Below are 110,446 nucleotides of genomic sequence, written 5' to 3'. Positions count from 1 at the left end.
AAGCAAAAAAAACGTGATGAGAAATTATATACATTTTCCAGCGTGCTCACATCATCTGTGATAGTTCCATTTCACCCACACTCACCAAATCAAGTGGATTCCCAAGCTGTTATGGCTTAAGTGTCAAAACACATTAACCCCAGGTTCACATATATGCAGCCGTGCGAGCCGCGTTTTGCGCAGGCACGAGAGCCCATTCATTTGAATGGACTCCCATGCCCGTGACCCACAGGGAAGAAGTCCCTGCAATTCTTTGGAAAACGCAGCCTGCACCAGAACCTCAGTTCCCGGTATGGTTGCATTTTCCAGTGCGGGCGGCGTGTCATTAGAACTAATGGCACCCGCCCGCTGGTCCGCATTCCTCTGTGTGGGTGGTGCGGCTGCATGGATTTTCATGCAGATCCGCAGCGGCATCACCCGCACAGATGTGAACCTAGGGTTAGAGGTGGGATGGGGTCTTCACAAGTGTATCTCACTTGGCGAATCTTAGTGCCTTCCAGATCGATCCCTCTCAGATCAACAAAAAATGCAAAAAAAAGGAAAAACCAATAGTGTAATACTGGATGAAACTCAAAGAACAAAACTAATGTCCATCATTGCACTCACAGGAAGGATCGCTGGGGGTCGTTTAGGAGGCATTTATGCTGGTTACAAATGTATTCAATGTGAGTGCAATGATGGACATTAGTTTTGTTCTTTGAGTTTCATGCAGTATTACACTATTGGTTTTTCCTTTTTTTTGCATTTTTCGTCGATCTGAGAGGGATCATTCTGGAAGGCACCAAGATTCGCCAAGTGAGATACACCTGTGGAGACCCCATCCCACCTCTAAATGTGTTTTGATTCAAAAGCCATAACAGCTTGGGAATCCACTTGATTTGGTGAGTGTGGGTGAAATAGAACTATCACAGATGATGTGAGCACGCTGGAAAATGTATATAATTTCTCATCACGTTTTTTTTGCTTTGGAGCACAAGACTTTATTTGGGACTTATTTGGACTTTTTTTTATTCAATAATAATATTTATTTTTGCGCTGTGTTTTATTATAATATCATTTGAATGGGACTTATTGACACATTGGACATTAGTTGTATTTACTGGTGTTTATTTATAATTTTTTTGCACTTTTATATGAGGCAAACTGTTTAGTAATCTTCATTAACGTTTTTGGCAGCGTGGTCTATATACATATTTATAGGGTTCACGAATGTGGAAGTTAGACCATTGTGAAGACTACAGCACCCATAATCACATTCATTTTTTTGCCAGTGGTGCAGAGGTTTCATTGTTATTTGTTGTCGATAGAACAGGTGTCTCCATAATGTTTTGATTACAGCTGTAAAATTGTAGAATTCCCCTCACTTTTTGTTCCTAATGGGAACACAGACACCAATATAAATCTATCAGAGAATCTAAGCTTTCTTAACTTTGCCTAAAACTAATTTAACTATAAGGTATTACAAGGTTTAAAATTAAGCAGGTAGCAGGTACACTCAGCGTGACTTAGGAGGAATCTCCAAAGTGATTTTATTAATATCAACCTTCTGAAGACACTTGCAATAGTGATACGCACAGGTTTAAATTCCCACAACTCCTCCTACCATCATCCCCCAGGGATCACCAAAGTGGAAAAACTGCATGAAAACTAAAAAAAAAATCACAAAAAGTAGCTAGAACTGATCACAGAGATCTCCCACTTTAAATAATTGCAGGTCAGAAGCAACACTGTGAAAATAAACAAAGTAGCAAAAGACAAACAAAATGGTGGTCATCAAACCATGGAATGCAAGTGAAAGGTAAAAATGAATAAAAAACTAATAACAAAAGTACAGTGTTGCAATACACAAGTAGGCAGATCTGTGAAAGAGAAAGAAAGAGATTTGGACAGCCCACCATAAAATAGCCTCAAAAGAAAAGAATGCAATAGCGTGCAATGTAAACAATTGGACCTGAAGGGAGAGCTATGGTATGAAACAGACCCATAGCATCAAAAAGAAGACCCCACTGAATGCACCTGCTCCTTGTTTCATATACTGCATACCATCTTCTTTGATTGCACCGAGGCCAATATCCCTGTAAGCATGTGTGATGGCCCACTTCTATGCTTGGTATTAAATGTTTGATATTTTTACATATTGTGGTATTTTTAAAGTGTAACCTTTTCATCCACTATGAACAGAACTGCTCACCTGTCACTAAACATACCCTTGGGTTTCATGTCATTCTGCATTGGGGTTGATTTACATCTGTATTGTGGGAACACAGACATTATTGTGCATGTCACCGCACAGTGGAGTAATGCACTTTACTGTATATGAGTTGACGTGTTGCAGCAGCATTCATTTTGAATAGAACTCTAATGCATTAAGGCAATGGACATGCGTTTCAACATGCTGCAACACATGGCAATGCACCATAATATGTTGCATTGCGTTGTGGCAAAGATTTTGTAACACTTCTGATTTTTGGGACATTTGATACATCGGAAGCCCAACGATTGAATGCAATGCATGTCAATGTGTATTAAATTGCACATTAAGCCCCTGCACAAATGTAGAGGGGTACTATTGATTTGTGTGTTCAGATATGAAAAAACAATCTACACATTTTTTCCAAAGTTGTGGTAAAAAAATAAAACATTTTAGATGCCTCTGAATTCAGCAAACTATCCACACAATATTTGCCATGTGAATGCAACCTTAATGTATAATGGGGAAGCATTTCTATTTTAGTTTTGGTTAGAGTGGAGAGGTAGTATAACATCTTTTAAGGTATCTGTTTGTCACACTTATTGTTATCAGTGAAAGTGAAAGACAATCCCAAGTTTTGGGTTGTCCCCAAAACAGTAAAAATGGAAAATCTTCCAATGGTGACACTACTTAAGGTAATGCTGGTGACAACCAGAGATTCCCTGCCTTTGAGGGATTTCTTCGCACTTCCTGTTTTGACTATAGAACAGAAAGTGAAGAAAAATCTCCTGAATGGGACACAGATGGCAAAAAACCTGACAGGGGATATAACCCTCCTTTACTCTATCCCAAATGAAAAAAACTCTTGTCTTTAGTTCTACTTTCATTACGTTTAAGGAACAAATATTTGTATTAACCACTTGCTACACGCTATAGCTGAATGACGGCTACAGCGCGGTTATCCAGTTCTGGGAGGGCATCATATGATGTGCTCCCAGAATGCGCCCTCCCAATCACAGTGGCCTTTTACAATGTTATCAGCTGTGCCCAATGATACAGCTGATCACGGAGTAAATACAGTTGCCGGTTAACGGCAGCACTTTCCTCATGCTGTCATAGCGTCATGATGTCACTAGGCAGATCGGCACTGATCGTCAGGTGCCGCCCAGCAGTGCCACCCACCAGTGCCCAGCACTGTCACCCATTAGTGCCCATCAGTTACACCAACCAGTGTCCAGCAGTGCCCCCCATCAGTTAAGCCCATCAGTGCCCACCATCAGTTAAGCCCATCAGTGCCAAGCAGTGCTGCTAGTCAGTGCAGCCAGTCAGTGCTGTCAGTCAGTGCCATCAGAGAGCGCTGACCATCAGTGCCCATCATAGCCACCTATCAGTGCTGCCTATCAATGACCATCATTGCTACATATCAGTGCTGCATCATCAGTGCCTCCTCATCAATGACCACCAGTGCTGCCTCATCAGTGCCACCCCATCAGTGCAGCCTATCAGTGCCCATCAGTGCTGCCTATCCGTGCCCCCCTTAGTGCCCATCAGTGCTGCCTATCAGTACAGCCACATCAGTGAAGGAGAAAAATTACCTGTTTGCAAAATTTTATAATAGAAACAAAGAAAAAACTTTTTTTTTTTTAATATTTTGCTTTTTTTGTTAATAGTACAAAAAATAAAACACCCAGCAGCAATTAAATACCACCATAGGAAAGCTCTATTTATGTGAAAAGAATTCTAAAAATCTCATATGGGTACAGTGTTGCATGACTGCGCATTAAAGTGTGACAGCTTTGAAAGCTGAAAATTGGCCAGGGCAGGAAGGGGTAAAAGTGCTTGGTAGACGAGTGGCTAAATTGTGGGGGGGGGGGGGGGGGGGTTATATTTCTCTGAAGTTTGGCTTTAAAAGCAAAGTATGGGTTTACAAAAAAAAACTTTATACCCATTTAGGTGGATGCAGCATCGATCTGATCTGTTAACCTGCTGTCTGCTGAAAACGGGTCCCCAGAAGTATAGCCAAAAAAACCTTTATACTTATTTAGGTAGATTCAGCAGTGGTTTCCTAAATCTGTTTTTAGTGGGGGGTTTTTTCCACAGGAAAGGTTTTGTTGTGTATATAATGTATATTACACAATGCTAGAAACATTTTAGTGTCAAGTCCAAAGTGAATAGCACATGAATAGTTGCAAATGCTTGTGTTTGGTGATTATTGTCTACAGAAAAGAAATATGGTAACAGGGTGAAACAACAGTAGGTGTCATGTTTAATTGTATGCTGAACATAGCTTCATTGACAAGGGCTAAAGGAATGAGAAATGCAACTTTTACAGGAAAGACCTGTTTATTAACATTTGAAAGAGTTGTTCATGGTGGAGAGAGTAAGAGGAAATCTCTCTAACACAGTAAATACCTTTATAGGATGCAATTTTAATACATAAATGTAGTTAGCACATGAAAGGAATACACAGAAGTTTAAAAAATGTGCAAGAATAAATTTTAATCATTGAACCCTGAGCATTACTATTGTCATGGCACAGATAGTTTTTTGACACTCTAATTTACATATCATCTTAGAATTTTACTTTCCAAATACAGTGGGAAATGTTTTTGTGAACTAGAATCACAATAAATCACTAAAGCTACAGCTACACAGGTGGTTTAATCTCTTGTATCTGGGAGATATATCTACTTGCGGAAAAATGTTTTGTACATAGATTTAAACTGAAGAGTTTTAGTAGCTCAGTTATACTACTAAAATCACTAGCAATTAACTACTTGGAGTAGCAATTGATTATCTAACAGATGGAACAAATGACCCCCTACTGAATAGGCTACCTACCTAAGTAGTAGCAGTAGCATCTTGTAGTAATCAATCACAATTGATTGGAGAGATTTGTGAACATGTGACATGGATCACAACTACTGTACATACTACCATGTGCAACTTGTATAGCTTACTCCATAGGGAGCAACCAGTTCCATCTGTTTAGAGTTCAATTGTTACTTGCAGCGATTAAGTAATATCAATTTTAGAAACATGACAACAGTAAGCTTTTAGAAGCCTGAAGGTAATCCTCTCCTTAGCAAATTAAAATCAACCCTGTAGCTCAGTACTGTGGGGTTTATGTACTAAACCTGGAGAGTGCAAGATGTGGTGCAGCTCTGCATAGAAACCAATCAGCTTCCAGGTTTTATTGGCAAAGCTTAACTGTATAAGCTGAAGTTAGAAGCTGATGGGCACAGCTGCACCAGATTCTGAGTGTACAGGTTTTAGAAAATCTACCCCATAGTATTATGCTAAACAGGTTATCATCAGTAGTGAAAAATTGCTGGACTTTTTTGTTGAAGTGTGCACAGGTAATCATAGATACCAATCTACCATTTAAGATTTTAACACCCATTTAGCAACTGATCACACCGCATTCCATGATCCATGGTAAGTGAATATCATTTACCATAACATGGCTGTAACTGTCTGGGTAGCCCTTAAAGTTATCCTACCCTATTTTTGACAATAAAAAGTTCATTTATAGTATAAATGTTATGAATAATTTTGTATTATTGTATCTTATATTATATTGCTATAGGTCTGGCACATTTTCCCACAGCACTGAACCATTCACATTAGTCTCTGTCCCACAAAGGAGCTCACACTTTAATGTTCCTTACTACTACACACATACACATGCACACTGCAGAACAGGTTTTTGGGTGGAAGCTAATTATTTTACTTTATCTTATCTTTGGATTGCAAGATGAAAGTACCAAGAAAAAACCCTCACATACAAACTCCATACGCATAGTGTCCTTGGTGGAAATTTAACCCAACAAGACCAACAACCAGAAGTGCTAATTACTAGGCACAGAACTAAGACTTCCTATGTTCCTAATATCTAAAATAGATATAGAAGAAAAACCATAGAGAAGCAAAGCAAGGAAAATGCAGTTGGGTAGGCACTGTTGGCTGGCGGCTTGGTTGGTTTTACTTCCACATCTGATCTACATTGAGAGCAGTTGGGTCCGCAGTAATCACAAACTGATATACTTTTCATTGTAGCTGAGTTATATGTTCGGGTTACAGTGTTCCCTGAAAAGAAAAAGAAAATCAGATTATGAAGGAGAAGGCAAAGAACTCATTAGTCCTGGCTTAGTCCATATTTAAAAAACATTGTGAACACTTTAGTATACCAGGTTTTGGTCTACCAATCCAGGCTTCCAAAATAGAGGGTATTTACAAATGCAGACATATTTGGCTTTGATAGTGAAGTACCACTTTTTAGTCCTATAATGTCTCAGGAATCTCAAGATATTTCATAGCTAGTAGCAGGTAATTACTTTCACTGTTTGAATGTAATGTAATGTGACTATATCATTACCTGGATAAACCTTCACACATCTAAGAGATACTTCATAAACCTACCAATCTTCCTGAGGTTTGCAGGCTACCATAGAAGTATATTTAACTTAGCTAATTTACCTATAAGACAAAACAAAACATGGAGTGCCTCCCAATAAAACATGAGCTTCACTTCAAACTGAGCCCCATGGTCCAGATAATTCTGTTACATACCAGTAATGAAGGTGTAATCATGCAGAGAAATACAAATACAATCTATACTTTTTATTCATATAATATATTCCACTGGAATATAACCACTGGAGTCGTCACCAGAACAATCGAAGCAAAATCTTCCAGTGGCCATACTTTTTCCAGTGACAACTCTCTAAAGAGGGCAATTTACCTACATCAGAGAGATTTCCTCTCACTACCTGCTGTGTCCATAGTATATGTAGTTGATGGGAAATCTCTCCAATAAAAGAACACAGCACAAAAACAGGGGATTTAACTATTTACTATGATATCCAAAATGAAAACAAAAAAAGGTTTTGGCCTTACGTATGCTTTACAATGTGAATTTAAATGTAACTATGGCTATAAATAATATTTTTTTTGTTGGAAGGCCTCAGAACTTGTGAAAAATTAATCATGTTTCATGTGCAGCAATTTAACCTGGTATTTAACCATTAGACTTTACCATAAAGTCACTCAGGTGTGTTCAAACACCACCATATCCTAACAAATAATCTAAAGCCTCATTAGTAATAAACTCAAATTTAGCGAGTCATACCTGTGCACCCATTTTATATTCAGTGATTACCTTAATAGTTCACTGCTTAGCCAACAAATCTCTTGGGGATCAATATGAAAAATATTAATAAAATTACCAAGCTTAAAACATGGTGATTGCATTATGTTGTGGCTTTTGATCCATCTCACAAAATACTACACAGTGTATAACTGCACATAGTTACAGTATGTTTCAATTGTAGTTCTGTCCAACCAACAATAGCTTCATAAAAATATGTGCACATACAATAAAATACACATCTTGGTGATACTGCTTGACAACCATTTTGCTTCAATCCAATAAGACTTTGCTTTCAATAATTACAATAATTACAATGCTGCAAATCTGGGCACTTACTTGGGTTGTAATAGTCAGTAATTTTAACTGAAGCATCTTGACATCCAGCAACACTGGCAAAACGGACCATTGGAACAGACACAGTAACGGTATCTCTGGTCAGCTAAACAGAAAAAATACAAAGTTACGGTGAATTGTTTTCATACTTGATAAAGTAAGTAAGGTAATGTGGCTTGTAGGCTACTAGTGGTTTCATCTTTGTATTATTCTTTTATGCTTCTAAGAAGTCTAAATACATTGCATAATAAAAACAAAAAAACACATTATTCCTACTTTCTTTACTAATGAGTGAACTTAGGACTCGCCTTATGTGCAACTTTGCAGATAAAGTAAGTCAACAATCAGGTATGTGGCCTTTAAAAAAATAAATGGCTCCTCGCAACTAATATGGATGCGATGATTAGCCACATTTATATACTGTGCTGGAGTCAAGTTGTGTTAGGGGAACCACATTAGCAAGCAGAATGTACTTTTGCTTATCAAGCAGATAAAGATCAACAATAGAAATTATTCTACATTTATTGGGGCAAATATTTAAAATGCACAAAAGGCTTGTCACAAAACACTTAGCATTCATGGCAATAATTGGCTAATTGTAAAGTTGAGTATTAAATTTATGTTGTTACTATCACTGTAAAGTGAACCTAAATCTTTCTAACATGTTTCTTTGTCAACAACAGTGGTAAAGGGCAGGCACCCTGCAGCGCCTGTAAATCCCTGTGTTAGGCAGGCCATACATTATACTATTTTTTCATTCAACAAGCGGGTTGAACAAAAAAAAAAAATGTGCCGATTCCCTCATTTGATGTGGATGGGGGAAATACTTTCGCAGTGCTATTGTGTTCTGCCAGCGGGGAAGTTTCCACACTGGCAAAATACAATGATCAGTGCTATCAGCTATAGCTGGAGGCATTGATCTGGCAAAAAAAAATTGACAGACTGGTTGTACAGAGGTCGACTGAAAGATCAACTTCTGTACAACCAGCCTGCCCAAAGATGGATCGAAATTCAGAAGGTCCTTGCTGGACCAGCCAAATTTTGTCCATCTCCGGCTGACTTAAGTCTTCAAAATTGACCTCTGTATGCCTGTGAAAACTCTTGAATCTTAGTTGCAGGCTTTACACAAGACCTTGATATTGAAATTAAACCTACTCTCCAGTATTAAGCTACATTCAAACGCCAGCGCTTCTACAGACTACTGAGGTTCTGACGTTTGATAATTGATTGACCTGGGATGTTGAAGTTGCCATTAATATTTTGCAGGGTATAATAAACTTTACTTTAGGAATACTGCTATTAGTGGTGTACCATATCCTATTATTAGTATCCTTTATTGTAACTTACCGAATGTAAATAGAGGTTAACTTTATTGTCTTTAGGTTCCACAAGTGCAATGGTTTCAGTTGTAGGAATACTTTTGTCGCTTAGCTGGAATCCATTCAGTAATTCAACCTCTAGAATCACCATACCAGTTTCATTGCCTTCCCCCTGGTAACTAAGAAGAAAACTATGAGTGAACAGTGTACAAGCATTTAGAGATGAATACGTTAAACCACTATGTGCAAAAATCAGACACCTGTCACAGATTTCAGTGTAATAACTGCTTGAACAGCCTATCCACCCTAACCTCAAACATAACCAGCACCATGCAGCAGGTATGCAACTGTTAAAAGGCAACAAGCATGTAGACCCCTGCTTCGTAAATACTAGCCCATATGCCCTGACTCATGCAGATGTTTTAGAGATGAGGCCACAAAATACATTCCTGCTGCTAACAGAAGTGGGGCTCTTCTGTATTAACAGTATTTCAGAAATCTTTGCAAGAATAAAATGCAGTGTCTGTCAGCACCAGTTTGGTGCTCACCACCTCCTCCTCGTGCTTCATGTAGCTTTCCCCATAGTGCTGAAGTATTTTTCAGTCTTTGTTAGCATAGCATAGCAGGAGGCCCACACATTGGGTGATGGAAATTTTTTAACCACCTGCGAAAATGCATACCGGCTGGTATTTAAATGGCAAAGGGCAACCATATCACTATGGGGCTACCAGCTGGTATGCTTTTTGAGCCAGGCTGGTTTGGTGGTAGTGGTACTAATAACTGCCAATACTTTTAAACTTCAACACCTTTCACATACCTCCAAGATATATGTATATATAATTTATTTGTATCTTCTCAAGAATATTTTTTCTATTTTATTTTAAGATTACTTCTTGGCAGAAAGTTTCTTTACTAATTACTTTGGCCATATTACAATATCTGAGATTAAAGGCAGGTTCACACCAGAACAAGGTATGGAAAGGTGCGATCAAATTTGAGTTTCCCATACCGCATTTAAAGCGTACTGCCTTTTGCAATCTGCTGCGGGTGCAGGTACACCCCAAATGCATATCGCAAATGCAGTGCATGATTAGATGGTACCGCAGTAACGTGATTTGCTATGGTACATCCTTCAAAAGTAGTGGATGTACTGCTTTTTGTGCATTCCGGTGTGATTTGCAACCCGTTCAAATGAATAGGCTGCCAATTCACACTGCATGGGATCGCACAGGAATCGTACAGGAACAAGGACCCAGGTCCTAAAGTTTAATATGTGTGAGGATTTTACAAACCCAGAAGAGTAGAATTAACTTACATCTAAAAAGAAGTCTCTTACCTCATGCTTATATCTACTGTCATTTTGTAAATATCATTTGCATTTTCCTTCACATTCAGATCTAATTTGAATGCTTCTGGCACAGTACTTCTTCTGCGCCGTGATGATGCCTTCTTGTTATATACTAGATTAAGCTGCAAAGTAAAAATTTATTTTTAAAAAATCTGTTAAACATTGTTTCAACCTGTCAGTATTTCTGTTTAAACAATATTTTTGTACAGATGTATTGATTAGCAAGGATGAGTAAGTGTTCTTGATTAACAGGGCTGGAAGGCACTACATTACTAACTTTGTTATCTATATACAGGTATGTAACCAAATCTTCTATCGTATTAAAGCAACTTTAATCATCTTTTAGACCCTGCTTAGTTTAAAACCGTAATACTGGATAAAATCTACTCTATTAAACCCACCATTTTAGGGGCTTTGTAAAAAAAAAACTCCATGTAGGTCCTGCACTATTATTATTTCCTGCTTAATGCAAAACTTTTATAGAATACATTCATTAACGAAAATTAAAACAAACATGCAACACTTAATTCACTTCATACCTGAACAAGAACCAATCCGTATCCAACTGCAGTGGCAGTGACCGATAGTGGATGGAAGACTTCAATCTGAAGTGGAATAAGAATATTAGTGCATTTATACCTTTTTCGGCATTCCAAAGAAAGCCAAATTTGAAGGCTACCATGGCTGACCTTTCTTTATGAAAATGCTAGTTGCCTGGCTGCCAAGCTGATCTAATGGTCTCAAAGCTTCCTTAGCATGGAAAACAAGTTGATCAGAAATTCTTACTTTTCCGTGACTTCACTCTCTGCACACTTTTTTCAAGACGAGTGAATCAGGTCCTATAGTCAGAGGATCAGCATGACTGGCAGGCGACTGGCATTTTCAGAAGTAAAGGTCAGAAGGGTCAGATTACAGTTTTTTAAAGTACAAGTTTAGTTTATAATAATGTGTAGTGCACTGCACACATCTTTACCATTCAAAAATAGCAGAAAAGGCTTTAGCAGCCACCAAGTCGCAAGCTAAGAACTTTACTCTGGTACAATGCCTTTTCCTGCTATTACATGTAGCTGCAATACCATCTACTACTTCCCTCAGAAGGTATTAAGCTAGCCTAGTTCTGAGAATTGTCACTGATTGAACAAAATATCAGTTTTCTGAAAGTAAACCCTAAATCCATAACCATGAACCCTAAAAAGCTGAACTCAATTAAAGTACCATCCTGTTACTATAACGTGAGGATAAAAAGGAGACATTTAGGGAAAAAAAGCATTACCATAAAATGTAATTGTATGTCTGATAATATTTCAACCACTTTTGCTGTCACTACTGTTTAGGAAAACTTCAGAATGATATGTAACACAAATAGAATCACAATTATACATTTTTATTTAACATAATTCCTTAACCTCTTGCCGACCGCGCATAGCCGAATGACGGCTTCACCGCGGCCGGCCAGTTCTGAGTGGACGTCATATGACGTCCTCCCAGAACGCGCTCTCCTGCGCGCCCCAGGGGGCGCGCACCCGGCGATCTCCGTGATCGCTGTGTCCTACGGACACAGCTGATCACGTGATGTGGTGGAAGGCCGATCCCACCGGCCTTTTACCACGTGATCAGCGGTGTCCAATGACACGCTGATCACAGGGAAATGCAAGTGCCGGTTCTCGGCTGCACTTTCCTCACGCTGTCAGATCGTGAGGAAAGTACTGCCGAGAACCGGCAGTTGTCAGAGCGGGGATCGGCACCGATCATCAGGGCACTGATGATCAGTGCCCTGATGATCGGTGCCCAGCAGTGACACCCACAAGTTCCACCCAGCAGTGCGCCCACTAGCCCCGCCCACCCGTTCCCAGCAGTGCCCCCACCTGTGCCCAGCAGTGCCCCCACCTGTGCCCAGCAGTGCACCCACCTGTGCCACTCTGCAGTGCCACCTACCCGTGCCCAGAAGTGCCACCTACATGTGCCCAGCAGTGCCACCCACCTGTGCCCACCCACCTGTGCCCACCAGTGCCACCCACCTGTGCCCACCAGTGCCACCCACCTGTGCCCACCCACCAGTGCTGCCCACCAGTGCCACCCACCAGTGCAGCCCAGCAGTGCTGCCAGTCAGTGCCACCAGTCCGTGCCCAGGGGTTGTGCCAGTCAGTGCCGCCAGTCAGTGCCCAGAAGTGATGCCAGTCAGTGTCGTCTATCAGTACCCATCATCAGTGTCACCTATCAGTGCCGCCTATCAGTGCTGCATATCAGTGCCGCCTATCCGTGACCCCTAATTAGTGCTGTCTATCAGTGCCGCCTATCCGTGCCACCTCATTAGTACTGCCTATCAGTGCCCTTTAGTACTGCCTATCAGTGCCCATCAGTGCCGCCTATCAGTGCCCATCAGTGCCGCCTCATCAACGCAAATCAGTGAAGGAGAAAAAATACCTGTTTGAAAAATTTTATAAAAGAAACAAATAAACTTTTTTTTTTTTTCAAATTTTTTACACTTTTTTTATTTATAGCGCAAAAAGTAAAGCGCCCAGTGGCGATTAAATACCACCAAAAGAAATCTCTATTTGTGAGAAAAAAATGATCAAAATTTCATATGGGTACAATGTTGCATGACCGCGCAATTGTCAATCAAAGTGCGGCAGCGCTGAAAGCTGAAAATTCGCCTGGTAAGGAAGGGGGTATAAGTGCCTGGTAGGCAAGTGGTTAATAAACAAAAATGACAGAATTAACCTAGGGAAATTCATATAACTGCTAAGTATAGTAAAAATCATCCCTAGTACTGAAGGCATGAGACCCTTCATTAGAGGGTTGACCCATTACCACTTTTCAGATTCGCCACAATATGCCAAGATAAATTTTGCAAAAAGTTTTAATTTCTTAAGGAATGGGTGGATGTAGTAGTAGCAGGCACTTGGTATGAGAACAAAAATGTTCTATATGTTATTAATATGTAAAAAAAACTAAGTCTACAATCTAAATCTTGCATATTTATTGATACATAGTCTGCATGTGATAATAATACAATTCATGTATAAAATACTGTACAAAAATATCTTAACTGTAAGAAATGCCTTCATTCAAACCTAGAGGTTCAGTATGTAACTATGGATGGGGTAATTTTTCAACAAAAAATTCAAGTAAAAAATTATATATGGATAATCAGAACAAATGTACTGAAACTTGTGGGTTTTGTTTTGTTCTGATAATATTTGCAATTAGTGATATGATAGACCTTACACAGATATCAGAGCAATTTCACTTCCCAACACTCTCCAAGATTGTTTGCATTGATAACATCTCATTCTGCTAGCAATGATTATCTATCAGATCTGAATATTTGTCAATATATTGTTTTTTTGTAAACTGACTGTACATTTGTCTAATTTGTGATGGATCAAAATCATCTTGCCTTTAGCCTGCCTTAAAAGCTTTATTGGACATCACTTCTCGATGAAAAATGTTTGTATTTACCTGCTTGCTTTGTAATGCTAGGAGGTTGGAGTTGACTTCGAATGTTTTTGTTACAAATGAAGCTGGTCCAGTAACAGTTACAGCAAGAGATGTTTCACCTGATGGCAGAGCTGCCACAAACTGGGATAGAGCCTGCAGAGCGATTACAGTGTCCTTGGAGGAAACAAGAAACCCATGATTAAAGCATGTGAAATGTGCTGAAATTTAGCAGCATAAATATTCTAAATATAAATAATTAGTATAATTTACATTATGAATGTAGTATCCAATATCAATAAAAAAAAATTCAAAGTGAAAAGAAATGACTATAAACTGTTATAATCAAAATACAAACAACATTTAAAAAGATATCAACTCACCCCACAATGGCAATGTTACCCAAAGTTCCAAGCAAACCTGAATTTTAAATATTTCAATCTGTTAATCAGGTACTGTCAGCACGTAGCAGGTATGTCAAGTTGATTGTCAGTCTAAGCACCCCAGAGTGCTCTGATCTGTATATACTTCTTGAATTGATAGTTCACATGCCTGGCACCTCTTCTCCCCACCTCCAAAGCTTCACTATTAGCCAATTACTTTAACAGATATCCTCAATGACAAACAGTGAGGCTTAGGATGCAGGATAAGGTCATTAACCTATTGTGTCAGAAAGTATGTGCATATCAAGGTATCTGAGGATTCTGAACACTCAAATTGTTCAAACTGAAATGGGTCTGACAGGAAGATACTCAGAGATGCCTGCTGTTTGCTCACAGTATATGATTTGGTAAGAATCTTACAATTCAGACTGTTGTGCTTCATTTACAAAACATTCTATATTTTCTCAGAGAGGTAAGAAGTGTGCTGAAGTGAAGATCACATTGGTGATGTGGGTACTGGGGAATGGATGGCATATTCGAGTGTGCCAAGAGTGAGTGGTAGGTCAGGGACAGAAACCCCTCTGGCATGGGAAAATGCATAGCACAGGGAAAGGTTCCAGGCAAGTAGGGTCAGCTAAGGGACAGTACCTGTCTTGAGGAAACATCCTGGTATCCAGGTCAGTAGCATGGGACTCTTCCCAACAGCACTATAGTGCCATCCTGGTACACCCAAAACAGCTACCCCTCCAGAGAAGCCATCCTCTGGTAGTACAGGTTCAAGCCTGGTGAGACTCTATGAATGTCAACTAACTTCTATATTGCTTTATATCAGAGCCTACATAAACTGTCTTTATTCTTTACAATCTTCTTTCAAAGAATATACAAGATAAATTACTACATCAAAAGCTGTGTGTGTGGTCTCTCGCTGATTTGGTACCCTGGGCCCTGCCTAGATATCTTTTTGAGTACCGTTTGTATGACATTAATAGCATCATCAACCTCAGGAAACCACACCTAGCCTTTAAAAAATATACTACTCATTTAAAAATGTGAAGAACAATAATTACCTGGGTAGAGACATAACCGCCAAGTTGGTTCCTCTGCTGGCTAAGCCATTTCATGACAGGAATACCATCTGCAATTCTGCTCTGTCGGTGGAAGGAGAGCAGTGCATAAGCTGCTGTCTCGATATCTGTGGTCCTTGGCTGCCAGTAGACATTGGCTGATTCAGAAGGTGCAGACCAGTACTTTATCCCTCCTATGTAAAAAAGCAGTGGGAAATATATACATTGTATTATGAATAGTAACTAGAAAATTAGTTACTATGATGTTTATTTTGTACACAGAAGACAGTGTAAGTTTCAATTATGTTATTATGAATCATCTATTGGAAACACAATTTGCATAGCTGTAGTCTATGTTCATTTAGTACATAATACAGTGTATCTGAGTGCCCCAAAGTATGCAGTATGTGATAGTCTACTTGGTGGGATGACTTTAATTTGAAAATTCTAGTAATACCTAGTTTGCAGTTACCAAAATGTGTTATGCATTAGCAACATTTGTGAAACATTTCTGTCTGGCTATTAAAATTATTACTGTATAGATTATCAGTGAATTGGGAATTCCTCAAAATTGTAGCAGCTAGGAACAGCAAAGCTAACTACTGTAAATACTTAGAGACAACAGTTTACTGGAACATATGACTTAACCAAAATGTAAGCCCACATTAAAATTTCCAAAGTAATTTTCAAAAATTTTAAATCTGCAGAAACGCTGACTTACTAAAGGGCAGGGCTGAGAGTAACTCTTCAGGGGACATTTGGACCAGTTTAGGTTTCATATGGTCTAAAGCTAGAACTCGAAACCCAGGACTCACTTTCAACATCTACACACAGTCAAAGGAAGGAGCTCCAAAGCTCAAGACAAGCCTCTGCCTCATACAGATAGGCCCATTCCAGCAATTCCACATCTCCAAACACAAGAACCCCTTAGGTTCCAAGTTACTGGGCAGAGTACCCACAGCTCACTCATCATGGACACAGGGTGGATACCAGAGTCCAGTTCCACCACCATAACCTACATCCTATGCTTGGCACTTATCAATCATTGTCCAGCCCCAATAACAGAATGTACATTCCGGTTTGAAAATCTTAAACAGAACTGAAATTTTACTTTTGCTAAAAAGGATGGAGCAATTTTTCCAATAATAAACCAAGGGCTATCCATCTCTGTTGTAAAGGCTCTGTTCAACAGGGTACATGTTAGTAACGTCAGTGCTCAAATAGTCTCCATAAGAGTAAGCAATTTAGCCTTAATCTTTCCCAGGATGGGTTTTCTTCTTCTTACCACAACTGCTCCTAAAGAGGAACCCCAACGTGGGTCACTTGCTCAGCGTTCACCAGTTCATTTTTCTCTCTACTGACAAGGATTCCTTCTTCCACTCACTCCACAGGCTACACTCTACTCGCTAGGCTCCACCCACCTGTCTATAGAAATTCTGTCATAAGACGCCCAGAATGACAAACCAGCTCCTTGGTAACCGAAAGTGTGGAGCCTCCCCTAAAAGCACCCTTCAGCTTTCATTAAATAATACCTGGTGATTCTGCTATTATGGTTCCCGTTCAGAGGCACTTCCTGCTATAGGTGGCATGGATTTCTTACTGATTTTCAGGCTTGAATCCTGCATTATAAACCTATTCCATGAATTCAGATGGAGACTACAGCAGCCATTCTAACCACATTGCACAGGCAAATCTTGCCAGCCATCACTATAGTGCATGTAAGCAGTAAGTGGCTGCAAAGACGTTGTAAGTGATCAGTGGCAAAGATGTAACAAAGGACAAAAAAAATTAAAGCTAGTATTTTTTTTTAAGTGGCAACTGTTTTTGATACTTGGAGTTTAAGCAATCAGAACATTATTCAGTTTGGGGTTATATAAAAAAAATGTTTGCATAGTCATTGATGCCAGGGCCGTCTTTAACGTGGGGAAAAAGGGGAGCTGCGCTGGGACCAGTCGTTGTTGTGGTGCCCAAAGCAGTGGCCCCTTGAGTCCATGCTGCCTGCAAATATTTTTACAGGTGTAGTGGGTGCAGCCAATCCCCCTGCTTGCTCTCCCGGCCACACTGTGACAGGAAGAGGCACAGCTGTGGGCTGCATGTGCTAGAGCCTGCAAGTTGGCTTCTCCCTCTATTAGGACCAGAGCAGATGTGATAGGGCGTAAGGCAGAGCCTCTCTCTGTGTTCCCCCACTTGTCCCCCCCCTCTCCCTTCTGCCAGCAGCATGTAGATCAAACATACAGAACAGGCTGTGTGTAGATTCTTCTCCCTCACCCTTCTCTTGTCAGAAGCAAAGGGAGATGAATAAAGTAACAGCAGAACCAAAGCAGCTTGCAGAGGAGGACACTGTGAGTTGCAGGCAATCAGTGATCAATAATAATGTGCAGTAACATTTAGCAATTAATGAGTGAGCATTAATGATGTGCAGCAACCACTAGCAACCAATGGGTGAGCAGTAATTATGTGCAGTAACCTCTAGCAACCAATGGGTGAGCAGTAATAATGTGCAGTAACCTCTAGCAATCAATCAGTGAGTCTGGACCAATCAGTGAATCTGGACCAGTTATTTATGTTTACATTAGTAATGTTTTTTGAGATAAAGCTGACGGTTTTAATCTTGGATGGTTTATCGAGAACCAATCGAGATTCGATCCATGTATGGGCAGACTGAATGTACCCAAGTTGATCGATCGATCAACTTGGGTGCAACAAGCATGCCAGATTGTGCATGTGATTATTGCTAGTGGCTGTTATGGCCACTAGTAATAATCACTGTGTTCACAATGTCACTGTGAATACAATAGCTCCACGGGAGGGAATCCCCTGTCTACACTGACTGTGTTGATAGGGGAATCGAGCAATTTTCTTTCCTGCAACCCGTGGCTGCAGGAAAGAAAATTGCTCTGTCTATGGCCAGTTTAAGCCTATGTGTGTGTGTGAGTGTGTGTGGGGGGGGGGGGGCAAGAAAATGTTTGCCCAGGGTCCAATCAAAATTAAAGAGCGCTCTGATTGATGCATTGAGCAAAGAAATAGCAGCTGTGTGATAAGCACATACTTTCAATCTAAATGCATTTGTAAATGGCTACAATTATTATCCTATCCTAAAAGATAGATCTTACCAAACCATTTACTTACCATTAACTATATTGGTTGCCCTGGAATTAAGCAGGGTTAGAGCAGCTTGAGCTTTCGAGCTGTTCGCAAGTGATAATGCATATGTAACGACTGACAAGGTGTAATTGCTGGCAATTCCTTCATCATACTTGTCCTCTAAATATTTCACAGCTTTCTGAACATTGACCTCATAAAGATTCTAAAAATATGAATACAACAAAACAATAATAATCAGTTCGTATACTCTACAACTTCTGGAGAATAAACTTTGAAACATTTATTTGTCTTTCTAAAATGTTGCATTCTAACAAAATAGGTTTCTGCTGTGTGTGGTAACATTTAGACATAGAATAACTGTTATTAATATCAACTTTGCTAATAATGTATACTGCCTTTTTTGTTACATTAAACTTTTAGAGGTTTTTGCGTTGACTGTCATCTCCAGTGTCTACAGTCATCAGTTAAAGATCCACACATTTAAAAAAAAATTTTGCAACAGTAGAGAACAATTAAAAACCCTGCTGCCTGTTTACCCTTAGGGAGATTTCTCTTTAATTCCTATTCTGGTAGCTATGTTGGTGGCAGGAAGAAAATTCTGTCTAGGGATACACTTTAGCTGTAATATAACATAAGTATATTGTTATAACAAGTGGTATATTTTAAACCTGAGTATAGTGAATAATGTGCAGATCACGTAGACTAAAGCAGAAAAAACAGAATGTATTAGCACAATGCCCTGCCTTTCAGTATCGACTTTGAAAGTGAAGTTAAGCAAGGTTTCATCAATGAATATCAGTTCTGCATTAGTTTGTTGGCTTGTATTGAAATGCTATCTTTAGATTTAGTTAATATATTTACAGAGATGACAGGAAAGCAGTTTTATTTTACATTTCAGTGCTAAAATGTGCTTACCTTGTAATACTCATCCTCTAAGAGTGAGGTCACTATGTAAGCAGTGAGGGTGATGGGACTATTGTGCCCACCCTGGAGTTCTCTGTGTAATACTCTCCCAGGCTCAGAGAATATTCCAGTATTTATATCCTGATGCCGTATTAAAAAATTCACTGCATTTGTTAAGACATTCGAATCTATGTATATAAAAGGCCGAGCTTGAAGGAAACATTTGAATACAAAAGAAGTGAGCCTGAAAAAAGAACATAATTAATATTGTTGGGTCAAAAAGTGAGGCAAAAAAGACTTGGATTTTATAACTACATGTGTTTTGTAAAATAATATATAAATATTCACAGTTGGTATTTTTGAAGATTGTGGGCTCATTCACACCAGCAGCCATGCTGAATGCACAACTGTTGGTGTGCACTGGGAGGACCTGTGCAATTGTACCAATTCCAGCACATCACACTGTGAAATATCACAAAGTGTCATTCTATTAACTTCTATTGGCCACAGCATGGTGTGATGTGGTGGACTGTGTCGCACCATGCTGTGCTGGTAAAAAGTATGCTGTATGTAGCAAAGTGGTATGAATTGGCTTAATGCAAAACAAGGCTTTTTTTGTCTTTTCTTACATTGGCAGGCCCAATGCACTTGATGTGAATAGGCCCTGAGAGATCTTGGATTCTGAAATGTATAGAAAACTTGACCTGAATAACCCAAAAAAACAGAAAATAAAAATATTTTTTATGCATCACTGTTTCTGTACTGATAGAATGTAATTACTGGGTATTGACATGTGTACCGGTCGTTTCTTAAAATGATATTGTGTAAATAATCCTCTCTAGGTCAATCATGAATACTAAAGCTGACCATAAACTAGCAGATTTTTGAAAGAATGTTCATGTAAAAATACTTCAAAAGTACTTCAAAATTTCATTTACATTTAATTTTCTATTTTGGAATGAATGTTATTTCCCAAATGAAAAAAACACTCACTGTTAGAAATTTGTTTGTTTGGGGAAAAAATTCCATCTTGCTCCTTTGATTTTTTTTTTTTGTCACTGTAGTTGAAAATGATTGGCAATTTCACCCCAGTAATGATTAGAAAATCTAACAAATATTCTTAAAAATTAAACATTTCAAAGAAAATTCAACCAGTGTATAGTCAGCTTAAGAATGGGAAAACTTTAATTTTGTTAAGAATAGTGTACTCCAATTTTACTTACAGAGCTCTACAAAATTAAACATTCTTTTATGAGAGTTTAATTCTATTTTAAGTTTGTCTTTTTTCTATGTTGTTTGATTTGTCAGTTTGTGATAAACATTAATATGTAATTTGCTTACCAAGTACTTCCAAACACATCAGAATTTCCAAAGGCACTAAAAGAACCATCATAGTGGAGATAAGTTAACTCCCTCTGGTAACCTGAATGTGTAGGAATACAGAGTGGTTTTAGTATAAGGGCATATAAAAGGGTGCCTATTTCAAAAGATTATGCAAACATTAGTAGCCTGAAACTGTAGGATCCCACATAAACCAATAAATGTATACTGTATCTATAGTATTTTTATAAACTACAATTTAGGCAGATCTCAGCATATACAGTATATATGACCACTTTATGTCTAGGGCAGTTTTGTAATTTTCATGTTAAACAATGCATTTTTGATAATGGTTACTGTACACAAACATAACCTAAAACCCATTTTTTGTAAAATAAAAAGATATGGTTGTGTCGAAAAACCAATATCAAATATTTCAAGCCTTAAAACTGTGTGTACATGTGAAAAGGTAAACACCAGGAAACTACAGTATCTAAAATTATCAATAGGTGATGTTTTAAATGCTTTTACAGATCATCAGTTTAGAGTTGAAGCAGAGCCAAAGACTCAATTTCTTCACAACCAAGCAAGGTGCCATCCTAGCCCTGGTTTTATCTGAAGTTGCCACATTATTCCACATATAATCAGGACTGTGCTCAGTCTGTGGTGTACCCAGCATTTCAGACATGATTCTGACAGCTCTATGACTCAGCTGAGCTCTTCCAGATTCAGTGTTCAAGAGCAGATCAGGAAACAAATGTTCTCTGATTTGCTGCTGTGCTCCATCATGTCAGCATTTACCTTGGCTCGGGCTCCCTAAAGGAGGCAAAGAGGCCTCTCTCATCTTTTTAAATGGGAGAACTTGCACAATTGGTGGCTGACTAAATACTTTTTTGCCCCACTGTATAATATATATATATACAGTATATATCACCATTTGTAATAGAAAAAGTATCTTAACTGTCAGGTTTGAAAGTTTACCATCCCAGGATTACTTTGCATGTGTAGATTTCTCTCCAAAATGCCTACAGGATAAGAGCTGGCCAGGAGCAAAACCACACCATGGCAAAGATGAAAGGTCCCAAGGTGATGGAGCATTGCCTGGTTGAGAGCTGGCTAAACAGTGGGTAGCTATGAATATTTGCTTCTAAGTTATGAAATTCAAAGCTTCTGTAAGCCAAAAACCACAAAATGTAATCTACTGTAGCTTACCTTTTTTAAAAAAATGATAAACAAATAAAATAAAAAATGTTTAAATATTCATAGTTTACAAAAGTACATTTAATTACAGAAAAAAATAAACCTTTTTTTATTTGGTTGCTATAACTGACATATACAGTATATGCATCTTCACCCCTTAGTACTTCACATGAGCAATACAGAGTAAATACAACGTAACAATAATGTTAATAATTGTCAGTAAAAGGTTTAGCCTAATAACCACAAGTGGCCAAAATAAACTTGAAACAAACCCATGCAATTCAGGGTAATCATATAATGAAAGGTTGTGTTCAGCATTTTTAGATGATTTGTAAAGCTAAAGACTCAGCACAGATTTTGTGGAAATCTCCACTTTTCCTGTAAAAGTCCCACTCACCTCCCAAGTCTCCCTATTGGTCTAGGTAAATGATGGCCAGTATTGAGGCTCAGGAGGAGGTAAGGGATGGGAAATAAACTTAACCTGTACAGGTTAACATCTATAACATATAGAGAATGTAAACATATAACATGTTAAAGCAGAACAGGCTCAATTTCAAAAACTGTGAGCAGGCAAGCTTTTTATTGCATGTGAGACATGCAATGTCTCTTCTGCAATAAATAAACTTACCTGCCTTGCTTGCAGTCTGTTTGAGAATGTACACTGAGCTGCACATGTACAGCTCAGTTTACATTCTAGAACAGATCATGAGCACCGAGATAACTGTACTCCTATGTAAGCCAATTAAGACAGATACATCCTAGCACCTGGAAGAAGCCTGTGCCAGAGAGGAACATCAGACCATTGAAGGAGAGGTAAGTGTTATGGACTTTACTTCCGCTTTAATAATACTGATGAAAAACTTTGTATATGTATTTTTTCATCATATGCTCAGTGTAATTTTCCGAAATTTGTGGCAGGTTTTACTACAGAGAATCTCTATTTTCTGACAGTGTTGGGTGAGAGCATAGACTTGGCACAATCAACAATATCCCAAACAAAGAATGACTGTCCTATTCATAGCATGCTTCAACTCTTTTTTTGTGTTTAATTGCCAACTGTCATATTACCTTGTACCATGAAGTTTATAGATTTTTCCCTTATATTTCCATTGATTTGATTAGTTGCTATTAAGTACAGTAGAATATATATATTTGGTGCAAAAACAATCATGTTTTGCTCTCCACAGCCGTATGGCATAGTGATAAGTGAGTCAAGACCATTTATTGAAGGTCCAAGAAGATCTCCTGTTGAAACACAAGCAAATATTTGGATTAATAACAGTATTATCTCAGTCCTGTCTTCAGTTCCTATATATTGTACTTCAGTGAGTATAAAAAAAAACAAAATAGAGATTAGCTCGTGTCATCTGCGATAAGCCAAGTTGGCCATAAAAGTGATAATTTTTCTGTTCAATCAAATGAGGATATGGCTAAGCAAACAAGGTGTATACAACTGTAAAAATCAGAACTGTGGTTTAAAAAGACTGTCTGCACCTAGAGGCGATCATCTGCAGGTTATCACTGCACCACCTATTATATGCAAACAGCATCAAATAGCTGCTTGTGCTGTCAAGCTCCTATTATCTTTGAATGGGGCTTCCCACCCACAGCTGATCACAGTGAACCTCCTTGACTTTCCTGGGGGGTAATCACAAAGGGCCCCATTCACAAATGTGAACGAGGCCTAATGACTGGGAGTCAGGAGGAACAATGAATGGAACCAGCCCCTGTACCATTGCAAAGGAAAAAAATACACTATGGGGTTACTTACTAAAACTGCATGGTGCAAAATCCGGTGCAGCTCTGCATAGAAACCAATCAACTTCCAGGTTTTATTTCCAAAGGTTAATTGAACAAGCTGAAGTTAGAAGCTCATTGGCTACCATGCACAGCTGTACCAGATTCTGGGTGCACCAGTTTAGTAAATCTTCCCCATTGGATATTTTCCTCCTTGCTAGAGGGGAGTCTGTAGAAAAATAAAGATAGAATAACTAGATTAGGCCTTGATCTAGGTTAACCGCTTCCCGGGCGCCCTATAACAGAAATACTGCTACAGGGTGGCACAGGTGCGCAAAATCACGTATATATACGTCATTTTGCATTCCCGGGTAGGGCGCGTGCGAGAGCTGCACGCACGCCCTACCCACACTGCCATTCGCGGCCGCACCTGTCAATCACCGGGTCCTGGCCAGTGGTTACTCACCGGCGCCCCATGATTTCTGAGGATCTCTGACAGGGAGGAGAACTGTTTTGTTTACTAACAGTTCTCCTCCCTGTCAGCTCGGGCACACTGCTTTGGATGGCTATGCACAGTGAAGCACACTGACACTGTTCCCTAGTAAAACATTCCCAGCACACAGTTAACCCTTTGATCGCCCCTCATGTTAACCCCTTCCTTCCCAGTGCCATTAGTACAGTGTCAGTTCTTTTTTTAGCACTGATCACTGTATTGGTGTCACTGGGGATGTCAGTGACACCAAGTCAGCTCCCCCCAGTGTCAGAATGTCCGCCACAGTCCCGCAGTCCTGCTATAGGTCGCTGATCGCTGTCATTACTAGTAAAAATTAAAAATTTAAAAAAATTCCAGTATATATACCGCCATTTGTAAAAGCTATAACTTTCACTTAAACCAACTAATTTACACATATTTGGATTTTTTTTAGCAAAGACATGTAGTAGTACATTTTGCCATAAATTTAAGACAAAATTAGATTTTAACATTTTTTTACTAGACATGTTTAATAGCAAAAAGTAAAAAATATTGGGTTTTTTTTCTCAAAATTGTCGGTCCTTTTCTTTTATAGTGCAAAAAATAAAAACGCACGAGCGATCAAATACCACCAAAAGAAAGCTCAATTTGTGGGAAAAAAAGGACATACATTTAATTTGGGTGCAGCATTGCATGACTGCGCAATTGTCAGTTAACCCCTTGGTGCCGGCGCCTCCCAGCCCTTTAAGGGTTTCAGAAGCCGGGAGGTGGGGCGGGGTTTAGGGTCATGTGACTGTCGTGACGCGCTGTCACATGATCAGGAAAGGTCTCGATCGAAAGAGGAGATCGGGACCTTTCTGTGAGTACTGGACATGAGTGCTGGGAGCACGCAGGGTGCGCGCTCTCAGCACATATGTTCTTTTTTAATAGAACACAAATGTGCGGCCGCTCGGTGTCTAGGCCCAGACTCCGCGAGGCTGCACATTTGCGTTTGGCCGGCGTGAAGAGGTTAAAGTAACACAGCACCGTAACGCAAAAAATGGCCTGGTCAGGAAGGGGATAAATCCTCAGGAGGGCAAGTGGTTAATATTAGTGTCAGTGTTGGTTTTAGTACAGTTGTCAGTGTCAGTATGTTTTTGTTAGGATTAAAAAGAAGGTTTTATATTTAGTGACAGTGCATCCTTCTACAAATACAGATAACAAATACTACACACATTTGTGGTATCTCTGTGAATGTCAAGAGTAGAATTTATTTTGGATTATTCTTTTCGCAGTGGGTCAAAATATTGGTCTAAAAGATCATTTATTTTTTTTTACTATTTTGGGAGTTTTATTTTTTTCTTTCTTTTTTTTTTAACCATAAAATAAGGCACTGAGAGTGTAGGTACAAGTATACCTCCATGGCCACAGGTGTATAAAATCAAGCAGCTAAGCATGCAGACTGCTTCTACAAACATTTTTGAAAGAATGGGTCGCTTTCAGGAGCTCAGTGAATTCAAGCATGGTACTGTGATAGGATGCCACTTGTGCAATAAGTCCATCCATGAGATTTCCTTGCTACTAAACAGTCAACTGATAGATGTTTTATAACAAAGTGGAAGCAACTGGGAACAACAGCAATTCAGCCATGAAGTGGTAGGCCACATAAAATGACAGAATGGGGTCAGCGCATGCTGAAGCGCACAGTGCGTAGAAGTCACCATCTGTCTGCGGAGTCAATAGTTAAAGACCTCCAAACCTCATGTGGCCTTCAAATTAGCACAACAGTGTGTAGAGAGCTTCATGGAATGGGTTTCCGTGGCCAGGTAGCTGCATCCAAGCCTTACATCACCAAGTGCAATACAAAGCATCAGATGCAGTGGTGTAAAGCATGCCGCCACTGGAGTCTAGAGCAGCGGAGATGTGTTCTCCTGAGTGACAAATCACGCTTCTCTGTCTGGCAATCCAATGGACAGGTCTAGGTTTGGCAGTTGCCAGGAGAACTGTACTTGCCTGACTAAATTTTGCCAAGTGTAAAGTTTAGTGGAGGGGGGATTATGGTGTGGGGTTGGGCTTAGCCCCTTAGTTCCAGTGAAGGGAACTCTTAAGGCATCTGCATACCAAGACATTTTGGATGATTTCATGCTCCCAACTTTGTGGGAACAGTTTGGGGATGGCCCCTTCCTGTTCCAACATGACTGCACAACAGTGCACAAAGCAAGGTCCATAAAGACATGGATGAGCGAGTTTGGGGCAGAGGAACTTGACTGGCCTGCACAGAGTCCTGACCTCAAGCTGACAGAACACCTTTGGGATTAATTAGAGCAGAGATTGCGAGCCAGGCCTTCTTGTCCAACATCAGTGCCTGACCTCACAAATGCACTTCTGGAAGAATGGTCAAACATTCCCATAGACACACTCCTAAACGTTGTGGACAGCCTTCCCAGGAGAGTTGAAGCTGTTATAGCTGCAAAGGGTGGGCCAACTCAGTATTGAACCCTACGGACTAAGACTGGCATGCTATTAAAGATCATGTGCGTGTAAAGGCAGGCATCTCAAGACTTTTGGCAAAATAGGATATGTATGCTGTGTATCCAGTGAGTAAGCTCAGAGTTTGTTAGTGCAATAAGGCAACACCCACAATTCAGCACAGCTTTATTGCTTTTGGGGTTTTTTGGGGTGTTGAAAAATTACCATTGAGGGTGCCAGATACACTAGATACACCACTGCATAAATGTAAACAGCTGGCCATTGTAAGCACCCCCATTGGATTAAGGGGTTTGTCTCAACCGTTTAACTGCCATTTTTGACACTTGGTTCATTAAAAGAAGTTGAAAAACCAGCCTGGATCACCAGGTGAAAAGAAACAAATCATAAGAGAAAAAGCAAATGCAGCCTCCACATCTAAGAATTGCTATGCTGCAATAAAATAAACTTGTGGGGTTTCTTACAATGCTGAATTAGGTGAGTACTTTAAACCTTAGGTCTGTTTTAAACACTTAGCACATATAACCAGAGGGCATAATAACTAGTGATAATTTACTGGAGTCTTTTATAAACGTCTGTACCTTAAAATCAGTTAACATCAACTAGGATCCCATATGAACTAAAGAATTAACAGTATATCCACATTCCCTACCCTTCTGCACCTCACACAAAAACAAAAGATAAATTGAGCTTTCAAACACTGACACAATAAAATACAGAGCCTCCAGAGATACGCATACCTAATAAAATGTGGAAAATCTATATGGTCATTTACCTGCTCCTTCCATAATCACATAAAGAAGATCTTAACTATGTGACAGATGTGCAAATATTTCCATAAAGGGAACAAATTCAGGAAAAAAAACCAACTGCTTATGCAGTCAGCTACTAAAAGAACCAAACGTCCTAAAATTATATGATGAATCAAAAAAACAAAGAATTCTTACCTACTACTGTGATAAATGCTTCTTCACTGCCTTGTACCAAATCACTGGGGAAAGCAAATGAGAAGTCCTTTGATACTGTACTAGGTGTATTGCCACTACCACGAACATCAAAAAGTGCAGACTCTGAATAATAATACTTCACACCTTCAGCCTTTAAAAAAAAGAAAATATATAAAAAGGAAGCTTTATTTCAGGAGTCAATATTAGCATGATTGTACATATCAGATTAATAAAGTAGTTGATAAAAGGCGAAAGATTTATATGATCTGAAGAGAAATATTGCCTCCCAAGACTTTATAAATAAGGATGGAACAGCAACTATTGAAAAAAGAAGGATATACTTAAAAAATGAAGATCTTCTGAATTCCCTAGATTCTTACTACAATCAAGCATATATCTTTCACATTCTGCACAATATACCAAAATTGTATAACCTATATTCAAGGATATTCAAGGTTCTCTTTAATACCATGATTATGATTTACCTTTACTACAATATATCTGGTCAAAGAATCTGTTGCTCCTTTTGAAGTTGCTGTAACAATGATTGTAATATTGCCCAGTACTTTTGGCTTTATAGGAAAGAAAACAATAGTTCCATTCTCTTTGAGGATGTTCACATTGCGTTGTCCTGGTACAAAGCCTGTGTTATTATTGACTGCAATTATATCAAATGAATTGCTAGATTCCAGTGTGATTACAGCCTGAAACACATTAATAAATTGGGTTAATGCACTTTATATTCAGTATGTCCCTATATTTTTAGAGTAGCTAAAAATCAGCTTATTACCAATGCAAAAACAGTGCCATAGAATTAAAGAAAACTAACCTGTGTATCTTCTTTTAAGGAATTTGAAACCATTACTTCCAGGATAAACTCTTCACCTCTTGTTAACATATTTGGCATATTAAATGTGATGATAAGAGGTTTCACCACAGACAGCTAGATATAAACAATAAAATGCATATTAACTTTTGCCTCAGCAAAAATAAGCAAAGACACAGAAAACCTATAGCTTATATGGCATGATTTACAGATGACAAATAAAAATGGAAAGATTAAAGGATTAGTCCACTCAGTGCAGACATTTCAGTTTTGGATAATTGCTGGTTGTTTGAATCACTGGTTAAGGGAACCCTGAGGCAAGATCTTTGCACCTGAGTTCTTAGGTCTATAAAATGTCTGCAGCTGCTGTAAAAGTTGTATCTCCCTGTGTATAAACTGTTATTTTTTTTTTTTCATTCAGCCAGCGGGTGAATAAAGAAACTAACAGAATCCCCATCTGCACAAACAAGGTGGATGGAGGAATCCCCCCCCCCCCACCAGAACATGTATGCTGACAGCTGTAGCTGCTGTTAGAGAAAAGATTTTCCAATATGTCACTTCATTTTCATGTCAATTGATAGATCAATGTATAGTGTGAGTGGCCACACTATGATCAAAATGTAGCTGGTGTCTGCTGAACTGGATGAATTTTGATCAGTGTATGGCCAACTTTATATCTCCCACCCTCCTAGGGCCACTTCCTTTTTGCCACCTACCTCCTACCACAGTTGACTGGCTAGCCTTGGTACCCCACTAAAAGGACATCATAATAATACATAAAATATCAGTGTTTTCCCACTCATTGCCTATATATATGAAGCTGATTGGCAGAAGAAAAAGGCAAGTTGTTGCCTTACTTTGCTAGTAGCTCATTTCTAGGTGTAAGAACCCAAAGTGGATGAACAGTATTATGCCGAAATACAAATAAGTCACCGCATGCCACAATATCTTTCTCCAGATTGAAATCTGTTTATTGTCAATGCATAATCTTTACAAAGCTGCATATTACAGAGCTGCACAACACTTTCAAGCCTCTTGGCTCTTCCCCAGGTGCATCATTTATTAATCCCATCTTTATAACCTCGCTATATTTTATGATTCATATGATTCTGATCCTACAAACTTACAAAAAAAAACCCTCAAAATTACCTCAATAGGTGCATCAGTAATCCCCAGCCCAAGTCCCTCAGACATTACAAATGCAGTGGCCACCCAAGTAGTATTTTTGTCAGGCACAGTTACTTGAAGATTTCTTGATAAACTTGAGCTGTTAAAAAACATGGTATTGAATTACTACTTTACAGTGCTTTAGTATTCCTGAAAACACAGCAGATTTCCATATGTGCAAGTGCATGAAATACATGGCCTTACAAAGAGACCTAGATCTCATTTCTCAAGTCAATTCTTAATGCCACGATTCTCAACCAAAGAATAGAGATTGCTTGAGAGGGAGGTAGAAGCACAAAACAGAGCGTACCAAATCATGCACATAAAAACTCCTTTCAATTAATCAAAATAATAAAATTGCACTGGTTTGATGGGGCACCAGAAACTACACCAACAGATAACCAGGTTCTCCAAACCAATGTAAAGGACAATCTCACTAGGCTGTTGGCATCAGGAGAGATGTGAGCAGGAATGGTATGGTCTGCAATGAGCACTGTATGATCAGAGTACTTTCACTAACATGCCATTCATCAGAGTGCAGAATAACCCTTCATACCCCTGGGAGAGAGGAGGTACAGTCGCACAACCAAGCGGGTGGGCAGAGGATCCAGACAATAGCCCCCACCCACACATCGAAAGGAATAGAGAGGGTAAAGTCTGTTAATAGAGGTGCCCTTGCTTCCTGCTGTGGCCATGAACGAGGTAAACCGCCTACAGCCCTGTGGGTCATTTTAGCCCAACATCTGTCAGTATATACCATATATAATTTATATAACTATATATATATATATATATACACATATACAGAGAAAGAAAGAAAGAAAGAAAGAAAGAAGATAGATAGATTTTATATAACATGGTATATATTGAGAGCTGACATATTTATAGCTGCTTGGGATTTTCATTCTCCGTCTAAAGATCTCTCTTTTTCTTCATGTTGTTAATTTCTTCATAGTTAGACCTCATTATATAAAAATCCCACTGAGCAATAAGTGAGTATGAATCTTCTGCACAATACCAAATACCCCTAAAAATTCTATTACTACTGCTGTTTTACCTTTACACATGACAAGCCTATAGTTTGAAAATGACACCTGGTTTGCTACTGTGTTGTGCATGACACATAAATCTTACCTATACCTTGTTTGTGGCACATTTCTGAGCCCCTTTTAAGGTATGTACACATGTGTGCAGTATCATTTACACTATGTTGACCATACTATGATTGCTTCCTACCACCCTCTCTCCCCTCCAAAGAGCATCACCACCTCCTGCAGTATCCTTTTCCCTGTCACCCCTGTCCTTCTCTTCTGTTACTCTGTATCCCCCACCATTTTCACACCTTGCTCCCCACCCCCTGTATTCCTGCACCCCCCTCCAACTGAGGAAGCTGGGGATGCACTTTTGCATCTTTGCCTTGGGTGCTAAACCTTTTCCCAGCACTGCAGTCTATGATACCTTATATTAGTTTCCAGCCAAATCCAGGTCTCTAAAAACTCTGTCTTGCTTTGGGAATGTCGTGGTATTTCTTCTACAATTCTTGCATTTGCAGTAGTCCCGGGAATTCCTAAAAATACAAAAAATGTAACTAATCTGGTTGACAAAATGACACATATTTCTGAAATACTAAACTAATGAAAATACATAAATAAATCCTTTAGAAAATAATATATCAACACCAAGTAATAATCAAAACTACAAAAACCCAACTTTGTTGAAGCCCAATTAACAGGGCCTTCTACAGTAAGGATAAAATGTGCTGCCTTTATATTTGCCTCATCTTGTCAAATATATTCCACAAAATTCCTTAAAAAAAAGTTTACTAACAAATATCACAAGGATATAATTAATGCAATTAATATGCACACTGCAATTAAGATTTGAGCATTTCTTTTTTTTCTATTATATGAGAAACAGAGATTTCCATACAAGTGTCTACAAACATTAACACGTGTTTCTATATTCTTTCAATGTGCTGGAAAATATAGGTATTTCAAAATATTTCACAAAAAATAAAGAAAAAATTGTCTGAATAAAAAAATCAGCTATTTTTTTTAAGCAATAGCCAGTACAAGAGTCAATAGTTAGTATAATAGTTAGTCCATTTCATACTTACTATATGCTTCATATATCATAAAACCATATGTTTCGTAGATTACGCCATCACTCAGACTTATTGGAGGCTTCTATTAATATAAAAAGTATGAACACTTTTTTGACCTTATGTTATGAATAATAGACAATGCAAAACAGTAATGAGATTTGGAACATAGAGAATTGTGCATGCATTTTATTGCAATAAAAAGCAGCTCACTAAATTCCTATTTATCCCAATGTGGTCAGTTCATACCAAAGCACTGCAAGTTAGTCAGTTAGTAAAAAATAGGACATACTTTATTTATGTGCATTAACGAGCATTAAGCAGGCCGATTAAATAATGATAAATACATTTATGACAAAACCCTTATCTGAATGTTACCAAGCTCATTTTATATAGCGAATGAACAAAAAACACAAATAGTAAATGACTAAAGAGACCAAGAAATCACTATATTCAAATTAAAAAGTGTAAAAAAAAACATATATCTGATTACAAGTGATTATTTAGCCTATTTTGCATTGTCAACTAGAAGCCACTATTACTTTCTGGTAAAGCCAGAACAATTGACTGTATCTAGTATAGCTTGAACAATTGCATAAATCCCATCTGGAGTTATACTTTTGGCTCTCTAGACCAACTAGGCCACAATGCTAGTCTTAATGCATTATTAAGATCAGAACTCCTACTACAAAGGGGTCAGGAAGTCAACAGTCAGCTATTTGGGGTACAGGTCTACCTCTCCCTGGCCTCCAGCCCTGTCCAGGGCCTACATTTGTTGGCTTCATCTGCCTAGATGTGGGTTGTTTGGCTCCCATGACCCAACTACATGAGGGTTTCTCCCAACTTCACGTATATCTGGGCAATGACTCACCCATTACATTGCTACAGGAGGGCTCTAACTAAAAATGGCCTAGCACCTGATGACACTCTTCTGTAACCAGACACTATTCTGGAACAGGGCCACCTAGTGGCAGACTAGCTAACTGCACCTGCCTACATGGGGCTGTGATTAGAAAGAGAAAGCTCACCAAGTGTGTATTTCTGCACCTACAATCAACCCCTAGAAGAGTAGGACAAAGTGATGTCCTACTCTTCTAGCAGTTAGATTCTACTTGTTTAGCCCTTCCATGGAAGTGATCTTCCAGTTTGCAGCAATGAAATTGCACCTGCTGTATGGGTTCAGGTACAAGAAGTCTACAGAGATAGCATTGGCTGGCAGTGCAGTAGTGTAAATCTTTTTTATTGTACTTGTTAATGTATTACTGACTCAGAAATAAGATGTAGAAGACTGGTTGCCACCCCTTTCACCTTTGCCGCTCTATTACATGGCTTACGTAGTCTGTGCCCTTGTTATGATGATCCTGTCACCTCACTTTCTTTTATGGACATCTTGGAGCTACAATATTGATTATCAAGCAACTGACATCAATGCATTGCCAAAGCAGCCAACAAATACCAAATATACCTTAGATAAGTAAAATAATATAATGTAATTATGCTAGTAACAAAATCCACAACTATATGTGTAAACATACTCACATGAATAAATAAAATTAACTCATCTGTATGAATTTCACTTTAATGCACAGTCTATATTATGTTAGCCATTGTGTTAGCCTCAATTTTCACGGGCAGTTATACACTGCATATTGCTGCGGCTGGAACTGACAGATTTCATAAACTGTGCTGATTTCCCCTAAGAGCTGCTGGCTTGTTCACCTCAGCTTTATGAACACATTAAATAAAAAATGCCAGCACTTTTTAAACTGCACTAAACGACCTACTCAAGGGAGAAAGATCCCTGCCCCCTTTTTTAGTACTTGTCAACTTCAATGACAGTACACAGTGTCAATCTCTTTTACCCAGTTTTTCTAGTATAACACACTATGTAGGGCTCCCCTTAACAAACTGGGGAGGAAGCTAGATGGAAGACTTGTTTTATGTCCAGAGTGAAATTAAGAGTGTAATGTCACTTTTCAGATCTGGTGCAGTCATGCATGATAACCAATCAGCTTCTAACTTCAGCTTGTTCAGTTAAGCTTTGACAATAAAAACTGGAAGCTGATTGGTTACTATACAGAGCTGCACCTGATTTTGCACCATGCAGTTCTAGTAAATAACCCCCTTTGCATAAGGTCATAATGGGTTTGTGTGTGAAGTCGAAATCCTATTGAGTACTAACATTGAAGTTGACAAGTATTAAAAAAGGGTGCAGGAGCCAAAAACTGTGGCCACTAACCCCATAGAAAGTCATCAAGGTAATCACTGGCTGTGTGAACAGTCACGAATAGCTGCGACCCTTGACAACCTGTAATTGCATAGTATGGGTGCAGCAGATGCAGCTATTCGCACACACCTACTGTATGTATTCCAGCCTCAGCAATTTTTGAAGTTTTTAATAGTGGGAAAGGGTTGGACTCTGTCAATGTTTCTTTGATGCTTACGTCCTTGCAGGAAATTTTCATCATTCATACTGGTGAGCACTATCTCCAAGACCAAAAGTGAAGTGAAATACAAAGTGTGATATTTGCCACCAGAGCAAAGTGTAAAGGCAAATTTCCATTCTATGCAGACTTACCTGATACGACATTAAAAACGTATTATCGACCTAGAAAACAAAAAACACTTTTCTCAGGGGACATTAGAAAAATGTTAACCGATTTCATTAGATATTTCCTAAAATTAGTAACAATGCAATAAAGGCAGGGTCTTTTACATACATCTGTAGAAATATAGGATTTTCCATATCTTATTTTGCTGGAATAAAGGGCTTTCTATTGTAAACTCCCTGTATGTAGAAGGTGTACATTCATATCACTCAAAGGAAGGTGAAACCTATTCAGTAAATTTTGGGTGTGTGCCAGTCCTCAAAGTGGTATTACACTCAAAAACAAACATTTTATAAATTACACTTTACCATTTCTTAGATGAGGCATGCATTTGGGGCTATTTTTTTTTTGGGGGGGGGGGTCTTTTTTGGTAAGTAAGTCTGTTATTGTTCAACTTCCTTTAACAGATCAGGCTGTCCATCAAAAGCGGCAGTCAGAGGTTTGAGACATTCCATTTACCACTGGCAGAGGTACTTAAAATGGTCAGCTTTTATTAATTAATGCAAAACCTTTATCCCACAAGGAACAAAAATTGCTGTAGCTGCTTAAAAAGTGTCAGCTGGAGTTCAGTTTTAATTTGTTAATCAAGTCCATTTAAATCTACTAGTGCAGATTTACACAGACTTGGACACTATCCTCTTCCCAGTCTGATAATGCTGTTGTTCAGGTTGTCTCTATTTCTCCTCCAGTCCAGTGGAGACACTTTAAGACATTAAGCACGATACTGGCTGGATCACCAGGCTAAAATAAATGAATAAAATCCTAAAATAAGGCAACAAATGCAGCTCCACATTTAAGGATTGATCAGCTGCAAGATATTACATTTTTGTTTTTAGCTAAAAAAAACAATCATAAGGTGTATGTAAAGGCAATTTTTTTGTAGCTTTTGTAATGGGGAAGAGTTAGACACTCTGTCAAGTTTTCTTTGCTGTTTGTGTTCCTACTGGGAAGATTCATCCCTCATAGTGGTAAGTATTGACTCCAAGACTGAATGTGAGGAGAAGTCCAAAATGTTATAGCTGTCACCACAGTACAGTGTGAATGCAAACCGACCATTGGGGTTAAATGTGTGAGTGACAACTGTCTAAGATGGGAATTCTTTGGGGAGATCTACTCTTATTTCCTTTTGCTTCTCCAGGACAAGTAGAGAATGGAAAGCTCCCAAAAAATAAAACATGCTAGGGGTTTTAACGTGCCTTACATCCACTCCAAAGCAGAACTTTAGGCATCAATGTAATTATTTTCCAAGTCCCCTCCACTACTGCAAATTTTTTTTTTTTTACTCCGTTCCAGTCACATGCTTCTATGCTTCTCCCTGGTGGGCTGGTGGGCAGGGAGCAGTGGCAACATAAGGACTACATGTCCTATAAGTCTGTAATCTTCAAGCCTGTTTGAGGCAATAGTAAAGACACCTGGCTGCTGAAGCTGCATCATTATGTCACCCCTGTAGTACTGGGAACTACAGGGGACGGGGCATTACAACAATAGCTGACTGTGACAGAAAACAGCAGCCAGACGTTCCTACAGAGCTATTGTTGAAGGTGAGCACACAAAAGTGTGCTACGTGCAGAACCTGAAGCTGTAATGCACCCGAACAAAAGGTGTGTAAAACAAAATACAAACTGGAGTTTTACTTTAAGTGTGACTCAAGAACTCTAACACCTCCGTAATCCCAAACTGTTTCAGCTGTGATAGTAAAACTACACATTTGTGTCAGGTGACATTTCACATGCCCCTTTCTGGGAAGCCCTCCTTGCTTTTATGAACATATTGTAATGAGTGCAGAATGTAAAATAGAATGCATCTGATGTAAGTGTCACTATTCTTGCCATATTGTGCCTTTATTTTGTTCATGTGATTGTATCTATTTGGTTACACTTACTCTGCTGGAGGTTAAATCATTTTCTTCCCCAAGAAGTGTGGAACTTTTTTCAACAACTCGCAATGCCACCAAGGAGCGGGATTCCTTCACATTGACAGACAGGGTGACATTTTCTAATGGTTTAGCACTGTTTTTACTCCATAATAAAGTCACCTATAAGATAGATATCAAACTCAGCACTTTACACAATAAAAAACTTTCATAGAACATCACATTGACATAAATAAAATGTAAAGTGGTTGTAAACCCTTACATGTACTCACTAAAGTGACTGGCCTAACGTGATACACAGAGATGAAAAAAAATCCTCCTACACAAGTTGTACCTGTCTATCAGCAGTCTTCTCTTTTCTACATCCATTCAAAGTGCTGAGTTTTTAAAGCTTGTCTGAGAATTCAGAAAATTGGGGGTGGAGAGCTGAAATTAAACACGGCAGGGCTCAGTGAGGAGAGCACTGAGAGCTGATTGGAGGAAAGAGACACAACCCCTTCCGCACAACTCACAGGAATAGAGCTGAGGCTATCAATCTTCCGAAGATCCCCTGTCACCATTTTTCTCCTGGTATCAGGAAAGCTTGTCAGAAGCCATTCATGCTGATAGCAAAGGACAAAGCAACAGAAAGAAATGACACTACTCTAAATTGAGACAAGTACACACTATAGAGGCATATGCTTTGTTCATATCACGTCTGAGGTTTACAACCACTTTAAATTATGTAGTGCTTAGAAAGCATGGTGCCTTCAGTGATGCATTTGTTTTACCTGGTTCTTTTGTGCACCTATGATAAGTATCTGAGTGGTTTGGATTATATCACCAAAGCTGCTGTTCGGATTGAGAAAATAAACTGTCAATTGAGCAGTGGGAGCCCAGGATTGTTCAGGAGTGAGACTAAATGTGGTTTTACTCTTGCCTGTAGCCACTACCATTCCATTTGCAGAAACCTAAAAATAAAGGAAATATGCATTAATAACTAACCATGAAGGGTTTATAAAGGCAGTATCAATATTTAACTTCACACCTTCATTTCTGAGCTTTTATATCCTTGTTTCTGTAGCAAGGAACACCTTTTATTTCAAACTGTGACGCAATGACCAATTCTGTAACATTCTTGCAGCAGCAGTTCCTACTGGAATAGGCACGTAGAACTACATTCTTTTTCCATGGACAGTGTTTGGGTAGGCTCTTGGGAATAAAGCCAACAGCATTGTTTTGCTGGAAAAGAAATTGATGTATGCACATGTGTAGGCAGGCCCTGGGAGGTAATACTCGCACTCAGTTTATACCCTACTGACGTCTTTTATAACAATCTTGCACAGTGTGTCTGCAGCAACAGATACATTTATCTTCAGTACTGATATAAGCAATCCAGAGAATATACAATCTCGTTGTTTACAGGATATGTTACCAGAGAATGGCTTCTGTTATCAGAGGTGTCCCTTCTTAGAATAGGCAGAGGATGTTTTTGCAAACTGCACTGGTTTCAAGCCTTTGCACCGTTTACCAGAGTGTATGAAGTGAAGAAGGAGCCTTCTCTGAGCTATCCTTTCTCACCTGGAACCTGTTCCTCACAAGCGGGTTAATCTACTTACCACTCACTCACCTAAAGAATGCCAAGATTACATGGGGTCCTCCCACCCACAACGGCTGCCAAAGTCTCTCAAGAGACCGGAGTCTACTTAGACTACCTTCCTCTCCCAAGACACCGTACAGAATCTCTAATGGACCAATTCAATTACAAAGTTCCCCTCCCCAGGCAATATTGGCACTAGGCCAGCTACAGGTGGGAAGACTAACAGTACCTGCCAACACTCCCCCCTCTTAAAAGATGTTATCCTCAGCATGTAATAGACAACAGTAAAATTATATTTTGGCCATTATGAATGAATAGCAAAAGTTATAACACATAATTATTTTACAATTATTCCTCAGGTCCTTTCAGGATGACATTCTTTCCCATCACTCCTTGCATCAACAAGTGGACTGTCTGCAACAATCAGTTCCTTGTCCATCAGAACCATGGAAGGTGACAAGTCAATTTGTTCAGCACTTTCCTCTAATTGCAGTTCACCCACAGCTTCAATACTGTCAGCAACCTCCTCCGGGAGCACATGCTAAGCTCCTGGACCAGAAGTTGCTTCTGATACCACTCCAGAGGTACCTTCTGAATGGAAGGTAGTCTGAGCATTTCTGTCAGAGCCTGGGATCGAACCTGGTCCTTCTGCGGTGAGAGGCAATGTTTCTTCTCACTGAGCTACATGGGATGCTAGACAACACTCTGCCTGATCTATTGGACAATCCTGCCTTGTGCCTTGTTTTCTGTTGAACCTTGAACTCCTTGCTCCTCCTATGAACTTCCTGATAAATGCCATGTCTCTGCATTTCCTCTTTGCCAGATTATTGTGCCTTCCCAGCCAATATCCCGCTTATGGTTCCTGCTGCTGTCTACATCTTCGCTACCCACCTTTGGCTTGCTACTAACTACGATTTTGCCTAATCCTCATCTGCTACCATTTGTGACCGACCCTTGGCTTGTGACTGACTCCGCTTCTGTTTGATCCCTAACCTGTTTGATCCGCTATTGGTTTCCAGCTTGCTCATTCCCTGGTGAGGTGATCCTGAGATCTGTGACTTGGTATTAACACGCAGCCAAATCCATCTCCGCCACTAGGAGCTCTGGTGAAAAACGGTTAATACTTAGACCCCCGTACCTCAGGTGAGCATGCGCTATTCCCCAGGGTTACCCACTGGTGTACCAATCCTGCTGGTTTCAGGTAAGCCTTTTACTGCTATAGCAACTGGTCTCTGAACCTGACTCAGGCCATGACAATTTCAGATCCAGAAGACTAAGAAAACTAAGGGTTATAACATGTTCCAATATAGGTGTTTCTTCACTCACCCTTGGGCTTCAGCTTCCACATCATACACGAGGGAATCAATGGTGCTTCAACTCTATAAGAGGAAGGTTCCCAAAACGGTTGCCCTATTCATATTTAGGTTTTTTGACTAGTAGCCGGTTCCCAGGCTGTAAAGACAATAGGTCAATTGTAGTCTCATCTGCCAGATGTTAGTGGCAATCCAAGACCATTTGTTTAGCTATCAGTAGAGGATCTTGATGTTCCTGAACCCATTCATTTGGTGTGCAGTGGGGTTCTGAATTGGTCACTTGCAACTAGTCCAAGGCATGAAAAGAACGTGAACTGTTCACCCCAAAAACTGGTGTGTGAGGGTAGCCACATTATTCGAAATTTATAGTCAGCCATGACAATTTTTTTTTTAGCAGCAGTAACCTCCCCTTTTAGGACATGGCTACATTAGGCCTTCATCTTACACAATATACAAACTTTTACTGCATTCTAGAACATCCTTATCAGTACATTAGGAGGACACCACAGACCCTCTCAACGTATTAACTAACATCAAAACAAAGCAGGACATCCAGATAACCTTTTGATTTAGCCCATCTACACCCCATTAACAGGATAATACACATCATAGTCTCACTCTAACAGCCTTCATAAAACTATCAAGTCCAGGCTTATGTAATTGCTAATCTCAAGCAGATAACTGTCCTGGCTAACCATCCGTCATAAATAGTTTAGCTGGAGTAATCAGCGAATATACATTTCTGTTTATCTTGCCTTGGAGGATCAAAACTTGAGTGTATTTCATAACTCCTGAGATAATAATGGTACATATTTACCTGTATCAATTCATTAGCAGCATTTTAAACCTAAACACAACTATCCTAGGAGGTATCGGAGGTGGATTAGACCCATTACCTCTCCTAAGTGAAATAGGCAACTGATACCCATCATATTCATGATGGACAATAATTTACAAGTTACTAGAATGCAACCTGTAGGTATTCCAAGATATTAATACATGTAGAAATCTGTATTTGGGGGCGGGATATCTGAATGCTCCTAAAAGTTTGTGACAACGGTCACTCCTCAGAATTTCTCATTGGTCAGAGCAAGTCTGTCAACACCATCCTCAGGGACCAGAAAAGAGGGCTGCATCAATAGTCTACCACTCTCTTTTTACCATAACAGCCGTTAAAAACAGTTGTTTTTAAGTATTGTCACTTTTAAACCCATTTTATTTTTCTGTTGCATTATTGTCTTTTTCTTTTGTAATAACCTTTTTCTGTAAATATTTTGTTGGTACCATTTTACCTGCTTAGTTATTAAACATATTTTTTTAAAATATGTGCTAATGCACAACTTAAAGAATGTCTGTCTCTTTAAAGAGTGCTACCACATGGTAAATCTCTGAATATACCTGTCTGGGGTGACAATGTGTGTTACAGATGTTTATTTGAGTCATAATTGTTATCGCTAATTTTGTGAACGTTGATATTTATGATAAATATCTGGTGGCAGTAATTGATTTGGAATATAAAGGGTGAACTGTATAGTTAACCATACCCGGCAATGATCGCTCTCATTCGGCCAGCACTTAGATTGTGGTGCTGTGAGCTGGAAAATCTTTGTGCACAGTGAGGCTGAGAGTGCCATCATCACATATCAGTGATAGCACAATGTTTGTTTAACTAGCCATTTATCAGAAATTCGTGGCCTGGGTCTAAAACCGCATCTGTCACACAAGGGTACCCAAATGCACTGTCCAAACATCAGAAAAGAGGGAGTGTATCCAGTAGCTTTATGTACATTTTGTTATAGGCCCACACAACATCTCCAACATGTTGTGGCCACCGATCCCAGGACATCTGCTCCAGGGTCCAGATCAGGCTCAAGAATGTTTAATTGAAACACTCTGTGGGTGGTAAAGGCTGGTGTGTGCCCTGGCCAGAAAGAATTCTCTTTGAACAACCATAGGGCTGGACCACATGGGTCCAGAAAAGCTTGGCTGTGGTGACTGCTGTTTGGTCACAAGTAGAGACCACAACCATGAACCTGGAAAAAAGGTCCAAAAAACACCAGAGCATACCGATATCCTGAGTAGGCTTTAGCCACTGCTATAGAGTCCATAGTCACCTGTTCAAATGGCTCTGATGTGGAGATCTCAAGGAGAGTAATATGTTAGTGCAAACAATGCTGACACTCCTGGCAAGCCACTGTACCCAATCAGACAATCCTGGGCAGTAGAAATATCCACTTCTATTTTCCAGGTGATCCCACTATTGAACTAAATGTCTGACTGTGGCTGAAAGCCTTCCTTGCTCTCCATATGTGGGCAAATGTACACTGGAGAGCAACCTCCATGTCTTTACAATGTTAGAATCATGTTACTGCAGAGTAGCCCACTCATCAAGGGAATGTTTCTCAGCCACCAGTTGGAATTCCTGTCTCCGCTGTACGTGGGCAACATCAAATTGGCCAGTCTCTTGCAAGATCTTTGGTCGAGTCTGGTGACACTCCTTCAGCCTCCAAAACATAGCCCAGATATTGGATGCAAGCCCACATGAGATTTGCTTGGTTTTAGTTTCAGTCCACACTGTGTCAGCTGAAGATTTGGTCTAGGTGTTTAATATGTTCCTCAAATCTCTTGAAAAAGTTAATAATGTTATCCAGATATATAAGAATGGTATCAAAGTTGATCTCACCTAAACATCTCTCCATCAACCTTTGTAACATACTGGGCATATTGGTAAGGACAGATAGGTTGGAGGGACATGCAGAGTTTTGTAGTCCAGCAGGTAGGTCTGAACACACTACTTGGGATTTCAGTGCAGCAGAGGCACTGTGTTTTCAGCCCAAACATTTCAGAACCCACTGGACTTCTGGCAGAACAACAGTTGTTTTTTTGTACAATGTACGGAATATATTTTTTTTTCCTAGACAGTTTAATTTAACATTTAAAAAGTCAATACAATACTGCTCAAACTCAAACGTAGAACACCACAGTGACAGTTCTGCATTGCTATGCTTTTTGATTCAAAGATATTACCATGAAAACATGGAAGCAAACTCCTGCTGAATAACACAGTTATAAAAATTGTTCAGGAACAAGAGATGGTGTCACAATCTGAAAAATGTTTGCACATTTTAGTAACCAAAGCTGCTGAAACCAGGAAAAAACCTAAGTTTACCAAAATGTTTTAAAATCTTACATACCACATAATAAACATCTTGAGTATTTGGATATGTATTAGCTTGTAGATGAAAAGGTGTCCCAACCTGTAGGAGAAAAAATATGTTTTATAAGCCAGTACATTCAGCATGTTTTGCCATAGATTTGGTAATAGTTTTATATCATTATTTTATTTTGTCTTTATAATAGAAAACTGCTAAGGAATAAACTTTTAGTTTGCCATTGCTGTCCTCTTCAAAAAATGCTATAAACAAATACTAGTTTCCTTGCTGTCATGCTGACCCTCTTGCGTCAATATTTTGAGATCCTGACCCATAAAAAGAATTATTTAAAAAGTGATGAAATCAGTGATTTAGTAGAACAGCCAAACAACTAACTTTTCAAAAGAAGGCCAGCAAAAGCAGCATCATAAATCTCCCATGACATCAAAAGCACATCATAGACCTCTCATGAAGTGTTTACTTTAAAACCAAGCCCATCTTTAAATTGTAAAGTCAACTTTTCAGCTTTAGATAGAGTAGAGAAGGACTAAAACCCGTCAGGTTTTTATTGCTGTCTTTTATTGCTGTGTCCCCGTCTTTGGAGATTCCCTTGCTCTACTACTTCTGGTGACAATTATCACAGTGACAGCAAGGGAGAGCAAATCCAAACAGTTTGAGTTGTTACCAGAACAAGAGGTGAGAGTAAATCTTCCAATGGGGATGCTTAACCTGGTGACTACTGTCAGTGTTCAGTAGAGGGGATTTCGAGAGTTCTCCAGGACAGGAAATAAAGGGATATTTCCCAATTTGGACACTGGCTTCAGAAAATAACCTGATTGTGATTTTAATCCTTTGTTACAAAAAAAAGTTCCTTATTAAAACAGTATTATTTATTGTTATTGAACAGCCCTAGTCACAAAGAAGCAGTAAGACAATGAAGAATGATTCTGTTTGTCCAATTTGAAAGCTAGAGCTTGCGTTACTGCTCAGACTACTGGTAAGGCTTCATATACTGAATTTACCTGAAGAAAAATGAGAATAAAAAAAATATTCATAATAAATGAAAGAAGAAAATAATATTGTCTTTTTAAAAAATCCAAAAATTATATGTGAGTAAAAGTAACCAGAAATTTGTACAAAACTTGGAAACTGAATTATATGTAATGAGGTTAAGTTTTATAGAAGAGACAGAAATTGCTGACCAGTACACTGAAGAGTGTTGCTGTGTGCATCTCTATTTATTGAACTGAAAAAATGCTTCATGGTTATGTTTACTTCATGGTATGATGTAATTTACTGTCTACGTGTTCTTGTTGTCTTTAACATATGTCCAGCACACTGGCTGGTAAAAGTTACTGTGTATCCCCAGCAGCTTTCTAACACAAATGTAAAAACTGTGGATCCCAGCCAGCACCAGGCAAAGAAAGTTAGTAAATGTCACCTCCAAATTGTCACATAGACGGTTTAGAAGTCCTTTTTTATATAGCGCTGTGAAAAAGTACTTGTCTCCTTCCTGATTTTATATTTTTGCAATATTTGTCACGCTTAAATTATTAAGGTTATCAAACAAATTTTAATATTACACAAAGATACAAATATACAAGTAAATACAAAATGCAGTTTTTAAATGATGATTTAATTTATTAAGGGAAAAAACTGTCCAAACCTGCCTGGTGCTTTGTGAAAAAGTAATTGCCCCCTAAACCTAATAACTGGTTGTGGCATCCTTAATGGCAACAACTGCAATCAAGCATTTGCAATATTTGGCAAGGAGTCTTCACATCACTGTGGAGGATTTTTGGCCTACTATCCTTTGCAGAATTTGTTTCATTAAGCTACATTGGAGGGTTTTCGAGCATGAACAGCCTGTTTAAGGTCATGCCATGGCTTCTCAATTAGATTTAAGTCTGGATTTTGACTAGGCCACTACAAAATCCTAATTTTACTTTTTTTTTTGAGCCATTCAGATGTGGACTTGCTGGTGTGTTTCAGATCATGGTCCTACTGCATAATCCAAGTGTGCTTGAGGTCACAAACTGATGCCCGGTCATTCTCCCTCAGTAATTCCTGGTAGAGCAGAGAATTCATGGTTCCATTAATTATGGCAAGTAGTCCATGTCCTGGAGCTGCAAATCAGCCCCAGACCATCACACTACCACCACCATGTTTGACAGGTGATATGATGATCTTTTTTTATGAAATGCTGTTTTAGTTTTACACCAGATGTAAAGGGACACACACTTTCAAATATTGTTTCATCAGTCCACAGAATATTTGCCCAAAAGTCTTGAGGATAATTTAGATGCTTTTTGGCAAATGTGAGACGAGCCTTTGTGTTCGTTTTGGTCGGCAGTAGCTTCCAACTTGGAATTCTCCCATGGATGCCATTCTTGCCCAGTCTGTTTCTTATTGTTGAATTGTGAACACTGACCTTAACTAGGCAAGTGAGGCCTGCGGTTCTTTATATGTTGTTCTGGGTTCTATTTTGACCCCCTGGATGAGTTATTGTTGTGCTCTTGGAGTAATTTTGGTGGGCTGGGCACTCCTGGGAAAGTTCACCACTGTTCCAAGTTTCCTCCACTTGTGAATAATGGCTCTCACTGTGGTTCACTGGAGTCCCAAAGCCTCAAAAATGGCTTTGTAACCCTTTCCAGATCTATACATGTAATTTACTTTGTTTCTCTGTTTCTCATCTTTCTTGAATTTCTTTAGATCTCAGCATAGTGTGTTGCCTTTTGAGATTTTTTTAGTGTTCTTCACTTTAACCGAGTTATCTTTGAGTAATATTAAAATGTGTTTAATGATCTGAATCATTTAAGTGTGACAAATATGCAACAAAAATGTAAAACTCAGGAAGGGGCAAACACTTTATTACACCACTGTAAGTATATTAATCAGCACTATTCTGGCAAAGAATCTGAAAACTGCTCTCAAGGCTTAGCAACACTAGTGCTGGCATAATAATATATCAATACATTCTCAGTAGTTGAAGTTGATTTCTTAAAACTGAACTCCAAGAAAACAGCTGAAAAAACAGTAAAATACATATAAGGAATTTGAACCATTTATTTATGCAGTCCTGAGATTCGCAAAGCCCTGCTAGACATTGCAGCCTTATTGATGACCTCTCTTTTCCCTACCACAGTAAAGCAACACAGCTTAGGCACCTTCCCATTCCCAGTCTGGGACTGAACGATGAACTCCAGGGAAAGTAAAAATCCCTTTTTTCAGTGTGGCTGCCTTGAACTGCAATGGTTAAATGCATATTTAGGTCTAGGGGGAACAAGAGCAGTTTCACCCAGTCCTCATTTCCCACAGGCTCCTATGTGCTGAAGAATGGTCCCTACAGCTTGATCTTCCCCATTCTCTGGTTGTCACAAGGTCTTCTGATATCATAAAGCCAAATGCAGGGTCCATAGCGGTGCACTGGACGTGGGGACACCCAGGGATAGTCCATCATTGAAGCATAGGGAAGTGCCAGGTGTCAGGAGAATTAAGGATAGGGTAAGTAAACTTGCTTTTCCCGTCCCCCAGGCATAAACAAGCATTTAAGTGTGCAGGGACAGCTCCACTGCATGAGAGGATTTTTATCTTCCCTCGAGTTAGGCTTGAAGGAGCAGCAGCAGACTGCTAAAGTTGTCACTCTCCTCTCTGCTTCTGTCACCATGTTCCGTGTCAGCATTTGAGCACACAGCACAGATTGATTGGCTCTTTGTGCTGGCTCTCCCAGGGTTCAATATCAAAAGATATTCAAGTACATGCACTGGTTATATTTAAAGGAGACGTGTGGGAAATAAAAAAAATATATACTAATAAAAATAAATACATACTAACCTATATAGGTGCCACATCAGTCGCATGCTGCTGCTGTGCCCCACTGGTTCTAAGATTGAGAACTGAGCGATCACATGACCGCTGATGATTCAGTTCTTGGTCTTGGCTGTCAGTCACTGCTTATTGCTCTGCCCATTCCCCCTCACTGCTCACTGGAGGACAGGTCTGGGGAAAGGGAAGGAGCAGCTGGCTCAGGCTTTCAGTGGCATTCTGAGAGTATGAGCCAGCTTCCTTAAAGTCAGGATCCTTTAAGAGCCTGGAGTGGCTTTAAGACTTCTTAGGCACAGGAGTGCAGAAATAAGTACAAAATCTTTTGCCATACTTCTCTTTTAAAAATATATTTCATTCCTGTGTAATCAATATCTAACTACATGAATTACGTTTTAACATCTGCATATGAGTTCAGCTTTAAAGAAGTTACTTTTACATCAAACAGATCTACACAGCTAAAACTAAACATATTGCTTTAGTAAATCATATAAGTCCAAATTCTTCAACTGAAGTAGAGAAAGGATTTTTGCAGTTGTTTTGATGCAAATTTGTCTAGTACCTTAAATGTAGTTTCTGATATATTTATCTGGATAAAAGGGTCCACTGTGTTTGGTATTTCAAAGTAGAATGACTGAGTGGCATTCTGGTATTTAACCTACATCAGAAAAAAAAAGATTTTTGAAAAATAATTTTACTGGCAGCAATCTTCAAAAACATTTAGGAAGGAAGGAGGAAGACAACTCTTAACTTTGTCATTATTTTAAAATTAGTGTTAATATATAAAACATTTTTACCCCAGTTACATAAAAAAGGAACATTTATCATTACATAGTTCTACATTTGAACAGCAAACAAGATATAATAGAAATTCACAAGTAATCATTATACCCAATTCCCACGTATGATTTCATAGTCTACCTGAGCCATTGTATAAATCAGTGAAATCAGTTGCAATATTTCTGACCTCTAATTCAAAAAAGTCAGCTGAAATATGTTTATTTCTAATTGACCACATCTCCAATTCTCATTGCATTTACTTCATTAAATGGCCTCACTGAAGTGCTGAGGCGCATATACCCTTTTTTTTCTGGTGTCTCTAACCTCTAGGTGCTGTGTATAGGCAGCCCATTGAAATCTACTAGGACACGAGCTGCACAGCAGTTTGTCCTAGTGTGATAGGTGTCCTGAGTGTGGGTGAGTACGCTTTTGGAGCTGCACACCCACACACCTATCACATTAGGATGTTTAGCTATGTCCAGGCAGAAAATGCATCCAAAAAGATTTCAATGAGCTGCCTGCATGCACCACGTGGAGGTTAGAGATGGCAGAAAAAAATGGCCCATTTATGGTATGCATCAACATTCACACAGGCAGGACACCCAAAGTTAGAGATGATTTACTCTCCCAAAGCAAAGGCACTTTTGCACATTGTAACTGCCTAATTCCAGTGTTTCTCCTCTCACTCAGTATTTCTCTCCTTTACTCAGCAAATGTTACCCCACTGCTAATGCAGAGGACAGGGAAGGGGCAAACAAGGATGCTGAGTAGGTGCCTGATGTCCTCCTTATCAAAAAAATGATGTTGGTGGCTAGAAGGTTGTAATGGTGCACAAAGAAAAACCCATGGCTTTGTGTAACTAAAAGGCAGGCTTGATCTACCCGCTGGCTTGTATACAGTTTTTGGCCAATTTCTAGGCATTTTGTCAAGGTGCCCCTGAAGGAACCTAACAGCACCCCAGAGTGCATGTGCACCCTGATTGAAAAAGGCTGCAATATAACATATTATTTGACACAACATCTAACACAGTAAAGGAAGCTGAATCTGAACTTTTGGAATTTATAGACAGTAAACATATAGTAAAAAACTGGACTTAGCTTAATAGAAAAGAGGTGGAGATCAATAATTATTTATAGGCTGCCATTTTCACATTGTGACAATGTTGGCATCGTATACTCTCTAGTAAAAAGTGATGTAGTTTGAGATTTTTCAATAGAATATATATATATATACAGTATATATATATATATATATATATTAGCACTCACCTCGAGTTGTGTCAATTGACGTGACTGCAGAAAAGGAAATTCCAGACTGACAATTCCAGAATCGGAAAGGGTATAGTTCTTCCAGGAGACATTAGAAGGCATAGTGGTTACCTCCCACATGGAATATAACACTGTGGTTTGAGTTGTTTTCACAGAAACGTTTTTCTCTCTTTCCTCTTTGGTTAAGGGTTTATTGTCAATCCTTTGTACTTGAATCTGAAAAAAAGTTAGCATTTGTAACATTAACTTTAGCTTTAAATGAATAATTTTGTAAGGATGCTAATATGTTCATTCAATATGAAAGGGAGGTTCTGCACAAACAGTATAAACTTTCTGCATGAATTGGCTTACAGCTCTATGGCATTTAAAAAAGTCCCATGTCTATTATACTAAAAATGTTGTGTGAGCATTTTGTATATACATTCAATAACCATGAAAAAAAATGGAGATATGACTGATACCATTTTTATTGAGTAGGATGTAAGTTTTTTAATAGAACAGCGTGGTGAAAGGTTAACATTGATTGTAGATTACTTTTCTTGGATTTATGTCCATTAAATAGGGTGTCCCTAAAGTCTGGACACACAGGAAATATCACTATATGTTTATATATTTATATAGGTGTATAATATATCACTATATAAGCTCACCAGACTTTAACCCCCTTGACTTCTTTTTTTGGGGTATGCTTAAGGAGAAGGTGTACTCAATGAAAATTACAGATATGAATCACCTGAAGGAACACATCATGAACAAATGTGCTCAAATTGATGGAAATGTGGAGTTACTGCACTGGGTTCATGTGAATCTTGCAAAGTGTATGGAACTTTGCATCACAAATGGTGGAAATCACATTGAAGATGTTATTCATTCATATTCCAATAAAATGTTGAAAAATGTAATGGCATTTTTTGAAAATATTAATTTTGACTATATGTCCATATTTTAGGGACACCCTGTACAGTGTACAAGATTTCAAAATTATTTTCTATTAAAGAACAGTCAACTTCCTTGAGCAGTCAACCTTTTAGGTAACTTCATATAAATTAACAAATATTAGCAATGACATTAAAATAGCTTCCAGAATAAATTACTATTTATTACCTGAACTGCATACTTAAGGGCTTGTTCAAACACTGGTTTCTGGCTTATAATGTTTAGCCTGTACCTTGAATCTTCTCTGGTTACAGACAAGAGTGCCTCTACTGCAATACCTATAAAAGGTCATTTTAAATTATTTACTATTTACAATGTCACACATGCACATTACATTTTGTTTAAAAAAATTGTAATAATTGTGTATTGTATCATGTAAAATTCAATTCCGTACATTTACCATATAATTATTACTATACAACTTATCCCATATTATTCTACTTGACATTTCTTTTTTAGTATCTTTCTTCCTTTCCTCCTGATTAAATGGAAAACAGGAGGAATTGTCATCTCCCACTGAAGATATTAAAGTACCTAGTAATTCCTTAAAACAATAACAAGCAGGTACTTTAAAAGTGAATTTTGACTAGTACTTGTATGCAGGTGCCTACAAATTGGGTTTGCTGCTAGTTAGAGATTCTGAACTGCCCAGGTAGGGAGGGGTTAATATGGGTCTGCCAGTTTCCCAGGCTTTTTCTGGGCCTGCCCTCCATCCTGTGGTACATATAAATAAGGGGAAGGCTTGGTCCCGGGAGGGCTTCCAGAAGAACTGCATGGGAAAAGGCTAGAGGGTCCACATAAGGAACCTACCAATAATGGGACACTACAGAAATGGACTTCTACCTGTTACGGTTTGCCTAGGTAGCCTGGAAATGTTAGTTAGGGCTTTATGATTGTATGGACTGCACTGTTGCAAAGTTTCGTAAACAGTTTCAAAGTCTGGTCTGAAGCACTCTAAAGAGGTGTATGGTGGTATATGTGAAGAACAGGGCCTGTTATGCACATGTGGGGTGAAGTAGAGAATATGACAAGACTAGGGGCAACAAGCAAAAAAGAGGAATGAGATGGCAGCCAGACAGCTGGAGGAGGGTACCAGCAATGGTGATGGGTCTTGAGCATAGTGAGGGGAGCTCCCTCCCTCCCGAGCAGTCAGTGGCCCAGCAACTAGGATCGAACTCGTGTGACAGAGACCTTAGGGACCTAGCCACAGGTACAAGCAGAACCACAGGCTATCACTTGGAGTGTGGTGATAGAAGAGCTGGACTGGTGGAATGGGACATTGCCATGTGCTGTCTATTTCAAAATGTCATATTTCTGGCAGGTGTACATATCATGGAACAGTGAGGCACATGTATTAAAGCTTCAGGTTATGATACAGAGGCACTGGGGTATAATCTCGCTTCTAATTTGGGGTGCCACCTAAATGCTGAAGCCACATGAACACGACCCGGGCATTAGCGAGCGCATACACTGGAGAGTTGGGAAAGGGAGGAGAATGACAAGAGGCATACAAACATATTTTGTCAGTGTAAGTGGCTAAGTGTGGACATGTGCCCATATAAGGACAATGACATTACCAACACCCCACCAAGGGTTTTAGGGCTTGTGTCAGTGGAGTTTGTCAATGGCATCAGTTTTAACATCAATTTGAGAAGCTTCTGAGATCGTTCAGAATTCATCCACAGGTGCACTTTACCTGCAGTTGACCTGCTTTAGGTGGGGTATGCATTCAACTAGAGTCGTATGGGAATGCAAAACCCATCTGACATGAACAAAAGCCCATCGGGAGAGGCCCTAAAAGTGTCAGTGTAGAAATTCTTTCTGCTTTTCAATGTACTAGTATACTGTGTATACTAGTTTATGCTGATTCCGCTGCATTGATGCATTTATAGAAGTCTCAGAAAAGTATGAAGGCTTAACATTTCAGACTGAACCTTTTGAATAAAAATGATTATTTCTGCTTTCTGTTATAAAACATTTCAAATCAAAAAATTTAATTTTATTCATAAATTTCAGCCAAAATGTAATCTGTTACATTTCTTTGGTAAAAAAAATCCAAATAATTGTATATTAATTGGTTTGTGGGAAAGTTATAGCATCTACAGACTATAGTATATACTGGAATTTATGCAAATATAGATGCTATACTGGTAATGGTGGTGATCAGTGACTTATAGTGGGACTGTGATAGGGTACGCTAACTGACTAACTGGTGCTGACATCTATAGTGACACTAATACAGTGATCAGTGCTCATACTGTACACTGTCAATGTACTAATGACACTAGATGGGAAGGGGTTAACATCAAGGGGCAATAAAAGGGCAATTAAAGGGTTAACTTTGTGCCTAAAAGTGTAATTTGTGTAATATATGCTGCTTTTACTAGGAGAGCTGGCTGTTTTTTCTCCCTGCTTTGCAGGGAGAAGAAACAGCCAAATCACTGCTCTGTGTACAGAGCTCTGTGTTGTTTGTAGGCACAGGGCTCTTTGCAGTGATTAGACACAGTAATCAGCAGGTCTCAGCCATAAATCATTGGCTAGCAAACACAAATGCTCCTGCACTTGGGGATGGACTCAATGCAGGCTGCAACCACACTAAGAATGTCCTGAAACATGCACACCTTGCTGCCCTCAAATAGACCGGGGGAATCCAAATATACTGAATGAGGAAAGAACAAACAGATCTTTTGTGTTTACTTATACTATGTAAATTGCCCCTGTGACTCCTCCACCTGCATAGGGGAGTGTCCAGGATGGTCCATGTGATCTTTGGTTCAACTAGTAGTGAGCATATAAAAGAGGGAGCAGACATTTGGTCAATTGGCTCTGAGGAAGAGGAAAGTCCTCGAAACGCATCAGCCTATTGGATGTCTACATTCCCTATTGCGGACTGTTACTCAGCGTGGTGTTGACCCAGCTGTTCTTTTATGATGTGCCTTGACTATATTGTCGTTTGTGAGTACAACACCTACTTTATTTCTTATTAAACATTTTTTATGGTAATGCACTAGGCCTGTGCGCCCTCTATAAATCATTGGCTGGGGCCTGCTGACAAGATCATTCTTTGTTCATCCGCAGCACAGGTCAACAGTGGGCACACGCATGTGCTCCCCAAACCCAGAAGCAGGCTCACAATGTTATTTTATGTTGCTGAGCCTGCAGATGCTGCTCTGTCACAGTAAATCTACTGTGATGGGTTGGCAAGCAGTTTAAGCTGAACTCTCGGCTAACAGATAAATGCCAGGTGCATAGATCTTTTTTTTCCCAGGAAAATGTGCAGGAGTCAGAAGTATGTAATGTATATAGTGCAGTTGTCTGGAGTAAGTAAGACATAGAGTGTAGGTTGGTTACGTGTGTGCAATGTACAAAATGCAAGGTCAGGTGTAAGTAATGTGTTCATAGTGCATGGGTCAGGTACATGTAAAGCATATAGTGCAGTAGTCAAATTTATGTCATTTACAGAGTACAGGGGTCAGAAGTACTGTATATACAGCTATCCCCTCAGTCACTCCTATCAGCAGGAAAGCCTGAGGGTGACAGTGCTGAACAGGCACAGTATGACAGGAAGGTCTTGTTTAAGGCCGCCCTCCTCATGCCTGTATAGAAAAAATGTGACTGCCTGGAACAGAGAAGTTTTCATAGGCAGCAGTGGTGACAGGACACTGGGCACCAAGCAATAATGCAGGGCACATGCTCTGGGCACATGCTCTGGGTGCCTGGTCTGATACCCAGGCAGTAGATGCACAGATGAGCTGTTTTTCTGAACAGCCCGACCACACAATACAGTCAACTTGGATACCTGAAAGTTCTATACTGTAGTTTAAAAATACAGCTACCAGCCTACAGTTTTGACTGAACATTGCTTTAAAAAAGGCCTGGATTCTTTCTTAGATACACAGAATATAACTGGATACTAACATTTATAGGTAAGGTTGATCCAGGGAATATCCGATTTGCCTCTCGGGGGATCAGGAAGGAATTTTTTTCCCTGCAGGAGCAAATTGGGTCATGCTTTGCTGGGATTTTTTGCCTTCCTCTGGATCAACTGTGGGTATAGGATTATAACTTTTTTTTTCTTTATGGTTGAACTGGATGGACTTTTGTCTTTTTTCAGCCAGACTAACTATGTAACTATAAAAGTAAAGCAGCAGACTAATGAGCTCATCTCTCTGCCATTTTGCCATTTTCTCCTGTTCCTTGGTAGCACGAGCACTGCATCACAACTGTTTGGGTCATTGTGCTGTATCTCCCTCTCCTAATATAAAATCTGCAGTTTAGGGGAATGCTAGGAAATGGTGGTACTTATACAACACATGAAATTATTTTTTTAGCACATGCAAAGCTGCATATATTAATGTTTTTATATATTTTAGTATTTCATACAATAGGAGCTTAATAAATTACCAGTGAGTTCTTCATATACTGTGGCTGCTATATCCATTCCTCCCCAGTAAATCATATCATACATTTCTTTATATGTAAAGCTGAAGTTCACAGACCCTGATATCTAAAAACAACATTGCACCTTGTTAATAAATAACAAATAAAATAAGATACATTTTAAATAACACTGATTCAACAAAAATCAGAAAATAGTGTGCTGTTACATTGTTCCTATAGTCAATTCATTTGGGGGCCTGGTGTACGGCAAAAACATTACCAAGACATAATGGGACATACCACTGCTGTAAAACAAGATTGACCCTAGGTTCACACTTAGCAGATTTCAGTGCAATTCTTGGTTTGCAAAAATGCGCTACAGTCCATTTAACATGATCTCCTATGGATCTAGTTCACATCTGTGCATTTTGAGCTGGTTCAGATTTTTTAAAGGGTCAGACTTTTTTCCAAAGCAGATTGTGTTTTTTGTGTAATAGACTTTAACCTCCTTAGCGGTAATCCCGAGTGTAGCTCGGGGTAAAATTTCTATACCAAGAGCGGTAACCCAGAGCTACACTCGGGCTTACCATGCGGCGCTGCTCTGGGGGTCCCTGCAGCACTTACCTTGTCCTTCGCTCCCACGATGTGTCCTCCGGCCGATGCCGGCATTCGGCTTCTGTGTTCCGGTCCCTGTGACGTCGGGATGTACGGGCGCCGGAACAGGCGGGAAATTTGAATTTTTTTAAAAATGTCATTTTTGCTGTCATTGCTGTTTCAATGCATTTCACATATATTTGGTCCCTACTGCTTTGTCCTGCGCCCTGCCTGCATTTTGAATGTTCTTTCTGCCTGGAAACTTAGAAAAGTCCATGGCGTCCAAAAAGCATCCCTTTACGTCAAAATCGGTTTTAGAACAGCGATAGTAAATCAGAATCACTTGCAGAATTGAGTGATAATGATTTGTGGGGAAATTCGTCATCAGACACTGAAAACGATTTTGCGACTTTGCTCAGCGATGTGCGAATTTGCCTCTGTATTTCAAATTTCAGTGTTTTTGGTTTGATTATATTATTGAATTAAATTTATTATTATTATATTATAATTTTTTATGATTATTTATTAAATTATAATTTATGATTTCGTGTTTCAAATTTTATCATATCCGGAATGTTTAATAGACTCTTGTTCGTACAGATTTCAGTGAGTTATTCCTAAAAATTACAGCCTACAATAAAAAACTACATATTTCCATGCAAAAAAATGGTACCGCTTTCAGCACAAAAAATCAGAAAGAATCATACCGCCAAGGAGGTTAATGGAAGTGTTGCATTTTTTATGTATTTTTTCATGTATGTTGCATTCTCCGTTTTGTGCTTTGTGTGATTTTAAGCTGGTTGTTAAGAAGCGGGCGGCCGCTGGTGTCCTTAACAACCAGTAAACAACATGGCCGTTAAGGAGCGGGCCCCCCCCCCACATCCTTAACAACTGATGAGTCATCAGCTGTCAGTGGGATTCCCTTCTGACTGCTGAATGTTAACAAAACAATTGCTGGCAACTGAAAATTCAACAATTGAAAATTCAATAATTGAAAAAACAGCATGGGATTTCAAATTAAATTCCATACCTGACCCAAAGAGCATGGTCGGATAAGGGTCTGGTATGAATTATAGGGGAGGTGGGCCCACTCCATTTTTTTATGTTGGCTTGAGGTTCCTCTTAGAATTCATTCTAGACTCGAAGGAGAGATGGGGGGGCCCATGCTGATTTTTCCTGACTTTTTAACTGCCAGCAATTGTTTTGTTTACATTCAGCTGTCAGCAAGGAATTCCACTGAGGATTCATCTGTTGTTAAGGACACGACAGCGACCACTCGCTCCTTAACAACCAGCTAAAGGCACACAAAGCACAAAATGCATAAAAAAATGCAATAAATAAATGCATCAAAAAAACACAAAATTCACCCAGAAAATTAATCAACTACAATCTGCATAGATGTGATTTACTATAGTTTTTACTGCGACCTGCGCTCACTAAATCAGGTGTGGGAAAAAAATTCCTATGACCTGAAAGGTCATTTGAAGTGAACACAGGTTGGACTGAATAAAACGTATTTAGTAAATCAAACACTTGTCAGGAGCACTAACTTTTTTTTATTAGGAAACTCTATTAGAACACATGCTAGTATTAATTTAGGTCCATTGGGTAGATTAGGATGTCTGGTTTTGTAATAGCATTTGTGTAACTTTTGGGAAAAACAGAATTCTAGACAAAATGTCTAGTCAATAAAGTAACTAAAAAAATCCAAATTTCTTTGTGTCCCCCTTTCTTAGGGGGCCCGAAACAGGACCTTTGATTAAAGAGTACCTTCACCATCATACAAAAAATATCAAACTAAAAAAAATAATATGGCATATAAACTTGCTACACAAGCCATATAATAATTTGTTGGTATTAAAAGTTACCCTTCCACATCAATCTGCAGCAATGTAATTTTCTGTAAATTACAATGCAATTTGAAATAGTTTGAAACACCTCCAATAATGTTTTGTGTGAATGGCTCACTGATTTTTCCTTAAGTCTACACTAAGATGCAGGTAACATTTTAGGTATTCCTCGAAACAGAAGTTTCATTTTTTGGCGCGATAGTCCCCAAGGGTTAATTACTAAAGGGATGCAAAAACTGTAACCTCTATCATCAGAACACTAAAAGTGCACCAGCTGATTATAATGAGCACATACCCTGCCATTCATAATCAGTATTCAAAGGACAAGTTCAAACAGTCATTTCCTCAGAGCTGAAACCGGTACAATGTAATGTACCCTGCAATGTACTGTATATTGATAACTCAAAGGGGATTGTTTTTTTTTTCTCAACAAAAATGGAGTTACTCTTTAAAACAGCTTGCAATACCATTGTATATTATCCACTACGAGAAAAAAACTCCCAGTCACCTATATGCTTCCTTGCTTAGCAAGTGTTGGGAGTACTATTTAAAATGTGTAATACTCTCAAGATTTTCCACCCTCATTGTGGAATTTTTAACCCCATCAAATATCACAAACAACTTAAACTGTACAATACAGAGATGGTAAGGGGAAAACGCCAATGCTCATTCTTCATTTTCCATTATTTCCAATAGAATCATTCTTCTGGCAGCTAATAGCCTGGTGGTAAAGCATCCCAAGGGCACTACAATATCATATCATCTTACAGGTATTTTTTACTTAATAGGACACGGACCATATGGGAGATACACCTCATTGGCCATGCAAAAATGGAAGTGTGAACAGAAAACCAGAGCCACTCTGCAGACTGTTCATAATGTTCCATGCTCAATGCACTGTGTTCAACAGAGATGGTAGGTAACATTGATGTACAAATGCACATTATACTTACTGAATGGTAAATTGTGCCTGACAATGTGCAGTAATTTTTCCTTGTATAAATGCCTTAGTGACCTGTGCCCAGACTATGTATACCTAAGTATTTACTTATTCTGAAACAATAAAATCACTTGTAATAGCTTGGGCAGTGACAAATAATTTTTATGGAGAGATCTGGCATATTTTAGAACCCTTATTTCCTTTCTGCCCTCCAAAGCAGCTGATCAAACACATTTTGGTGGTTTAGGTACACAAGTCTATGTTAAATTAAGTACATTTGTGCACAACGAAGGCATAACATTTGTTAACTATGGTAAAAACAATAACTTTACAATAACTTTATTAACTATACAGTGTCAAATAATAAATGCAAATGTATATTTACCTCATATGTTTTGTTTTTTTGAAGATATACTTCAGCAAGTGGCTTGATTGTTATTGTTACATTGCCTTTTACAGGTTTACCATAGCGATATCTAGAAAACAAAGAGTTAAAAAAGGAGATTGTTATTACTGAACATGCCATAGCTTTAATTACATGTGTATTAAAAAGATATGTCCATATTACCAAGTTTTTTACCTGAAAAAAATCAAGTGCTGTTATATTTGGCAGGCTTCTGACAAAGCCCCTTAAGCTGGCCACACATTAATCAGGTTGAAAGAAAAAAAATTATTCAGTTTCCCCATCCACACACTTGATATGGAAGGGGGAATCACTACCGTTGAGCTATTGTGTTCTGACTTTAGGAACCAACCAAAAATTTATATACGGTAGATAGTCAGTGCTGCTGACTACAGCTGGTGGAACTGATCATTTGGTAAAAACCCGACAGGCTGGTTGTATAGATCAGTAGATTAACTTCTGAACAATCAGCCTGTTGTACATGTATCGAAATTTGTCTCATCTCTGCTGAATTGGTCAAATTTTGATACATGTATGGCCATCCTTAGAGGACCCTAACTATCTATACAGAGCCTGACATTGCACTGGTTGCACATACAATGCTCTGCAGGCTCCTGTGAAAATAATAAATGCATATATTTTCCTGCAAAAAATGTGTGCACTTATTATTTTTTTCACAATGCTGAACTTAGCTTTTAGGCGTGAATGAAGGTTGGGTACTTGTTCACTGACCACTTCTTACTGTGTGTCATGTTTGGGGAGCTGTAACTTACTTTGCAGTTACTGTACCAGAAAGGTTCTTCATTTCTGAGGCAATTAAGAACGATGGGGCCTCTATCTGTACATCAAACTTTTGAAAAACTGAAAGTAAACATTAAAAAAAGGAGAAATAAAAACAGAAATGTAAACAAAGAAAACATTTGTGCAAATTCTCTAAACAACAGGCGTCAAACTGGCGCCCCTCCAGCTGTTGCCAAACTACAAGTCCCATGAGGCGTTTCAAGATTGACAGATACAAACATGACTCCCAAAGCCAGAGATATGATGAGACTTGTAGTTTTGCAACAGCTGGAGGACCGCCAATTTGACACCCCTGTTCTAAACCATGTGACCACCAACATTAGCACATGTTATCTCACCACGATACTCTCAAAATTTACATGTATTCATTAATGTGTTTATTCATTCATTCACTTTGGTATGTTTGCTGCTGAAGGCTCTTAAATGTTGTAACACATTTTATATCTGTGATATCATATAATGACATAAAATATCAAAATCTCATAATAACCAGTGTAACGTAAAGTGTTCACGATTTATGCAGCTTACACTGCAAACACAGTGTTACCTTAAAGGTACAAGCAATAACAATATATAATAGACACATACCGTTTTCAGCAACAGTAAAGGAAATAAAACTTTGAGGTACACCCTAAAATTAAAATAAATTTGGAAAACATTACGGTTCAGCAACAGAAATATAAAAAAAGTTATAGCAATGGCAGTCAATGTAAACTGTATACAGGCAGTCTCCGGGGTTACAAACAAGATGGGTTCTGTAGGTTTATTCTTAAATTGAATTTGTAGGTAAGTTGAAACAGGAACATCTTTTAAGTGTAACTACAGCAAAAAAAAATGTTCACTTTTTTTGGATAGCATAGGGAAGGGTTAGCACTAGGAGTGCACCGAAATTTCGGTGGCTGAAAACCTTTCGGCCGAAAACACCCCTATCGGCCATTGGCCGATATGAAAATAAGCGTCGATAAAGGTGCCAAAAATAACCCCGCCCCCTCACTGCTGCTGCCCCTCACAACCGCCCCTTGATGACACCTGCCTGCCACTGCTGCCACCCACCCGCCACTCGGTGGTTCTCAGCCTTACCTGAGAAACCACCGAACAATCCCAGCGTTGGGCATAGAGATAAGTAGGAGGAAAGATGGCCTCCACTCATCTTTATGCCCTTGGAGGACTGGAGAGGTGTCACTTCCAGTTCTGGCACCTTGTAAACAAGGCCTTTTTTCTTTTTTGTAAAGCACTAGATCAATGCTTTTTTTGATCTAATGCTTTACATTGTAGTAGAGAGATGTGGGGTCTTATTGACCCCATAACTCTCCATAAAGACCTGTCACTAACTATTTCTATCATAAGGGATGCATGCATTCTTGGTGATAGGAATAAAACTGCTTAAAAAAATTTTAAAGGGAAAGTGTACAAAAAAAAATGTAATAAATGTAAAAAAAAAAGTTTAAAGTGTCCCTGTCCCCCCCATGCTCGCATGTAGTGGTGAACACATACGTAGGCCACTCCTACATATGTAAACAGTGTTTAAACCACACATGTGAGGTATCGCCACGAACATCAAAGCAAGAGCAATAATTCTAGCACTAGACCTCCTCTGTAACTTTACACTGGTAACATATAGAATTTTTTAAATTGTAACCTAAGGAGATTTTTAAGTACCGTAGTTTGACGCCATTCTACGAGCGTGTGAAATTTTAAAGCATGACATGTTGGGTATCTGTTTACTCGCCGTAACATCATCTTTCATTTTTTACAAACAATTGGGGTATATATTGTGTTTTTGTTTTTTTTTCATCATAAAAGTGTATTTTTTATAAAAAAATATATATTAATTTTTAAAAACCATCTTCTGCCTGTCCTCTGTTACAATGGAATCTGCCATGCACCTGACCTAACAGACTTCAGCTTTACACCTACTGTAAAAATCTTCATTTCTCTTTCCAGTGGGAGGCCTAATAGAAACATACCTTTCTTCACCCAAGCATTATGTTGGCATTAAATTTGTAATATAATATTAAACACATTTTACTGCCTTTCCAAGCAGTGTGCTCAGCTCTAACAAGGGTCAGGAACACACCCCAGTTTTTATAGTCATGCGTGTAGCTCAGTCACCTAATCTACCATCATCTACCAAGTCAAGGCCACATAGCAATGTAGTATTTGAAGTATATATGGCTGTGAAAAAGATTTTAGTGAGTACTGACATGTATCTTCCAGTGAGATCTGTTATCTCTACAAGAACGATGGCGCTGATTTACTAAAGGCAAATAGACTGTGCACTTTGCAAAGGGCAGCTGCACTCTGCAAGAGCAGTCGCTCCAGAGCTTACTAAATGGGCAGAAGCTCTGCTGACTTCCACCATCCAATCATCCGTGAGCAAAAATGCTGTTTTTAAAAATTTTCCCTGCTTTGATAGATATTCTTTGCAATGTGAAGCTTTACCTCATTTATTACGCTCTGGATCAACTGCACTTACAGAGTACAACAGTCTATTTGCCTTTCGTAATTCAACCCCTATGTATATTTCATGTTCAGGTTTGCTGAGCAATCTTGCAAAAAGAGGCCATCACCCAATCACTGAAAACAGATTTTTACTTATAGTTCCAGAACACTGTATTGGACTGCATGTGCCTAATTATGCTCTATTAAATGTCAACTTACAGACAACTTGCTAGCATTTTTGGTAAACATTGTTCACAGTATGATGCAGTGTTATAAATACTTACATTTAATATTGCTTCTATATTCCACTGACCTAACATAGGGCTGTCAGAAAGCTGGAACTGACTTGAAATTATTCCCAAATCCGACGTCATGTTTAGGTGCTGCTGGACAATATTATTTCTGGGATCCTATCATTTAAAAATAAGACAGGTTGTCAAGAATGTGCTAAAATTAGACAAAAAGCTGCTGATGCACAGCAGCCTTAATTAGATGAATGATGGAAAGCAATGGATTATAGAAGTTAAACATATTTATAAAGATTAATTTGAGGCAAAAATGTTATATGTTTGATTTTTACTCATTTCAATGGTGCACTGGTGATACTTCCACTCATATCAGTGTTCCACAAATATTATGATCACACAAGAAGTGATGTGAAACCTCCCTTATGGGGGTCGGTACATGTACATTAGTGAACGTTCTCCCAAAAATACAAAGGGGAAGATTTACTAAGCCCTGGTTCACACTGTCATATCACATGTGATTCTCACAGGAATCCGCATGGCACTGCAATCCTGTTCAAATCATATGCAATTTTGTGCAATTGATGGCTCAAATTGTACTGCATCAGCATGAAAAGGGTGCAGGCACCTTTTTTTTTTGCCAAACTAGAATTGGACCACATGGGTGTTCACACCCATGTGATCCAATTTAAGCAATCACGCTGCATTTTGTGATGTGTTTTTAGAGGGTGTCATTGACTTAACATTGACACCTGCAGCAAATTGCATGTACATAGTGCGAATGTGATGGGGTGAGGGGAACTCACAGGACTCGCTGTGAATCAAGCATCACATCAGTGTGAACCTAGACTTAAGCTGGTGCAAACAGAATTTGGTGCAGCTGTGCGTAGTAACCAATCAGCTTCTAACTTCAGTTTCTTCAAGTTAAGCTTTGACAATAAAACCTAGAAGCTGATTGGTTACTATGTGCAGCTGCACCAGATTCTGTGTGCACCAGTTTTAGTAAATCTCCCCTATATACTGATGTGGCTGTTATTAATGAAGACAAACAGGTACTAATCAAAAAACAGTTTAGACAAGTAATATCTCTCAACTCCTTGCCTCAGCCCCTCAGTCTACGCCCGAATCACAAACCTACTAAATGACATATCAGACTGGATGTCGCTCCACTTCCGTAAACTAAACCTCTCCAAAACCGAGCTCCTAGTCTTCCCCCCAGCCCGCACACCACCCCCCAGTGACTTCTCCATCATGTCCAACAATGCCACTATCAGGCCCGCCCCGCAGGCCAGAGTACTTGGTGTCATTCTAGACTCCAACCTATCCTTCCAGCCCCAAGTCCAATCACTAACTCATTAAGACTCCACCTCCACAACATCACCAAAATCCGCACGTTCCGAACCCCAGAAAGCACTAAACAGCTCATCTACTCCCTCATCATATCACAATTTGATAACTGCAACTCCCCCCTCACTGGCCTGCCTCGCCACAGGCTATCCCTGCTTCAGTCATTCTGAATACGGCTGCCAGACTCATTCACCTCACCAACCACTCCGTTTCCACCACCCCCCTCTGCCAATCCCTCCACTGGCTTCCGATTGCGCAACGGATCAAATTCAAAATCCTAACACTGACATACAAAGCATCCACCACACTGCCCCAAATTACATCACTGACCTAATATCCAAGTACCACCCAACACGCACACTCCGCTCCTCACAAGACCTCCTTCTCTCTAGTTCCCTGGTCTCCTCCTCCCATGCACGCCTCCAGGATTTCTCCAGGGTGTCACCCATCCTCTGGAACTCCCTACTCCAACCCATAAGACTATCCCCTAGTCTCCTCTCCTTTAGGCGCACCCTAAAAACCCACCTCTTCAGGAAAGCCTACCCCACCCCCTGCTAATTTGCTGACCTTCTCCACTCTTCCTACCACTCCATCCCCCACAGCTATCTCCTCCTGTACCACCATCCCCTCCCTCCCAGATTGTAAGCTTGAAAGAGCAGGGCCCTCGAACTCCTCGTGTATCGCATTGTATTGTTATTGTTATGTCACATGTTCTGTCTCCCTTTGTAATGTACAGTGCTGAGTGAACTATTGGCACTTTATAAATACTGTATAATAATAATAATACCCACCCTTATAACAAGATCCGCATTGTCTTTATTTGGCTTCATGTCATAATTTATAGAAATAAGTCGAATATGGACAGTCTCTCCAGGCCTGTACAAGGTTTTGTCAGTTTGGATAAATGTTGTGTTTTTCATTTGCATTGGTATCTTCAATGTGTCTGTGAAAACTGATGTATTCTGAGTTGAGCCATTGATAACCAGCAAAAATACATCAAAATTGGTGTTTTGTGCTATCTGTAAAAAAAAAAAAAGTCAATATTCCTGGCAAAATCAGTTAATCGACAGAATATAAGAACAGACACTGCTTTACTACTCCTATTACTTCGAGGCAACATAAATTGCTTTTCCTGTAGTTCCGCCTGACATTACACTGGTAGCTAAACATTTACCAGCCCATGAACATTGATAATCACACAATATGTAAAAAAAAAACAATAAACTCTACTGATGTGTTACTATGAGAAAACCAGAGCTATAGTTGGAAACTTGAACAAACATGGCTACTGCTCATAAACCTTAGGACTCAGGATGTAAGGGAAGAGTGCTAACCATGACTGTCCTGTCCCCACTGCGTGACACCCCTTTGCTACCTCCATATACTTCTGATTTACCTGCACCAAAGCCTGTAATGTTTGGTTTATATTTGGTGACCTATTACTGGTACTGCATAGAGGGAACGTTTTCAGATTGTTTTTAGATTAAAGTGGAACGGTCAATAGACCTGTGGTGCAGGACACAATCAATGAAGAAACCTAAAGTGTTTTAAATAATTGCCTTTCAAATCTTTTGAACATCCAGGAGCGCATCTACTGAGCATCCAGGAGAACATCTACTGTTCATCACATTAAAGAGTCTCTTCAAAACTATATTTCATCTTCTTTTAAATGGAGGAAACTAAAATCAACCACTGGTCTCCAATTTCTGTGTCCTGGAAGTAAGATTTTCTCTAAACATATACAGATTGAAATTCGACCAGTCCCTGCTACAGAATTTCAATCCATGTATGGCCAGCTTAAAGTGTAACTTATGGCAAAACATTTTTCTAGTTTTGGATAGAGTGGAGAGAAATTAGAACATTTGTCAAGTTTATATTGTTGTTTGTGTCCCCATTAGGGCGATTCATCCTCTCTATTTTGTCCTGTTTACCATTGTCATTGAAATTAAAAGTAAAAGAAAATCCCACGTTTTGGGTTGTCCCCAGAAAAGTAATAAAGGGGAAATCTTCCAATGGGGACACTAGCTCTGGAGACCTTCATTTGCAGGGATTTCTTCTCACTTCCTGTTTTGGCTATGGGACAGGAAGAAAAGGTAAATCTCCCCAATAGGACAGAGATGGCAAAAAAAAAAAGTTAACAGGGTTTATACCCCCCCCCCCCTTTCTTTATCCAATATGAAAATAAAAATTTGCCTGTAGTTCTACTTTAAGCCTCATCCATAAGGGTAGTGGATTAAACTCTAATGCACATGAGAAACAAAAACAGAAGCAATACTACTGGCCATGTTTAAAGTGCTGTACTAATAATGGAACAATAAAAGCAAGCTCATTGTTGCACCAGGTATGACCATAATCAGGGGCGGACTGAGCATTTGGAAATTTGGGCACTGCCCGAGGGCCCGGGGTCAGTAGGGGGCCCCATGAGATGCCCCAGGTACCTTTTTCATAGGTTTTTTTGAGTTTGGGCAAGGACACATAATCCCCCATGATCCCCTGTTGCCCGGGGGCCCCATGAGTTGTCAGTCCACCCCTGACCATAATACTGCATCCTATATTCCCTAGAGTAAAAATAATGAGGCCAGTAAGTGCTTGTGTTTAACAAGAGTGTTAATGAACTTACCCCTGGGAGAGTGATAATTTCAATAGAATCTGAAAAGTAGAAGTAGATCAGATTTATTTATAAATTGTAAACAAGAAGCACAGGGTGGTTTTTCTGTGGCATGGTTTTTTCACAAATTTCAGTGTATACTAAGAAGCTGAAAGTATATCTAAAGCCAAAATTTTTATTTACTTCTGGATACATTTGGGATGTGTTAAACCCCTATAAGCTTGTTTTTCTTCCTCTCCATACTTTATTGGCATACCTCCCAATAGTCCTGAGTTCTGTAAACTGGCCAACCATCCCAGATTCCTCTAGATTCCAATGACATTGCTTTATTATTGAAGTATGAGGTGAGGCAGGGCATCCTGCGTGCCCCTTGGCTTTTTACTTTTTTAATGCTAGAGCCACTGATAGCATGCTGCTTCCCGCATGTCAGGCAAAGGTCAGAGGTATTCTGACTGCTATGCGATCTGGCTAGGAAAGCTAACTGTCATTGATGTACAGTGTCTATCACTTGGAGAATTTTGAAATTATGCCATTGCTATTTATTTAAAAGGGGAAATACACTTTAAATAGGATTCCCTGACATGCCATGTACTTACATGGCCTGCTCTTCTGAATGGTGCTGATGGTCTCTTCTTGAAAATCCTCACCTTCTTTCCTCTTTCCAGACATGTGCTCAAGGTATTCTTACTGTTATTGTCACCATTATTGCCACTACTGTCATTGTTATCATTGACGTGTATTGTCACAATTACCAGTTTGTAGCCCACATATTGTCACAATTACTTGTTTGTTATCTGTTTATGGTCATGACTACTGGCTTGTTGCCTGCATAATGTCACAATTTCCCATTTGTTGATCTTATCAAAGAAAACAAAACTAACCTCAGGCACTGAGCAGTTAGGCTAAAACAAATTATACAATACTTATAGACAAACTTACTAAGCAATCAATGAGTATAATTAGACAGGAACTAACATGGCCCAGGTGTCTTGCGTCATTTAAAATGGTACTTCTATCACAAATCCTCTATCTAATTTGTACATTACCAGTCCCACCCCCACCTGCCCGCCTATGCTCCCTAAACTAATTTCTGAAAACTTTTATATGGCATACTAAACAGGCTTGGAGCTCCCATTCTGTATTTATTAAGAAAAGATCAGTTGGAGGGATGGAAAGCATTTAGACTAACTTAAACATTGGTGTGCTCCTTCCTCGGAGATTCTATGGAGTGAAATTGAACAAGACCTGTCCACCACTAAAAACTTGTGTTCCCTTCTACTAGCGGGTATTATATCCCCCTACTCTATTAAACATCTTCCACCTACTATTCAAGCATCCATACTAGCATGGAGATCTTTACAGATTCCTTCACAAACCTCAAGCAACCAAAAGTGTATTTCTATCCCTTTCCATGTGTTACAAACGTTGCTTCCCCATGCCTTACTGTCTCACTGGAATGCCATTAGAATAGGCTCTATATTCAATCCATATGTAGGAAATGAGCTTAAAACTTTTGCTGACCTCAAACAAGAGTTTGCCCTTCCTGACACTGAGGCTTGGAAAGTCATAACTAGAGATGAGCGAAGAAATGAAAAATTCGATTCGGCTGATTCGGCGAATTCCAGTGTGAAATTCGATTCGATGCGAATTTCTCCGCTACGAAGATGACTTATTTAAAGGGTTTCTAGGCTTCAGAGAGCCTTTAAATTAGTGCAGAACACTGTACCTTTAATTTAAATGCCCTTGGAGATGAGGAAGGAGAAGGAGAAGGAGAAGGATGAGAAGAAGGAGAAGGAGAAGGATGAGAAGAAGGAGAAGGAGAAGGATGAGAAGAAGGAGAAGGATGAGAAGAAGGAGAAGGATGAGAAGAAGGAGAAGGAGAAGGATGAGAAGAAGGAGAAGGATGAGAAGAAGGAGAAGGAGAAGGATGAGAAGAAGGAGAAGGATGAGAAGAAGGAGAAGGATGAGAAGGAGAAGGATGAGAAGGAGAAGGATGAGAAGAAGAAGGCTGAGAATAAGGAGAAGGATGAGAAGAAGGAGAAGGAGAAGGATGAGAAGAAGGAGAAGGATGAGAAGAAGGAGAAGGAGAAGGATGAGAAGAAAGAGAAGGATGAGAAGGAGAAGGATGAGAAGAAGAAGGATGAGAAGAAGAAGGATGAGAAGAAGGAAAAGGATGAGAAGAAGAAGGATGAGAAGAAGGAGAAGGATGAGAAGAAGGAGAATGATGAGAAGAAGGAGAAGGATGATAAGAAGGAGAAGGAAGAGAAGAAGGAGAAGGATGAGAAGAAGGAGAAGGAGAAGGATGAGAAGAAGGAGAAGGATGAGAAGAAGGAGAAGGATGAGAAGAAGGAGAAGGATGAGAAGAAGGAGAAGGATGAGAAGAAGGAGAAGGAGAAGGATGAGAAGAAGGAGAAGGATGAGAAGAAGAAGGATGAGAAGAAGGATGAGAAGAAGGAGGAGAAGGATGAGAAGAAGAAGGATGAGAAGAAGGAGAAGGATGAGAAGAAGGAGAAGGAAGAGAAGAAGGAGAAGGAGAAGGATGAGAAGGAGAAGGATGAGAAGAAGGAGAAGGATGAGAAGAAGGAGAAGGATGAGAAGAAGGAGAAGGAGAAGGATGAGAAGAAGGAGAAGGATGAGAAGAAGAAGGATGAGAAGAAGGATGAGAAGGATGAGAAGAAGGAGAAGGATGAGAAGAAGGAGAATGATGAGAAGAAGGAGAAGAAGGAGAAGGATGAGAAGAAGGAGAAGGATGAGAAGAAGGAGAAGGATGAGAAGAAGGAGAAGGATGAGAAGAAGGAGAAGGAGAAGGATGAGAAGAAAAAGGATGAGGAGAAGGAGAAGGATGAGAAGAAGGAGAAGGATGAGAAGGAGAAGGAGAAGGATGAGAAGAAGGAGAAGGAGAAGGATGAGAAGAAGGAGAAGGATGAGAAGAAGGAGAAGGATGAGAAGGAGAAGGAGAAGGATGAGAAGGAGAAGGATGAGAAGAAGGAGAAGGAGAAGGATGAGAAGAAGGAGAAGGAGAAGGATGAGAAGAAGGAGAAGGAGAAGGATGAGAAGAAGGAGAAGGATGAGAAGAAGGATGAGCAGAAGGAGAAGGATGAGAAGAAGGAGAAGGATGAGAAGAAGGAGAAGGATGAGAAGAAGGATGAGAAGAAGGATGAGAAGAAGGAGAAGGATGAGAAGAAGGACAGTTCTGTGACAGTTTCTGTCTATTTCTGACAGTTCTGGGACATTCACTCCATACAGCGGTTTCAACCGCTGTATGGAGGGAATGTCATAGAACTGTCAGAAATAGACTATTAATGACAGTTCTGGGACTGTCCTTCCATGCAGCGGTTGAAACATTGTATGTATTTGTTTCCATAAATGGATCCATTTATGGAAACAAATACATACAATGTTTCAACCGCTGCATGGAAGGACAGTCCCAGAACTGTCATTAATAGTCTATTTCTGACAGTTCCATGACATTCCCTCCATACAGCGGTTAAAACAGCTGTATGCAGTGAATGTCCCAGAACTGTCATAAATAGTCTATTTCTGACAGTTCTGGGACATTCACTCCATACAGCGGTTTCCGGCAAAAAGTGTATGTGCAGAGTTCCTCTATTCTGCAGATACACTTAGAGGAGCTCTGCAGATACACTTAGAGGAGCTCTGCACATACACTTTTTTCCGGTTTGGAATTATTCTTATTTTCATCCTACTTCTTCTTCTTCTTCTTCATCCTCATCCTCATCCTCTTCTTCTTCTGAGGATGAGGATGAAGAAGAAGAAGAAGAAGAAGTAGGATGAAAATAAGATTAATTCCAAGCCGGCAAAAAGTGTATGTGCAGAGCTCCTCTAAGTGTATCTGCAGAGCTCCTCTAAGTGTATCTGCAGAATAGAGGAACTCTGCACATACACTTTTTGCCGGCTTGGAATTATTCTTCTTTTCATCCTACTTCTTCTTCATCCTCATCCTCAGAAGAAGAGGATGAGGATGAGGATGAGGATGAGGAAGAAGAAGAAGAATGAAAAGAAGAATAATTCCAAGCCGGCAAAAAGTGTATGTGCAGAGTTCCTCTATTTCTGACAGTTCTCTCACAGCTTCTTCACATGTACAGCGGTTGAAATATCTGTATCCTAAATGGAAACTAATAGATACAAATTGTATCTATTAGTTTCCATTTAGGATACAGATGTTTCAACCGCTGTACATGTGAAGAAGCTGTGAGAGAACTGTCAGAAATAGAGGAACTCTGCACATACACTTTTTGCCGGCTTGGAATTATTCTTCTTTTCATCCTACTTCTTCTTCTTCTTCTTCTTCTTCTTCTTCATCCTCATCCTCATCCTCTTCTTCTGAGGATGAAGAAGAAGAAGAAGTAGGATGAAAAGAAGAATAATTCCAAGCCGGCAAAAAGTGTATGTGCAGAGTTCCTCTATTTCTGACAGTTCTCTCACAACTTCTTCACATGTACAGTGGTTGAAACATCTGTATCCTAAATGTAAACTAATAGATACAATGTTTCAACCGCTAAACATGTGTTCCTTCTGTCAGAGAACTGTCAGAAATAGCGGAGCTCACTGCAGGGACACTTTTGCCGGCTGATCGGGAAATGTTCGATTCGCGCACCCGAAGTAGGCAAAATTTCGGTTTCGACACGAATCGAATATTTCCTGAAATTCGACTCGAATTCCGGTTCGCCTAGTTCGATTCGCTCATCTCTAGTCATAACTATTCCACTGCTAACAACATTAACTGCTTTGTTTTCTTTGATATGTACTGTTACCTTAGTTGTCTTGTACTTAATCTTTTTTTTTTATTTTTCTTCTGAATTCCTCCAGTTGACTACGTGCCAACAATGCATGCCCTGCATGGCATATTGTTCTTATGTATATTATGCTATCTTCTCTAGGACTTGATTCTCTCACTAGGGCCAATCTCCAGGGAGAATATCCATATAATAGGAGTGACTCGGGCATACCCTACCTAGGTGTCATACTAACCTCAGGGACTGAGCAATTAGGCTAAAACGAATTATACAATACTTATAGACAAATGTACTAAGCAATCAATGAGTATAATTAGACAGGAACTAACATGGCCCAGGTGTCTTGCGTCATTTAAAATGGCATCTTTTTCTTCTCAAGTCCTCCAGTTGACTACGTGCCAACAATGCATGCCCTGCATGGCATATTGTTCTTATGTATATTATGCTATCTTCTCTTTCATATGAGTACCTTTGTATACTTCTATGCTTATACCAATAAAAATGTAAATGGAGAAAAAAAATACGTGGCCATTAGAGGTATTTGACATTTTTTTTCTGCCTCTAAATGCCCCTCTATGTTAGCCTATGTGTCTTTCACACATAAGCCTCTACAGGCCTTTGACAGAAGCACTTACAAGAAGGAATAAAATCACTTGCACATTCAGAGTAATCATGTCTATTCTAGCAATTGAAATGAATGAATGCTCAAGTGCTAAATAAAGAAATATTCTGTCCAATGGAATGAATGAACATCCAAACACCTGACACGCCTAAATGTGCCTAAACTCATTTGCAAAACACTGCTTTGGGCTGCTTTCACACTGATTATTTTTCTTCTGCTTTTGCGTTAAAAAAGCGGAAGAAAAATGTGTGACCATGTATTCCTATGGAGCTCCTTACACTGATCTGTTGTGGGTCAGGTGCATTTTTCAAAGTCCTGCTGGCTGCATTTTTGGTGCAGGCCTGGTGCCGTAAACAAACACACCGAAAACGCACTTCCCCATTAAAATCAATGAAAAACATGGCAAAAACGCATTGTAAATGTACCTGCAATGCGTCTTTGGTGAAATTTTTGAGTCACACGTCCTTTAAAAACGCACTGCAAATGCGGCAAAAATGCATATGCGCATACTAAACAATGTGAAAGTAGCCTTAGGTACATTTTTTAAACCTCTGCGCATAAGGCCTAAAAGTATTAGGGCCCTTTCACTGTGATCAGTTTTTGATCAGTTTTTCAGTTAAAAAAAGTTGAAGAAAAATGCAGAAAATTGCATCCCTTCAAATCCTAAGAACTCTTCACACCAGTCAGTTATGTTTCATTTGCACTTTTGGCTGCTTTCATGCTGCTCTGTTGTAAAAATGCATAATACATCCCTTTAAATCCTATGGACATTCACTAAACTAGATGTTTTTGAATTATGAATACACACTTAAAGCAGAACTCCACTCTCCCCCAACAAAAATTAAAAGTCAGCAGTTACAAATACTGTAGCTGCTGACTTTTACTATAAGGGTACTTTCCTGTCCAGGGATCCAGCGATGTTCTTTGATCGGCTTTGAGCGCAGGTGCTGGCATCTTCAGTAAGGGAAACCAGCAGTAAAGCCTTGTGGCTTCACAGCCGGCTTCATACTGTGCATGCGCAAAACACGCTGCGCTTTGTGAATGGTCCTGCAGTCTTCTGGGACCTGTGAAGTGTCCCAGAAGGCTACGGGGGAAGGAGGGGGGTGAACTTCCAGCTAAGATCTCCATGGCACATCTGACCAGAAGTGGGAGCGTGTACCTGTCAAAACCAGGTACCTGCTTCCCCCAAAAAGTGAAGTGAAGTGAAGTGAAGTGAAGTTCCAATTTTATACCTATTAATTTCACTAGTTAGTGCTACATAAGAGTGCATGCTGTGTTGGATGGTTCTGTCAACAAAAAAGAAAACATTTCTGCCAATCACAATCTCCTTTTACTGTTCCCTAGATTAGCCCTAAATGACTCACCTGAATTGAGAGGTTGGGATTGATATGTTTATTATAGCCACAATTTATTTATCTTTCAATATACTGCAAAAGTTTTATTTTCACTAAATAAATGTAATAATGACTTATACAATCATTGCAGAATACTACTACTAAAACAAGACATTCGAAAATGCTAATGATATATTTGCATAAATATATACAAATACATATTTACCTTTGTGCATCACTTTGGTCACATTGGAAAAAAGTCTGATATTATCTCGAATTCCAACAGTTAGAGTGAGGTCAGAATCCCCAAACCAGTGCACTGCAAGTGATGTATTAACACCAGTGATAATACTACTAGGCGCAAGAAGGTAATATGAAGGGCTGTAAAATAAAATGTGTACGTTTTATCATACAAAAGTATGTTACATTTCTTTCATTCCTATTGTGAAACAACAAAACAGTTATATTCCCATGAAATGCTGGCCTGTCTGAACCTTTTCACAAACTTTTAAACATATATGGGAATGTGATATGCCTAATGTAAATAACAGATTAACAGATGTTAACCCCTTGATGCCGACATCACACAAATATGCGGCCTCACAGAACTGGGCTTTTTTCCATGGGGCCGCATATTTGCATACCTGTCTTTGTGCTGGGAGTGTGTCGCACAGTGCACTCCCAGCACAAAGACCAGGGTGTCACTGAGAGACTTGGGTCCCGTTCTAACAATTGAGACCCGGGACTCCTGATTCCGGGTCATATTATAGCTGTGATAGCCTCTCCTTGCATAAAGAAAAAAAACAACTGTGTGTTAAAAAATAAATAAATAAATATTTAAATATAAAAAAAAAAATACCTAGATCAAGGTTTGATCTAGTTCAGTGCCAGGGTTAGTGTTTTGTTCAAAGTCAGGGTTAAAGGTCAGGATTTTTTTTTTAAATTGGTATCAGTGTCAGTTAGTGCCAGTGTGTTTTAGGTAAAAAAAAAAAAAAAAAAACAAAATGTGCACTATTGTTTCTGGGCTGTAGTACAGGTACAAACCACAAATAACATACACATATATGTTTGTACTTTGGTGGTAGGTTATGGTAGTAACAAGAAACACACGGCTAAATTAAAAATGATTTTTTTTTTTACTATTTTGGACCAGTTTTCCTTTGATAATAAAAAAAATCAGGAGATATCCATTACCATTTACCAAATGAAAGCCCAATTTTTCCCGAGAAAAAAAACAAGGTATAATTCACCTGGATGTACAAAGTAGTTGTGATGATATGTACGATTTTACTAACACATGTCAAAGTTGCAAAATTGTGCTTAGGCGTTAAGATTTGTTTTACCCTTAGGCATGAAGGGGTTAATATATGGAAAGCTTTGCAGTGTACAATATTTGAATACATACAGTATCTGCATGGGAGAGTTGTGTTTGCTTATGACGTATTCAAGCAGCAATTTCTTCCTAGCAGTACTGCACAGTGTGCTCCACTGCCTCTCTCTTTATGTGGAAATGTACATTTTACAAACTATAAAAAAGATTCTTTATAAAATTGCAATCTAATCTCAATCTCTAATTTACTCATGACCATAGAGAGGGCATTTGAACATTTATACGTAAATACCATGAATAGAACATGAAAAAGCAGGTAAAATATTGCTTTTTTTAAAAAAACTTTTTAGTGCTATCAGATATAGAAAATATTAGTTAAAACTCATACTCTCTAAAAATATACTTAACTTCAAATATGTATCTAAGAACCCACATTTTTACTGCTCTCAATAAAATAATATTACATGCTTTACATAAATTTGGATTATTTTTGCAATGAATATGCATATTTCTCCTACTATTTACTCAAATTTTAATGAAGGGTCGATAGAGAATAGAAAAAAGTTTAACCACTTAAGGACCATCCACTAAAAATCTACTGTGGATGGGCGCCCTGTGCAGGCAAAGTGACGTACTGGCAGTGACAGTTAGTCAGTTCCCCTCAGTGTCAGTCAGTGTCAGATTGCCAGCAGCACTATCACAGTCCCATTGTAAGCTGCTGATCATCGCCATTATGAAAAAATAAATTAGAATTCCAATTACCAGTTCAAGTAGCTCAGTGCTAAATAGGAAAAAATGGCCTCGTCACAAAGGGGGTCTTCCAGAGCTGAAGTTGTTAATTTGCATACATCTTTCCTACAGTGCCTGGGCTTAACTACAGGAGTTGCAGAGGGTGCAACTTTCCCTAAAAGCATGTGTTTCAACATAGCCAAGCATATGGTGGTAATAAACAGCCCAATCCAACTCTTAAATTAATGACATAATGGATGATATTTACTAAAACTGGAGAGTGCAAAATCTGGTGCAACTCAGCATAGAAACCAATAAGCATCCAACTTTCATTGCTTAACTGAACAAGCTGAAGTTAGAAGCTGATTGGCGACCATGCACAACTGCACCAGAAAAAGAGTAGGAGACACTTGCTGAACTTGTGGAAAACACAAACAAGTTGCTAATAAAGTTTGAATTTGAGCAGCCATTATTATCCAGCTTTTAATTTCCATTAGTACATATTTGGACTGATTTTTGGACACACTGATCCATAAATATTCTCATTTACTTTTAAGAATTTTCCAAAAATAAGAAATTAAAGTGTACTAAACTAAAAACAATTTTTTTTTTCATTTTGGCAAAAGTATAGAAGGGTTATAAGCCCCATCATCTTTTTTTTCCATCTATGTCCCATTGGGGAGATTTTCTTTCTCTTCCTATCCCATAACCAAAACAGGAAGTGAGAGGAAATGCCTCCAGAGTAAGGGAATCCCAGTGTGTGATCAGGGTCACCAGAACTAGTGTCCCCATTGCAATATTTACTTTCTACACTCAGCCACTTCAGAAAATATCATCTCATCCACTAGTGGGATACACAGTCAAAATACTCTCTGCTTAGCAAGAGGATATCCTCCAGGAACGCTATCCTTCCCATCTGATACCAGTGGTAGGCCACCCCAATTTTGCTCCTGACCTGACAGGTTAGCCCTTCCAACCCTTTACTGAAACAAACCAATCTCACCTTGAGATTTTTCTCAACCCAAAAGGTTACAAACCTCTAGTACAGATCCAGAGTATGACCGAACCCCTCCCTTTCCCCACTGCCTCTTTTCGGGTGTGCATTACAACTGGGGTATTTTTGTATTGAGCCTAGGGAAACTCCCTTCCCCTTTGCCACACTTAGTGAGCTTTGAAAATCTTTGCATCTCCACTTTGCCAATTAGACATTGCCTTTCCTCTTCCTACAAATTGCATAACTTTTCACCAGATCATCAAGATCCACCTTTCATCACCAAGTGGGAGATGAACCTGGACGTTAGCTTTTCAGATCAACAGAAAGACTGCATTTTACGTTTTACCCATGAGACATCCATCTCCAATTCTGTTCAGGAATCGGGCTTTAAATCCTGATACGATGGTACAAAGCCCCCTCATCTCGCCACAAGATTTTCCATAAATCTCACCAACATGTTGGGGATGCCTCATTCAGAGGGGCACTCATCTCCACATGTTCTGGACCTGCCTGGCTCTACAACCATTCTGGACATACATTCCTACATTAATGTAAAAACTTACTAATGTGCAATTGGGCGATGACACAGCGGCATATCTGCTACACCAGGCTCCTTTGTCATCCAAACACTAAACATGCACCCTCACTATTTATTTGCTTAATGCAGCCAAGGCCTGCATCCCACTGTACTGGCAGCAGAGGATTCCAACCCCCATGAAGGTCTGGCTATGCAAACTCACAGAAATTTGTACTACAGAAAATATTCTTGCATATACCAATCACAAAGAAGAACAATTTTACAAAACTTTGTTTTCCTGGCTTCCCTGCACACTACAATGTTGACCTCACTAGTTCAGTAACACCTCTAGATTATAAATCCTATTGGGTTAGCTAGGGTTACTTTAGGTTCTCAGAAATCCCTAATCCGTGTGAAGCTGGGATTTCAGGGGGCCCCATGCCCTTGACCTCGGTTTACGACAGTATGACCACTGAGTCCTGACGTAAGCAACTAGGTGAGACAGCCTTACCCTGTCTTTCTGGATTTCACCAGGAAGATTATTCCAGTTGATCATAGTGGATGCCAGGGAATTTCCCCCCGCATATTTGTCTGCTCTTGCTTCAGTTATTTGTTGGGGTACCACTCACTGCCCCTGTACATTTCTAAATGATTATTTGCTTTTCTATGTTTGTGTTTTATACGCTGGCTACATTGGCCTGTTGTCAATTATTCTACCCTACCTATTGCTTTGGGTTTTTTTTGTAGTATGAAACTTTAACTAAATAATTTATTTTTAAAAATCCCCTCTATTAGTGTTCTGATGTCAACCCAACATTGGTGATTTTCTTTTAATTTCACTTTTGGTGATAACAGTAAACAGGACAAATAGAGAGAGTTAATCTTCCTAACGGGGGCAGAAACAGCAATAAAAACTGACAGGTGTTCTCATCCCTCTCCATTGTATGCAAAAATGGAAAAAAGGTTTTGCCTTTAGTTACACTTTAAGATAGTGCCTGTATGGGATTAATGCATACACATTGTTCATCCAGTGAATTGCTAAATAAATGTCCTGAAAAGATGGGAGTGGTCTGACTCATATATAATGCACAAAAGTTGACTCTTGAAGGATAATTTTTCCACTAAAGAATAAGTTTCACCTAACCACACCCTGTAAGTACCCACACCCTGTCTTACATCAGCCTATTCAGTGGGCGATGTACTGAACTAATGAGGTTTATTATATCTATATCCCCTAAATTCTGTGTGTTTATGGGACTTGTGTTATTTTTAGGTACCAGGGAAAAAATATCAAGAAACATGGACCATAGGTATCTGTGAGACATACATCTCAGTTAAATATACATTTCATGTATTGGGTTGGTATAGGTTGAATCTGTACTACACTGAAGAAAAACTACATGAAACATTAACAGCCTTTTTTCAATAAAGATTGCTGACCCAGAAGTCTTTTTGCATACGGGCAGCATTTATTATGATTCAGCTTCTACATCTAAAATAAAGGTAACATTTTGGTAGCTGCTTACAATCACAAGTAAGGTATGGTTTTATGTTCACAAAAGAGTTGCATTTCCACCACTAGAGCCTGCAGGAACACAACCTTCACTGCCAAAAGAAACACCGCTGTGCTAGGATTGCACAGAACATTGGTAAAGGAAGAATATTATTTTGCATCTCGGTGTGTGGTGTTACTGTCGCTGGTTCAATTGTTTGCTTTGGTAGAGATGAACCACGCCAGCATCTGACATGTGTTGGTGGAGTGTGTGTCCTTCTCGGTCTGTCTGAGGAAGTGGTCATGCACTAATGTGCTCTGCAGACTTCTCATATGTAGTGTTCCCCAGGGGTGTATTTACCACAAGGCAAACAAGGCATTTGCCTATGGTGGCATTTTTCAGGGGGGCAGCACCTCCCCCTGGAAGAAGGGACATATGCAGCATGGGGACCAGGTGGGATCCAAGAGAGGCCGCAGGCTGCTTGACGTAAGCAGAGCCCGACATTCATTCCAGGGGATGTCTGGAGCTGTGAAGGTGTCTTTCTCTCTCTTGCTTGGGGTGGGATGGGATGGCTGGTGTATGGAATGTGGTGTTAGTTGAAGGCTCTCTCGGGTGGGCGGGTGGAGAGGGGTGGGGGTGTTGGTTGGTGTCAGGCTCTCTGCAGGGGGCAGGGGCAGCCGATTTTTCTGTTGCCTAGGGCAGCACAAAACCTAAATACTCCACTGGTGTTCCCTAGTTTTGCTGACCATTGGATGATTGTGCACTATGTGACTATACTTTAAATGAAAATGATACTTTTTGCATTGCAATATATTTTTGAACTGAGTCAGCCTTAGAAATCAGTATGTTGGTTTCCCTTGTTCTGACCCAAGAAATGAGAAGATGCATGAAACTCCAGAACGTTACTCATCATACTGTGATTTGTCTATACTAAGCTGGTTGTACAGTGAAACACTTTTCTATATAGACTTTTTTTCTAGCAATGTGTATTTTATATGCATCCAAGTCTGCAAGCATGGGTTTTATAATATAAAGAGAGGTTTATTTCCCTATTTTTTAATATGTCATTGCCTCTTTTAAAAAAATTTGTTTGATATTTTTATACATTTATGGTATATTGTTTGTTTTTCCTTTGTTATATTTACTTGGTGGGATGATAAGCTGGACAACCTTGTGGTTTCTGTATATTAGGAATGTGGAGTCTGATCTCACCTGGAGTGGAATAGGAAATATTTGACAGGGAAAATGTATGGTTAATGTTTCTCTGAAGGTCTCATTTATTCATGCCATGGTATAGCTAGTGGTATATAGTCATATTCAACTGGACTTGTTTTTTAAGTTTGGACCCTTATCCAAGAAATGCTTATACGAGGAAAATGGTTGTAAAGGCTCAAGGTGTTTATAGAATGCAAAAAGGTAAAAAACCTTCTGTTTGCAGTAGCCCCCCAGCCCCTCCTAATACTTATCTGAGCCCCCTCTCGATGCAGCAATGTGCACAAGAGCCTTGACTGTCCTGTGTCTCTCCCTCCACATTGGCTGAGACAGCTGTGGGAACCATTGCCTCCTGCTATGTCAATCACAGCCAGTGAGCCATTGAGTAGAGAGCAGGGGCGGGGCCAAGCCATGTCTGTGTGTGAATGGACACATTGAGGAGTGACTCAGGAGCGAGCCTGCTCGGGTGCCCCCATAGCAAGCTGCTTGCTGTTGGGGAACATGGCAGGAGGGAGGAGCCAGAAGCACCAGCGGGGGACCCAAGAAGAGGAGGAAGAGGGCTCTGTACAAAACCACTGAACAGAGAAGGCAAGTATGATGTTTTTTATTTATTTATTTATCTGTTTGTTTTAAGCACTTCCCGTCCGGCCGTTGTATATAAACGGCCGGACGGTGGCAGTGCAGTGTCGGGTGGCCGTTTATAAGTGGCCTCCCCACACCCTGCTTGTGCGCGCTCCCTGAGAGTGCGCAGCACCGCAATCAGTTGCCCGCTGTGTCCTCCGTGGAACACCAATTGTCTGACAGGACCTCTGTGCGAGGTCCCGATCATGTGATCACTGATTGGCCAATCAGTGATCACATGCAGAGTAGTAAGCAAGATGTCACTTCTGACATCATTGCTTACTACGTGTGAAATCTGTGAATGATCACAGAGGTCACATGGTACAAGGCTATTCACAACAGCCTTGTACCATGTGACAAGCTGGGATCAATCACAGCTCACACAGTAGTTCTCAATGGCTGCAAGAATGCAGCTAGAGAGAAGGAGAAATGATTGCTTTTATAGCCTTTATGGGTGTAAAAGCAATCAGTTTAAAAAAAAAAATATCTTCATCAGCCCCCACAAGTAGCACAGTGTCACCATGGTGATACTGTACTGCTAGGGTGACAGTATGTAAAAAAATAAAAATAAATAAATAAATAAATAATAATATAAAAAAATAAAAAAAATGTTAAAAAAAATGTTTAAAAATTATAATTTTTGGTTATAAACTAATTTGGGTTATTTTTTATTTTTACTAAAAATATAAGGGAATAAATTTTGGCCAAGATTTATGATGAAATACTATTTATTTGCAAAATGTTATAAGAAACACACTTTTTTTCAAACTTTTTGGACTTTTTCATTTACATAGCAAAAAAAATTAAAATCCCAGTGGTGAATAAATACCACCAAAATAAAGCTTTATCTGTCTAAAAAAAATGCTAAAAAATTCATATGGGTACAGTGTTGCATGACCGCGCAATTGTCATTCAGTGTGATAGCACTGAAAGTTGAAAATTGGCCTGGACAGGAAGGGGGTAAAACTGGCCGGACTGGAAGTGGTTAAAGAAAAATTGAAAAACTGAATTCTTGCAGTTTTGTTCACTAGTATTTATTAAAGAAGCATATGAAACTTTTTAGAATGCGAACAAAAGTACAACCGCTACCACTGTCTGAACATTAATATAGACTTTTCCCCAAAAGTAGCTGCTTCAGAATCCCAGCAATTATTATAGCAGTTATTATATTAGGTATAGAATAAAGTGAGTATAAACAACCCATTCGGTTTAAAGTAGAAATGAAAGGCAAAACATTTGTGTATAGATTAAAAAAAACTATAAACACTTTTTTTCCTTTTTTTATAAGTGATCACATTCTCTCTGTTCTCAGCTGCATAAGAGTTTGGGGAGGAGAAACAGCAACACACTGACACTTGCCAGTGAAAGTCTGTGTAGGGGTGTTTGTCAGTACAAGTCTGATCATTGGAGGAGAGCAGGATGAGTTCCTAGCTCAACTAGAGAACTGACAATGCTGTGTTCTCCTGCTTGGTGTAGTCGGTTTTTAATAGGAAAACAGAGGGATTGTCAGGAACACCAGAGATTTCACACAAAGGAAGCAATACAAAGAGAACAGGATATTTTTCATACAAGTACATGGTACAGAGACACATATCAGGAATATGAAATGTTGGGTTTACATAATATTTAATGGTACTTTTTTTAATTTCCTAATTATTCTCTTTTGTCTATTCTGATTGATATAAAAAAAAATATCTTTAGTGCTGGGTTGTTCTTCTCTTTAAGCTCACATATTTCTTATATAATTATTGCTAATAGTGTTATGCTACCTTTACTGTGTTGCCCAATATAATAAGGCTGAATACAGAAAAGACTATGCTGTAAAACCCTATTTCTAAAAGATCAAGTCTGTAACCAGTTGGACCATAGATTGCTCAGAAGAGGTACAGAAACAGTAATTGTACTGGAAGGCCAACAGCTAACAGATAGGCCTATACAATCTTTCAGATAACTGAATTTATGTCAATATATTAATTTAATTTAAAGGAAAACCCCAGCTTTGATAACATAATACAAAACAGATAAAGAAATGTGAAATGGCATAAAGCATTGGTGACTTTACCAAAGGGCCTAACAAGGTGGTCAGCAACCCATCGATAGCGATCCACCTGTTGATGGTGGGCAGGTGACAGGTAGATCACAAACACATCCCCATGTTGCCAACCCTGTGTGTTCCCCCACTTTTGAGTGGTGCAGGCGCTTGCTCAGCCAATCCTAAGCTGAAGAGACAGCCCCCGCCCTGCAGCCACACATATGCAAGAGGTGGGCAAAGCCTCCAAAATAGCTTGGGCAGATTCAGGCGCTTGCCCAAGCACCTGAAGCTCTTCCACAATGTCCGGCCCCTACGATCCATCCAAGTCACTTGCAGATGATATCATGTGAGAGGAGGGCCATATGGGATCATCGGCAGAACATGCAGCTCCGCCATGGTAGCTTTCCTGTGCTACTCTGCATAAGGAAAGAACTTCTGTGCCTTCCTGGCTCCCTGCACCATGCCCTCCTGACCCCCAGGTACAGTACACTCTTGACCCCCCTATACATCAGATACGTCACTTCCGGTCATGCGCATTGGCGTTATACACGCTGACCTACAAGGAAGCGGCCATTTTCACATGCCACGAGTCATGCAAAGCTGTACAGGCGCCATGGAGAGAATGGAACCCGCAAGATTTCGGCTGATGTAAGCGGTTGTTCCCTGGATCAACACGGCAGTACATGTGAAGGACATTTCCATTATTTACTACCCATGGCACAGGTGGTGAGTGGACTGTTACAAGAATAACGAAGAAGGCTTCTTGTTACCTTTTATATACATCAGAGTGGGAGTACCCAGATTGACTGTCCTTATATTATTTGTCTTATTTCAGGATGGGGACATTATGATGCATTACCTAGATGCAAGGCATACAGCATATATTGCAACAAACGGAAGACCCATTGGGCCTCATTCCATCATGTATATTAAAGTGGTTTATAGTCCACATGCTGTGGTGAAGAAACCATATAAAGCAGGGCTCTGCTATCTACATTTATTATTCCATCAAGACATCAACAGGGACTCTTTCATCTATAAGAATTTTTGCAACTATTTACATCTGCCAAGGGTAGATGGGCCCCAACCACGTGTACCTCTATTGGGTTGTACTACATGAATCTATATTCATATTATTGGGGTATATCCCCCCTCCTTATGCAATTTTTTACCGATTATTGCCTTGAATAGGCCAAGGGTTATGTTTCTCTCTACATGGTAACTGTATTAGCTATTAAGCATAGCATGTGATAATTACATTACATATACCTATGGTACAATTTTTTGAAAAACCTACTACAGGGAGTGTAACCAATGTGCGGTGCTGCAAATGCTCTAGACAAAGTTTGTCACTGCCTCTGCAGCACATATATATCCAGACCGGTCTTGGTGTGATTTTAAATGGTTTTAGGTCTGTGTGTATTGTCTCATACTGAGGTGATGGTAAACCAGGATGATTACCCTATTGTCAATCATTAATGTTTAATAAAGCATAATTTTTGGGAAATTTTTCTGAGTATCGCATTCTGTCCATAATGTAGCCGCTTTCTTGTGAATCTCTTTTCACAAATCTCTTTGTTGGTCTGCATCATTTTTTTGGCTACTGGATGGAAGCCATATATTGGGTGATACAGTAATTTATATTTGAACCTCTAAACCTATTCTTTACCACAGTACACTCTTGACCCCCCTATACTCTTCCCTCCTGATCCCCCAGTATCATGCCCTCCTGACCCCCATGCAGCATACCCTTCTGAGCCCCCTGTATTCTGCCCTCCTGATCCCCCAGTACCGTACCCTGCTGACTCCCAGTACTATTTTCTCCTGACCCCCTTCACCGTATCCTCCTGACCCCTCCCCCCCGGCACAATACCCTCCTGATCCCTCAGTACTGTACCCTCCTGGCCTCCCTGCACCATGCCCTCCTGCACCTGAGTAACCTTAACCTCCTTGTATCTGGCCCTCCTGACCCACTGTCCTTTGCCCTGTTAACCTCTGACCTGCTCACCCCTGTCTTCTGCCCTAATTATCCCTACACAGTGCTCTTCATACTGCTGACCTCTGTACACTTCTCTTCATCCTATTGACCTTAGTACATTGCCCTACATCCTACTAACCTCTGTACTCTGCCCTGCCCACTACTGACCTCTGTACACTACCCTACATCCTTCTGATCTTAGTAGACTGCCCTACATCCTACTGACTTCTGTGCACAGCTCCACATACTACTTAGACTGGCCAGAAATCAGAGCAGATAGCCAAGCCTGCAACTAATCGGAAAAAACAGCTTGCAGTACCAGATGTTCTGTTTTCATGATGAATTTCAGCATCAGCCTTGTGGGGGTAACCACTTACATCCCAGACATTAAAAAAAGTGTGAATGAAAGTGAATGCCAAGTTTCTCGCTTAAGCTAACTTTTAAGGTAGACTAAGTTCATATTTGTACAGTGACATTAGTTGTATAAGATTTTTCTAAGTTTTCTTCATGCCGTCTTTACTTTTTATTGGGGGCTTGCTAGTCATTTGTTTTTTTTTAAAAAAAGGGCACCGCACCCTGGTGATCTTTGATCCATTCCATGTTGTCCAGGTATATCTCCACTTCTCAAAAGTTGCCTACCCCTGGCCTAACATAATATTCTACATTCTACAGAATGCTATAAGAAATGGTAAACATGCAGCTGGTTGGTCAGAGCCTACAGTAATTGTAGGTTCTAGCATAAATTAGTGTAGTTTCATGACTGCCATATGGAAAAGAAACTTGTGTTCATTTCATAAAAGCCAAGATGGTGTTCACTTTGTTTTACACACTCTTTGTCCTAAATACATGATAGTAGTGTTCTTTTGCGTGTGCTATCTCACAGAAATATGAGCGTTTTCCAAAACAAATGTTGCAACCTCTCTGTAATCTTCTACCTTGCTATAAAAGGGCAGTAGAATAGGCAAATACCCGGGGTGGGTCATATATACGAAAAGTCTGGAGATTTGTAATATTCCTACAAAAAGGACAACCATACATTCCACATACAACCACAATAGATGATGGATTATCTCTAATACTTAACAAAGATTGATACCAGGACAAGATAGCAAAAAAGAGACAAACTGGAAAGTATAGAATCTATAGATGGACATTTTATTGCACCTTTCCAACTCAATGTCAAGACGCTCTAAATAAAATTGTCAGAATTTTTTTTTTTTTGCTGTTGGATTTAGACAGCGATGTTAAAGAACGATACAATATGGTTTGTATTGCCAGGTGCTAAAATGGTATCACTGTTATACATGATCGTATTACTACACAAAAGCACTTGAATTATTCATATGGCATGACAACTTATTGATGTGTAAAAATAATAACAGGATGTTTCTCACTTACCTTGCACTGCAGACAAGTAGACAAAGTGAAAGGAGGACAGCATATCTCAAAGGCCATGGTGTGTACATTCTGATGATACCTCTCTAATGATAGGAAGTGTGTAGGCTTCAAACGCTACAATGGACTGAAGTATTTCCCTCAGCTACTGCATTTTAAATGTGTCCTAGTGTCACACCCTTCCCTACACAACCTGACACTGTTACACATGTGGTAGACAAGGTATTGCAAAGACATAGGGAAAATCCCTGGTTTCATCTTGTCCTATTGCTTAATCTACATTCATAGCAAAATGACTCATTGAGGAATGCAGAATAGTTTGATTACTTTATTGTCATATTTATCTCACATTTAGTTACTTAAACACAGAGTGTAATTTAATTTGCACATATATACCAAGCGAGATTGAAGGAACGGCTAAGCTTGAGCATCACAAAGATGGCAATTACTGGCAATGTATTTTGACAGGTTAATTGCTAAATACAAAGTTGAATTACGCAGATGTACATATATGCATACTGATTAAGTTAATCTCTTAAGCAAGTTTTTTTTATTTAAATCAGCACTAAACCCACAAGCATAACATTTATTATATTGCAACTTACAAATTCTTAGATTTGATGGCTGTATTAGTTTCCTTATTTCTTTATATCTTTCTTCTATTTTCATCTGATGTTTTCAAAAGCTCAAGCTTTCTAGCTGAATGTATCAGTTTGCATGGATGAGACAAACCACTTAACACTGGCAGGGGTGATTAAAATGATCAGCTTTTATTAATTCATGCAAAAACTGTATCCCATAATTTAAAAAAACTGTTTGTTGTAACTTATTTTAAACTGTGAGCTGGAGTTTGGCTTCCATTTGTTAATGTATCTAAGTCTGCTAATACTTTTAACACTAGCCTCCCCCAGAGTGACAATGCTACTGTCTGCTGTGTGTCCTGTGCTCATTCCTTCAAAGCGGTGTCTCACTAATACAAGTGGTGTGTTACTGGCCAAATCACCTGATGAAAACAGAGGGAAAAAGCCAAAGAAAAGATAACAGATGCAGCCATTACAGCAAATGATTGGTAATTTGCAATATATTATATATTTGGTTTTGGGTTTAATGCCACTTTACCACTTGCCCTCCAGAAGATTTTCATGACCAGGCCATTTTTTGCATTACAGTGCTAAGCTATTTTAACTGACAATTGCGCAGTCATACATCACTGTACACAAATTAAATTTATATACTTTTTTCACACAAATAGAGCTCTCTATTTGTGGTATTTGATCACTACTGGGTTTTTTATTTTTTGCGCTATATACAAAAAAAGACCAAGAATTTTGAAAGAAATATATCTTTTTTTTTTTAATCTTTAAAAAAAAAAATTAATAAATATATATATATATATCTTTTACATTTTGCTATAAAACATATCCCGTAAAAAATAGAATTAATAACATTTCTTCATACTTTTAGAGCAAAATGTTTTCTGCTACATGTATTTGGGAAAAAACATCCCAATAATTTTATAATAATTGGTTTGCGAAAAAATTATAGCGTCTACAAATGACATGGGAATGCAGGCCGTACTAATTCCCTCCCCGAACAACAGTATGTAACTTAAATAAAGAAAGACACATATGCTATATATTGGCATAAAATTGTCCGTGGCACTTTTATTGGTAGAAATGTAAAATTAAATACATAATAATAAATAAATCACATAATCTATTCAAATGTAATAAAATAAACTTAAATAATCAAGAATAGCTCAGTCATTTAGGACTCAAGCATCAATTAAATATCATAAAACAACAAGTCCCCCTTTATCAAAGGGTGACAAACCACATAAAGTGCCAGCGACTGAGGGAAAGGGAGGGTGGGGAGCTCGTTGATCGACACCGACCAACTGGCAAATTGCCTCAGGAGATCACTCTTTATATAATAAGCCCTAGGGTTCCAGAACTTTCCAAAAGGTCACATGGAGCGCTGCTTTCCTGCCCAAACTACCTATAAATTTCTTAAAGGGCCATACACTTCTTACAGTGTCATCTGAGGTAAATTGAAATGACCGCTTAAAATGCTTAAATATCAAGAGGGAGTGACGGCCGCATGCCCATGAAAGTGGACATTGATTGTTTGCCCACTTATAACAGTGTATGTTCTGGAACTTTATTTTTTTTTTTGTGTAATGGCAGTGATCAACGGCTTATAGAAGGAATGTGATAGTATGGCAGGCATTCTGACACTGGCTAACTGACACTGACATGACCAGTGACACTAATACAGTGATCAGTGCTAATAAAATGCACTGACACTGTACTAATGACACTGGGCAAGTAGGGGTTAACATCTGAGGCAATCAAAGGGTTAACTGTGTGCCTAATTATATGTAATGTGTGTACTGTTTTACTAGGGGATGTGACAGTTTTTGTCTCCCTGCTTTGCAGAGAGACAAAAACTGGCACATCCCTGCTGTCAGTAGAGAGATCTGTGTTGTTTATGAGAGGATCAGTGGGTCCCGACTTTGAATCATTAACCGGGACCTGCTGACTGGCATGTAAGGGAGCCAATGACAGCGCAAGTAGGCAGGCACTTGAGCACTTGCGCATCCCCTACCCAGAAAAGCAAAATCATATATACAGCATATACGTGATTTTGCACAAACGGCTCACACTGTAGAAGTAAAACTATAGTGTGCAGTCGGAAAGTGGTTGAACACCCCTACCATGCATCATAAGACATCAAATGGCAACCCTAATGATTGACTGAGCTTTCCATGCCACCTTTCTGCTGTCTGCTCTAATTAGTGGCAAATTAACCACTTGAGTATCAGCTTTTAATACCCCTTCATTACCAGGCTATTTTTAGGTTTCCAGCACTGTGATAACTTGACTGACAATTAGTCTGTCATGCAACACTGTACTCAACTGAATTTTATATAATTTTGTTTAGACAGATAGTGCTTTCTTTTGATATTTAATAATCCCTGCATTTGCTTACTTTTTACTGCACAAATTGAAAATACATGTTGTGCTTACTTTCTTTTAAAATAAAAATGCCAGAATAGTATGAATACCGCTAAAATGACCCTTTTTTTGGAAAGTATACATCCCAAGGTGATCTAATTTTTTGCCACAATTTTTGGAAATGAATAAACATGCTGGTACTCAGCAAATTAAACATGGAGATTAAGAATGCTTCACTAGATACATTACTTTACAGGTCATACAGAGAGGAAGGAAGAAGTGAATGGAGTTAATGTAGTGGTCAAATACAGTGGCAGGATGGAGGTGAAGGGGTTAATTTATAAGATGGGCAGGATAAGGGGTGAGGGGTTAATTTAAGGGTCACTAGGGACTGTATTGTATATAAATATGTGTGTGAGAGGAGGGGACAGGAAAGGGTTAAAAAAAACTCTGTGTGTCACTGCAATAGAATTCTGTGCCTCTTCATCAGTACTGATCTCTCTACTTTATGAGGTTCTGAGGAACCAGCACTGTAAATAGTACCAGGTGATCGCTGTCATTACCAATCCCAGCAATCATATGGTACCCAGCCCCTCGGATTAGATGGGTATAGTGTCTGTGTGTACTCAACTGTCTAATGACAGCTTCGAACACAGTGATCACCCGGAAAATTAGCTGCCCAATGCCAATTAATTCAGTGCTGTTCATAAGGGGCACTGGTTAAATAAGGAGCTGTTGATCTGCCATTGAAAAATGTGCCATGGTAGATAACTGGTTAATCAGCATTATTCCTCTGTCCAACGAGGGGGCAGATGAGTAGAATTATCCTCCTGGCTATGCAGAGTGGCATGGGGTGCCTGGATCACAATAATGCCTAGACAACATTGTCAGTCCTTTAGATGCTGAGATAATACAGATATCTGTAGTTCTACTCTCTGCATATTTTAATTTTAGTTATTTAGCACCCTCCTAGGTTAGTGTAGGTGGTTAGGTAAATTTAGTTACCTCCTCTGTAATCAGTGGAGCAGGGGATGATTGTTTAGGGCTGCTCAGTGTCTCACAGGCTGCTGCTCTGATCACTTCCCCCTGTATTCTATAGGATTTTAAAATTATAGTGGGGTGAAGAACACAGTAAATAGCAGTAGTGACTATTTATGGAACTCCAGCCAATCCCTGCGGAGGTATGCCCAGTAGGTGGTTGGAGAACCCATAAATAGCCTGAGGCTTGAGGCAGCAGGGCAGTGTTCCTAGGTCCACTCCTGCGGGAGGAGACCCCTGTGCAGGGGGCTCTGCCTCTGCGGCAGGAGTGCTAGAAATGCAACTAACAACACATCAAGGTCCCAGCTAAGCCTTAGCTGGGGGGACTTCACTGCAAGCTTAGTCCTGGAATCAACTTGGATCCGGAGAGGGCTCACTGAGGAGAGACAGGAGGAAGTTGGGGGGAAGAGTGTCCAACTGTCCAATAGTGGTGTAAGCCTGTATCTCCCTCACTGAGAAGAGCCTGGTGGATATCAGAAGGAGGCAACCAATGGTCCAGTGGCTGCATGAGTAAATGGTTCATGTGCTGGAGAGTCAGTGACTGTGTGTAGTTTTTGATCTTTGGGAGAAGTCATAGTCACCGTCAGCATTAGAGATTCTTTGGGACATTTGTACAGTTCAGCAAGATAGCTAAGGAGCCCTCAAATGTGTCCAGTTCTTAACTTTTGGGTATGCCATGCTCTCCTTCATCCCCATCCAAATTCAATGTTCCAATAAAACCCTAGAAAGAACACCCCTAGACTGTTCCTTTGAGCCAGTGGAAGAGTGAAGAAAATGCTGTGTGCCTGACTGTGCATTCTTTTACTGGGGGAATTGGACTAAGCCAACAGTGATTCTCTAGGGGGTGTGCTACAGTTATTGTTAGATATTCTGTATATAGCCCTACAGAACAGACATTCCACAGTCCACACAGGAAATATTAATTTTATTATAGAGAAAAGAGAGTTTTTTCATAGGTGCAGCTTCATATTTATAAACACTGCCATCTACTGGTTGAAGAATATATCTCTACTGAATACTGTTGGTGTAGTTGTTGCAGAAAAGTACATGAACACTGTATTCCAACAGTTATTAATGTTTACCTGAAAGTAATAATTCACATGATTTTTACATTCTTCAGTGCTTGCCATATCTTCTCATTACTGTATTTTAAAGGATTAGCCTTATGGTCTTTTGAATATCCATTTATAAGATAATCAGTATTCCTGTAACTGCTATATAAAAAAAGTGTTATGGTGTGTATTCTTTTCAGCCAGCCTAAGAAGAAAATTATTATGCTAATTTTTAATGGACAAATATGACTATCCACATACAGTATATATGTTTAATTAGTAAGAGTGCACCATACAAGCTCTTTGTTTTGTGGGATATGGGGAGCGGAAGCTCAGTCCTTGCTTTGATTTTGTGTATATTGTAGAAACCTATTTACAGTACATTTTAGGCTTTATTCAGATGGGCATTCAGCCTTTTTGGGGTAGCCTTGAGCTGAATGCATGAAGTCTGTGTAAGAAAATAGGGACACCACGGTTGTATACACTCACCCATACAGCCACATTGACAGGTATGCAGGGACTGCTGCATGGCCCCAAAAGCAGACAGTGAATAAAAAAGTAAGTGTCAAACAAGGACAAAACTACACAGGATGATAATAAAGACTAATCACATTCAAATATTAATGAAAAATATAATACCAGACTTCCTTTATGCAAAAATTAATTTTATGTTTATCCAATTTATTCCCATAATCACACGCATGAATGCTTTGTTCCATAATAAAACTAATGTATATAATAAATGAACTAATTATTGTTACTAACAACACAGCAACAACTAACAACTAGCAAGGTTATACACATCAATAACTTACAATAATATTGAATAGTATTTTCTAAGTATTATTTGTTTAGTTGAAAAGTATGCCCATGAATTAAACAATATCATGAGTGTTACTAATCAGGTGCTCCAACAGGAAGTTACATTGCTCAATAGAATGAGATTAAATCTCTCATGTAGTTTAGCCCAAAAACAATAAATAATACAGGTCTTTCATTTTAGAAGCACTAGAGGTGCTACAGTATTTGTTTTACATGTACTAATGTCATTTTACATTTTAGTTTTCACTTTTTTGGTATGTTACAGCCTGATACTACAATTGTTTAAATTCATTTCTGTTCTCATTAATCTACACTCAGTATCCCATAATGAAAAAGTGAAAACTGAAATCTAGAAATGTTTGCCAATCTATGAAAAAAGACAAACAGAAATATCACATTGGCATAAGTATTCAGACCCTTTGCAACAACACTTATAGTGTTACTAAACTTAGGACTCTGCATTTACTCTGTCTGCTCTCCCACAGTACGCAGAACATGGAAATGCAATTATTTTAGTATATATAAACTGCTAAATACCTTTTCTCATCAGCAGTTAGAGCAATCTTGTGATTTCTATTAGTGTTCAGCAGAGCACTGCTTAAAGCTTGTAGGAGGAGTTTTCTTTCTGCTCTATGAAGATAAAGAACCCTTGGCCTCTTTCTGGACAGTGCTGATTGGCCCTGTAGTGATCACATGCACTCTCCCAAGAAAAAAAAACTCTCTAGTAATACACACCAAACTGAACATGTGCAGAGTGTCTCCACATGACATAAGAGGGGGGCACTGGAAGAATGGGAGGATCAGAGAATACAAGGTCAAACAGCATTTTTACACAATGCAGAGGATTAACCCCTTAGTTTAAGCATGCTTTACTGCACATACACAAAGATAGGTCCAAAAAAGAATCTACCCTCTTTAAACAAATAATCTACCTAAATGTGCAACAACAAAATTTTCCCCATATAATTATATACTAACACAAAATCATAAAGTCCAGTGTCTCAGTGATCCAAAGCAAATAATAAAAGTCCAGTGTCTCGATAAAAAAGAAAATAGTAGAACTAAAAAAGATGTATTTCTTGCAGTGTTGATTGTTGTGAGAAAACCTCAAAAATAAAGAAACTCACAATAGTGCATTACCATAATATAATCAAAGAAAGAAAAAAAAAAAAAATTATATATATATATATATATATATATAAACACCTATATATACATATACATGCACACACAGATGTGTATCAAAAGATTGTGCAACATTCAGGATTTCATAATTTATGAGCACGAGTGTTTTATTACCTTTTTTGGAAGGTTTTCACAAGTGTTTATTTTTCTTTTATCACTTAATGTTGCACAATCTTTTGATACACATCTGTGTGTGCATGTATATGTATATATAGGTGTTTATATATATATACATATAATTTTTTTTTTTTTTTTCTTTCTTTGATTATATTATGGTAATGCACTATTGTGAGTTTCTTTATTTTTGAGGTTTTCTCACAACAATCAACACTGCAAGAAATACATCTTTTTTAGTTCTACTATTTTCTTTTTTATCGAGACACTGGACTTTTATTATTTGCTTTGGATCACTGAGACACTGGACTTTATGATTTTGTGTTAGTATATAATTATATGGGGAAAATTTTGTTGTTGCACATTTAGGTAGATTATTTGTTTAAAGAGGGTAGATTCTTTTTTGGACCTATCTTTGAGTTTGAGCTTTCAGGGGTTGAAAGTTTTTTCCAATTTGGAATTAGTGTAGGTGTAAGGGTGTTTTGTTATCATTTTCACATTGTATTTACTGCACATACAGACTGATTTTACTGTTGTGGGTTTAGTAACACTTTAATCCCATAATCCCATACATGAATGCCTTGTGCCATAATATAACTAATGTATATAGTAAATGAACTAATTATTGCAACTAACAACTAGCAAGATTATACACATCAATAACTTACATTAGTGAATAGTATTTTCTAGTTATTATTTGTTTGAAAAGTATGCCGATGAATCAAACAATATCTTAAATTCCCCATTTGCAAAAATGCACCTGAAGAACTTTCAGACTGTGAGGAACAAGTTTCTGTGGTCTGATGAATCCAAAATTTAACTGTTTGGCCTCAATATTAAATATTATGCTTGAAGGAAACCAGGCAACGCTCTACACCTGCCCTGTACCTTCCAACAGTGAAGCATGGGGGTGGCAGCATCATGCTGTGGGGGTGTTTTTCAGCAGCAGGGACTGGGCCACTGGTCAGAGTTGAGGGAAAGCTGAATGAAGCAAAGTACAGAGATATCTTCAATGAAAACTAGTTTCACAGCGCTCAGGACCTCAGACTGGGCCGGAGGTTTGCCTTCCAGTGTTATTATGATCCTAAGCAATCAGCCAAGACAACACAAGAGTGGCTTAGAGACAACTTTGTGAATGTCCTAGAGTGGCCCAGCCAGAGCCCTAACTTGAACCCTATTAAACATCTCAAGAGACACCTGAAAATGGCTGCCCACCAATGGTCTCCATCCAACCTGACTGAGCTTGAGAGGATTTGCAAAGAAGAATGGCAGAAAATCCTCTAATCCAGGTGTGCAAAGCTTGTCCTGTCATACCCAAAAAGACTCAGAGCTGTAATTGCTGCCAAAGGTGCTTCAACAAAGTACTGAGTAAAGGTTCTGAATACTTAAGTACATGTGATATTTTAGTTTTTTTCTTTTTAATAACTTCACAGACATTTCAAAAATTCAGTTTTCACTTCATCATTATGTGGTGCTGACTGTAGATGAATGAGAAAAAAATGAATTGAAACAACTGTAGTATCAGGCTGCAATATAACAAAATTGAAAAAAGTGAAGGGGGTCTGAATGCTTAATGAATGTACTGTATATACCAGACACTTATCCTTGATGAGGATTCGATATATATGTCAAAGGAGACCCCAAAAAAATGGCATGGGGTCCTGCCCAAATTCTATAACTGACCCCAAAGGGTTTCATTCAGGTTCTAAATGAAGCAAGGATTATGACTGACATGAGTTGACTGGGTCAAAAGTTCCACCACGTTTGTTGCAGTTTTTGCAGAGCATTTCAAAAACTCAACTGGGTGAAAAAGACAAGTTTCAATAACCACAGAATCTGTAGTATGACTGTTTACACAATGCATTGTTTCACCAGTATAAAGATAATGAGTATAAAACACATAAGTACATTGCAGTCAGCTGAAAGTTATAAGCAGGAACCTTATGTAAGTAACAGCCTTCAAAAGAATGTTTTCAGTACTTTGTTATTAATTAAAAACAAATAATGATTTATACCCAATTAGGTGTAATTGCATTGCAAACACCACATGGCCAGCTATCTTGCAGACTTTTTTTTTGTCATAAAGCAGTATAGGTGCTGTTTTGTTGTTCTTTTATGTAATATATATACAGTAACTCATAAGATACCACAAATACTTATAAATAGTAATTTCATAAAAGAGCATGATGATAAGTAGAACCACCCAGCTACTTTGGATTCATACATATTGTGTCACAAAGGAAATAAAAGCAGCTCAGGGAACAAGATGCCTATTTTGTGTTTTCCGCTTCCTGGTAATGTAAAAGATTAGCATAAAATGCAAAGTGACTTTATAGAAAATTCTTTAAGACTGAAGCAATACTTAAACAATCCCTTGCAGGAGCCACTGGTTAGGATTAGCCCTCTATTCTTTGTGTCAACCTTCTTAAGAACTTTAGCCCCTCTGACACACTAGGTTGAGTGTACAACGTATGCAATATCACAGAAAATTACTGAAAGTAATACTTAGTACCTAGTAGTAGTACTCTATGAAAGAAACAGGCACTAAACCAGTTAGTAAGCGTAAAATATTACCACCTGATATGTTTGGTGATGAAATAAGCCTACAAATATATTAAAAATGGTAATAACAAAAGTTAACGTACAGGGTGATTAGTAAAAAAGGACTAGACAGAGGATAACACTTGACGTCCAGATTAGCATAAACAGTGGCAAAGTCAACTAAAGTGCATAAAGTAGTAATAATGCTTGTGATTAAAACATAAGAATCTGCGCTGGTTCAAAAAGATCATAAGCTGCCAACACTAAAATCTGATACAAAGAATTTGCAAGACATACAAATAAAAGTGTAGCACTGAAAGTGTAAATAACAATGTTATTAATGGCCTACCTAGACATCCGTGAAGCCAGATGTAACAACACTTGCCACACAATGAAAATAATATAAAAGTGAAAACACTGTGAAAGTGTAAAGATAATTAGTCCCAATGCCAAAAAACAAAGTATTAAAGCTTGATTTACTGAACACAGGAACTATACTGCCAAATGCATTGATGGTGACTATGCTAGGCCCAGACTGACTGGATGTGCACTGTTCATAGAAATAAAGGAAAAGGGAGAAGGGAACAACAGAGACCTGCAGGATGGTCTTACGGGGGAATGGGGGGGGGGGGCGGGACAGTCCTTTTATATTGTTTTTCTGACAGCTATCATTGGAGCCCTTTAAGAAGCATTGGTGCACCAGCATTGGTAAAACAGAACTTCACCCCCCAAAAAGGGGAAGTTTTACTTTTCTGCCTCCTCCCCCTCCACTATCAATTTTGAATGCATTTTTTTTTTCTTGGAGGGGGGAATGCATACCTAGTTTTTATAGGTATCGGTTCCCTCTTTTGCTTGGATTGCTTAGGTGATCCAAGTGGATGTTCGCCCCCCCCCATATTTGCCTGAAGCTTTCCTGGACTTGTCACAGGTCCCAGGAGGCTGCAAGTCCATTCACAATGCACAACAAGATTCATGCATGCACAGTGGGCAGTCGGCTGTGAAGCAGTAAGTCATGGCAGCACAGAGAACCAGAAGACTGGCAAAGAACCAGCCCAGGTGAAGACAGCACTGGATCCTTAGACAGGTAAGTGTCCTTTGTTTAAAAGTCAACCGCTACAGTATTTGTAGCTACTGACTTAATTTTTTTGTGGGGGGGACTGAAGATCCTCTTTAACGACAGTTTTATTAAACCAGCATGCTGTATATGTGTGGTAAAGATGCAGTAAAGGTGCGGTACAGGTGCAATATACAGAATGTCCTGCCTCCAGTTTTTCAGGCCCTGCTAGCAGTGTGACTAATGGGCAGTAAGTTCTCACCAGTCCATATGGTGCAGTTGTGATCTCTCCCTAAAGAAAGTCTCTACATAGTGCACCTCCAGAAATTCAGTGAAGTAGAGGGTGAGAGGATGCCCTGCAGCCAGGGGCGTATTTGCCGCAAGGCAAACAAGGCATTTGCCTAGGGCGACACTTTTCAGGGGGGCGGCACAGCGGCAGTGCCTCCCCCCCTTTCCCATGGAAGCGAGACTTCCGTGGGAAAGGGACAGGGTCGCCATGGCTGAGGGTACAGCAATGAGGATCACCCGGGCCAAGGGACCGGCTGCAGAGGACAGCGGAGTGCTGGGCGGATCAGCGGTGCCAGGGAAGGAGGAAGCAGAAGAGGACGAGGTCAGGGTGGAGGAGCCTGCCTGCTCTTTTGCCACCGGAGATCCTGGGGGAGAAGCGACACAGGCAGTCGTCCTGGAGTGATGCTGACACCATCTGGAGGAGCTGCTGCTGGACAGGTAAGTGCTTGGAGGACTGGTGCTTCCCCACTGCTGTCTCACTGTCCCCCAATACACTGCCCCCCACCTGTTCCACTTCCCCCCTCCTGTCCCCCACATTGTCCCACTACCCCCCATCTGTCTCCACTGCGCCCCACCTGTCCCTCTGCGCTCCTCCTATCCGGCTGCACCTCACCTGTCCCTCTGCACTCCTCCTGTCCAGCTGCCCCTCACCTGTCCCTCTGCACTCCTCCTGTCCAGCTGCCCCTCACCTGTCCCTCTGCACTCCTCCTGTCCAGCTACCCCGATCCTGTCCCATGCCCCCTGTCGCGCTGCCCCCCACCTATCCCTCTGCGCTTCTCCTGTCCCAATGCCCCTCACCTATCCCTCTGCGCTCCTCCTGTCCCTCTGTGCTCCTTCACCTGTCCACTGCGCTCCTCCTGTCCCACTACTCCTCACCTGTCCCACTGCGCTCCTCCTGTCCCACTGACCCTCACCTGTCCCACTGCACTTCTCCTGTCCCACTGCCCCGATCCTGTCCCATGCCCCCCCGTCACGCTGCCCCGATCCTGTCGCACTGTGCTCCTCCTTTCCCACTGCCCCTCACCTGTCCCTCTGTGCTCCTCCTGTCCTACTGCCCCAATCCTGTCCCATGCCCCCAATCACGTTGCCCCTCACCTGTCCCTCTGCGCTCCTTCTGTCCCAGTGCCCCAATCCTGTCCCATGCCCCCCATCACGCCGCCCCCCACCTGTCCCTCTGCGCTCCTCCTGTCCCACTGCCCCTCACCTATCCTTCTGCGCTTCTCCTGTCCCACTGTGCTTTTCCTGTCCCGCTGCCCCAATCCTGTCCCATGCCCCCCGTCACACTGCCCTCTACCTGTCCCTCTGTGCTCCTCCTGTCCCACTGCCCCTCACCTGTCCTTTTGCGCTCCTCCTGTCCCGCTGCCCCGATCCTGTCCCATGCCCCCTATCACGTTGTCCCTCACCTGTCCCTCTGCGCTCCTCCTGTCCCATTGCCCCTCACCTATCCTTCTGCGCTTCTCCTGTCCCACTGCGCTTCTCCTGTCCCATGCCCCCCCCGTCACGCTGCCCCCTACTTGTCGCTCTGCGCTCCTCCTGTCCCACTGCCCCTCACCTATCCTCTGCGCTCCTCCTGTCCCACTGCCCCTTACCTATCCTTCTGCACTCCTCCTGTCCCTCTGTGCTCCTTCTCCTGTCCCACTGCCCCTCACCTGTTCCACTGCGCTCCTCCTGTCCCACTGCTCCTCACCTGTCCCTTTGAGCTCCTCCTGTCCCGCTGCCCCAATACATCAATGATGGGACACTATTCCTCCCACTGATACCAATGATAGGGCACTTCCTCCCACTGACACCAAAGATGGGGCACTATTCCTCCCACTGATACCAATGATGGGGCACTATTCCTCCCACTAATACCAATGATGGGACACTATTCCTCCCCCTGACACCAATGATGGGACACCATTCCTCCCACTGACACTAATGATGGGGCACTTCCTCCCACTGATACCAATGATAGGGCACTATTCCTCCCCCTGACACCAATGATGGGGCACGATTCCTCCCACTGACACCAATGATGGGGCACGATTCCTCCCACTGACACTAATGATAGAGTACTATTCCTCCCACCGATACCAATGATGGGGCGCTATTCCTCACACACTGATACTAATGATGCACCACCATTGGTGTCAATGATAGGAATAGTGCCCCATCATTGGTGTCAGTGTGAGGAATATTGCCCCATCATTGGTGTCAGTGGGATGAATAGCACCCCATCGCGGGCAGTGGGTGGAGCTCTAATAGGAAGAGGTGGAGCCTAACGAGGAAGGGGTGGAGTTTGCAGATGAAAGGGTGGGACAAATTTAGATGCGGGGGGGTGCCGATTTTAGTCTTGCCTAGGGCAGCACAAAACCAAAATACACCACTGCCTGCAGCAAGGGTGCAGGTGTGGTTGCTGCGGTCTATGCTATGTTGCCTCGGGTGTCTCTGCTGGTCTGGCCTCTCAGCAGTCTCATCAGTATGCAGATGTGCTCTCATCAGTTCCCTTGGTACCAAGAGGAAGAACCTAGCTGGACAGTCTCAAAAAAGAAGATCCACTGTTCCTTGTTGCCCCGGTGTCTCTTGGGAATTAGGGTGCATAGGAGTCCATAGGCTTTTCTGACTATAGTTCTATCTATGCTGACTGGAGGGGATAGTGCAACACAACATTCAGCACAACAGAAGAAAGTGAAAGTAAATTGATTGTAAAGACGGAAATGTCTCCTTCTCCATGTTTCTGTAGTCCAGCACCTGTGTGGGCGGGGCTAACTTGCCCTGCATGCGTGGCCCCTCTCCCTTCAGGGTACGCACTCACTAATGCCCGGGACCAGGCGGGGCTGTATTAATGTGAACTCAACATTAAGGCGGCACCCCGTATTCAGAAATGCTGCTGTACCATAACTTGACACTCCATAATGTGAACACTCTGTCCCTGATACTGCACACCTTGTTACTTGGAATGTAGCATTTAGGTGGGGACACCGTTGAGCTTCTGTCCCGTTCCACCAGTCCAGCTTTCATATCACCTCACTCCCAGTGATAGAGTGCAGATTCCGCCACATAACAGGGCAACCTTCCTGCATGCACGTCTTACTCCATTAACTCTTCCCGTATCTGTGACTAGGTCTATGAGTTCTCCACTATGCGGGTTCAATTCCAGTTGCCGGAGCAGCAACCGCTAGGGAGGGAAACCGCTGACCAATCCCGTTGCTTTACAGAGAATCTGCCACCCCTGCCAGTACTATCCTTCCACTGTCTGGCTGCCATCTCATTTCCTTGTTTGTTGCCCTCAGTAACTACATGTCTTCCTCTTCACCCCGCTGGTATATAACAGACCCTCTTCTTTGTCATTTGCCATATACCACCATTAATCCCTGTAGAGTAACTTCAGACCAGGCAGTGAACAGTTACATTTTCTGTACATTTTAGAAGAACAGTCCAGCAACATGAGGAACAAAAGGCATTAGTCTCTCCCTACCTATCTAAGTACAGAGTGCCCAGTGTATATCTTTCCCAGAGTTAGAGTCCTCAGACTCCATAATTCTGCAGTGTTCTGGCTCCAGGTGTGGTCCCTCTTGAGGACAATCCATTGATTGCTGCAGGCTACATACTGTAGTACACAGCAACCCTCTCCAGTGTTCCCTTGTGAGGCTTCTTCTGCTCCAGCTGTGGCCTGCCCTTTATTTATATGAGAACAGCACAGAGGGCAGTGCCCACAAAATCCTGGGAAATGTCTGAGCTATAGTTACTGTAACTCCTTCCAAACTTGGGCAGCCTATGACTCACTACATACAAAATGCAGCTAACATAGGAGCCCAGAGTGCAGAAAGGGCTTAAATACTCACAGACCCCCTGTAAGCACCTGCCTACACCTGGCTACACTTATATAATATTCTTAAAGAGGAAAGGATTTACTGTATGTGAAGATTTTGACATTTTTTTTTTCAAAGAAAATTGCACATACTGTATCCTAGCTAAAAGCTAAGCATACACTTCATATAACTATTCTCAGGACAATTGATGGCTTGACAAATGTTGTTTGGAAGTAGTTTTTGTTTTATTTGCTTTTAACATTTGATGTTGGCTTGAATTAACTTTCCTGAACAAAAAACATATGCTGTTAGAAATTTGTTCGAGTAAAATTTTCCATCCTGATCCTTTGAATTTTCTCATCACTATGGTCAAAAACAAATATTGATTTGATCCCACTAATGATTAGAAAATCAAATTAACTTTCTGAACAACTTCTAGGGCCATAGCTGACATTCTTGTCATACATGGTAAAATCAGCATATGTATACTAGAAAACTACTTAGAACCCCCCAAACATGATATATTTTTAAGAAAGCCCTAGAGAATAAATGGAGGGTGTTGCATATTGTTATGATACTTGCGCAGCAGTTTTTAACACACAATTTTTTGTAAAAAATACAATGCACAAAAACACAGTATAATATCCAATTGTTTTGTAAAATATAAAAGATGATGATCCTAGTCCTGGTTCTCCCTTCTCATCTGTTCCCTCCATCTCCAGTTTACCCAGTTTAACAGTGTCCCCCATTTTTGTACATACTGTTTATAGTTAGTTTGTTAGTTAGGCTTTTGTTACTTAGGTTGCTAGTCAGACATTTAAGTTATAAGGTTGTGGTTCACTTGTATCTTCACGTGTTTTCTGTTTGCTGGTGTTTGGATGTCTTTTGTTTTACTATTGTAGCACTACCCTCGAAAGGGCCGCTGGATTTGATTTGGGTCCCCCTATGCTCTGCACTGCCAGACAGCATGCAGTTTCCACACCTTGCACACTGGAGTCATCAAACAGTCCTTGAGCTTGGTTTTGTGATTTTATTAAGGGGCTAAAAACTTGGATGGGGTCTAGGGGTATATGGGATGTTCAAAGAACTGCAGAACGTGAGGACGAATTCCTTAGCAACTATGTACAAAAATGTAGATAGCAACAGTTTCTTTCCTTAAACAGCACCAAAGAATGTTTCTAGTGTACCTCCTCAGCCCCTGGATGATTCCTCCTCTTCATCCAGCTGCACTGAGGGTATTCCCTGGGCAAGGGGTACCAGGAGCTGTTAATTTAGAACAGTCCCAGATGAGAAGCTAGTTAGGTCTTGCACCTGACTGCCCTCTCCCCTTATCTGGCCCAGGGGGTGTAAGAGCACTCATGCTGTCCTCTCCTGTTAGCTTGGTGGGCCTTACCCTGGAATGGTTTATTCCCTGCTACACAGGCTGTCCTCTCCAGGAGACATTGGGGCAGCGGAGATCCTCTTTTTTGGTGAACTGCTTGTAGGTGGGCTCCCCTCCCTAAGAAAAAAAAAAGCTACCTAACTAACCTGAAGGGCATTACACTATTATTAAATTTACTTTACTATACTCACTATATTTCCAAAAGTATTGGGACACCCCTCCAAAATATTTGATTCAGGTGTTCCAATCACCTCCATGTTCACAGGTGTATAAAATCAAGCACCTAGGCATGCAGACTGCTTCTACAAACATTTGTGAAAGAATGGGTCATTCTCAGGAGATCAGTGAATTTAGGCATGGTACCGTGATAGGTTGCCATCTGTGCAATAAATTCATCCGTGAAATTTCCTTTCTACTAAATATTTTGCAGTCAACTGTTAGTGGTATTATAACAAAGTGGAAGCAACTGGGAACAACAGCAACTCAGCCACGAAGTGGTAGGCCATGTAAAATGACAGAGCGGGGTCAGCGCATGCTGAAGAGCACAGTGCTCAGAGGTCACCAACTGTCTGCAGAGTCAATAGCTAAAGACCTCCAAACTTCATGTGGCCTTCAGATTAGCACAACAACAGTGCGTAGAGAGCTTCATGGAATGGATTTCCATGACTGAGCAGCTGCATCCAAGTCTTACATCACCAAGTGCAGTGTAGTGGTGTAAAGCATGCAGCCACTGGACTCTAGAGCAGTGGAGACGTGTTCTCTGGAGTGACGAATCACGCTTCTCTGTCAGGCAATCCGATGGACGTGTCTGGGTTGCCAGGAGAATGGTACTTGCCTGACTGCATTGTGCCAAGTGTAAAGTTTGGTGGAGGGGGGATTATGGTGTGGGGTTGTTTTTCAGGGGTTGGACTCGGCCCCTTAGTTCCAGTGAAGGGAACTCTTAAGGCGTCAGCATACCAAGACATTTTAGACGATTGTATGCTCCCAATTTTGTGGGAACAGTTTGGGGCCGGCCCCTTCCTGTTCCAACATGACTGCCCACCAGTGCACAAAGCAAGGTCCATAAAGACATGGAGTCCTGACCTCAACCCGGTAGAACACCTTTGGGATGAATTAGAGCGGAGACTGTGAGCCAGTCCTTCCTGTCCAACATCAATGCCTGACCTCACAAATGCGCTTTTGGAAAAATGGTCAAACATTCCCATAGACCAGCAATGGGCAAACTACGGCCCGGCGGACCTTTTAATCCACCCCGCGGAGCTAGGCTCCCGCTAGGCTCCTCTCACAGTCTGCCCTGAAGACCGGTGTAGCATGAAAATCTGTCTCCTATGAGGATCTGTCCCCCTCGACGTATCTGCGCATGTGCCGGAGATTGCCGATCGGCTGCTAATGCCTGAAACTGGCACATGCGCAGATACGTCGAGGGGGACAGATCCTCATAGGAGACAGATTTTCATGCTACACCGGAACGGCGCGGGAACACGGCGAGAGGAACGCGCGGAGCAAAGGTAAGTGAATTGACACAGGGGGGACTTGGGGACTTAATATGGGGGATGAATTAATATGGGGAATGAATTACTATATGGGGGATGAATTACTATATGGGGGATGAATTAATATGGGGAATGAATTACTATAGGGGGGATGAATTACTATGGGGGATGAATTACTATATGGGGGATGAATTACTATGGGGGATGAATTACTATATGGGGGATGAATTACTATGGGGGATGAATTACTATGGGGGATGAATTACTATATGGGGGATGAATTACTATGGGGGATGAATTACTATATGGGGGATTAATTACTTTATGGGGGATGAATTACTATAGGGGGGGTGAATTACTATATGGGGGATGAATTACTATGGGGGGATGAATTACTATATGGGGGATGAATTACTATGGGGGATGAATTACTATATGGGGGATGAATTACTATATGGGGGATGAATTACTATATGGGGGATGAATTACTATGGGGGATGAATAACTATGGGGGATGAATTACTATGGTGGATGAATTACTATATGGGGGATGAATTACTATGGGGGATGAATTACTATATGGGGGATGAATTACTATGCTTACTATGGGGGAATATTACTACACTTACTATGGATGACACGTACACATCATTCATCTACTCTTGGTCCGGCCCCTGGGTCCAATATATGAACCCATTGCGGCCCTCAAGTCAAAAAGTTTGCCCACCCCTGCCATAGACACACCCCTAAACCTTGTGGACAGCCTTCCCAGAAGAGTTGAAGCCAACTCAATATTGAACCCTATGGACTAAGACTGGGATGCCATTAAAGTTCATGTGTGTGTAAAGGCAGGTGTCTCAATACTTTTGGTAATATAGTGTATAGTCTGGTCTCAGATTACTAGTGTAGCTACATAGATTTGGCCATCTCTGCTGCTGATTCCTGGCACACAGTTTGAATTGCTATTAGTGCTATGGTCAGCCTGCTGCCATCTACTTCAGTCAAGCCCTGCGAAATCTGCTGCTGTCTGGTCTGCCAAAGTTCACTACTCTTCTGTCTGCTACGGTCCAGGCTGCTACAGTACAGTCTGCTACAATCCAGTCTGCTTAAGTCCACTCTGCTACAGTCACTGCAATTCAGTCTGCTTTAGTCCAGCTCCTAGATGAACACCAGTTGCCCCTGAGACTCCACCTTCAGGGATAGAAGTGGTGATGGGGTAAAAAGTCTACTTCCATGTCCTACAGTTCATTACAGTATGCTTGAGCCAGGTATGGACCCCTCTCGGGTGCCTCTTCCAACCAGTGATCCACTGGAAACCCTTTTCAATGACCTGGGTGCACAGAAAACTATCCACGATCACCTTGGTCAGTGCATTCGAACTATGGACTCACACCAGGAATGTCCACAAATTTATTTTTATTGCATTGTCGACTTCTGACATGCCAGCACCTGGCATGCCTGCATCACCTCAACCTAGTCTGTCTCCTTTGACCCTGCATTTCCTGCATCTGCATGCTAGAGACCCTAAAACCTTCAGTGTGGACTTAATTTTCAGCTACAGCACTAGCATTTACCTACTTATCACTCCAAGGTGGCTTATGTGATTTTGCTTTTGGCTGGAGACACCTTGGCCTGGGCATCTCCTTTCTGGGAAAAAGATGAGCTTCTCCTATATTTCTGCCAAGAAAGTTTGACTGTAGGTCAACATGCCATACAGTTTTGGACCCCCACGTCTGAATTGCCATGGAATAATAAGGCCCTAATAGCCACTTTCTGATCAGGTTAAGGATGAGCTGGCTGGCACAGATTTACCTTCATCCCTGGAAGACTTAATATCCCTTGCCATCTGCATATCAGAATCCAAGAATACACCACCAGCAATGCTTCTACCCTACTCCCTGACCATCTGTGCCTGAGCACTCAGACATTCCCGATCACTAATCCTTTACTGCTGAGTGAATCAAATAGGCTGAGCTTCTCTGTTGTTGCAAGAAATAGTTTATGTACCCAAGATCTTTGCATGTATTGTGGGGAGAAGGGGAATTTCCTTAATCAATGCCCAAAGCAAGTAGGAAACTCTCGGGCTAAGTACACCTTGGAGGAGGCCTACTGGACTGAACCTCATCACCATCTGTCAACATTCCCAGTTTGACCATTCATCTCAATGTTGGAAACTAGTCTACCCCTGTTACTGCCTTCATTGATTCAGGGGCTGAGGCTAACTTAACTGGAACATCTCTAGCCCTAAAACTGTGACTCCAGGTAGAACCACTGACACACGTCTCTGAATCTGGGCTCTTGATGGTGTTTTACTTTCTTGCAGTCCCATACGTTATCAAACAGACCTTCTGGAGATTTAGAAGCTCTGGATAAGAATTTTCTCCTTCCCAGACAGGCTGCCTCTTCCATCATTCTAGGTCAGCCCTGGCTACAGCAGCATTCACTGGGTATTAACTGGGCTATTTTTGAAGTTCTGTACTGAAGGATCTTCCTGTCAGTCTCAATGTTTTCCCCTCTCTCTAATTAATACATGGTGGTGACCCAAACCAACCACCATTCCGCAAATCCCTTGTGCCTATTTCAACTACTCCAATGTCTTCTCCAAACAAGCTGCTGACACGTTGCCAGATCACTTATCTTTTGACTGTGCCATTAACTTAATCCTTGATTCTTATTTTCTACATGGGAGAACCTACCCTCTTTCAATTCCTGAAACGCAAGCAATGTCATTAATTACGTGAAGTCCAGATCTTCTCTAAACTTGTCTTGGGAGGGACTTGCTATCTGATTCAAGTAAAGGAGGAGGATGAATAGAAGGCTGCATTAAACACTCAAGAAGGGCATCCTGTGATGGTCTTTGGCTTTTTAACCACTTGCCCTCTAGAGGATTTACCCCCCTTCCTGACCAGGCCATTTTTTGTATTACTTTAACTGACAATTGCGTGGTTATGAAACGCTGCACCCAAATGAAATTTATGTCCTTTTTTTCCTACAAATAGATCTTTCTTTCAGTGGTATTTGATCGCTTCTGCATTTTTAGTTTTTCTGCTATAAAGAAAGAAAGATTGACAATTTTGCAAAAAAAAAAAAAATGGTTTTACTTTTTTGCTATGAAACATATTTCCATTAAAAAAATTAAAAAATCAAATTTCGTCATAAATTTAGGCAAAAATGTATTCTGCTACATGTCTTTGCTTATAAAAAATACCAACAAATGCAAATTAATTGGTTTACGTTAAAGTTACAGTGTCTACAAATGGTGGTATACAGCATATACTGGAATTTTTTTTTTTTTTTTATACTAGTAATGGCAGCGATCAGCTACTTATAGTGGGACTGCGGGGGACATTCTGATACTGGGGGGGGGGGGGACTGACTAACTGCCACTGACATCCCCATTGACACCAATACTGTGGTCAATGCTAATAAAAAGCACTGACACTGTACTAATGGCACTGGGCTGGAAGGGGTCAACATCTGGGGCGATCAAAGGGTTAACTGTGTGTGTGTTTTACTAGGGAAACCTACTGCTTTGTATTGCTCTGCTATGCTTATACACAGACCTTTCCCCTTTCTGTAACTTGGTGAGCGCAAGGTGACGGTGGGAAATCTCCGGCCGGGACTAAGTGACCGACAGCTGTAGCGTGCCCCATATCCGGAAATGCAAAATCACATACATATATGTGATTTTGCACAGCCATGCCACCCTATAGCAGTAGTTCTGCTATAGGGCGGCGAGGAACCGATTAATGCATCTGTGGTCTTCCAGTATTTTATAAACAACATTTTTTCATACTGTTTTTTATGTGTGTGTGTGGTGATCTACTTAGACCATATGCCGGTCTATGCTGCTTACTTCCAGAAATGACTGTATTCACATGCAGATAGTTCTACAATGCCTGTGGTTAAATGGGCTCTACACAAAGGCTGAAAAGTGTCTCTTTGAATGGCAGGAAGTACCCTTTCCAAGGATGGCCTTTGAATGGATCCTGTCAAAGTCTTATTCTTTGCTAATTGGCTGTGACCTCCTACTTAAATGCCCAGCTTTTGAAACTACTACTGCCAGTTAATCAGGGGCTATTCTTCATTGGTGGCACCAATCACAGCTTTGACCTGTAAAGGTGCCGATCCCAAGAACTGAACTCCCGAAGCCATGGAAGCCTTTGATGCCCTTTAACAAGCCTTTGCAGCCAGACCACTTTTGCGCCATTCTGATATGTCAAACTTTTCTTTGGAAGTCTACACATCCACCGTATGTTTTGGAGCTGTATTGCTGAGGAGGATCCATGGCAAGAAGGGTCCTAAACCTTATTCTCAAAGAACTGATCACCAAAAGAAAATAATTATGGCACAGGAGTTATTGGCTACTAAATAGGCTTTAGAAGAGTAATGACATCTTCTTGAGGGCTCTCCCCATTGCACCATATTGACCATATTTACTCATTATATGAAACTACAGTGTCTCCAGTCTGCCCATTGTCTCAGCCCAAGTCAAGCTCGCTGATCCCTCTTATTTTCTTGTTTTAATTTCATTATTACATACAAACCTAGTTTCCCCACAACATTGAAACCACTTTTCCCTCACAAAGATTCCCATTCCTCTTGGCAAAATCCTTGTGCCTCCTACCGTTGGATCAAGATTCTCCACTGGGAACACAATTCTAAGCTCAGCAAATCTTTAAACATTTCTCCTACCATCTCTTTCCATCTTCACAGTATTTGTACAAACTAAACCCTGGAACAGTTTCTCTTATCTCTGTCAGCCATGCTAAAAGGATCTCTCTTCTGAATTGGGCTGAGTTTGCCTATAATAATCTTGTAAATTAAGGTTCTGGAGAATCTCCACTTTCTTTGGTCAATGCCTCCAACCAACCAGTGTCGGGTATAGCCATTCTGTAGGCAACCGTCATGCTGCCTCCAGAAAAATCTTTGTTCCAGAGTGCCCTCAGCTAAGTTTTGCTTCTCAATATATCAAACTTTTTGAAATTACAACCCAGATAAATCCAGCATCTTTCAAACTTCTACTTCTATCCCATCTTTGCACACCAAAATTTCTTTCAGGGCTCCTTCCTGATGCCATTAGCACCCAATAGATTCTGTTGTCAAACTTCACTAATCTTTCCTCAAGTTTCTTCCTGCCAAGAGTAAGAAATTCAGCAAACTCTTAATACAAAAATCTCCAGGGGCAAGCTGTATTTTGTTTATTTTATTTTTTTGGTCCTCACTGTTTACAAGAATGTTATCACCATTTTCCTACGGGTAGTGACACATTCACTTACTTTCCACACTCTAGCACTGGCGCCTCCTCCATCTCCTGCAGTTGTAAACATTCCTGGGTTTTGCTTGGAGTGTCCCAGCCGTGTGATGTGACATGTTGTATAGGACATCATAAGGGCTGAAAACTCTATTCAAGCTTGAGCAGGACACGCAACCACCCAAGTATTGTTTCAGTGATCACTGGTCCCTGTGCAACGAGCCCCTGCTGCCAGTCGGCCTGCCATTGGCTGCCTCAGTCAAGCCCTTTACAGCGGAGACCACTGCTGTCCTGTCTGCTACAGTTCAGTTCATTACTGTTCAGTTCTCTACCATCCCATCTCCTACAGTCCAGGCCACTATAGTATAATCTGTTACAGTCCACTTTGGTAGGTGGCCTGGAGGTTGCTTGCAGTTCAATCTCCTTTGGGGAGGTCCATGTCAGGGCATCACATAACACGTGCTTTCTTAAATGTCTACCCGTGAGGCTTCACAAAGGCTTTCCTAAAAGGTTGCTGTCTTGTCAGTGCAGTGCACAGAATTGCACCAGACTAGAAGAATGGAAATGCTCTTAGTGTCCTGTTCCAGTATGCCAGGCCGACCCCACAGGTATCCAGGAGTATCCCTGAACTGTTCCTACATGACAGGAATTTTTCCCAAACACTAGGCCTACTGCTCCTTCACAAGCAGATCTCTTTACCTACTGTACCTGAAACTGTAAGTGTGGCAATGATGCCATACCTGCCTGACCTTTAAATAGTACAGAAGATAATATCTTCCCATAAAAACAATTCCAATTAAGGAACTAAGGACAGGTAGGGACATTAGAAAGTGAAGACAATGCCAAAATTGCACTACAGATAAGCAGTGAGATATTAATAACCCACAAGTACCATTACCTTTCTTTAACCTAACAAACTTCTAGCAGGAGGCAACGTAGTCACCAGCTATCTCCTTATAAATTCTAATATTTTTACTAATGTAGCACTACCCCCTTAGGGATTGCTGATGAATTTGGGTCCTCCTATAGTCTGCACAGACAGTCAGAGGGGATTAAGCTTGGATAGGGTAAGGGGTGTATAAGATGCCCAAGGGAACAGAAATCTGAGGACAACGTCCTGAGCTATTCACGACTTCTCTTCTCTGACACAGTCTCTGTTGGAGTGCTAGCCAGCAGTTCCAGTTGTACTACCCCAGACCCTAGATGAACTCCTTTTCACACAGAAATCTGGAGACTCTCTTCCTCAGCAGATAATCTGGCTCCTGTAAAAGACTCAGGCAGTAGCTCTATAGGTCCACAGTTTGGGGTTCCCTAGGGCGTAGAGTCTAAGCCCCAGACTGCTTGTTCACCAGAGCCCCGGATGGTGGGGATGGACTTGGAGCAGGCTGAGACCAGGTCGCGGCCCCTAGGTACGCCCAGCTGCGGTAGAGGGATCTGTTAGAGTCACGTATCTTAGTGGTGAGCCTGATGTGAAGAGGCAGAGCAGACCTGAGCAGGGAACGGATGGGTCCGTGCGGGATGGATGGATGCGGATGCACCGAGAGGCTAGTAGCGGAGTCAGGCAGGCCGGGTTTGGTATCGGAGAAGGCAGAGCAGAACAGAGCAGCAGGCGGAAGGATAGTCAGGTCACAAGCCAGGTTCAGCAATGGGAGGTACAACAATCATGAGCAGGCAGAAGAATATCCAGAGACAAGCCAAGGGTCAGGGCAGGAGTAGGTCAACGGTAGTCAGGAGCAGGGCTGGGTTCGGCAACAGGAAGCAACACAGAGTTCAGGAATCTCAGGCAGGGAATTAGACCATATGGCAATTTGGATCCTGCAGTGGCCTGTTTGAATAGCCCGCCTGGTGCCGACAGGCGTGTCTGGGTCCTAGTGCCTGCCCGACGTTGTCATTGATGACAGGTGCGCCTGGGTCCTAGTGCCCGCCTGCCTGTATGCCTTGTCGGGACCCTGCGCATGTGCAGATTTGTGTGCCGCGGAGATCTTCCCTGACAGCTCCTTTTCCTTTAAGTAAGGTGTACAATCACTAGCAGAGAGCTAATCTGGTTTCCGAGATCAACCCAGGGGGTGCAGGTGTACTCACTCAGATCTCCTCCTGTACCGCTTGCAGAATGGCTGCTGCTACCAGGCCTATCAGCTGGGCTGCTCCTTTTCTGCCATACAGGTGATCCTCTCTCAGGGGCAAGTGAGTTCTGAGTTTTCCTCCTTTTCAGCTCCAGGCTTGCAGACAGGCCCCATCCCACTAGGCCTCCTGGCAGCCTTCCTCCTCTACCTCAGATCTTTCTCTCCTTCTTCCACTCAAATCTACACACTCCTGCTACTGAGCAGCCTCTAACACTTTTAAGGGAGTCCAGTCCCTTGCCAAGCCTGTTGGGGATTGCTGAGGTCCTTCAAAAGTGCAGCCAACCACTCCTAAAATCTACCCACTGCCTCCAATGCCTTCCTCCAAAAGCCTCAGAGCAGGGGAAAATTCCAGAAGGGCAGGCCTGCAGAATCTCTCTGTCCTGACCAGAATTTGATCCCTCTGGCTATCTCACCTGAGCTGCTAATCAGCTCCTAACTAACCATTACGGTCTAGCTCGCCCTAGCTAAACTAGGAGGGTGCTACACTAATTTACTATATTATTGAGGATCAGCCATATTGGATGAAACTTCTGAGATATTGTTTGTCGTAGGGTACTGACAGCTGAGAAGCAACAGTCTAGAGTTTAATGACTGACACTAGTTCTGTACTGCACACACAATTTATAATATAGTACTGATTTGGAGAAACAGGACATTGTATGACAAGGATTTTGTTTTATTATTTAACCCAATTCTTTAACCAGTATTCAATTATATTTTTAACAGTAGATATCAACCACTTTTGGTTTACTTGTAGATCCATCTTTTTTTATGTGGTTTCCAATCTTTGCCATCATCTAAACCTGGTGAACTGAAAAAAAGTTCCATAAAATTGTAAATTACTTTAAGGAAATTATTTATTTACACAATTATTTATTTACACAATCATTGCTTAGCTATATGCTCATTGAACCATTCAAACAGGCATGCACTGAGATTTTATTAAGGGCCATCTCCAGTCAGTCCACATACAGTACTTCTCATAGCTGGCAACTGCATTCCAAGCCATGTCAGGCTGTTTGAGATTTGTGACGCATCTTATATAAAGAGGTGACCAGGAGCCGTGAAACTTGTTATGATATTTTATAAAGATTGTCTCACTATGGAGTATATCTTGGAGTCTGCTGCCAGTCCTTGACCCTGGTCTCCTAATTTAGGGACACCTTGAGGAAGTGTGTAAGTATTCCAGTTTATTCCAATTTTTGTTTACTTTTCTATTTCATTTGTAAAAAGTGTAATAATATATTGTAATGTATATTTTATAGATAGGTCTTACTCCTGTAAATCCTAGCTGAAGGTCCAGAGGAAACGCATATGCAAAACACGTTGACCTCTATGGATTGCTGGAATTGGAGAACATTTGTCAGATTTGGAGAGATGATCTGTATATATGAGTGATGACCTTATATTGCTTTTAAATGACTTTTGTTAGTCTGATATTTTTAGATTTGTAATAAAACAAAGCTTTTTATTGATAAAATTGGTGTGTGTGTCAGTGTCCAAGATGGTGACCGGAGCGGACGTCTGATCCTGAGCTCCGGCGCCCTACAGTTAGAATCCGCTGCCATCCAGGGGACAGCGGGCCTTACACAGCCACCGGAGGCTCGGCGGACCCTGCCTGACATCTGAGGAGGGGTACCGGGTGTTTTTGTCCCCCCTCCGGCCATTCGGGGCTACGGACACTTTGCGGCCTAGCACGGCGTGTGGAGCCACGGTCTTTCCCGCTACCGCGGCCAAGACGGGACACTGCCTTTCTGCCTCCTGGCCCCCTGCTATAAGGTCAGCTGCTGGGACAGCCTGTGTGGCTCCCCCTGGCTTCTGTGTTAGTCCCGGGACCACACCAGGCTTACATATAATCCCATGAGGCCTGTAGGCCCACCAAAGCAGATAAGCGGCCCTTGATAGGGGTGGAGGCTTCAACC

General features: G+C 40.3%; 1 protein-coding gene across 1 annotated transcript; it reads right to left on the bottom strand.

Moving 5' to 3' along the window:
* Nucleotides 1-4,515: 4,515 nt before the first annotated feature.
* Nucleotides 4,516-83,547, bottom strand: LOC149459303 (CD109 antigen-like). Its single transcript, XM_089681384.1, has 33 exons — nucleotides 83,432-83,547; nucleotides 71,354-71,508; nucleotides 64,427-64,455; nucleotides 62,598-62,825; nucleotides 60,499-60,624; nucleotides 58,361-58,403; nucleotides 57,745-57,832; nucleotides 56,954-57,044; nucleotides 53,209-53,311; nucleotides 48,973-49,082; nucleotides 47,869-48,084; nucleotides 46,383-46,478; nucleotides 42,041-42,103; nucleotides 36,725-36,904; nucleotides 35,964-36,116; nucleotides 34,051-34,080; nucleotides 31,488-31,557; nucleotides 30,830-30,938; nucleotides 29,354-29,471; nucleotides 28,208-28,321; nucleotides 27,864-28,082; nucleotides 27,379-27,529; nucleotides 22,825-23,001; nucleotides 20,578-20,659; nucleotides 19,249-19,480; nucleotides 18,358-18,535; nucleotides 15,232-15,422; nucleotides 13,806-13,958; nucleotides 10,883-10,948; nucleotides 10,332-10,465; nucleotides 9,024-9,174; nucleotides 7,680-7,782; nucleotides 4,516-6,280 (listed from the first exon to the last, which is right to left on the bottom strand). The coding sequence occupies exons 1-33, from the start codon at nucleotides 83,497-83,499 to the stop codon at nucleotides 6,087-6,089; spliced, it is 4,221 nt and encodes a 1,406-aa protein (XP_089537510.1). The 5' UTR covers nucleotides 83,500-83,547; the 3' UTR covers nucleotides 4,516-6,086.
* Nucleotides 83,548-110,446: the final 26,899 nt, after the last annotated feature.

Source organism: Staurois parvus, unplaced genomic scaffold (genome assembly GCF_062004578.1).
Source record: "Staurois parvus isolate SC_StPar_1 unplaced genomic scaffold, SC_StPar_1.0 ptg000264l, whole genome shotgun sequence".
Taxonomy (NCBI): domain Eukaryota; kingdom Metazoa; phylum Chordata; class Amphibia; order Anura; family Ranidae; genus Staurois; species Staurois parvus.
This window is presented reverse-complemented; position numbering and strand designations above follow the sequence as displayed.

Bases quoted from the DNA above. Each gene is read 5' to 3' on its own strand.
- LOC149459303 (XM_089681384.1), bottom strand. From the start codon at position 83,499: ATGTACACACCATGGCCTTTGAGATATGCTGTCCTCCTTTCACTTTGT. The intron at 15,423-18,357 runs GTAAGTAAATGG...TTTTTTACATAG, and splicing joins GGCAACCAATATAGTTAATG to GAGGGATAAAGTACTGGTCT. The intron at 7,783-9,023 runs GTAAGTTACAAT...TTTTCTGTTTAG, and splicing joins TTAACCTCTATTTACATTCG to CTGACCAGAGATACCGTTAC.